Source organism: Coregonus lavaretus, assembly GCF_964263955.1.
Source record: "Coregonus lavaretus genome assembly, chromosome: 22".
In the NCBI taxonomy this organism is placed as follows: domain Eukaryota; kingdom Metazoa; phylum Chordata; class Actinopteri; order Salmoniformes; family Salmonidae; genus Coregonus; species Coregonus lavaretus.
Genome location: NC_140009.1, coordinates 29559088 through 29665863, shown reverse-complemented (window position 1 = coordinate 29665863; position 106776 = coordinate 29559088). Strand labels below are relative to the sequence as shown.

Below are 106776 nucleotides of genomic sequence, written 5' to 3'. Positions count from 1 at the left end.
TGCGGTGCAGGATATACAGTAGGCAGTAGGCAGAGATGGTGAAACAAGGATCTTTACTGGTGGTCCCGAAGCCAAAAATACAAAACAACGGACATATCACGATAAAAGAAAGGCGGAGCAAATAAGTCTCCAAAAACCGTCTGACAGCCAAAATACTAAATACTACCTAAGACTGAAACAAATAACGAAACAGGGAGAACACTTCTCAAGTACCTGTACATAGATCTCCGATCAGACACTGAGTAGTACTGCTGGACATAGGGAAACTAGCAGAGAAAACTGAGCAAGGGAACACAGGGACGTGAGGGCAAAAATACACAGGTGAACCGATAGACACAGGTGACACCAATAGGATGATGATTAGTCCCGACTGTGAGTGAGGAGGTGCCTAAGGTTATCGGAGGATGACACCTAGTGGGTCGCTCCGGAACTGCAACCCCCTCCTGTAACACATGCCGGCACCTACTTTACGGGTGGTAAACTATAGAAACAAATAACTATTGTAGGAAAGGGGGTAAAAAACGACATCATACAAAATATAAAAATAGACAAATACATTTTTTTTTTTATCTCACTCCCACTCCACAATTGCAGCATTTAACCTCTCCACTAGCATTGAATACTCTTCCCGTCTGCATACACTTGACACAGGACCAAATCTTTTGCATTGATGGCACTTAAGGGGTTTGTGCACGAAGGCTCTTACAGGGTATATCACATAGCCCAACTTGACATGAAAAGGGAGAGACCCTTCATCAAAGAACAACAGTATGGATTAAGTGAATTTCTTCACTCCATCTACGGGTCAGTCGACGTGCACCAACCACTCCACCTACATCCTCAGGTACTACACCTGCACGCACTTTATGCACTACCCCAGAGATGAAGATCCATACATTAAACATTCCACTAATATATCTTCTTGAGGCACAATGCACACCTCTTCTGCTCCTCGGACACACAAAAAACCTAAATAAGCCCACTTCTTGTGACTTCCATTGACGCCACTTCACCCAGCGCTTCCATGACATTTATTGACACTTCAAACGGATCTCCCAGGTTACATTGGTCCAAAACCCTCACTCCAACTAAAAATGAGTCTAGGGGTTTCCTAGTTTCCACCACAACTTTACTTCTCTTCTTTTTCGCCACTGTAAACCACTCCTTCTCACTCTCTGTGCTCTAATCTGCACCCGACTTGCCAGCAGTTTCAAACAAAACATCAGTTTCTGCCATCTTCCCACCGCCCGACTCCTTCCGGACCCTGGCCCAGGAATGATCAAGATTGTGTGTTATGTTCTAGAGCCAATGCTGCAGTGTCTTTCTTTCTTCAGCCAAGAGTCAAATTCATTTTACTGAGCGTTCTAAAACAGGTTATTGATAAGCATCCATCATGTCCCAAAGTTTTTTTGGTCTCTCAAATACAAGCGATATTTAGCTAACCATAGTGGAAGATCTTTGCTCTGGGCAAACATCCACATAGCAGGCCCAAACAGTGCCTCCTGTGGCCTAGAGATAAACTGTTAATACTGGGCTAAATGCAGGCCTATAATAAAAAAAACACAAGGATATTGTGACTTGCTACTGAAGCAGTATGATATTGTATGTAGTTATAGTATAATTGTAGTTTTCATTATGCTGGATGATTCAGATGAGTACTGCCGGGGCTTGTTGGGGGAGGGCAGGAGCCACACAGGTAGGCTAGCACAAGTAGATCAGGCCGCGGGAACGAGAGTAGCCTGAAAGCTAAAACTTTTAATAACTTGAATAAATAAAAGAATAGGTTAAATAATAACAACTTGTGCATAACCAAGCTATGTAACTAGGATTCTTTAAAAATGAATCTAGTAACAAACTTCAAATCAAGTCACAAACAGCGAACAAACAAACAGTTGTCTCTCTACTGGAAATCACGTCACTGATGTAAGTTCTACAGGTAGGGTTTCCCCTTCTGAATCAAAGTGTGGAAGTCTCCTTCCTCACTCCTCTCTAACATATAGGGTCAAAAATTACAAAAAGTCTCTTTACAATTCAGAATGTTGAATAAACGTAATTTGAATTTACTCTACCTCTTGCCCGCTCATTTCGTCATTATGTGGGTTGAAACATGAGACCAAATATCCACAGGAAAGTGTTTATTAACCCGACTTTCAGAGCGCTGGTCTGTATATGGTTCTGGGTCATTCCACCAGTTAGGTGTCTTTTGAGTAGTGCAACTTTAATATATTCTGTCATAAAGAGCACAGCTTCAACTTAATAAAAAACATGTTTTGGCATCTCAAGAGGTTAAATAAAAAAAGGAATATAGTAAGTGCCTATTAAGTGCCAAATAAAGTAACAGGATTGACCATAAGAGGGTTCAGTACTTCATCTTAAATCAGCCATAAATCCCCTTGTGACAGGGGGAATGGAAGCTTGTTGTGTGCAACAGGGAGGGGCAATTGCATGCAAGCTTCACAAAAAAATGAGATTGTTAAAACATTTCTAGCATGCCTTGGCCCTATCTATGGGTAACAGGGTTGACGTGTTATACTCGACCCACTCAGTTTTCCACCACAAAACACCAGAAAATGGCCAAAAAATACACTATGATTTGAAAATGTGATGTTAACAAAAAAAAGGGACTAGTTTCACCACATTAAAACAAGACTTCAGTTCACGTAAAAGGGTTGACCTTAAAATGAGGGCAGACATACAGTATGTGAATCATTAAATCACATGAAAGAAATAGTAATCTTCAGAAATGACTTTGTCAAAGCAAAAAAAAATAAAGAAATGTTGGCATTAAGTGGGTTCAAATCTTCCTAGAAGTCAAAGAGGATTCACTTTAGCAAGTCTTTATTCATATAAAAAATCTAATTTATTGAATTTTTCATGTGGTCTATATTAAAGATGCACTATCCTCTGTAGCTCAGCTGGTAGAGCACGGCGCTTGTAACGCTAAAGTAGTGGGTTCGATCCCCGGGACCACCCATACACACACAAAAAAATGTATGCACGCATGACTGTAAGTCGCTTTGGATAAAAGCGTCTGCTAAATGGCATATTATTATTATGCAGAAATCATTCTGCCATTTCCTGGTTGCTAAAATTCTAATAGCCTGCCTAATTTCTGTTTATGTGACAAAACAAGCAAGTATAGTGTAAGAAATCATTGCACCATCTAAACCGCCGTAAAATATATTTTCCATAATCAAAAATATTGTTTTCAGCTGTTTGAAGCTGGTTTACAAAACCAAAAGTAAAAGAAGCAAAAACGAAACCTAAGAACAGGAAGCATAGAAATAGCACACATAGAACAGATCTACCACTTCTTAGACTTGCTTTCAATGAGAATGACAGATCTAAAACACACATTTCTATGTGAATTTGGTTTGGTCACCCAAACAGTTACATGATGCAGCTTTAAAGAGCACTTCATTTAATATAACAGGCTTTTAAAATTAAATACTTGTTATATCAGGGGCGGCAGGTAGCTTAGTGGTTAAGAGCGTTGTGCCAGTAACCAAAAGGCCGCTGGTTCTAATCCCCGAGCCGACTAGGTGAAAAATCTGTCGATGTGCCCTTGAGCAAGGCACTTAACCCTAATTGCTCCTGTAAGTCGCTCTGGATAAGTGTCTGCTAAATGACTAAAATGTAAATATCAAAGGGACGCAAAAGGCTCTCATTTCCTGGAATAACCCTTCTGTCTTTGTATTTTCAATCTAGTGATGCAGGTGACATAAACACTTGCACAATATGCAGTGGCGGCTGGTGAAAAATATTCTCGGTGGGGCTGTGCCATACTTTTTTTTTCCTGTAACCATCGCGATATATTTTAACACAAACTGCAGGAAAGCAGTGCTCAGTGAAACATTCAGTAATTATTTAATGCCAATATTAAAAAGTTGAGGCATTCTTACACAAAAACATATTACACAAACCCAAGCCTTTCATTTGCATTTAAAGTGAACTTTACACCATTGGTAGTAAACAGGCAACGCAACAGGCATGCTGTCAGAACAGAGTGGAAAGTGGACAATAACATGAAATTATTATAAAGTTTATAGGAAATCTTACACTGTATAAAAGGATGTATAATATAGAAATGGATATCAAGTGGTTGAACTCAAACCTTTGACTGGAAGAATAGCATACAGTATTTTATGATCATACTAAATGTGACTAATTGTTAATGTGCTCCAGAACTGCAACAATTAATTGATACAAAACAACATATATACAGTAATATTAGCAAAGACACTATTAAGACTTTCTAGAGTACCATATATAACTGGATTTTTTATGCTAAGGTCAACTATATACAAAGAAACATGCGGCCAGAGCTGCTCTGTGTGTGTGTGTCTGTCATCTTATTTGTACAGGAATTTTATATATATATATATAGACAGACAGACAGACAGACAGACAGACAGACAGACAGACAGACAGACAGACAGATAGTGTGTATATACACACAAACTATGTCTAGTAACTGCTTTTAACCTGTGATGTACATAATTAACTGATGTTATTACGTTTTAATGCAACATAATTTTGGTCTGCTGTGTACTTAAAAATAATGTTAATCTTCAATAACAACTAGGCCTCTTCTAGAAATTGACCTGGTGGACACCTGAATAATTATTACAAACTGTGTAGTACTTTCCTGCATTATTATCAACGTCTGATTGTGTCTTCTCTTTCCTTTTAAAATACTAAAACAAATATAATTGTGACGGCTCTATGATAATCACTCACTTTGATGACCAGACACATTTAGGCTTTTAAACTGTTGTAAGTGAACTATTCATCTTTCTAACAACATCTTTATCAGCCAATAGTAAATATAGTTATTTACCTGATTGTTAGCATGCTGTCTGTGAACCTCTGGACAAGTGCTTTAATGAAGACAGGGTCGATGTTCCTCTTCTGCAGCTGGCTGAAAAGCATGTCCACATTTGGCATGATCTTGTGGAACAGTGCCAGGAAAAAACAGAAAGCCTCGTCTTCGAGCATCCTCACAAAGCCCCCCGCCTCTCTGACAGTCGGGGCATCAAAGTTCCCAGAGTCTCTGATGGTCTGGAAACACGTTAGTGGGTGGAAACGTCAGTCATCTCGTCAGCTTGAATGGCGATAAAATCAGCACTCTTTACTTCCTCCAGGATGTAATCCTTAAGCACTGACAGCATACATTCCAACAGCTCGTTCTGTATCGTCTTTGACGTGCCCTTAAAAACGGTAGCTGTCTTCAGGTGCTCCTCCAGCACACTGTCGAGGGAGGCAACAAAATCCACTAAGCCCCGGAAAATGCCGGGGTTGTCCGAGGAGTCAGTCTCCTCGTGCCCACGCAAGGCCAACTCAAAAGCCCCACAGAACTTCACACAATCGATAATTTTTGATAGAATGTGCCTGTTTTTATCCACCTCCTCATTGTGTTTCCTCACCGCAATCCTGTGGCCGTCATCCAGCTGCGTAGCAATGTTCACCCTTCCTAATACAGCTAGCTTTACAGAGTTGTCCATGTGTGCCCTGGTGTTCTCATGTTTCTTTACCTTCTCTGACAGGTGCTTCATATCCCTCACTCCGGTACCTGTCCATGCTGAATCTGACCCCGTCCGGCCCGTCGTTTTAAAAAGCAAGCACGGAAAGCAAAATAAAGCATTAGCATCAGTGCACCCAGCTAGCCAAGCCTTCCTGGTGTACCAGCTACGGGAGAAGCCGCGCATATACTGCTTCCCTTTCTCGCTAGCCTGCTGTCTGATTGAGAGGTCAGGTTGATCTGGGCCCAGCTCTTTCACCCAAACTTTCTCTGACAAAGTTCTCCTCTCAAACGGATCTTGGAGGAGAGATTTCACCGAGTTAGGGTTGGGTCTTGGAGGAGTAACGTTTGCGCTCACCATTGTCGTCTAGTAAAAATGGCGCCACTGGAGCCCGGTCCTTATTTTATCAGGGGCGAGCTTGGGGCGATAAAATAATCGCCCTCCTTGGATTCGAATTAAAATCGCTGATTAGCTACATTTTATGTCATACATTCATATCTTAAATTAGCAATTGGCTTAACTGCTACGTAGACCCGCCTCCTCGGGGCACTTTCTGTATCGCCCAGAGCTGACGAGGCGTTTGACAGGCAGAGGAAAGGTTGCGAATATGATTTTCTATCATATCTTACACATATTACTGTGTGCATTCCATATTTCAAACACACAAATATTGACATACTGATGTTTTTATTATTATTATTATTATTTTTATTTATTTTTTATTTTATTTTTTTAAATAATTTTATTTAAGGGGGCGGCGCCCTAGCGCCCTCTATCGGCCAGCCGCCACTGACAATATGTAAACAATAGCTGAGCATAACTAAACCACAGATGAGCTATTATACTGTATAAGCGATCACACCTCACAGAACAGATTATGTGCAGTAAGACTCAAGCACTTCTAGCTATTGTTTACATAGTGTGCATCACGTGCGAATGCATTATGAGATTTAAAATACAAGCCGACAGAACCATATACCTACCCGCGCTCTAGAAAGTCGGGTAAATAATACTTTCCTCTGGATATTTTTTCTGAAAGTTCGACCCACGTAAGGACCAACCGCACAGACAACCGGTAGAGTAAGTTCAAATATAATTGCATTCAACATTTTGGCTTGAGAGGAAACTTTACAACTTTTTGCAGTGCATCATGTCAGACTGTGTAACCAATAGTTGGTATCACAGTCTGATCTATTAGGTAGGGTAGCAGGTAGGGTAGCAGCAGGTGGATCAGCACGGGAACGAGTGTAGAGCACCTCTAAGCTAAAACAAACAACAACAAAAAAACATATATGTTAAAATAATAAAAACTAGCGCGTAACTGGCTTATAACTAGGATTATATAGCTGAGGGAGTAAAATCATCTTTAAAATCCTCATCTTAAAAATCCAAGTCGCAAACAAAAAGTCGTCTCTCGACCAGAAATCACGTTATACGTCATTGAATTCGAAATTGTTCCTGGCTAAATGAGAGACGATTAATGTATCTTAATTCTACAGCATTCACAGCAAATGATGTGGTTTTATTAGCTTACTATTACAAGTAGGATCGAGACAGACATAGTTTATCTTTCTGGTGTGGTTATCATAGTGTGCACTCAACAGTCTTTCACAGAGGTTAACCACATCCTTGCTTTGCTTTAGCAATGACAGTTAGAATGCTGTAGATGTGTAACATATTTTGGCTGCATTTATCCATAGAGTCCACAGAGACACTGATTCATAGATGTTTCTTGCCCCCACTTCCCTCCGTCGCTCATCATTATGGCCTCCATTCCAATGCATCATGTCCAGGTTAGTACTATTGTAGTAAATTTTTTATATAATAATAATAATGTTGTCACATACACCGGATAGGTGCAGTGAATCAAATAAAATGTTATTGGCCACATGCGCCGAATACAACAGGTGCAGACATTACAGTGAAATGCTTACTTACAGCCCTTAACCAACAGTGCATTTATTTTTTAATAAAATAAGTAAAATAAAACAACACCAAAAAAGTGTTGAGAAAAAAATTATATACAGGGGGGTACCGGTGCAGAGTCAATGTGCGGGGGAAGCGGCTAGTCAAGGTAATTAAGGTAATATGTACATGTGGGTAGAGTTAAAGTGACTATGCATAAATAAACAGTAGCAGCAAAGTAAAAAAGGGGGACAGTGCAAATTGTCCGGGTAGCCATGATTAGCTGTTCAGAAGTCTTATGGCTTGGGGGTAGAAGCTGTTGAGAAGTCTTTTGGACCTAGACTTGGCACTCCGGGAACTTGAAGCTCTCAACCTGTTCCACTACAGCCCCGTCGATGAGAATGGGGGCGTGCTCAGTCCTCTTTTTTTTCCTGTAGTCCACAATCATCTCCTTTGTTTTGATCACGTTGAGGGAGAGTTGTTATCCTGGCACCACATGGTCAGGTCTCTGACCTCCTCCCTATAGGCTGTCTCATCGTTGTTGGTGATCAGGCCTACCACTGTTGTGTCGTCAGCAAACTTAATGATGGTGTTGGAGTCGTGCCTGGCCATGCAGTCATGGGTGAAAAGGGAGTACAGGAGGGGACTGAGCACGCACCCCTGAGGGGCCCCCGTGTTGAGGATCAGTGTGGCAGATGTGTTGTTACCTACCCTTACCACCTGGGGGCGGCCCGTCAGGACGTCCAGGATCCAGTTGCAGAGGGAGGTGTTTAGTCCCAGGATCCTTAGCTTAGTGATGAGCTTTGAGGGCACTATTTTATTTTGTATTTTATTTATATATATATATATATTTTAGTCATTTAGCAGATGCTCTTATCCAGAGCGACTTACAGGAGCAATTAGGGTTAAGTGCCTTGCTCAAGGGCACATCGACAGATTTTTCACCTAGTCGGCTCGGGGATTAGAACCAGCGACCTTTCGGTTACTGGCACTATGCTCTTAACCACTAAGCTACCTGCCGCCCTACACTATGGTGTTGAATGCTGAGCTGTAGTCAATGAATAGCATTCTCACGTAGGTGTTCCTCTTGTCCAGGTGGGAAAGGGCAGTGTTGAGTGCAATAGAGATTGCATCATCTGTGGATCTGTTGGGGCGGTATGCAAATTGGAGTGGGTCTAGGGTTTCTGGGATAATGGTGTTGATGTGAGCCACGACCAGCCTTTCAAAGCACTTCATGGCTACAGATGTCAGTGCTACTTGTCCTTGGGCACGGGGACTATGGTGGTCTGCTTGAAACATGTTGGTATTACAGACTCAGTCAGGGACATGTTGAAAATGTCAGTGAAGACACTTGCCAGTTGGTCAGCACATGCTCGGAGTACACATCATGGTAATCCGTCTAGCCCTGCGGCCTTGTGAATGTTGACCTGCATAAAAGTCTTACTCACATTGGCTACGGAGAGCGTGATCACATAGTCATCTGGAACAGCTGGTGCTCTCATGCATGCTTCAGTGTTGCTTGCCTCGAAGCGAGCATAGAAGTGGTTAAGCTCGTCTGGAAGTCTTGTGTCACTGAGCAGCTCGCGGCTGTGCTTCCCTTTGTAGTCTGTAATAGTTTTCAAGCCCTGCCACATTCGACGAGCGTCAGAGCCGGTGTAGTACGATTCAATCTTAGTCCTGTATTGACTCTTTGCCTGTTGGATGGTTCGTCGGAGGGCATAGCAGGATTTCTTATAAGTGTCCGGGTTAGAGTCCCGCTCCTTGAAAGCGGCAGCTCTACCCTTTAGCTCAGTGCGGATGTTGCCTGTAATCCATGGCTTCTGGTTGGGGTATGTGCGTACGGTCACTGTGGGGACGACATCATCGATGCACTTATTGATGGAGCCAGTGACTGATGTGGTGTACTCCTCAATGCTATCTGAAGAATCCCGGAACATGTTCCAGTCTGTGCTAGCAAAACAGTCCTGTAGCTTAGCATCTGCGTCATCTGACCACTTTTTTATTAACCGAGTCACTGGTGCTTCCTGCTTTAGTTTTTGCTTATAAGCAGGAATCAGGAGGATAGAGTTATGGTCAGATTTGCCAAATGGAGGGCGAGGGAGAGCTTTGTATGCGTCTCTGTGTGTGGAGTAAAGGTGGTCTATTGTTTTTTTTCCTCTGGTTGCACATTTAACATGCTGGTAGAAATTAGGTAGAACGGATTTAAGTTTCCCTGCATTAAAGTCCCCGTCCACTAGGAGCGCTGCCTCTGGATGAGCGTTTTCCTGTTCACTTATGGCCTTATACAGCTCATTCAGTGCAATCTTAATGCCAGCATTGGTTTGTGGTGGTAAATAGACAGCTATGAAAAATATAGATGAAAACTCTCTTGGTAAATAGTGTGTCTGTGTGTCAGCTTCCTGTTGCTGTCTGATTGGATATGACTAGTGATATGAAATGTGTAGTAGCTTACTTTGGTGGTGTAGCAGAGTAGGGGGCCATTTTAGGACATCTGCCACAGTGTCTACCTCCCCCTCTACCCGCCACTATGTTGACACCCCAAGCCCCTAGAGCACACTAGTCATATCCAATCAGACAGCCATAGGAAGCTGACACACAGACACACATAGACACACACACACACACAAAGCTCACAAACCCAAACTGTGATGTATCATCAGTTGTCATATCAAAAGGACAGGAGAGGAGAGTGAAAGAGAAAGACAGCTTTGGGCTCTCAGAACAGAACGCGGAGGCTGAAACATGGCAGAGGAGGTATCAGGTAAAAATATTTTTTTTGTTATCGCCTGTTATCGCACATGTATAGACACTGTATGTTAAATGTACAGAAATATAATTGATGAGCTTTGGGAAAAATAAGTAGTAACTTGTACTCATTGTGGTAATAATTGGGGGTAAGTTAGTTTGGTACTTTTTTGAGGGGGGCACAATACACTCAAAATACACTTAAGGATGAATTTGATATTGATGTACATTTATGTGATACAAACCAATATTAAGATTATCAGGAGCAGATTGCCCCATATCCCCAAGAGTTGCTACTCAGACACAGGTCTTTCTAATGTTATCAGTCTTTTTGAATGTGAAGGTGGACAACAGCAATAAGCATTTCAGTGAGGTATAACAAGAGACCCAAAAGAAAGAGAGACAGAGGGATACCCATAAAAAAGGTAGTTATTAAACATTATAAACTGGGTGGTTCAAGCCCTAATTGCTGATTGGCTGACAGCCGTGGTATATCAGACCGTATACCAGGGGTATGACAAAACATTTATTTTTACTGCTCTAATTACGTTGGTAATCCGTTTATAATAGCAATAAGGCACCTTGGGGGGTTGTGATATATGGCCAATATACCATGGCTAAAGGCTGTTCTTAGGCACGACACATATACCACACCCCCTTGGGCCTTATTGCTTGATTATAAACCGGGTAGTTTGGGTCCTGCATGCTGATTGGCTGAAACAGCATTTCAGTCGTGTGTATACCAGACAATATACCACGGCTATGTCGCAAAAGTACTTTACTGTTCTATTTATGTTGGTAACTAGTTTATAATAGCAATAAGACACCTCTGGGTTTGTGGTATATGGCCATACCTTGGCTAAAGGCTGTATGCAGGTACTCCGCTTAGGCTTATTGCTTAATTATAGTCCTCTCTCACATTAAATCTGTTTGTAGCACCTTACTTATCACTATCTACTTGTCTGTCATCATGAGCAGTCCTCCCTTCCTCTATGAGCATAGGGTCAGGTGAATAAATACTCTGCCATCCTCTCCCTACTTGCTAACTGGCCAAGGGAGACAATAGGAAGGAAAAGGTGAGAGGAAGGGTGGGTGGGAAAAGATAAATAAGCTTAAAACAGCAATACAATAGTGCACACTAAGTATGTACTGAAGGTACATGTTTCAAGGAAAAGGGAGAAATCCCATGGTATAAACGTCTGGTGTTTTGCTCCCATGAGGTGCTTTTCCTCATCAGTACTATACGTTTGTGTTTGTGCGTGTGAGAGTGTGTGTGTGTGTGTGTGTGTGTGTGTGTGTGTGTGTGTGTGTGTGTGTGTGTGTGTGTGCGCGTGTGAGTGTGCATGCACATCTTAGAGACCGTTGTAACACTGAGGCACAACAAAGGTAGCTGGCTAAGAGCACATTCCAAATGGGCGTAGATGCAGGAAATTCCACTCCCTTTCCCAGAGGAACTGCACACACACACACACACACACACACACACACACACACACACACACACACACACACACACACTTATCAAACAGATGAGCTGATGACAAACTTGTTGTGGGGAAAGAACACCAGACCATGGGATGGGACTACTCTTTCTTTGTTTATTCAATCTGTAAATCAATGGTGATTTACAGTTTAGATACACAAGCAATGTACAGTATTCCTAAATTGCTAGAGACAAATTAACCTGTAATAAATGTGCAAATGGAATAACAAATGAGCAAATAATTTGTCTCCCCTCAAATATTTGTATATCTTTTTTAATCACTCACTATAAATCCACAGGTAGATATAATTTGAGAACGGTGACTCGGACTGTAGTGTGAGGGTGTATTCGCTAGGTGGCAGCATTCAATTCCCAAAATGCAAGAAAGGCCAAATGAGGCAGGGGACATTTTGACAACATCAAGGCAGTGCTTGATGACACTTGCTGATTACTGTTTGGCCATCCCTTAGGTCCTATACTATACTAGGCCCAGCTGGTCCTGAGCTCAATGTTTACTGGCTTTTGTTTCAATATCTTGCCTTAGCCTGATAAAGCAATCATGTGGTTAAATAATGAATTATCGTTATGCCCTCAGTCCTAACAAGTTTATGGTTTGAGATCAGTTGTGGGTCATTAAATAGGCCTGATCTAGTTTTTCCATGACAACCGTGTATCAATACAAGCCTTGTAAGTAGGCCTAAGACTAAACCAGTCAACCAAACCGTTGAATTACTGAGTTGAAATAAAGCATAACAAACATTTGCAGCCCACATGATATTGGACTGTGCACAGTAAGACAATGGCAGTCGCTCTGTGAGATAATATCTGATGGAGTCTAGCAGCTAGCTACAGCATGTGTTATTCCTTATCGAACAAACTGACGTGTTGACATTCCCTGAGGAGGTCATAAGAATGAAAACTGGATTCCTTCTTCACTGTGAGCATTCTTAAACTGGCATCTTGGTGTCCCTGGAAGACAAACACTAGAGCCTCACTCAGCCTTCCTTAGCTTGTTGTGTGTATGTCTCTGCTGGAGACTGTACTTTTAGTTTATTAGTTTATTTTAGTTTGGGAATTTTTGGTCTTCTCTAAGCAGGATCGCAGATAGACAAAACATTCTTCGCAGTCCTCAGAAGACATATTTGGTAAGAAATTGTTGTTGCCTGCTTTTCAGGTGGATTGTTTTCGTCAGAAGTACAGGGAGAGGTTTCTTGTCCCGCTTTGAAGGAATGAGACATTTCACGTACACTGCTGGTCTTTAATGGGTGCTATTTTGGGGTCAGATGTTTGTTGTACTAGGCAGCACACTGTGTTTTGTGAACACCCTTAACTCTCTCACCTAGAGTCTAGTGAGAGGATGATGAGGAGAGGTGATATCCAAAACTGAAAAATACTTTGACGAAAAACAACAGGTGTCTGGGTCGAGATAAAGAAACAGAGACACCCTGAGATATTTAGCCATTCAGATAAACTCTATCTCTTTTCAAGGTCCAGGGTATATCTCCTCAGTGGTTATGTAGAGTGACACAAGGCAGAGTAGTAACTGAGGCAACTTAGTAACTAGAAAGAGGGGGCTGTGACACCATCAGTGGGGTCAGCCCAGGAAGGGCAGCTCTCTGCTGGAACAATGGATGGGATCTAAACAAGGCTTATTATGAAACCAGGTCACAGATGAGAATCATGATGACCAAGTGTGCGTCTGAAATGGCACCCTATTTCCTACATAGTGCACTACTTTTGACCAGAGCCCTATGCCGGCCCTGGTCAAAAGTAGTGCACTATATAGGGAATAGGGTGCCATTTAGGACGGAGACCAAGTCAAAGGTCTGTCCAGCCTGACATTCTACTGATTTACATCTCCTAAATCTGCCCTCCAGCTAAACTCTGAAGGATCCAAGTTAGGCTGCCCCCCAGGCCAGGGCATGACAGAAAAACAGAACCAAACATAATGTGTTTCCACAGAACATTACTAGAGGAAACTATAGAGGAAAATACATTAAATTGTCTTTCCTCTCTCTTCTCTTTTACCTAGCAACAGCTTCAGCTATGTTCTCCATGGATACCTTCTTCAAATCTATCCCGTTGCCGTACAGACGGATAACACCAGAGGAGGGGGAAGTAAGTTATCTGTTTATACATCAGGTCACCAAGACAACCAATAGTTTTCCTTCTTCATAACACAAACATGAACATCTTTAAAAGCAGGATAGAGTGTTATCTGAATTATGAGGAAAGAGTTGGAGTGTTGAATTAACTATAGCATAATTTGACACTTACAATTAAACGTTTGTTTTTGTTTAAATCAAGCATTATATGTCCACAAAGAGACATGACTTGGATACACTGTAATGTTTTACAGACACTGTATGATGGAATGCATATTTGAATACCATTACGCACTTAATAAGTTGGCTACAGGTAATTGCGGTTCTACGGGTTGTGCTCTGGGTTTCAAGAAAGGTCTGTGACACCCACATGACGTAATGACATCAGACTTTGAAATAGTTCATAAGACTTCATAGCAGAGTTGTTCTATGTAGGATGTATAAGGGGAGAAAATGAGAATCACTCTTGCTGTCCGTCCTTTAACTATCTCATGCCTCCCCTGTTGTTTTTGTCTGTCCCTGGCCTGAGGCAGTTTATCTGTCTGTGTCCATGTGTCTGTAGGCTACTGCATGGTTAGACAGACAGCTGTGGTCACTCTGATAAGTGTCCACACACCACAATCCTACACACAAACGCAGGCAGACAGGCACGCATACATACAGACACGCAGACACACACACACACACACACACACACACAGAAAGGGGGAGAGAGGGGGGGTTGGAGAGAGATAGAGAGAGAGAGAGAGAGAGAGAGAGAGAGAGAGAGAGAGAGAGAGAGAGAGAGAGAGAGAGAGAGAGAGAGAGACTTTGCCAGAGCAAATTTGCCCATGTCAAAAATAACCCATAAATCAGTAGGAAACTACCTCTATACACACACAAAAATTAGGCTTCCTCAAGGGTTCTTTGGGAAGGGCGATGGATACTGACCCAAATAACCCTTTGAGCCCTTCAAAGGTTAGTTGCAGTTCAAAAAATGGTTATTTCCTCTTTTAGCGATAATTCAAATGTATGGGCGGCGGGTCATTCAAATATTTTGGGACGTGGTTTTCTCACAGCTGTTTTTGTGCAACTGTGAGTGTGTCATTCCAGTTTATCTAATATTTTGTGTTATGCTATTAGATGTTATATATAACTATGGTCAGTGAAGGTGTCTTCTGAGAACAGTTGATTAAGTCAGTAGTTCTCAATTCTCTCCTCAGGAGTCCCCAGACGTTCCAGAGCTAGCACACCTGATTCAACTTCTTAATAAAAACAATAATAACACCTATGGAATTTTAACAATTTAATATGGCTATTAAACCAGAATAATAAACACTGTATGGTTCTAAAAAATAACCTTTGTAGAACCATTCATTTGTTTTCTATATAATTTCAACAGTAAAACACTGTAGAATGCACTGTAAAATACCGTAAATGTCTTTTAAATAATTAATTATGGTGCATTGTGGGAAAATGTTGTGGGTGGGTTTTTCTAGTGCCAAAAACCTTTTCAACACTAGTGGGTACCTGGTATTGTTGTTTCTGACTCATTGACATATTTTGAGTTGTGTCTTGTAAGAGCATATATTTGTTGCACCCATTAGTGAGAATGCTGTACGAATTTAACTGATATGTGGTAGTGGCTCCCCAACAATTAAATGTATATAGGGGACAGATCAGAGTGATAGAAAGTCTCAAACCTTTGTTGAGTGGCTAGCCATGTCCTTTTGATCTGTTTTGCCCTGTAGTCACTGTCAGTTTAGAAGCCTTTGTTAAGGCCTAAATTGCAAGTGATATAAAACACCAAATAGCAGTTGGTATGCTGTAATATAGAATTACATATTCACTATTAGCAACTGCGTAATAGTTTTTCAATACAATTCATCAATAAAGTGCTGTTTTGCTGTATATTTAATACATACTGTAAATTATGGTGCATTGTGGAAAAATATTCTGGGAGGGGAAGAATCTCTGTCTCATTAACATATTTTAAGTGGCTATATTTGTTGCACCTGTTAGTGTGAGTCCTGTACCAATTTAAGTGATATGTGGTAGTAGTTCCCTAACAATTAAATGTCTATAGGGGACAGATCAGAGTGAAAGAGGGTCTTGCCTCCAGTAGTTGATCTAGAAGTGTTGGAGAGACTACAGAAAGATAGGGAGAGTGTTGATCCATCTGATTTGTTTAAGAGATGTCTGCATACTGTGTAAGGACAGGACGTACTGGGTCAGCATTTGCAGTGCAGGAATGTGGAGTGTCAGGAAACGTATTACAGATAATCTGGCTGTATATACGGCGGAGCTGATGGCCATACTGTTGGCCTTGCAGTGGGTGGAGGAAGTTAAGCCAGACAGAGTAGTTATTTGCTCTGATTCATGTGCAGTGTTAATGAGTCTCCAGTCCTTTAGCTCACGTAGCAGACAAGACCTGCTTTATGAGGTACTACAAACCCATGGCAGGATTAGACAGATGGGTATACAGATAAGATTTACTTGGGTCCCAGCCCATGTGGGGGTGGAGGGGAACGAGGCAATAGATGTACTGACTAAACAAGCACTTAGTAGTGGGGATGTTGATGTTGTAGTTTCAATGAGCAAGGCAGAGGGAAAAAGCCTGATATATACAGTGATGGTGCAGAGATGGCAGGAGCAGTGGAATAGAGATACTAAGGGCATGCATTTATTTCAAGTACAGAGGAAAGTCAGGGAGGGGAGGACGGCAGGAAGGGACAGAAGAGAGGAGGCTATTTTTACAAGATTAAGGGTGGGACACAGCCAGTTGAATAAGACCTTAAATGTGATAGGAAAGCATCCAACAGGAAAGTGTGATTATTGCCAGGAAACAGAGACAGTGGAGCATGTATTGCTACAATGTGGGCAATATCAGAGGGAAAGAGAGAGGATGAGATCTAGTATGAGGGAGAAGGGGATACAGGAAATTAGTTTAAAGAGTATATTGAGTAGAACGTCATTAGATATAGTCTCAAATATTTTGTTATCTTTTTTAAGAGCAATGGGGCTGGCAGGTAGGATTTAGTTTCTCCCTGTCTCTGGCCCATACTCCAGTACAGTAGGTGGCGGTAATGCACCATAACGTTGGATGCCAACCGCCGATAAACCCCACTGAAGAAGAAGAAAGAAGAAAGAGGGTCTTAAACCATTAATGGTTGACTATTTAACCATGTCCATTTGATCTGTTTTGCCCTGCAATCATGACCAGTTTTTAAGCCTTTAGAAGGGAAAGTGATATAAAACACCTAGTATTTATTAATATTCTGTAATATACAGATGCCTAGCAGCCAACCTGCATGCTCCAATCCCTTGTAATTACAGTAAAATACTGTAAATTACTTTCTTACAGTTTATTAGTCATTGCTTTGACATTATAGTAATTTAGAGGAAGCTGGTATCAAGGTACAGTGAATATCTCAGTAAGGTATTGGCACTATCAGAGCTAGTCAGAGCTACAGTGGGGGGAAAAAGTATTTAGTCAGCCACCAATTGTGCAAGTTAAAAAGATGAGAGAGGCCTGTAATTTTCATCATAGGTACACATCAACTATGACAAACAAATTGAGAAAAAAAATCCAGAAAATCACATTGTAGGATTTTTAATGAATTTATTTGCAAATTATGGTGGAAAATAAGTATTTGGTCACCTACAAACAAGCAAGATTTCTGGCTCTCACAGACCTGTAACTTCTTCTTTAAGAGGCTCCTTTGTCCTCCACTCGTTACCTGTATTAATGGCACCTGTTTGAACTTGTTATCAGTATAAAAGACACCTGTCCACAACCTCAAACAGTCACACTCCAAACTCCACTATGGCCAAGACCAAAGAGCTGTTAAAGGACACCAGAAACAAAATTGTAGACCTGCACCAGGCTGGGAAGACTGAATCTGCAATAGGTAAGCAGCTTGGTTTGAAGAAATCAACTGTGGGAGCAATTATTAGGAAATGGAAGACATACAAGACCACTGATAATCTCCCTCGATCTGGGGTTCCACGCAAGATCTCACCCCGTGGGGTCAAAATGATCACAAGAACGGTGAGCAAAAATCCCAGAACCACACGGGGGGACCTAGTGAATGACCTGCAGAGAGCTGGGACCAAAGTAACAAAGCCTACCATCAGTAACACACTACGCCGCCAGGGACTCAAATCCTGCAGTGCCAGACGTGTCCCCCTGCTTAAGCCAGTACATGTCCAGGCCCGTCTGAAGTTTGCTAGAGTGCATTTGGATGATCCAGAAGAGGATTGGGAGAATGTCATATGGTCAGATGAAACCAAAATATAACTTTTTGGTAAAAACTCAACTCGTCGTGTTTGGAGGACAAAGAATGCTGAGTTGCATCCAAAGAACACCATTCCTACTGTGAAACATGGGGGTGGAAACATCATGCTTTGGGGCTGTTTTTCTGCAAAGGGACCAGGACGACTGATCCGTGTAAAGGAAAGAATGAATGGGGCCATGTATCGTGAGATTTTGAGTGAAAACCTCCTTCCATCAGCAAGGGCATTGAAGATGAAACGTGGCTGGGTCTTTCAGCATGACAATGATCCCAAACACACCGCCCGGGCAACGAAGGAGTGGCTTCGTAAGAAGCATTTCAAGGTCCTGGAGTGGCCTAGCCAGTCTCCAGATCTCAACCCCATAGAAAATATTTGGAGGGAGTTGAAAGTCCGTGTTGCCCAGCAACAGCCCCAAAACATCACTGCTCTAGAGGAGATCTGCATGGAGGAATGGGCCAAAATACCAGCAACAGTGTGTGAAAACCTTGTGAAGACTTACAGAAAACGTTTGACCTGTGTCATTGCCAACAAAGGGTATATAACAAAGTATTGAGAAACTTTTGTCATTGACCAAATACTTATTTTCCACCATAATTTGCAAATAAATTGGCCATAGTGGAGTTTGGAGTGTGACTGTTTGAGGTTGTGGACAGGTGTCTTTTATACTGATAACAAGTTCAAACAGGTGCCATTAATACAGGTAACGAGTGGAGGACAAAGGAGCCTCTTAAAGAAGAAGTTACAGGTCTGTGAGAGCCAGAAATCTTGCTTGTTTGTAGGTGACCAAATACTTATTTTCCACCATAATTTGCAAATAAATTCATTAAAAATCCTACAATGTGATTTTCTGGAGAAAAAAAATCTCATTTTGTCTGTCATAGTTGACGTGTACCTATGATGAAAATTACAGGCCTCTCACATCTTTTTAAGCGGGAGAACTTGCACAATTGGTGGCTGACTAAATACTTTTTTTCCCCACTGTATATCATAAGATACCTTGTTGTAATTACAATTATTTTGAAGACCAATATCCTTAACTACAACAACATTTTCAGTAACGGTTACATAAACGTTTTACTTGCTACGACTGTAATATGTGTTTTATTTATCAACCGTGGTTGAATGCACCGACTGTAAGTTGCTAAGGACAAAAGCACCCGCTAAATGACCAAATGTAAAGGTAAATGTGAAAATGAAAACTTGCAAAGAGCATTGGGTAATATGTCACTGGGTAATTACAGTAATATGCTGTAATTGTAATTGGTACTATAAATTAGATTACAGTAACTGACTTGGTACTGTAAATTAAATTTCAGTAACATTTGTGGTACCGTAAAATGGATTACAGTAGCTGTACTGTAAATTAAATTACAGTAATTTACTGGCCAATTACTGCCAGTAAGTTACTGTACATTTTACAGGACATGTTTTAGTGTTGTAACCATAGCGGAACCCTTTTTTACACTACATAGAACCTTTTTTTATGATTCTTTATAGAACCTTAGGAAATTGTTATTTTTAGCACCATAGAGGTTCCATTTAGAACCTTATGAGCATGATTCTTTATAGAACCTTTAAAAAAGGTTCCACATAGCACCAAAGAGGGTTCCGCTATGGTTACAAGCCAAATAACCCTTATTTGGAGCTATACAGAACCATTTGTTTTTAGTGTGTACCTCTAACTCTGATCAAAGTGTTTTTGCACCTGTAACTCCTGATGTACAGGTGCTGCTATCTGGACAGGGTCGTATTGTAGCCTGCCCACAGTACTGGCCTGGAACATTATGACCACTTCTATTTGATATACTTATCGTTGACTTAATCTCATCTATCAAACTCAGGTGAAACACAGAGTGCTGGAGCTGCTGGAGCTCCGACTCAACATATTGTGGTGTGTTTTGGAATCAGATAGGACTGCCCTACAAAATGTTAGAAAAATAAATATATTTGTGACACATCCAACTGGGCACAGACGTCAGTTCATCATCTAGTTCTGATTTACATTTGGTTAAGTTGTCAACTAACGTGAATTCAATGTGAAATCAACCCAACATTTCATTCTGTAATTGGATTTAGGTGAAAAATTGGGTGAAAAAAAGACGAAATTCCGTTTAAGTTGATGATTTTTTGCAAATCCAATCAGTTTACGACGTTAATTTAACGTCATCACATTGCATTTTTTTGGTTGAAATGACGTGGAAACAAACAGCGTTGATTCAACTGTATAGTTTTTGCCGGGTGGGATAGGCCTACAGAAGTAGGCTATACAAAAAGTTTAGAACAGCCATGGGAATGACTCCCAAAAGTCTAATCGCAACTGAATGTTGGGAACAACAACAAAAAAAGGCAATTTGTTGCAGTGAATAGAGAATCAGATCCTTCTGAAGAGGCCGCCGATTTTAATGTCTCGGAAATCACTTGACAAGCAGCGGGGACTCATTTGAGAGCAAGTGCGCTCACGCAAAGCGACAATCATGCGCCTGTGCTGAGATAGAGCTGAGGCTGATTGAAAGTGGGTTGGAGTCTCCGCAGAGCAGAGGCAGCAGCCAGCAACGTCGTGCGAGGCAGAGACAGCTGGGTTGAGTTTTGATGTAGGCACGGTAGCCTAACAGTCAGGTTGGATACAAATAATATAGACTTGTGGCTTTGGTGACACAAGAGTAACATGTGGCGATTCAACTGGTCATGCAATGTCCACTGTTGGTATGCTATGTTGTTGTAATGTGAGTCCGGTCTTTGTAACGGGTGGACAGACATGCTTGGTGCCCCGGTCTTCGACATGCGTTATTACCTCAGATCCACTTACGGTGAAAGTTGTTCTGTTTGACTTGAAAAAATATGCATCTGTTCCGGAGTTACAATTATCGAATTTTCCCGGATCATTATTCTGTGGAAACATCGACCATTCGAGGCATCAGTTGGGTATGTTATTATTCTTGCCTAGAATAGCATACCTACAGTTAATAGCTAATAGTATACTAATATTGTAATAATGATAATCATCATCACTAGGCTACTTATCATCTTCATTATCTGCAACATCATGTCTTTGCCTTGTGCTTATTGTTTAGCTTTGAGATGGTCTGATGATGTTGATGATGATGATGATGATGATGATGATAGCGAGTGCTCATGGGTCCTAATATAATTCTTCATAAAAACAACTTTTTATTTTTTCAGAAAGTAAAGTGTGACTATGACTGAAAATATGCTCCAAATATTCCCACCCATGGCAGTTTGATACATTGTTTTCCCAGCAAAAAAGGCCTTCAATAAATGATATAGCCTGTCATGTGGACATGTTTTGAGGTAGTAATGCAGCTCCACAGTACTTGATGAAAATAAGGTGGTGGGAGGTAGAACAATCTCTACAGAAAGTCTGACTGTAGCTGTACACATGTCACAGTCATGCTCTGTCTTTTTACCTTTCGAACACACTGTACACTTCACTGATCAGTTACTATAAACACTACAAGAGGGGGGAAGAGGGGGTCACACTTGAAAACACTGCAACACTTCAGCATAAGAGCTTATGTCATTGTATGTGATTGTGCTACTGTATTAGTGTCTGTGTGGTGAGATGTGTGGGTGGTGTGCACTGCAGAGGTGTAGTATGAATTGGGCTGTGGAGTCAGACACTGTGTTGGTGGAAGAAGTAGTGGGGGGAGAAGGCTCACCACATCCACTGTGACACAGTCTGTATGTGTCCCCAAAACAAAAGCAGCTTCTTGCGTTGCATGTGAGCATGGGGAGAATGCTTAGACTGAGTCGAGGAATACTCTATTGTCTTGAGCATGGGTGCTGGGTAGAGGAGAGGAAGGTAGCAGAGACCCAGCCAAAGTGTTTTTTTTTATTACTTGTGTTATTTATAGTGCATTGTTTATTGTTCACCTCGATCTCCCCATTCAGTTTACAGGGTAGACGATAATGTCTATTTTCCCCCAGCCACAGGAAGATTCAGAATAGTGCTCCTCAAGAAAGATCTAAATTTGGCTTTGACTTTGTTATTGAATAGATCAGGATTATACAAATCTAGAGTTATTAATCGAAATACTTTGTGGTTAGCTGAATCTGTGACGACCTGACTCTAAAAAGGCATAGGTCTTGTATATGATCAATAACAACTTAGCAAGCAAAGGTGCCGTCTGTCAGTAGACAGTCCATTAAAAAAAGTATGTCAATGGAAATATTACTTACTACCCTGATCTTGTGTTCACAAGTATAATAATAATAATAATAATATGCCATTTAGCAGACGCTTTTATCCAAAGCGACTTACAGTCGTGCGTGCATACATTTTTGTGTATGGGTGGTCCCGGGGATCGAACCCACTACCTTGGCATTGCAAGCGCCGTGCTCTACCAGCTGAGCTACAGAGGACCAGTATCAACTGGATTGGCTGTATGAGCGATAAAATAATCCAAATAACTAAAAAATAAAGATGGTTTAGTAAAGTTTCTAAATATCAGTATGTAAAGTGAGTTTGTATATTTGTTTATGTGTATGTTGTTTGTCCTCAAGTAGCCTATAGTTGATGGCACCTTAATTGGGGAGAACGGGCTCGTGGTAATGGCAGGAGCGGAATTAGTGGAATGGTATCAAATAAATCAAACATGGTTTCCACGTGTTTGATGCCATTCCATTTGCTCTGTTCCGGCCATTATTATGAGCCGTTGTGACACTCTGGCTCTAGGACTTGTTTATGTGAGCCAGGGTGTATCTCATTTGGTGGTGTTGGGGATGGGTGAGTTTCATTTTGTTTGTATGTAGTGGTGATTGGTTAATGACTCCCAATCGGAGGTAACGAGTGTCAGCTGTCGGCTCGTTATCTCTGATTGGGAGCCATATATATTCTGTGTGTTTTCTCCTTTGTTTTGTGGGTTATTGTTTCTTTGTTGCTGTTAGTCGTATTTCAGTATAGAACTTCATGTATCGTATTTTGTTGTTTTTCGTGGTTGCTTTATTTAAATAAAGTCATCATGTTCACTCCACGCGCTGCGTATTGGTCCGCTCCTTCAGACGATCGTGACAGAATAACCCACCCTCAAAGGACCAAGCGGCGTGTCAAGCGGCAACAGTATCCACCTGTCAAGGATTCATGGACATGGGAGGAGATATTGGATGGAAAGGGTCCTTGGGCACAACCGGGAGAATATCGCCTCCCTCGTGAAGAGCTGGAGGCAGCCAAAGCTGAGAGGAGGTGGTACGAGGAGGCAGCGCGAAGGTGAGGCTGGAAGCCCGTGGAAGAGAGGCAACCCCAAGAAATTTTTTGGGGGGGGCACATGGCTTGGGCAGCTGGGCAGCAGGAGGCTGCCACAGGGAGAAAAGGAGAGAAGGCTAACGGAGTACGGGAGCCATTGGCGAGTGGAAGGAGGGAAGTTGTTGTGGCACGGCATGAGAGACTGAAGTGTGTTACCAGTCCGGTCCGGCCCGTTCCTGATCCGCAGTTAAGGCCATTGGTGTGTGTTCCCGGTATGGACCGGCCTGTTCCTACTCCACGCACCAGGTCCACGATGTGCGTCGCCAGCCGGCCAGAGTCTGCCGTCTGCCCTAGGGCGTCTGAACTGCCCGTCTGCCAAGCGCTGCATAAGCCGCCCGTCTGTACTGAGCCTGCAAAGCCGTCCGTCTGCCATGAGCCTTCAGAGCCGTCCGCCAGATCGGAGCCGCTAGAGCCTTCCGCCAGACAGAATCATACACCTGCTATGGAATCAGCAGGAGCCGACGCAGCCCATACTAGACTGGAAGCTCAGGTTCGGGACCAGAAAGAGCAGCTCCTGCAGATGGGAGCCGCCCTGCTGGAGGTGATGACTGCAATCCGAGGCTGGGGTCCGCCTCCACCGCCAGCCTCCCAGCCAGCACCATCAGCCAGCCATGAGCAGCCAGATCTGTCAACCAGCCATGAGCAGCCAGATCCGTCAGCCAGCCATGAGCAGCCAGATCCGTCAGCCAGCCATGAGCAGCCAGACCCGTCAGCCAGCCATGAGCAGCCAGATCCGTCAGCCAGCCATGAGCAGCCAGATCCGTCAGCCAGCCATGAGCAGCCAGATCCGTCAGCCAGCCATGGGCAGCCAGATCCGTCAGCCAGCCATGAGCAGCCAGATCCGTCAGCCAGCCATGAGCAGCCAGATCCGTCAGCCAGCCATGAGCAGCCAGACCCGTCAGCCAGCCATGAGCAGCCAGACCCGTCAGCCAGCCATGAGCAGCCAGACCCGTCAGCCAGCCATGAGCAGCCAGATCCGTCAGCCAGCCATGAGCAGCCAGATCCGTCAGCCAGCCATGAGCAGCCAGATCCGTCAGCCAGCCATGAGCAGCCAGATCCGTCAGCCAGCCATGAGCAGCCAGATCCGTCAGCCAGCCATGAGCAGCCAGATCCGTCAGCCAGCCATGAGCAGCCAGATCCGTCAGCCAGCCATGAGCAGCCAGATCCGTCAGCCAGCCATGAGCAGCCAGACCCGTCAGCCAGCCATGAGCAGCCAGACCCGTCAGCCAGCCATGAGCAGCCAGATCCGTCAGCCAGCCATGAGCAGCCAGACCCGTCAGCCAGCCATGGGCAGCCAGATCCGTCAGCCAGCCATGAGCAGCCAGATCCGTCAGCCAGCCATGAGCAGCCAGATCCGTCAGCCAGCCATGAGCAGCCAGATCCGTCAGCCAGCCATGAGCAGCCAGATCCGTCAGCCAGCCATGAGCAGCCAGATCCGTCAGCCAGCCATGAGCAGCCAGATCCGTCAGCCAGCCATGAGCAGCCAGATCCGTCAGCCAGCCATGAGCAGCCAGATCCGTCCAGCCAGGATCCGCCAGAGCCGTCTAGCCGGGATCCGCCAGAGCCGTCCAGCCGGGATCCGCCAGAGCCGTCCAGCCGGGATCCGACAGAGCCGTCCCGCCGGGATCCGCCAGAGCCGTCCCGCCGGGATCCGCCAGAGCCGTCCAGCCTGGATCCGCCAGAGCCGTCCCGCCAGGATCCGCCAGAGCCGTCCAGCCAGGATCCGCCAGAGCCGTCCAGCCTGGATCCGCCAGAGCCGTCCCGCCGGGATCTGCCAGAGCCGTCCCGCCGGGATCCGCCAGAGCCGTCCAGCCTGGATCCGCCAGAGCCGTCCCGCCAGGATCCGCCAGAGCCGTCCAGCCTGGATCCGACAGAGCCGTCCCGCCGGGATCCGCCAGAGCCGTCCCGCCGGGATCCGCCAGAGCCGTCCAGCCTGGATCCGCCAGAGCCGTCCCGCCAGGATCCGCCAGAGCCGTCCCGCCAGGATCCGCGAGAGCCAGCCAGCCAGGATCCGCCATCTAGTCAGGTGCGGTCCCTTAGCCCGGTGCTGCCCCTTAGTCCGGTGCTGCCCCTTAGCCCGGTGCGGCCCCTTAGTCCGGTGCTGCCCCTTGTCCCGGTGCTGCCCCTTGTCCCGGTGCTGCCCCTTATCCCGGTGCTGCCCCTTAGGCCGATGCTGCCCCTTAGTCCGGTGTTGCCCCTTAGTCCAGGTGGGGTTAGTTGGAGGGTGGTCATTGGGAGGAGGCTACCGAAGCAGGTTGTGACTGTGGTGGGGTGGGGATCACGACCGGGGCCAGAGCCGCCACCATGGACAGACGCCCACCCAGACCCTCCCCTAGTCCTGATGTTGGTGCGCCCGGAGTTCGCACCTTTAGGGGGGGGTACTGTGACACTCTGGCTCTAGGACTTGTTTATGTGAGCCAGGGTGTATCTCATTTGGTGGTGTTGGGGATGGGTGAGTTTCATTTTGTTTGTATGTAGTGGTGATTGGTTAATGACTCCCAATCGGAGGTAACGAGTGTCAGCTGTCGGCTCGTTATCTCTGATTGGGAGCCATATATATTCTGTGTGTTTTCTCCTTTGTTTTGTGGGTTATTGTTTCTTTGTTGCTGTTAGTCGTATTTCAGTATAGAACTTCATGTATCGTATTTTGTTGTTTTTCGTGGTTGCTTTATTTAAATAAAGTCATCATGTTCACTCCACGCGCTGCGTATTGGTCCGCTCCTTCAGACGATCGTGACAGCCGTTCTCCCCTCAGCAGCCTCCTGTGGTAAATACACTTATTACATTGATAATACAGTAAGACACGGAAATATAAAATAATAGGCTTAGAATGGAGATTGAGTTCAGTTGGCCTTATTAGAACCATAGTACAATGCTCCATGCCTTAGATGATCAGGCAAACATCATTATTCCTAAAGCATCTGCGGCTTCACATCATCCTTGTGTCTGTTTGATGATGTTTCTGGAATGCAGAGGCGGCATGCAACAACATTAGACCCAATTAAACTGGCTTCACACTGGGCGCCAGCTAACTCTAGTTAATTAAGACAAACATGACATGTGTGGTCAGATACCACCACTAGTAGCAATGCAGACAGAGTCATTTTTCTATAATTAATAGATACTAATAAGTTCTGTACCCCAGTGTACCTGCTTATTGCAATGCATACCAGTGCTGGGGTGGTGGTGACTCCTGGAGATAAACAGGACAAAATGCCTCAGATTCATAGAGGTCCTCATAATGAGAGGTACGTAGCAAGAAGGGCACTTCTTGACTAGAGGGACAGGACATGGCATCTGGTATTTTCCACTGCATGCCCCATACTGCTGCCAGCCCTTCAACTTTGTTTCCTTGAGTTGTTTTCTAAGATGCAAGGGCTTCTCCAAGGAAAATAAACAAAGTCACTATAGCCTACAGGTATGTCTGTGTGATGCTACATCAGCCAAGGTTTTGCTGCTCTGAGCATGGCAGAGAGAGAGCATGAGCGACAAAACATATAAGAGAGACTTAAGTCTATTTTATAGAGTTGGCTAACAGCTGAAAAGGGCAATATGCAGTCCCTTGGTTGGGATCATGTGACAGTGTTGGCAGTAGGACAGACCAGCACAGTTTACTCTGTCAACAGAAAGGAAGGGTGGAGAGGTCTCCACGCTAGGAGCCATTGTACACCTGAACTAAGAGAAGAAACACAATCTAGTACAATAATAAGAAAAGGGGATAGAAGACGAATACTTCATTCTTTTCTTGACTGCAAATGGAGCTGAGGGAAAAATGATCTGTTCAAACATTTTTCTTCTAGCTGCATTTGATACCCAAGGGCATCAATAACGCTCCCACACAAGGAGAGAAGAGATGACAATATCTTCGTCACTTTCCATATTTCTATTTCTCAGCAATTGAGCTGGCGATCCCACACCGCGACCCAGTGAAAACGTGGGGCCTGTAGCTTATATAATCTATTTTCTTCTGAGTGGCCCTCAAGGCAAGGCACTAAGCACTCACCAGTTAACAAGACCTGGAAAGATACAGGAGAGAATGGCCTGAAACAAAGCCCTTGTAAATGACTGTGTACTCCTCTGACACCTCAGCCAGCAGAGTCCATCCATGTCATGCAACTTAACAGCTGGCTTGGGAACACAAGGCTGTCAGTGAATCATAAAATAAGAGTTATAAAACAACAAAAGAGGAAGTAGGAATTAGGCTACAGGATAGTGTTGATGAGTTGAGAGGAGGGTTTGCCCATATATCATCTGGTTTAGGACATATATTGCCTTAACCAGTAGACATATAGAAAAACCTAACTGAAAACAAACTGAACACAATAGTATGTATCTCATTAGACATTAGAATATTTCAGATTCAATCTATCTTTCTGGTCCCACCCAATGGTTTCTGAGAACAACCAGTTTAGCCAGTTCTGTTGGAATGCCTATGAGAGGGAGCCATAATATATAATAGGCTTTTTTATTCAGCAATGCATTGATATTATAGGCCTTCTGAACTGGATGTGAACCTCTATGATGGAATAGTGAAATTATGTAATAGTAGATGATGTTTATTTCTCTCCCGCTTTCCCATAGACCCCACTGCCAGAGGCCATTGACACACAGGACATCATTAAGCAGGTACGTAGTATGCCAGTCAGGGACAGTGCCACACACACACCAGGGTTGGGCTCAGTTTGAATTACATTTTTATATTATATTATTTTAGTTTACTTTGTGAATTGACTGACTTCAATTCTAATTGAGCCCAACCCTGACACACACAAACACACAGTACAGTAGTACTTCACATCCCTACAGCTAGTCTTAGACCTTAATCAATCTGCTCTGGCTTCTGATTAATCTTCTGATGAATCACAATCTTTATGTTGGCCATTTTGACCTCACCCTCAAATCATCTGTTACACCATAGAAACACCACTTCAGCATAGTAGAAATGGTGAATGGAAGTTCAAGTAAGTAAATATAGTACTCTTGAAGCTATACGTACTTAGGGTTAAACATTTGTCGTTATTCATTTATGTAATATTACATCATATAACGCCCCACAGTGTGCCATGTGAAATTCTAAGACTCCCAAGACCTTCAACATACAGTTTGCCTCAATATGATGATCCAATGTATGAGCATAATGACATTCTACAACGATTTTAGTCATCTCAGTTAAATGTCAACCACAACCTGTTGACATCGGACATGGCCTTCAGGCTGTATTTCCAGCTAACTGTTTTTCCTTGGCACTTTTAGGCACTGCGCCAGCCTTTGTTGTTGCAGCGTTGGCATCCTCTGTAACTGCTGAGCCTGTTCTTTTTGGGTTCCTAATAACCTCCATCACTGCTTGAGCAGTGGAGTCTTTAAAAACACATTCCAATCCAGGCGAGCACAGCAGTCACAAGGAGTCTAAAGGACACTCCAAGATCCACAGCTAGCTAACTGCCCCCCCCCCCCCCCCCCCTCTTTCCGGCCCCCACTACCCCCCTGCCTGACCAGATCAGACCCAACCCTCTCACTCCTTTATCTAACTGCTCCTTCAACAGCCCCCTCACAGGAGAAAATAGCCTGATAACGGAGTTGAAATGGAAAGACAGACCCATTCCTGACTGGCATTATTTTGCCCAATATACATACACACAGTCAGGCAGACACACACACACACTCGCACGCGCACACACAGACACACACACACACAGCCAGTCTTGCTTTGATGCATCCAGAATCTCCAGGAATAAAAACTGTGGAACAGTGTTGTCTTCTGCTGCAGGAACAATGAAAACACAGTAGAAGATCAATGCCAGTAACTAGGCCTATACAACATTAAAGTTGAGTTCAGGTCTATGTTTTGTTCTGCACTTAACATGTAGGGAGTATCTTTAATAAATATCCAGTCAGCCTTGGAATGTTCCTAACTTCCCAAGGGCTTTACTGTGTGAGTGCTGTGTGTATTTAGGAAAGGGGAGAGAGGATGCAGGCCTTGTAGCTAATGGGAGAACAGTAGCGAGGCTACAGGGAGGTTGGCTTTGTTAGTTCCAGGCTTGTTCTTCGTAACATCATGGCGGTGATGGTGCTTTGTTTGGTTGCTAGTTGTTGTTCTTATGGTGCTTTGTTTGGTTGCTAGTTGTTGTTCTTGTTTTTTATGTGTTTAGAGCACGTGTCAAACTCAAGGCCTGCGAGCCGATTCAATCTGGCCCAAGGGTGGTTTGAGTTTTTTTTTTAAATAATGTTTTTTTAGTTTGACATTTTTTGGAAGCGGGGGGAAACAATCTTAATTGACATTGAAATGACTAAAACCAAATAGAAACTGTAAAAATTATAATTGACCTAATTTTATAGTCTCTTCACTCTGTCCAGCTTGCTAACAGTCATCCAAACTAAAGCTAGAGAGTCAGGGAGCATCGAAAATGTCAAAATCGATGGCTAGAGGACTATTTATTTTCAAATGTTGATGGCGAGGAAATATACAGTGCGTAAAGTATTCAGACCCCTTGACTTTTTCCACATTTTGTTATGTTATAGCCTTATTCTAAAATTGATTACATTATTTTTCCCCCCCATCTATCTACACACAATACCCCATAATGTTAAAGCAAAAACAGGTTTTTAGAAATGTTTGCAAATGTATTTACATAAGTATTCAGACCCTTTGCTATGAAACTCTAAATTGAGCTCCGGTGCATCCTGTTTCCATTGATCATCCTTGAGATGTTTCTACAACTTGATTGGATTCCACCTGTGGTAAATCAATTGATTGGACATGATTTGGAAAGGGACACACCTGTCGATATAAGGTCCCACAGTTGACAGTGCATGTCAGAGCAAAAACCAAGCCATGAGGTCGAAGGAATTGTCCGTAGAGCTCCGAGACAGGATTGTGTCGAGGCACAGATTTGGGGAAGGGTACTTAAACATTTCTGCAGCATTGAAGGTCCCCAAGAACACAGTGGCCTCCATCATTCTTAAATGGAAGAAGTTATGAACCACCAAGACTCTTCCTATAGCTGGCCGCCAGACCAAACTGAGCAATCGGGGGAGAAGGTCCTTGGTCAGGGAGGTGACCATAAACCCGATGGTTACTCTGACAGAACTCTAGAGTTCCTCTGTGGAGATGGGAGAACCTTCCAGAATGACAACCATCTCTGCAGCACTCTACCAATCAGGCCTTTATGGTAGAGTGGCCAGATGGAAGCCACTCCTCAGTAAAAGGTACATGACAGCCCGCTTGGAGTTTGCCAAAAGGCACCTAAAGGACTCTCAGACCATGAGAAACAAGATTATCCAAGATTGAACTCTTTGGCCTGAATGCCAAGCATCACGTCTGGAGGAAACCTGGCACCATCCCTATCGTGATGCATGGTGGTGGCAGCATCATGCTGTGGGGATGTTTTTCAGCGGCAGGGACTGGGAGACTAGTCAGGATCGAGGGAAAGATGAATGGCGCAAAGTACAAAGAGATCCTTGATGAAACCTGCTCCAGAGTGCTCAGGACCTCAGACTGGAGCGAAGGTTCCCCTTCCAACAGGACAACGACCCTAAGCACATAGCCAAGACAACGTAGGAGTGGCTTCGGGACAAGTCTCTGAATGTCCTTGAGTGGCCCAGCCAGAGCCTGGACTTGAACCCGATCGAACATCTCTGGAGAGACCTGAAAATAGCTGTGCAGCAACGCTCCCCATCCAACCTGACCGAGCTTGAGAGGATCTGCAAAGAAGAATGGGAGAAACTCCCCAAATACAGGTGTGCCAAGCTTGTAGCATCATACCCAAGAAGACTTGAAGCTGTAATCATTGCCAAAGGTACTTCAACAAAGTACTGACTAAAGGGTCTGAATACTTACGTAAATGTGATATATATATATATATATTTTTTTTTTTACATTTGCAAAAGATTCTAAAAACCTTTTTTGGCTTTGTCATTATGGGGTATTGTGTGTAGATTGATGAGGAGAAATAACAATTTAATCCATTTTTGAAAAAGGCTGTTTGGGGTTTGGTGCTAGGTATATTCACACAGTTAAGATAAACTTCTCGTCAATGCCGTCAGGTCTTTTTACCTAAATTGGCACTTCGTGTTTTGAATAAAGAAAAAAATTATCCAGTGCTGTAACTTGCTATTTCTGAAGTGGGGGAGGAAGTCTACTTGTTGGAAACAATAACCCCTTAGAAAGTCTGACGTTGTCTTGTCTGTATAGAGAGTTGGATGTGAGATGCAGTTCATACAGCTCCTCTGTGTGTTGCTCCATCCCTCACTCCAGGTACAGTCATGTTCCAGAGAGAACAGAAGAGGAGAGAACAAAGCCCACCAAGGTCACAGCACAGAGGGAGACTGTAGACTCGCCCACAGAGGAAACTTTCAAAACTAGTGGAAACTTTACACTATTTAACACAGACACAAGTATAGTAAACCCACACATCACACTCAGTGATTGAAACAGTTACTCTCACTGAGCCAGAGAATGAAGGTAATGAAGTGACTTTATTCAAGTGTAGTTATAAAATGAAATAAAGTCTGTGAGGAAAGGCCATAACCACAGACCACATTAGTTATTGTCAGAGACAAACCAACCCACCCACAAATATACAAACCATTTTAACAGGCCCATATGTTCCTTTTGTGATACTACACCATTCAAACACAGACATAACATTCAAAGGCAGACTTTGACTTGGTCGCCATAAGAAAGTGTGTCAATAATGTTTATCTAAAGTACATAGTCAACCTGTTCCGGACCTGAAACGTCAGAGAGAGCAGTGTGAGAAAGAGAGGGCACTTCTACAGGACATACAGTATGTCATTCACCAGCACTGGCACACTTGAGGGAAAACTGTTTACTCTGTAACCTGATGCATGCATTTGGAAAAATCAGGGAGCTCCTTCTGCCTATACTAACACATTGAGTATAGTCCATAGTGATAGAGGTAGACATGTATAGGGGACTAGGCATCAGGATATATGATAAACAATGTATTTATCTGAGTGGCACTGGTGTGCCCAAGTCAAAATTCCATGTGCATTTCACAGGTCCTGTTTATAAGTGTGTTCCAAAAAATAATCAAGATTAGGGAAAGTTTTTGCCACGGCACACCCGTTGAAAACCACTGCCCTAGATGACATGTTTAGATGACAGTACCAGTTAAAAGTTTGGACACACCTACTCATTCAAGGGTTTTTCTTTATTTTTACTATTCTCTACATTGTAGAATAATAGTGAAGACATCAAAACTATGAAATAACACATATGGAATGATGTAGTAACCCAAAAAGTGTTAAACAAATCAAAATATATTATATATTTGAGATTCTTAAAAGTAGCCACCCTTTGCCTTGATGACAGCTTTGCACACTCTTGGCATTCCCTCAACCAGCGTCATGAGGTAGTCATCTGGAATGCATTTTAATAACAGGTGTGCCTTGTTAAAAGTTCATTTGTGGAATTTCTTTCCTTCTTAATGCGTTTGAGCCAATCAGTTGTGACAAGGTAGGGGTGGTATACAGAAGATAGCCCTATTTGGTAAAAGACCAAGTACATATTATGGCAAGAACAGCTCAAATAAGCAAAGGGGAATGACAGTTCATCATTACTTTAAGACAAGTACGGGGGACCAGTACGAAAAAAGTATGAAAATGTAAGAGCTCACTACTGTAAGTCGCTCTGGATAAGAGCGTCTGCTAAATGACAAAAATGTCAAAAATGTAAGAAGGTCAGTCAATCAGGAAAATGTCAATAACTTTTAAAGTTTCTTCAAGTGCGGTCGCAAAAACCATCAAGCGCTATGATGAAACTGTCTCTCATGAGGACTGCCACAGGAAATGAAGACCCAGAGTTACCTCTGCTGCAGAGGATATGTTCATTAGAGTTACCAGCCTCAGAAATTGCAGCCCAAATAAATACTTCACAGAGTTCAAGTAACAGACACATCTCAACATCAACTGTTCAGAGGAGACTGTGTGAATCAGGCCTTCATGGTCGAATTGCTGCAAAGAAACCACTACTAAAGGACACCAATAAGAAGAAGAGACTTGCTTGGGCCAAGAAATATGAGCAAAGGACATTAGGCCGCTGGAAATGTGTCCTTTGGTCTGATGAGTCCAAATTTGAAATTTCTGGTTCCAGCTGCTGTGTCTTTGTGAGATGCAGAGTAGGTGAATGGATGATCTCCGCATGTGTGGTTCCCACCGTGAAGCATGGAGGAGGAGGTGTGATGGTGTGGGGGTGCTTTGCTGGTGATACTGTCTGTGATTTATTTAGAATTCAAGGCACACTTAACCAGCATGGCTACCACAGCATTCTGTAGTGATACGCCATCCCATCTGGTTTGCGCTTAGTGGGACTATCATTTGTTTTTCAACAGGACAATGACCCAAAACACACCCCGAGTCTGTGTAAGGGCTATTTGACCAAGAAGGAGAGTGATGGAGTGCTGCATCAGATGACCTGGCCTCCACAATCACCCGACCACAACCCAATTGAGTTGGTTTGGGATGAGTTGGACCGCAGAGTGAAGGAAAAGCAGCCAACATGTGCTCAGCATATGTGGGAACTCCTTCAAGACAGTTGGAAAAGCATTCCAGGTGAAGCTGGTTGAGAGAATGCCAAGAGTGTGCAAAGCTGTCATCAAGACAAAGGATGGCTACATCGAAGAATCTCAAATATAAAATATATTTTGATTTGTTTAACACTTCTTTGGTTACTACATGATTTCATATGTGTTATTTCATAGTTTTGATGTCTTCACTATTATTCTACAATGTAGAAAATAGTAAAAATAAAGAAAAACCCTTGAATGATTAGGTGTGTCCAAACTTTTGACTGGTACTGTACATGTTCTCAATGGGCAGACACAAGGAAGGCAGTGATAGTGTATGTCAAGTTGTTCATCACAGAGTTCACAGAGTTTTAGAGTTTTTGGTCTTACAGTATATACAGAACCGAACAGATTGATGATGAGTGATTATGTCCTGTGTGTTTAGCTACTTGCTGACAATGATCAAGTTTAGTAGGTGGCATGCTGTACCCAGGATGTACTGTATGAAACATTCTGTTTTGGTCTGTTGTTTTAAGAAAATGTGTTTAAGATAGCAAACTGAACACAGTCACAGTAGAAATGCCAGCCTGGCTGCAATGATGATGGGGGATTTATGCATTTGGAGATTATTATCACAGTGTCAGAGGTCAGATATGACCAGGCTGAGAACATGGTGATAGCTAGTGGTCCCACGGGAACAGTCAGGGCACATGGGAATAGTGGTGACCTCCAGCCAGTACAGCCAGTCTGCGGTCCCCTGGGACCAGTCTGCAGTCCACTCTCCACAGCAGATGCCAGTGGAGAGGATGAAAGGTTCAGAATGATGCATACCGTCTGTAGACACTAGGTCTGGGAGCAGAACCGCCTGTGGGAAAACAGGTGGATGAAGGGGGAGAGATGGTGGGTTTGGGGGACCCCTCAGTTAACTTCTCACACAGCAGGTGTGTCTCTGTGAACTTTAAACTAGCATGCAGGTTTCCCCGTTGCTTTGTACATGGTTCTGAAAAATGTATGAGAACCCCAGGTTCTGTCAGGTTGTGTTGTCTTCGCAGAGGCCGGAGTCGGCAGATCAGTCACGGGTCAGGAGCCAATAATTTCATCTGAGTGGCTTGGAGCCAGAGCCATTGGCCAGGGCAGGCTAGGGGCCGGGTTTGGGGACAGGAGAGAGAGGGGAGAGGGCCTCACAGGCAGCCCCATCCACCACAACACCAGCCAGAGCAGGCTAAGGGCTGAGGCCTGGCTAGGGGCCAGGCTTTTGGGAGAGGAGGGGAGGGGAGGAAAGCACTGTCCACCACAACACCAAGCCAAGTGGAGACAAAAGCTAAAGGAAATGGTCTTTGTTAAATTCCATCTGAATCTCAAGACCACTACCTTGGACAAACAGCACCCTAAAGGAAGCCCAATAACAAACAAGCAACTGTGTGAGTCCCTCGTGGAATCACAAGACTAGGAGCAAGAAACTATTGAGTGGAAGGGAGTAAAAACTAAAAAGGCATTCTAGTTCATTAACAAATCCAGTAAATATTGATATGTAGTAGTTTGTAATATTGGTTTTGTCACGGAGGTTGCGTATAAACAGGAGATGGTAGGAAATAGGCTGCATAGCAACAGACCCAATGTGTTGTGAGTTACATAAGCTTTGGTCTGCATCAGTGGTTGATGCAGTTTTTACACTCTAGTTTTTTTTTCATATTCTGTTTGGGTGGTAGAGCATGGCAGAGAGGAGCGAGATAGGAGGGGGGAAGGAATGGAAAAAATGAGGTGTATTAGAAATGATACTACTGGGAGAAGCTGAGAGGAGGCAAAGTGTAGCCAAGTGACATCCACTCACTCTCTGATGAGGAGACAGTTATGTGTGTGGTGTGGGAGAGTTTAGCAGTGCAGTAACTCTCTCTATAACACGTTCTCACCAGCTTTCCTCCCACACACACAATTAGGGACTCTTGCCCCTGCAAAGCAAAACACTCCACTCACACAAATGACGTATGTGACATCACACATGGTTTTTGTAATGCTTCTCACAGAATATTATGTTTTCTGCCGCTGCCACTTGCTTTTCACTTTTCATTCTAGCTCCTGCCTGCATGCTAAGTCTACACAGTGGGTCACTGTTGTCACTGTGTCTATTGATAAACAAGAACTTCTGTGTGAAATTTCACATTTCGCTTTATTTATATGATCTCCTGTCTTTATCACATCATGAAAATTACGCAGAAGTAAAGGCATGTTGGTTGTGTGCATATGATAGGCAGAGAAAGTGGTCCATTGTCCAATTATCTTTTGATTTGTACATATCCTACATTTGACTGTATCAAGTATTTGATAAGCTTTCTCTTTCTCTCTCTCTCGCTCTCTCTCTCTCTCACCCCTTGTAGTTTCTGTCGGATCGTATTCTGAAGGCAGCCAGGGTGGTGTATAGTGTCTTGATAGAGCGTAACCCTGGCCTGATCAGAGACAGAAAGCATCACCTGAAGACCTTCAGGTATGGAGCCTTGCTCCTGTCAATGATTGCAAATACTACTATTACTTTGAGCGTTTGTCTTTCTGAAATTAAAATACTAGATCGTTTCCTTGTAGAAATCTAACTCTCTCGCTTACAGACAATGTTGTTCGGGGAAAGAGCTTGTTGATTGGCTGATGAAGCTAAACGAATGCTTCCAATCAAGGAGCCAGGCAGTTGGCATGTGGCAAGTCCTGGTGGATGAAGGAATCATTGTTCATGGTAAGAGACTTTAATCAGAGTGAATGTATTATCATCATGTATTATCAAATATGATACTTTTTCAAGAATCAACCACTCCCTGCTGTGAGTGTAACCAAACTCAATGTTTCCTATCATCACAATGTAGTGAAGCAGGAGTTAAACTTCCATGACAAAGACACACAATTTTACCGCTTCCTGGATTCAGAGTTTGGACTGAACAACATGACCAATGAGAAGAAAGCACTGAATCACACAGCCAATGAGAAACTCTCACTGAACCACACAACTAATGAAAAGGACCAATTAGACGATGAGCTGCAGGAGGGTTTGTCGTTATTACTGCAGATTGGTCCAGATGCTCTTTTGACCATGATTTTACGTAAATGGTGAGTTCCATTTTATTATACTGTGTGTTTGTATCAAGTTTGTTTTACTCTTCAAGTCAAAGGGAAATTTCCATCCTCAGATGGACAAAACACTTTTATTGTATTCTATCTGCTCTCCTCTCCTATCGTATCATATAGCATCCTATTCTAGTCATAACCTGGGACTGTATTGTGACCTCTCTGCAGCCCCAGCCAGCGTAGTGCTGAGGACCTGGAGGTGATATATGAGGAGCTGCTTCATGTCAAGGCTGCTGCTCACCTCTCCTCCACAGTGAGTTACAGCTTCCTATACTGTCCCTGTCTTTGGTTGCGTCCCAAATGGAACCCTATTCCCTATGTATTGCACTACTTTTGACCAGGGCCCATAGGGCTCTGTCCAAAAGTAGTGAACTCTACAGGGAATATGGTGCTATTTAGGATGCATACAGCCTGAGTCTAATCAGAAGATTTTCAGGATGTTCTGTAGAAATGTAAAACCGTGCTACACCAGTCCATGGCCCATATTTACAGTCTCAGAGAAGGAGTACTAATAAAGCATCAGTTTTGCCTAGATCAGTGGTCTTCAACCTTTTCTTGCCCAGGGACCCCCTCCCAGGCAAACCGGCAATCCAGGGACCCCCATCATATGTTAGCTAAAACATTCAGGTGAATGATAATGGCAAGGATATACAGTCAAATACTCCAGTGAGTGTAATTGACTCCAATTAGTGTAATTTGCTCAATATTAGAATTTTTTGTTCACGTAATTTGAAATAAGATATTCTACTCTTTTCTACTGTAGGTATGTAAATCAAAATGTGTTTATTATGTTGTTGCTAGCAATATTCATAATAATCTTATTTTTTAATCACTTTTATGTATATATATATATATACAGTTGAAGTCGGAAGTTTACATACACTTAGGATGGAGTCATTAAAACTAATTTTTTCAACCACTCCACACATTTCTTGTTAACAAACTATAGTTTTGGCAAGTCAGTTAGGACATCTACTTTGTGCATGACACAAGTAATTTTTCCAACAATTGTTTACAGACAGATTATTTCACTTATATAATTCACTGTATCACAATTCCAGTGGGTCAGAAGTTTACATACGCTAAAATTCCAGAAAATGATGTCATTGCTTTATGAGCTTCTGATAGGCTAATTGACATCATTTGATTCAATTGGAGGTGTACCTGTGGATGTATTTCAAGGCCTACCTTCAAACTCAGTGCCTCTTTGCTTGACATCATGGGAAAATCAAAAGAAATCAGCCAAGAAAAATTGTAGACCTCCACAAGTCTGGTTCATCCTTGGGAGCAATTTCCAAACGCCTGAAGGTACCAGGTTCATCTGTAAAAACAATAGTACGCAAGTATAAACACCATGGGAGCACGCAGCCATCATACCGCTCAGGAATGAGACGCATTCTGTCTCCTAGAGATGAACGTACTTTGGTGCGAAAAGTGCAAATCAATCCTAGAACAGCAGCAAAGGACCTTGTGAAGATGCTGGAGGAAACAGGTACAAAAGTATCTATAGCCACAGTAAAAATGAGTCCTATATCGACATAACCTGAAAGGCCGCTCAGCAAGGAAGAAGCCACTGCTCCAAAACCACCATAAAAAAGACAGATTACGGTTTGCAACTGCACATGGGGACAAAGATCGTACTTTTTGGAGAAATATCCTCTTGTCTGAATGAAACAAAAATAGAACTGTTCGGCCATAATGATCATCATTATGTTTGGAGGAAAAAGGGGGGACTTGCAAGCCGAAGAACACCATCCCAACCGTGAAGCACGGGGTGGCAGCATCATGCTGTGGGGGTGCTTTGCTGCAGGAGGGACAGGTGCACTTCACAAAATAGATGGCATCATGAGGAAGGAAAATTATGTGGATATATTGAAGCAACATCTCAAGACATCAGTCAGGAAGTTAAAGCTTGGTCGCAAATGGGTCTTCCAAATGGACAATGACCCCAAGCATACATCCAAAGTTGTGGCAAAATGGCTTAAGGACAACAAAGTCAAGGTATTAGAGTGGCCATCACAAAGCCCTGACCTCAATCCTATAGAACATTTGTGGGCAGAATTGAAAAGGCGTGTGAGAGCAAGGAGGCCTACAAACCTGACTCAGTTACACAAGCTCTGTCAGGAGGAATGGGCCAAAATTCACCCAATTTATTGTGGGAAGCTTGTGGAAGGCTACCCGAAACGTTTGACCCAAGTTAAACAATTGAAAGGCAATGCTACCAAACACTAATTGAGTGTATGTAAACTTCTGACCCACTGGGAATGTGATGAAAGAAATAAAAGCTGAAATAAATCATTCTCTCTACTATTATTCTGACATTTCACATTCTTAAAATAAAGTGGTGATCCTAACTGACCTAAGACAGGGAATTTCTACTGGGATTAAATGTCAGGAATTGTGAAAAACTGAGTTTAAATGTATTTGGCTAAGGTGTATGTAAACTTCCAACTTCAACTGTATATATATACAGTACCAGTCAAAGGCTTGGACACACCTACTCATTCAAGGGTTTTTCTTTATTTTTACTATTTTCTACATTGTAGAATAATAGTGAAGACATCAGAACTAATAAATAACACATATGGAATCATGTAGTAACCCAAAAAGTGTTAAACAAATCAAAATATATTTTATATTTGAGATTCTTCAAAGGAGACAGCCTTTGCCTTGATGACAGCTATGCACACTCTTGGCATTCTCTCAACCAGCTTCATGAGGTAGTCACCTGGAATGCATTTCAATTAACAGGTGTGCCTTGTTAAAAGTGAATTTGTGGAATTTATTTCCTTCTTAATGCGTTTGAACCAATCAAATCAAATCAAATTGTATTTGACACATGCTCCGAATACAACAGGTGTAGACCTGACAGTGAAATGCTTACTTACAAGCCCTTAACCAACAATGCAGTTTAAAAAATAAAAAATAAAAAACAGGTTAAGTAAAAAACTAAATAATAAAAAAATTAAAGAGCAGCAGTAAAATAAAATAACAGTAGGGAGGCTATATACAGGGGGTACCGGTACAGAGTCAATGTGCGGGGACACCGATTAGTAGAGGTAATTGAGGTAACATGTACATGGGTAGAGTTAAAGTGACTATGCATAGAGTAGCAGCAGCGTAAAAGAGGGGTTGGGGTGGGGTGGGGTGGGGTGGAGAGTGCAAATAGTCTGGGTAGCCATGATTAGCTGTTCAGGAGTCTTATGGTTTGGGGGTAGAAGCTGTTTAGAAGCCTTTTGGACCTAGACTTGGCGCTCCGGTACCGCTTGCCGTGCGGTAGCAGAGAGAACAGTCTATGACTAGGGTGGCTGGAGTCTTTGACAATTTTTAGGGCCTTCCTCTGACACCGCCTGGTATAGAGGTCCTGGATGGCAGGAAGCTTGGCCCCAGTGATGTACTGGGCCGTACGCACTACCCTCTGTAGTGCCTTGCGGTCAGAGGCCAAGCAGTTGCCATACCAGGCGGTGATGCAACCAGTCAGGATCTCTCGATGGTGCAGCAGTAGATCTTTTTGAGGATCTGAGGACCCATGCCAAATCATTTCAGTCTCCTGAGGGGGAATAGGCTTTGTCGTGCCCTCTTCACGACTGTCTTGGTGTGTTTGGACCATGATAGTTTGTTGGTGATGTGGACACCAAGGAACTTGAAGCTCTCAACCTGTTCCACTACAGCCCCGTCAATGAGAATGGGGGCGTGCTCAGTCCTCTTTTTTTCCTGTAGTCCACAATCATCTTTTTGTCTTGATCACATTGACAGAGAGGTTGTTATCCTGGCACCACACGGCCAGGTCTCTGACCTCCTCCCTATAGGCTGTCTCATCGTTGTCGGTGATCAGGCCTACCACTGCTGTGTCGTCTGCAAACGTAATGATGGTGTTGGAGTCGTGCCTGGCCTGGCCATGCAGTCATGGGTGAACAGGGAGTACAGGAGGGGACTGAGCACGCACCCCTGAGGGGCCCCTGTGTTGAGGATCAGCGTGGCAGATGTGTTGTTACCTACCCTTACCACCTGGGGGCGGCCCGTCAGGAAGTCCAGGATCCAGTTGCAGAGGGAGGTGTTTAGTCCCAGGGTCCTTAGATTAGTTATGAGCTTTTAGGGCACTATGGCGTTGAACGCTGAGCTGTAGTCAATGAATAGCATTCTCATGTAGGTGTTCCTCTTGTCCAAGTGGGAAAGGGCAGTGTGGAGTGCAATAGAGATTGCATCATCTGTGGATCTGTTGGGGCGGTATGCAAATTGGAGTGGGTCTAGGGTTTCTTGGATAATGGTGTTGATGTGAGCCATGACCAGCCTTTCAAAGCACTTCATGGCTACAGACGTGAGTGCTACGGGTTGGTAGTCATTTAGGCAGGTTTTCTTAGTGTTCTTGGGCGCAGGGACTATGGTGGTCTGCTTGAAACATGTTTGGTTGTGTTGTGACAAGGTAGGGGTGGTATACAGAAGATAGCCCTATTTGGTAAAAGACCAAGTCCATATTATGGCAAGAACAGCTCAAATAAGCAAAGAGAAACGGCAGTCCATCATTACTTTAAGACATGAAGGTCAGTCAATCCGGAAAATTTAAAGAACTTTGAAACTTTCTTCAAGTGCAGTTGCAAAAACCATCAAGCGCTATGATGAAACTGGCTCTCATGAGGACCGCCACAGGAAAGGAAGACCCAGAGTTACCTCTGCTGCAGACGATAAGTTATTTTGCCTTAACTGCACCTCAGATTGCAGCCCAAATAAATGCTTCACAGAGTTCAAGTAACATACACATCTCAACATCAACTGTTCAGGGGAGACTGCATGAATCAGGCCTTCATGGTCGAATTGCTGCAAAGAAACCACTACTAAAGGACACCAATAAGAAGAAGAGACTTGCTTGAGCAATGGACATTAGACCTGTGTAAATCTGTCATTTGGTCTGATGAGTCCAAATTCAAAATTTCTGGTTCCAACCGCTGTTTCTTTGTGAGACGCAGAGTAGGTGAACGGATTATCTCTGCATGTGTGGTTCCCACCGTGAATCATGGAGGAGGAGGTGTGATGGTGTGGGGGTGCTTTGCTGTTGACACTGTCTGTGATTTATTTAGAATTCAAGGCACACTTAACCAGCATGGCTACCATAGCATACTGCAGCGAAACGCCATCCAATCTGGTTTGCACTTAGTGGGTTCATTTGTTTTTCAATAGCACAATGACCCAAAACACACCTCCAGGCTGTGTAAGGGCTATTTGACCAAGGATAGTGATGGAATGCTGCATCAGATGACCTGGCCTCCACAATCACCCGACCTCAACCCAATTGAGATGGTTTGGGATGAGTTGGACCGCAGAGTTAAGGAAAAGCAGCCAACAAGTGCTCAGCATATGTGGGAACTCCTTCAAGACTGTTGGAAAAGCATTCCTCATGAAGCTGGTTGAGAGAATGCCAAGAGTTTGCAAAGCTGTCATCAAGGCAAAGGGTGGCTACTTTGAAGAATCTCAAATATAAAATATATTTTGATTTGTTTAACACTTTTTGGGTTACTACATGATTCCATATGTGTTATTTCATAGTTTTGATGTCTTCACTATTATTCTACAATGTAGAAAATAGGAAAAAATAAAGAAAAACCCTTGAATGAGTAGGTGTGTCCAAACTTTTGACTGCAAAAGCAATGCTCAATGGAGTATCGAAAGTGATTGAAGTGATCTTTAGTCCAGGAATAAGTTTCATCTGGGTCCGAGAGCAGGAAGCAGCCCTACTGTATGTCCTGTAGCGCTAAGGCTTTACACTGCCCCTCCCTCTCACCTCTCCCTGTTTAATCCTGTCTCATTTCCTTTCCTTCTTCCTCCTGTAGGTCCGTAAGGAGTTGGCAGCAGTGCTGATGTTTGAGTCCCATGCCAAGGCAGGCACAGTCTGTGAGTGTCATAGTGTTTCATAGTCCTCTGTGATGTTTGTTTGAACTGTGGTGGGCGAGAGAGAGAAAGAGAGCCTCACCGGGCCCACATCACCACCACAGTGTTACAGACGCTCTGTCTCTGTTACCATCCTCCCCCTCACTGCAGTATACAACAAACCTGTCCATCAGGCAGAACAAATTATTTCTGCCACTGATGTAAAACCTACTGAAACCTTTATCTTGGACAATCAGTCCATTAGATTGTCAGAGAAATCTGTCTGTCCGCAGAGCTCACTGAAACACTGAAACGTCAACTGAAAATGCCATGTGCACCTTTGTGAACATTGGGGAAAAAATACAGATCACCAGCATTTTGCCTCCCAGCCTTTCATTTTGATTGGACTTAGTGTCCTTTGGGACAGCATTACCTGTGAAGCACCGTGCCTACATCCTTGTCTGGTAGAGAGCTGACTGACTGTTGAGACTGATGTGAATCCTGATTCTCTGTGTGTCTTTGTGTTTCTCAGTGTTCAGTCAGGGAGACAAAGGCACTTCATGGTACATCATCTGGAAGGGCTCTGTCAATGTCATCACACATGGAAAGGTAAGGCCATTACCCCAGTTATCTTAATTGTGTACAATTCTTTAGTATACACACTATAGATTAATATTTGGATATAGAGAATTTGAACTGTATTCACACTGTACTTACAGTTAATCAAATAAAATGTTGTTGGTCACATGCACCGAATACAACAGGTGTAGACTTTACAGTGAAATGCTTACTTACGAGCCCATTCCCAACAGTGCAGAGTTAAAAAGTAAGACAAAAAATGTCTAAATAAAAAAGGAAATAGTAACACAATAAAAACAGCGAGGCTGTATACAAGGAGTACCAGTACTGAGTCAATGTGCAGTAGTACGAGGTAGTTCAGGTAATACAGTATGTACATGTGGGTAGGGGTAGAAGTGACTAGGCAATCAGGATATATAATAAACAGAGTACCAGCAGCGTATTTCAAGTGTCAAAGTGTGTCTATGTGTGGGTAGAGTCTAGTGCGTGTGTGTTGGAGTGTCAGTGTAGTATGTGTGAGTGTGTGGGTAGAGTCTAGTGCGTGTGTGTTGGAGTGTCAGTGTAGTATGTGTGAGTGTGTGGGTAGAGTCTAGTGAGTGTGCATAGAGCCAGTGCAAGGAAGGCAGTGTAAAACAATTAAGATAAATAAATAAATAATAAAGGGAGTCAATGTAAATAGTCTGGGTGGCCATTTGATTAACTGTTCAGCAGTCTTATGGCTTGGGGGTAGAAGCTGTTAAGGTGCCTTTTGGTCGCACTTACATAGTTATACTTTGTGTGTGTGTGTGTGTGTGTGTGTGTGTCTGTGTGTGTGTGTGATGCAGGGTCTGGTGACAACGCTACATGAGGGAGAGGACTTTGGGCAGCTGGCCCTAGTGAACGATGCTCCCAGAGCAGCCACCATAATCCTGAGAGAGGACAACTGCCACTTCCTACGAGTCGACAAACAGGACTTCATACGCATCCTCAAGGTAAGTTTGGTCACAGACTGAAGTTGTGTACGTATCGTATACATACTGATGTGTGTGTACTGCATGTAAAGTAGATACACATCCTCTTTGATCACAACCTGCTTTTGTGTACAGTACATACTCTATTCAAATCAGTAGCGGTGCGTGGGTAAAATCACTGGGGAAGCCAAGCCAAGCCAGTAAAAAAGACATATTAAAACCTATGTTGTGATATTTGCGTTGTTTGCTCTATAACCCATTTGTTCATACACCACCATGATATACAGTAAGGCTGTGACAACAAAAAGACAACAGTCACACAGTGGCGGAATAAATTAAACTATACATACGTTTGTTTCATCACAAAACCGGAGAGCAACATCTGTCCGGTGAAGTCGACAAAGCAAATATTGCATGTAACAAATTCAACTTAAACATTTAAACATCATCAAATCAACAAGGCTATATACAGTATGCTTAATTTAATACACTGAAAACAAACTTAAAGATACCAAAAACTATTTAGTTCAATCAATGTTGCTAAATATCATGTGGCTGTCCATGGTACTGATTTCTCTGTGTGTGTGTGTGTGTGTGTGTGTGTGTGTGTGTGTGTGTGTGTGTGTGTGTGTGTGTGTGTGTGTGTGTGTGTGTGTGTGTGTGTGTGTGTGTGTGTGTGTGTGTGTGTGTGTGTGTGCTTGCTTGCGCGCAAGTAAAAAAAAATAATTACTCACCCTATTTGTAGACTAGTATGCCATCCTCCTCTCTTTCATGTTGGAAAAACCATCTAAAGCTTTGTCATACAGTACGCTTTTAGCTTTTGTTTTCATGGCTACCTAGCTAAAATGCTTGCTAGCCTAACTTCCTTGCATGGGAAACAATGAACCAGCTAAGTTAGCTAGCTAGTTAATGTGAGCCTACTAGGCTACATATAGGCTACATATTGAACTTCAATCATCTCAGGCCAGTGGTACAATATATGAATTTATGGTTAGATCAGAATCGCCATCATAATCATTGGCCTGTACAGAGAATTAAGACAAAACGACAAATCCAAATCCCCATCTCCATCCATGTCTTAGGAAAGGGCCGATTTAGCAAGCTAGGTACTGCAGGATATCAACACAAGCAGACCAGAAACAGACACGTTTTCTGACATTTATGAGATTTTGCTTAGAATGTGATTTGATTGGTGTGAAGCCAAATCCAAACTGGCCTCCCTTGGGGGCGTTTTGCTGCACAAGGACAACGCACAGTTGAGCTCAGCTCAACGCTGATTGGCTCATTCCTTTATTCTTTTTTTTCTTTATTTTTTATCAAGAGATTCCAAATGCTTGCTGGCGTCAATCAATCAAATGCTACGGCGGCAACGTGTCATACTCTTTTTGTCCAGACAGCATCAGATACATGGGCTACACACACACAGACAGAGGGGCACTGTTTCCCTCGCTCGGATGAGATTCAGCCACTTGCGAATTGACGGGAAATTATGAAAACACAGAGAGACGAAAGATAAATTATTTTATAAATTATTATTTTTTATTGGTCAAATATTTGGGGAAGGCTGGCTTCCCTTGGCATCCATGAATACATGCCACTGATTCAAATATGCCTATTGCATTTCCTTAAAGGTCTACGTATCCACGTGTACAGTGTGTACTGTATGTAAAGTGTCTATACGACTGTGTGTTTACATTGTGTTTCAGGATGTGGAAGCTAACACCATGCGTCTGGAGGAACATGGCAAAGCTGTGTTGGTGCTGGAGAAGGCTGAGTCAACCAATCATGGAGGGGCAGGAAACAGCAGCAAGTAAGACACACCCACCTTTCATAGAATATACTGTATATCAACAATCAGTCAAACAAGCACTTATACATTAATCAAGACCTAAATAAACACACTCCTCTAAGGCATTTTTAGACCAATGTCATGTAAACAAACATTTTTGCTATAGAATATTACATGTGCAAGAAACAAGCACTGTTTTAGTTAACAGTGTTGTTAATTGTGGCAGTTATCTGCCTGCCTATTGTTGATTCAACACAGAAATAGACCTCAACCCTGTTCAGTTGAATGGACTGCGCTTTGTTATCTCACTTCAAGTGTTTTAGCAAATGTTGAGTTTAATTAATGTGATGCTCAATGGCTGCCTCTTTATACTGTTAACCAATGTGTCCACCTGGTACTCTTTCCACACTACACACATACCTACACTCTCTCCCTCTCCCACTGATCCTCTTCCCCTCTCCTTCTCCCTCCCCCTCCCCTCTGCCTCTCCCCTCCCCCTCTCCCTCTGTTACTTTCCCCTCTCCTTCTCCCTCCCCCTCCCCTCTCCCTCTGCCTCCCCCCTCTCCCACTCCCTCTCCTACACGCTCAGGTATACAGTGATGTCTGGAACGCCAGAGAAGATCCTAGAACACCTGCTTGAGACAGTGAAGCTGGATACTAATGGCAATGATGCTATAGGTAGGAAACCTGTATGGCTTGCCTTGGATGGGTCCAAACGTCTCTCTACTATAGTGGCTGGACCCCTCTATGTCGCTGGACCACTGACATTCTCTCACTGTTTTAAATTCAAAGAACAGGAGTTCCTCTTTTAAAACACACTATACTGTACCAGGATGACCAAACAGTAGCTTCACCTCTGAATCCTCAGCCAAACTTTAAAGATAGTTTCTGGTTTCATGGGAACTGTTTGTTTTGGTCATTCACATGAAACAGCCAACAAAGACAGAAAAGAACAGGCAGAATCAGGCCTGGCACATTCCTGGCTATTTATTTTATGTCAGCTCGCTAAAAACCATCAGATGACTCATTGCGGTGGTGTTTTTCAGGGAGGAAGCGGATGGGACACAAAGTGGAGGGACACAGAGTGCCATTAGTCCTCGTTAGTGAGTTATGTGTTGTTCTGTCTGTGCCCACAGATCCCTGTGTGAGTGACTTCCTGCTAACCCACAGGGTCTTCATGCCCTCCAGCCAGCTTTGCCCGGCCCTGCAACACCAATATCCTTTAGATGATTATGATGATGGTGATGATGATGGTGGTGGTGGTGGTGGTGGTTGTGTGATGTCATAAGTTGTTGTGTCTAATTCTATTTGCTTACATTTTGTCTCTAAGAGGATCACATACCCAACATTTGTGGGAGTATTTTGAATCTGTCTACCAGAAAACAAATTAAACGTTTAAATGTTATTAAATTAAACGAATTAACATAATTCAACCAAAGCATCCAGCTCCTCAAGCTGAAGAGACAGACTAGTGTCTCTTCAGTCGACAACAGCTCAGACAGTGGTCTAATCTAGAATAGCTGTGTTAAGCTGTTGTTCAGATGGGTTGGTTCTCTTCCTTATCCATGAGTGCACCTACCATGCCGACCCTTCTGAGGGCTCAGATCTGGAGAAGGCAGCCTATGCCCTCAACACCAAGCAGAAGATAGTGAAGCTGATTTGCCAGTGGGTGGCGCTGTTCGGCCAGCTGCTCAAAGATGACCCCATCGCTGTAGACTTCCTGGCGGTGAGTGAGGGCCGGGGGGTAGTGGGATTCTCTATAACCAAACACATATTCATAGATTATATATGTAGTATAGATTTATTGATGATCTATAGAGTATAACAAATAGCAGAGCCTTATATCAATGTTATCCAAATATATATTTTATACAGTAAATTGTGCAGTATATTGTATTGAATGATGGCCTGTGTGTTGTTTATGTGTGTTGTGACCATAAAAATACTATATACATTCAGTGTTTATACATAGTGTTTCTATGCATGACAGAGGCTGGGGGAGGAGGTAGCAGGTGACTCCCGTCTGTCCGGTATGCTGAGGGAGCAGCTCAGAGACAGGAGGAGAACCAGAGTGTGAGTAGGAACACATTACCCAGGGTGCATCTGAAATGCACGACTTTTGGGCCCATAGGGTGAATAATGGTGGTCAAAGTTCAATATAGTATGGGATGGATGTAAGCCTTGTGATCACAGGAATGTGAAACAATAGCAAAAGTCAGGTGCTTTCCTTTACAGTCATATTGATGACATTATGCAGTATCGTAACCAAGCCAATAAGAGTATTTATGGAATCTGGACTTGAGATTTGAATTAGGTTACTATCATTTTTGTATTTTTCAATATCTTTCCAGGCTTGAGAATGAACACGGGTCACTGACAAGGGTAAGTTGAACCACATTACAGGCTCATAAAGGTCATTCTTGCACACACAAATACATCTGCATCTCTGTTTATTACCACATTAAAGGCTCTCTTTACTTAGACAGATTGGGAGATAGCAGAAGAAACAATACAACTCCAACCTTTATAACACAGCATGTTAGTCTTCAGAGCTGCTGGAGCTAAAAGATAAAACATTAAAATAATTTTAAAAACATAGAGAAATTAAAAGTCACACTTGTGGCTGACTTACTCTGTCTATTGTTTGTTTCCATTAGCTTAACCATCAGTTTGACTGGTTCTCCAGTTGTGAGGAGCAAGTGGGGAAGTGTCTGCCAATCAGATCACAGGACAAAGGTCAGTGAGACTACCATGAAACTTGAAGGATCAGATTATATTATGTCAACCATAGCATGATAATAACTATGTCATGAATAGCATGGTAATGACTATGCTTTTCTATAATGACACAAAATATACAATTGGCCTTTTATTTCTTTACTGTTTATTAACTATTGGTTAACCATTGGCAGCCCACTGTAACCATGAAATGCACTTACAGATTGATCAATGTTAATGGTTGTTGCTATACTTTGTTTTAAAGGTCCAATGCAGCCGGTTTTTTTTATCTCAATATCAAATAATTTCTGTGTAAAAATTAAGTACCTTACTGTGATTGTTTAAAATTATTAAAAATGTCAAAAATAGCTTCTTAACAAAGAACAATTTCTTAAGCAAGAATTTTCCTAGGACTGTCTGGGAGTGGGGAGGGGAAAAGTGAAAACTAACTGTTATTGGCAGAGAGCTTTGGAGCTCTCTTTCTTATTAGTCTATTAACAAATTTACCACCTGGTGATGTCACCAGGCAGGCCAAAACTCCATCCCACCGAAACAGGCTGACATTTCAGGTGGTCTTTTCAAATAGCTCTTACACTAAAAGGGCATTATCATTATTTTCACAATTTCACAGTATTATTCCAACCTCATAATGTGGAAATATATATAAAACACAGGACAATCAAATTTTTGACTGCACTGGGCCTTTAATGCTTAACTTCCTTTCCCATGTCTCTGTGTTTTCTCTCCTAGTATTGTGTGAGATCTTCCGGCCAGACCATACGTCAATCACTCTGATGCTGCCGGTGAACACCTCTGTTCAGGAAATGATGTCATCGCTGGTAAACCCAGGAGGAGACCACGTCCTGGTCAAAATGAACTCCATGGGAGGTGCGTGGCTATTTTTTATTTTTCCATTTCACCTGGAAGCAATATGAAGCCCTTTTCTAAGATACAGCTGTACAGGATATTCATTATTTCCCTTTCAGTTGACACACTTGGTACAATACTCCCTCCTTCAGGCAAGAGCAGTTATATTCATAACTTTACGATTTTGTATATGTGCATGTTAATGTCTTGTAACATGTAAATTGAGATTATGGTAAGTTTTATTGGGTGAGTGTGTAGCTCTCAGTGAGTGTTGATGTTAAGTTGGGATGTGTGTCTCTGAGGTAATTTGTATTTGCTGTATCATAGACAGGACTCAGCTGAAGCTGGATACCACATCAGTCTACACCTCCCTGGGGCTGAATGAGAAACTCTTCCTCTGCACTGCCAGCCAGGTGGAACAACTTGTGAGTCCTAACCTCCTCTCATCACCTACAATCTATACCTACTCCTATACCTACTCTATAGTCTCTCATGGCTGCTGAGATGAACATATATAACTTATATATAACTGAAGAACTACACTGCATGGTGAATCAAACAAAAACATCCCCAGACAGTCATCATAGCATACCGTTTATAGATATTTGTGTGATGTCATGGCATTATTTATGGTGGTTGTTCTCTGGCACTTTACAGACGCCCCTGAAGGAGCAGCAGGGTCCTGATCAAAGCACCATTGACACTTTGGAGCAGATGTGTTCCAAGGACATCGCCAGCCAGCTCACCAACTACGACTGGGAACTGTTTACCGCCATGCACGAGGTAAGGAAGGAAGCGAGGTGAGCCCATGCCAGAGCTGTGCCAATATTGTGGAGTGGAAGTTATGGATTTGGGACCAGCAGCATAAGAGTTAAAAGTGGAGAAACTGTGGTCTATGCTTGCAATGGGCGCTTGTGTGGAATCATTTGCTACCCAGCTTTAAATACTGAGTATCACCAGTATGCCCCATTTCCCTGAATAAGGGGCTTAGTTAGTGAGAATGAGGTAGAAACGTTTGAAAATGTATGCAATCACTACTACTGTAAGTCGCTCTGGATAAGAGCATCTGCTAAATGACTCAAATGTAAATGTCAATTAGGGGTATGACATCTATCTCACATGTGGGTATGCACTGTGGTAGGTAGCTGGTTTTACAAGGCCTGGTGACTCAGATGTGAGCTGTCTCAGTCTGTCTCAGAACAATAATAGCCCTGTTTAAATTCTAACATCTGTGGTAGGTAGCTGGTTTTACAAGGCCTGGTGACTCAGATGTGAGCTGTCTCAGTCTGTCTCAGAACAACAATAGCCCTGTTTAAACTCTAACATGCGTCCTTCGTCCTGATCTTGTCTTGATCTTGTCCTATTACACTTGTAAGATCTGATCAAAATCAGTTAACAAAATGTATTTGAATCGTCTACACCTGTCTGAAAAAGTGGGCACAATCAGAATGTGAACTTTTTCCGAACACAGGGCACATGTTAGCACCAGGTATAAACAGGGCTAAAGGATTCGCTGTCTGTCACTCAGGCATGTGTCTGAGTCATCCTCTCTCTGGTAACTGTTACTGCAGCATCATATCAGTCATCAGGTCATCTCTTCACCTGACACACTACTTCCTGTATTGGCCACGTGTTCATCTGACATACACACCTCTTTTTATGTAACGTTTATTTAACCAGGTTGTCCCACTGAGGTCAAAATACCTCTTTGACAAGGAAAACAAGTTCAAGTCAAGTTCAAATGTTATGCCAAATTGTAGGTTTAGTCCATTGGATGGTTGCTTGATATATTTGGGTACATACAAATACTTTGGATCTGTGTTTAGTGTGCTACAGTGCATATGGATGGTAAATTAATGTGTTTCTCCCACCAGGTGGAACTAGTCTACTATATATTTGGGCGACATAAATTCCCGGGCGCCACCACAGCTAACCTGGAGCGTTTTGTGCATCGCTTCAACGAGGTGCAGTACTGGGTGGTGACGGAGGTGTGTCTATGTGCTGACCTGGTGAAGAGAGCCATGCTGCTGAAGAAGTTCATCAAGATGGCCGCAATGTGAGTCTCACTTAAATTAAGACACAGTTTACCTTGTATCGTGCAGATGAATGACTATGTTATCTTAGGGGTAAATATCCCTATGGAGCAGTATACTATATTGGTGATTTTGTTCAATAACACACTATATACAAAAAATATTGAACATACCAGCAGAAATCATGTTTTCATATCCAGTTAAAATATTGGTAATGTCTGTAGACACTGATGCTCTAAGAACCATTTAGGTAATGTATATGTTTAGTTGAGTTACTGGCTGTGTTTCCTGTTTCAGGTTGAAGGAGCAGAAGAACCTCAACTCATTCTTTGCTGTGATGTTTGGTCTAAGCAACAGTGCTGTACAGAGACTTTACAAGACCTGGGAGGTGAGGCCTGCTGGGGACAATGACCTACATTTTCATGATCGCTTATAATAACAATTTATTTTATTTATAACATATGTGAAATGGATATCAGAGGAGTAACAGTAACAGTTGTTGTTGTTGTTGCTGTTGAAAGAGAGTGCCGAGTAAGACGAAAAGGGTCTATTGTGCCTACGAGAGGTTAATGGTGAGTGAGTTCATGTGTGCACACTTACAAGCTTTATAACAAAGTGTTCTATTAAATGTCATAGATAACAACAGGTGACATCACAGCCCACTTGTCAATCCCTTCCCCTCATTTTCATTATGTGTATGAATCATGTTTTCCTCCCATTGTAATATGTGCATTTTTTGGCCTATATTTCCTTTATAACTAGAGCTAATGGAGAAGTGTGTGTATTTCTGTTAATGTGTCAGGATCCGTCACGTAACCACAGAGCCTACAGACTGGCTGTGGCAAAGCTCAGTCCTCCCTACATCCCCTTCATGCCCCTGCTACTCAAAGGTAATAATGCTTTGTTAGAAACCTCTTGTGAGAGATGTAAATAATAATAATAATATGCCATTTAGCAGGCGCTTTTATCCAAAGCGACTTACAGTCATGCGTGCATACATTTTTTTGTGTACGGGGATCGAACCCACTACCTTGGCGTTACAAGCGCCGTGCTCTACCAGCTGAGCTACAGAGGAACACCTGCTGTAACATTCAATACCTGAGTAAAGTCTATATGACCCTATACTGAACCAGTATGTTGTTCTGTTTGCCAACTGTTTCTCTAGACATGACATTCATCCATGAGGGAAACAAGAACTACACGGACAAACTGGTCAATTTTGAGAAAATGGTGAGTTGTCTAGCCTAAATATCAAATTCTTACCTAAGTTATGTCTTCTCTTTTTGTCTGTAAACTATTGGCTTAATAAGCCACCTTTTCTTTTCACCGTTTCAGCGCATGATTGCCAAGACAGTGAAGATAGTTCGAGGGTGCAGAAGCACACCTTACGGTAAGACAACAAAAGAAAAATGTTGTAGAAAATAATGGAATAAGGACAATGTTGGGACATGGTGTTCACTTTCTATGGTTCTTTGTCCTGCAGTGCCTTCCTCACCTCAGAAGGGACTCGCAGACAGAATGTTTCTGGAGGCGCCTTCCATTCGGGTGTCCACATGTAAGCTATGCCACAAGCTATGCCTCATCTACAAAATAAGTCAATGCTTAACTCATTTTCCACTCAGAGCTTCAAATGAGATTAAGTAAATGTAGCTCTTCTGTGTTGTGTTAAAAAACAATCTCCCTCCTTGTCTCTTGTCCAGATTCCGAGCAGTCCCTCCCTCTCCGGAATCCTAGCAACATCCGCCACTATGTTCAGAACTTTGAAGTGATCGACAACCAGCGCAAACTGACACAACTGTCCAGGGGACTGGAGCGCTGAGAGTTGAACCAGACCAGTGTATAAGGACTATCTCTGTGTATAAAGACTGTCCATAACACAGCCTGTGAATCAGAGGTTGGCACGGGAATACACACACCTCCACGGTCATACTAATCCACATGCAAGCTCTTCTATAGACTCGTGTACATGTCTGGTGTCAAGAATGGAGGACTGTGGATGTTTCTGGGCTGTTCAGTATAACACAGAGAACATTCAAGAGAAGCAGCTGTTGGGACTGCTAATCAACAGGACTAGGACCTGAAGAGGGATCCGACTGGCAGTATCTAGTGACCCCTAGTGCCTTACCAGAGACGTTGCTGGTCCTGTGACTGCTGTTACTGATAGGAGTGTGCTGTGATGCAACACTACACTCCGGAGGAAGAAGTGCAGACATTTGGCATTAGCTGTTATTTATACGATCATATGTATAGCAGACTATTTGTATGATAATCTTATGGTTTTACAAGTGAGTGCCATAGACGGGTTGGTTGTTTAGCAATAAAACCGCCGTGTGCACAACTATGGGGCAAAAGAGACAGGGTAGGCTTAGATTGTTGATAACATGTAAACTATATTTAGTCTCCAATGTTTATTGAAAAGAAGTACATTTGCACAATGAGCACTTGTCTCTCAAATAGATCGTTACAGTTGTTGGTTAGCTAGCTAGCGAATTTTTGCCATATTAGCATAGATGTGACATCAGTCAAAACACCTCAAAACAAGACATGGTATCAAGAACAAGATAAAACTAGTTGAAACATGGCAGCTTCTTGTCATTGTTGCTAGCTATCTGGCCATCCAGAATCACAACACACAGACTTCTGCCCCATTGACGCGTGCATCGTTTTCATGACGTTGTTAGCGAATGCCTTGATCACACTGATAGTGTTTCGCGCAAAATAGTACGCAGCATCATCTGGATGTGTGCAACAAACATTCATCTTCTGCTACCATTTTTGTCAAGTTGTGTACACATACAGTTTGACACATGCGTTCGATAAATCCAACGTATGCACCACACAGAACGCACTGCAACTGCCTCTGCTACGCAATGCTGCAAAGCAAACGCAGCGTTCCATTTGAAATGAATGTACTTCTGGTGTACCAAAAGGCAATAACTCTGTTGGTGTGATCGAGGCGTAACCAGTCTACATAAGCACATACAGTAGAGTAGATCTATGCTATAGCATGTAGTTATGGTGTGTTTGTTTTGACCTTTTTCCACTTTGTAATACAACTTTCATGTACAATAAATAGTTTAGCAATCAGTTATGTTGCCAGAACACATAGACAAATTTGTAAAACATTTCATACCATGTAAGTTTATTTTTTCTAAATAAATTATTTTCAGAATGATGTGTATTCAATCAAAGCATGAAGTAGGGGTTTGTAAAAATTGAATTTTTTATTGGAAATGCAAACCATAAAACAAATGATCAATGATCACCCCCCTCCCCAATATGAGGAGAGTAAAATTCACAACAAGCTATTTATTTTTTTTGGATCAAAAAACATTCTCCTTGTCAGAAATATATTTACAACTTTGGTAAAAAGGAGAACAAATATTAAATGGGGCCTAGAAGACATTTAGAAAAACAAGGATAAACCCAGTGTAGTTTCTTGCTGTAACCACAGAGGATTATGTTTAAAACATCCTCAACATATAAATAATACTAGGTTGAAATTGTCAGTCTGGACACCACTATCATACAAATACTGTTCAAAACAATATTATATGTGTAAAGGGAATCCACTGAGTAGCATTAGCAGTCTTTGCACCATGAGTCTTGATAAAGCTCTCATGAAAAGCCTAATCGTAGAATAATCCACCAATATCACCCAGGGGGCGTAACAGATAAGAACAGATGTGTAACCCCATGGTTGGCTGATACAATTGAACTGCACATACATTATCACACAAGAAGCATAGGCCAACTCGAGTTCAACTCAGAGGTTTGATGGAGGTCGTTTTTTTACTAAATATTGATACTAAATATTGGCTAGTTATAGCAGTGGGGCAAAACGTAAGTTGTCAAAACGTGCAGTGGAAAAACCTAGAGAAAAAAAAAATCGGACCATACCCCTTCCGACCACAGTAGTCTGTGTATGGTTGAGATCTCACACTCATCACTAGATGTTCAATACAACGGGTTTAACGCAACACCTCTGGAACAAAATGAAAGAAAATAACAAAACTGCAAAAACTAAAACCGATATTAAAACCAGAGTAAATAATATTGCACGTACAAACAAGTTTATTTTTGTTCCCAATGCCCAGTTGCTATTCCTTTACAAGAGGCACAAACTGATTTTACAGTACTGACATGTATGTACATGCATTTGCATTGTAGTCTCTCTATTGCATTAAATGAATAGCTACTCTGATCCTAGCTGTCCTAAACAGCAGTCTCAACCCATCCTGAGCACAAGTTGTAGTGATGCGATGATCAGCATTACTGCTGGACAAGTCTACCCTTCTCTAGTGATGCAAGGGAGGAAGGAGTGGACTTAGCAATGGGAAAGATCTCTCTGATTCACACGAAAAAACATACACAGACAGGAAAATGCACACAATGTCATATGCAGTCCAGCACACACACACACACACACACACACACACCTCTCTCAGGCACAGACTATTGACATAAAAACATGACAAATAAATGAACCCCACATATTCAGTCCCTGGGTGAAGCTGCACCATTGTGTTGGGAGTGCATCTGGTTCTCATAGTCAATTCTCTTTATCCATAACGGCATCAAATATATATATATTTTTTACCAAAGCGAAGATGCTCGTAGCACACTGTAAGATCAAGGTCAAATGTGTAGGGACTGGACATTTGGCCGTTTCCCTGACACTCACATGGAATGAGCCCTGACCTGCTAGCAACCCACTCAGAATGTACTGCAACTTCCCTGATCTCTGTCAGCAACATATGATAGGTATATATTGACTTTCAAGACATCATTACACACCAAGGCTGTGGATATACCTGGATGGCCTTTGCTTCAACCCAATTTCCATACTGCCTCCTGCAGCACAAGCAAAGTCTGGACAACCTTGCTTACAAGTCACCAGCCAGAGTTCTGGCAAAGCACCACACTGTTTCAAGCTCTTAGTGAGATCTATCTCACAGGCCCATGGTGGTGGATCCAGTCAAGTCCCAGACGACTTTGAAACAATGCTTTCATTTGTTACAACAAACATGGATCAACACAACGTGATCAATAAGAGTTCATGTCAAACTCAAAGGAAGATCAGTCAGTCAGTGTCCTATCTGTTTTTGGCATCTTGTTAGTCATCAGTAGATTTTCTTTGAGTGCAAAACAACTGGACGAAGTACTGCATGTCCACCACTCAGAAGGGGGCAGAAGCCATGTAGATAGAACAGAGGAGCCTATCTATACCTGACAAACATTACTGGAGCACTTGGGCTGCACTTACATGAACTTACATCTTACGTAAAACAAAAGATGAGACCGTAAAAAATCTTTGGTAGAGATTTTGATAGGTAAAAAGTCAAAGTGTAGAGAGTTTGGCGACATGAGACAGACACAATCATCTGTCTGTGGGTAGAAGCCCTGATCATGCAGTCTCCAGGTCTTTGGTGAGGAAAGTATCAGCTGTGATTCCTTAATGCTACAAAAAGGAAGGGAGAGGCATTCACTCCCCTCAACACCACAAGAAAGATGTGGCCATCCCCTGTTTGCAGCACTGAGCACACAGTTTTTTAGCACCAAAATGAAGGCAGTTAAAAATACTTAAACATTATTATCTTTCACAAGGATCCAAGTAAGAAAAAGCTATTTTAAAAGATGTGGAGGGAGAAACCAAGCGTCTTCCTCAATCCTGGGCTTATCAACGGCTTCCATAGGCGGCTCCCATTCTCTTCCTTCTGTAGTCACTAGTCTTGGACTTCAACTCAAATAGGATCATTAAGTCTAAGGCCAGTTCAGCTTGGTGATCGACCCCAAACCGACAAACAAAACAACACATATTAAATTAAAACATTCATTTGGTTTGGAGTTCTTAGGGTTTTCTTCCTCTAGTGCAGTACAGTGGAGTTCCAGTGGTCTTTTCTCCTCCTCTTCCTAACTCTTCAACTGCAGTCTGATCCTCTCTGGACTTTAAATGAACCATGTTTCTCTGTTGCAATCATGTGGGTATGTAGGTTTCTTTGGTTCTTCGACAACAAAATAGTTTGTTTTCATCCTTCTGTGGTGTTTAGGCCTCAGACACAGCATGGGGCTTGAGTTGGGCCTTCTCCATAGCCGTGCCGTAGGGTAGCGACCTCTTGAAGAAGCCAAGCTGGGAGGGAGAATGAAAACGACAGACAAAGTTAGAACTGAATATAATATAATATTTATAACATCTCAAATGTTCATATGTCAATGAGGTTCTAGTCTCTCCAGCCAAACGTACATGTAGGCCTGAGCTACAAGCCTGAGCTAAGAGCTAGACAGAGTTTGGCCTGAGACTAATAAGTCTAAGTTCTAAAGGCAAATATGTGAAGTTCGTAAGAGATGGGAACCGCCCACTCTGCCAGACGTTAACATCAGCACCATCTTGACCACTCACTTTGTACAAGACGTAAATCAGCAGTGCCAGCAGCAGAAGTCCAGCTAGTATGGCCAAAATGATGATCCACAAGGGCACAGAGTATTGACTGTCCGGCTTGTTCCACACTACCGGGGTCACCACCTGAGGAGGGGGCAGAAAAATTAGTAATGACCACCACTTATAATATAATAGTGATTTCAGGAATCTTGCATTTTCCCAACAGCGGAGTGATGAAAAAACTTTGGCATACTGTATGGTAATGCATGACTAACAATACAGTAACAAATAGAGTGGTTTGGTAACATGGGTGCATTGCACATAGACCTACCTTTTTAGATCCACTTGGTACCTCCTTGGGTAAGATGGCATAGGGCATCTTGACCACACTGAATCTTGCCAGGCATTCGAGCACATACCCTTTGTATGCCCTCTGAGGATGGAAGCAAAACAACAGGAACTGGATCAGATTGGAAATTCAAAGTGATTCTGCAAATAATTTGTGTAGGAGTACTGGGAAAACGCAGCTTGTATATGCATAAGCAAGGCTAGGGTGTGGACTGGTAATGGATGCAATTTGTGTCCAGTAGGTGGCGATAATGTGCTACAGAGAGATGCAACTCTATTATCAGACCGGTTGTCTCTCTCAAAAAAAAAACTCTGACATTCCAATCCTATGAGAAACCGCGACTACCAGCTAATGAATTTTCAATGCACTCACACATAAGCCTTGCATGTAAGGTCTCTCACAACTGCTTCTGTAGACAGATACCGTCCAGCTCTAACTAAAACACTATTGACCAATACACACACAGGACTATTGAAATTAGATTATACACCCTGTTAGCTACCGCTTTCTCTTCATTTGGGCCAAATATTTGAGACAGTGCACACTGGCAGAGTTTAGCTCTGACCTAGCATTAATACTGACATCTAGTCAACACAATCACATGTGTGAGTCTGACTGGTCATTAATCTTTTACAGTCTCGAATTTGAGGTTTTGACTGTTGATTTTTTTCTTTGTAGATGCTTAAAGGAATCGTTCCACTTATACTCAGCCAAACCTTGACATGAGAAAATACACAGACGACACTGTGAACGGAGACAGTCCGTCTCATGCAATCAGTGCCATTGTCATCTGGTAGAAACATGCATCTACAGTGAGGGAAAAAAGTATTTGATCCCCTGCTGATTTTGTACGTTTGCCCACTGACAAAGAAATTATCAGTCTATCATTTTAATGGTAGGTTTATTTGAACAGTGAGAGACAGAATAACAACGAAAAAATCCAGAAAAACGCATGTCAAAAATGTTATAAATTGATTTGCATTTTAATGAGGGAAATAAGTATTTGACCTCCTCTCAATCAGAAAGATTTCTAGCTCCCAGGTGTCTTTTATACAGGTAACGAGCTGAGATTAGGAGCACACTCTTAAAGGGAGTGCTCCTAATCTCAGCTTGTTACCTGTATAAAAGACACCTGTCCACAGAAGCAATCAATCAATCAGATTCCAAACTCTCCACCATGGCCAAGACCAAAGAGCTCTCCAAGGGTGTCAGGGACAAGATTGTAGACCTACACAAGGCTGGAATGGGGTACAAGACCATCGCCAAGCAGCTTGGTGAGAAGGTGACAACAGTTGGTGCGATTATTCGCAAATGGAAGAAACACAAAAGAACTGTCAATCTCCCTCGGCCTATGGCTCCATGCAAGATCTCACCTCGTGGAGTTGCAATGATCATGAGAACGGTGAGGAATCGGCCCAGAACTACACGGTAGGATCTTGTCAATGATCTCAAGGCAGCTGGGACCATAGTCACCAAGAAAACAATTGGTAACACACTACGCCGTGAAGGACTGAAATCCTGCAGCGCCCGCAAGGTCCCCATGCTCAAGAAAGCACGTATACAGGGCTGTCTGAAGTTTGCCAATGAACATCTGAATGATTCAGAGGAGAACTGGGTGAAAGTGTTGTGGTCAGGTGAGACCAAAATCGAGCTCTTTGGCATCAACTCAACTCGCCGTGTTTGGAGGAGGAGGAATGCTGCCTATGACCCCAAGAACCATCCCCACCGTCAAACATGGAGGTGGAAACATTATGCTTTGGGGGTGTTTTTCTGCTAAGGGGACAGGACAACTTCACCGCATCAAAGGGACGATGGACGGGGTCATGTACCATCAAATCTTGGGTGATAACCTCCTTCCCTCAGCCAGGGCATTGAAAATGGGTCGTGGATGGGTATTCCAGCATGACAATGACCCAAAACACACGGCCAAGGCAACAAAGGAGTGGCTCAAGAAGAAGCACATTAAGGTCCTGGAGTGGCCTAGTCAGTCTCCAGACCTTAATCCCATAGAAAATCTGTGGAGGGAGCTGAAGGTTCGAGTTGCCAAACGTCAGCCTCGAAACCTTAATGACTTGGAGAAGATCTGCAAAGAGGAGTGGGACTAAATCCCTCCTGAGATGTGTGCAAACCTGGTGGCCAACTACAAGATACGTCTGACCTCTGTGATTGCCAACAAGGGTTTTGCCACCAAGTACTAAGTAATGTTTTGCAGAGGGGTCAAATACTTATTTCCCTCATTAAAATGCAAATCAATTTATAACATTTTTGACATGCGCTTTTCTGGATTTTTTTGTTGTTATTCTGTCTCTCACTGTTCAAATAAACCTACCATTAAAATTATAGACTGATCATTTCTTTGTCAGTGGGCAAACGAACAAAATCAGCAGGGGATCAAATACTTTTTTCCCCTCACTGTACATGTCTAGTGAGTTTGAGAGAAGGCCAATAGTTCTGGCAGTTGGTTTTATCTCTGCATCTGAACATGACCAAGATCCAGTTTTCGATCGCCATATTAAAAGGTATGTGGTGGAGCAATTGTATGCAGAGTGGTTGGTTTCATCTCCAGTCCATACAGTACGTACCTCAATGAAGGTCTCAGCCCAGATGCGTGAGCGCACTTTGAGGATGGCGCTGGTCCCCTTCTCCAGAAGACCAACATCACACTGCAGCGTCCAGCATTCTACATTAGAGCAGGACTAGAGGGAGGGAGGGAGGGAGGGAGGGGAGGGAGAGAGAGAGAGAGAGAGGGGGAGAAGGAGGGAGGAATAGAGGGAGGGAGGAAGAGAGAGAGGGAGGAAGAGAGAGAGGGAGGAAGAAGGAGAGAGGAAGGGAGAGAGTGTTAATGCTTAACAAATTACATAAAATATGCCATAATTTGAGATATGCCATGCTAAAATTAGGAAGGAAAACCAAACAGCTACAAAACAAACTCGATTTGACATTCTGTCAGGCTTAATTTAACAGTAGTTACTGTAAGTGCATGAATTAAAAACTGTTGTGAAGGTCAGTAGACAGGGAGGAGGTGGATAGGAAGAGCAGTAAGGGCAATGTTAACTCTGCAGGCCAAACAAATAGAACAAAGACCTCAATGTTAACTCTGCAGGCCAAATTAATAGAACAAAGAGCTCAATGTTATGATCCCGATCCAGGGCTGCTTCCAATTAGAGAGATTGAGTGAATGTCATGAGACTGTAAAAATGCAGCATGCAGTCGACACTACATTATTGCCCACCACTGAAACCAGCTCACTGTTAGAATACACAATCTTAATTAAATCCTCATAATGGTAGCCGGGCGCTTTGGGTTGTAAACCTCCGCAAACTGATTTTTAGTGCTGGCGTGTTAGATGGACCACCTCGGACTGGCCGGTTTTGGTGGGCTTCCTGCGGGAGCTAATTAGTTTGCCTATTAAGTCAAGAGCCAAGGAGGCCAAACGAACGCAGGAGGAGAGGGTGTAGTAAACAACCCAGTACCTACCCTGCTGCCTGTAACCTCCCAGGGCCTTACAGTTAGACAGGCTTAATAACGGCATTACAGTTAAAGACAGACTGAGACAGAGACAGACAGGGAATATCTGTTTAATTCCTCCTCCTGTCCTGGACCTCCCCGATGGCCCAGGATACTGAGGCCTAGTCCCACAAGTCAGACAATTGTTTCCTAAACTTGATTAAAATTGGAACTGGAGGCTAACTGAGGCTGGTGGAGGCTAAGGGATTCTGGTGGGCCTGGGGAAATGGTCCATATGGATATGGTAGAGTCCCCCATATCCTCCCTAGTGGGGCGGCCGAGGTCAGGGGCAGGAGCTGGGGGCTGGGAGGGAAGCTGCTGTTCCCACAATGAGTAGAACAGCAGTGACTGGCTATATAATAGAGCTGCCGTGTGTGTGTTGAAGTGTACAATGGCAGCTACCGTGTTACATGAATGTAAACAATAATTTGATCTCAATTTTTCTAGATTGTTCTAATAGCCATTTAGAGCCCAAGCTCAGATGACAGTACTACTTCATTTACAGGTTTTCTAGGCCAGCCATAGAGAGGGGTCTCCCTCATTTACCAGACCCCTACTACAACCAGATTAAATCAAGGGCCTATACAACTGCATTATACACAGCTCTAACCACTAACACACTTTCTCTTCAAATACATTTTTAATAGAGACGTCTGTCCTTCTCAGCATAAAAACTAAAGTGCTAAGAGTGAAACAAAGAATGGAGGCCTTTATAGAAATGTGTCATCGGGCAGGCTTGATAAACGAGGGGCGGTTAAGAGCAACAGGCGGGGGACAAAGATCTCTTTCACCACTCCGGGTAGTGACAGACCAAGGAGAGGAAGAACAGAGGGAGAGCTACCTGGTCCTGGTTGGATCAATAGAGACAGTGTGAGCCAGGGGCACTCACACTAACAACACTACGGAGTGGAAAATTAGAGGGCGGTCTGTGAACTAACCAGCGCATCATGCCCCTGGTCCCACAGATCCCCCTATTCACATGTCCCTACTGCCCCAGCTCCGCCCCCCCCGCCGTCTCCCTGCAGCCCTTTAATATTAATCAATCACCACAGCGGGACCACCAATACCCCACGCCCTCTGACCCCTCCCTCTCAATTACATTATAACCTCATTAGTCAATCCCAGGAGGCTTTCCAAGGGCAGGGCCAGAGCCACTGTCTCAGATCAATACATGCCATGGCTTCAGGCAACTCAGAGGAGTAGAGAGGCAGAGGTTCAACCCTCCATCTCATCTATATTCCAAAGGAAAGTCCCTAGTCTCTTCCATCCACTTGTCCTGTTTATTTTAACTATTTGACAACATGAAATAGCCTGCCAGAAATACCACCAGAGGCTACAACAAGCTCTACTCATCACTCAAAACGCCAGTTGCATTAGGGTGATCAGACTAATAGTATACTGTTACAATAACTCTCTCCCTCTCTCCATCTGTCCTTGCTAAGGGCCTCACCAGGTTAGTGTGCTCAGCCAGCTGGTCTCTGTGGACTTCTCTCCTCTCGATGTGGTGATCCTGGCTGGGCACAAGTAGGGGAGGCTGCTCTGTGGACGACTGCTGGAGCTAAGGAGACAGAGGGAAAGAACACACACCACCCATTAGGTCAATACATTACAGACAGAGACCTCACCCATGAGAGAAGAGGACACCACCCTCTGTCAATATAGGGAGTGACGTTATCCTCATCATTAACCTAGTGAATATGAGGTCTCATTCACATGGTTTCCCATAGAAACACACTGTAGTTCGCAAGGAAAACCACTTCGGGCTCATCTCAGCATCTGGCCAGTTAGAAGTTCTAAACACAAACATGTGACTACCCAAGAGTCATCTGTTCCCATGAAAAACTGAGGCTTAAACCCATCAGAAGGGGACCTAATGTTAGAAGTTGAGTGAGTGTATTGGTACAGAAGAGGTTCATCAAGCTGTGCTGAGCTGAGGGAAGTGCAGAAAGATCAAAGTGATAGTGGGGCTGGTGTCCTGGGTGGGGCTGGTTAGGGCTGGCTGAGCTGGGAGGGTGGAGGTGGGTGTAGAGACTGTTAATCACACACTGAATTAGAACCTGTGGGACATATTCACAGTGCCCGTCTCTCTGAAGTGTTCTAGCCTCACACAGATGTCTGTGAGCCTCATGTGACCCTGAGAAGGGAGGGGGAGGGTTGGTTGGTGTGTGTGTGTAAATGAGTTCAAGACTTGCTATACCCTTACAAAAGTGTAAACAAACTTTTAACATTAACATTAAAATAACTCTCCCTGTCATACATCCAAAGACATTCCAGTAATTGATTGCTCACCTTGAGCTGCAGGTAGTTGATGGAGTGGTTGGTGGTGCAGTTGAGGGGCCCCTCAGTAGAGATCTCCAGGGGGTAGAGGAGACCCTGTCCCTGAACACTGAGAGGACAGCTGAGCTGAAGCACTGTGTGGCTAATACCACTGGGGCCTTTGTTCACCAGCTGACAAAGGGGAGAGAACGAGGAGAAAGGGAGAGAGAGACGGAAGGAAAGACGGAAAAAGAGAGGAATTAGTTAAAATAATTTTACAAGCATATAAACCCCCCAGCTAGTCTCTGCTAAAAATTAACCCGTTCTGGTTGACCCAGACTTCCAGGAAATGGCATGTTGGTGTGATGTCATCTAAACTTGAGCACTGTTTTTCTTTCTGCTATGTGAAAGGTGGTCCGGTGTTATGTCTGTCACGGGAGACTAGGTTGTCCTTACAAATTGAGTTAGACCTGTAATGATGTAAAGCTCAGAACAAACCCCTGTGCTTCTTGGAATGTGTCTTTTCTCTTTCTTCTTTGACCAGGAAGTAGTCTGGCCTGGTCTGCTTCTACACAAAGGTTAGTGTCTGGGAAGTACTGTCTGCTGCTACAGACCTGCTTAAGGCCAGAGTCTGCTGTATAGAACCCTCTGCCATTCTACATCCTGATGAGTCTGTCCAACCAGCTAGCAGCTAGCCCCCTGGAGGGCCTCTGGCTCTGGCTGCTTACATTGAAAAAAGGGAATGTCCACTCACGGTTTTGCTGCATTCCCCTTTATCTATGCATTGAATGTTCCAGTGGATCTTCCTAACCTAACCCTAATCTCAACCCTCTGTCTCCTTACCTCATAGACGTGTTGGACTGCAGGCCCGATGTCCTGCTCCACCTGGGGGCTCTTGGACACCTTCCAGTTGGGGGAAGGGAAGAAGACCTTGTCTGGCCGGGAGACTCTTCAAAAGAGAGGGAAAAGAAAGCGTGAGACTGTGTGGGGAAAAAGAGTTCCAAAAGGTTTTTGCTCTGGTGGGGGGAAATCTAACAGAGATTCCTCTGGACTCACCCCTGTAAAATAACATCGGCCTGGACAACCACCTCCAACTTGTAGGGAGCCACCTCGCTGTGGGAATTATTCTCATTTTTACTGTGGAGAGAAACCGAGAGAGGAAGAGAGGGTGATGAATTAGAGAAAACACACAAAAACACGCCTCTGCAACTATATGGTGATATAGGAGTACTGTGGTATTTGTGATGGTCTATATCCTACAAGTTTAGCCTTCAATTATTTTGTCAATGACACATAACACATGTCCAGTTATAGTCCCAGTTTAAACATATGCCTAGAGAGGTGATGTAACCGAGTCATACCTGCGGATCTGCAGTTCAAACTGAACCGTCTTGCGTGTGTCCTTCAGTCGTGGCACAGTGAAGCGCAGGCCTGCCCACAGCTGCAGATGAGGAGAAGCAATGTGGTCAGGGACAAGGGGTTGATGCCAACATGATGTGAGGCAAGAGAGTTACAAATGGCTAAGGGTGATGATGCAACCAACATATCTAAAGCTAACCTTGTAAGGGCACCAGGAAACCTGTGCCCTATTTCAATACTTTTTTAACACATACAGTACAGAGACAGTGAGTAGACTCTCTGTTATACAATAATTACAGCATACCAGGGGACCAGAGTCCCCACCAGGCTAACAATCCTCTCCTCTCTTTCTCTCTCCTCCCAACTGTTCTGTTGTCTTCAGGGGTCAATCAGTCAATCAGTCTATACTCCCTGTCTGTCTGTCTGCCTGGCACATACACAGCTGTAATATACCTGGGCCTGCATGTCCAGACATTCTGGGAGTTCCTGCTTACAGTATTCTGTTCTGCTGCCCTTTACTTCAATTGGAATTTCATGCCCCTTTTATTTCCCATCCAAACCGCACCCACGTACCACACAGTAATTGCAATCAGGAAGCCAGCGAGTTCAGAGCTTTTACTGTTTAACTGTGTAGTGTGAATCGGACTGCAAATGTTCACTGTAAAAACAAATTTAAAATACTGCTCATAAACATTCTGGTTTCTCCCTGGCTCAATGAATATATTCATCCATAATGCCTGTCTGTATCTATGCCATTATGAATTATAACTAATGCACTGCAGAGACAAACTAGGCAAAGTACAGTATCATCAGTGCATTGAGTACTACAATGGCAGGATCTATACTATATATTTGTTGCATACTAAAATTGAACAACTTTAGTTTACACTTTGAATACAACCATTCTATCAGAAAAACCTTCTTAAGCTCTCCACCAACGTCCACTTTACAGTCCTTCCTCTGCAGTCAGACACATTAGCCCAGGAACAGCAGGCCATTAGGAGGAAACCTCTGCTCAGAGCAGAGACGTAAACCAGCTTCTTGCTACCCGGACAGGAACTTCCTCTCTGAACACTGCTGTGACATGAAAAGAGAGTCTTTCCTGTCCAGTTCAGTTCTCTACCACTCAACCCCTGGACAGCACACAATCCCTTCCTTCACACACTAGGAAAACATTGATTTTGTGCTAGCTCCAATGACTTTTCTACCACTAGACAGATCTCAGAAGACTAGACTAGCTATTCCACCAGCCATCAACACTCATCATAACCAATGAAGAGTATTGCTTACGAGTAGAGCCATGACCATGTGAACTAACCAGGAAAAACTGCTCACCCCATTTATAACCAATGCTCGTCAGAAAGGTTTTGAGTAGGACCAGGCCAGAAGTTTATTTTTAGGTCCATGTGACCTCATTCTCATTCTGATGAAGACCAAGATGGCCAAAACAAACATCAATGATTTTTCAAGATTTGTCAAGAGCCAGAGCTGCTCCTGTTTTCCACCCATGTGACCTAACCAGGAAATACTCCTGGCCCTACTCATGACCAATCCTCTTCAAAAGGACAAGCAGAACAACAATCCTTGACTTACGCTGGTGCCAGACTTCATCGGGTTGCCCAGGTCACAGCTGAGGTAGCGGGTCTGGTTCTCTGTCTCGTAGCTACAGGTCAGCTGGGTCAGGCTCTGGGAGAGAGAGAAGAGAGAGGGAGGGGAGAGTGAGAGACCAAGAGAGACCGAGAGCGAGGAGAGAACAGAGTGCTGGTTTAGAACCATATACATTCATATGTGTTTATCATTGGTTAGAACACAACAAAGAAGAATCATAGATACAGATCTACTCCTGTGTATACTCAAACACCAAGAACAAACATTTGGTTCCATTTGGAGTTTTCGTAACTTCCATAACAGTCCTGTTCCTTATAGATCTATCATCACAAGTCTTATGAGCCAATAGACTGGGACCCTTACATTACTCCACATCTAATAGTAATGTTGGGTTCAGGTGAATGTTTAGTAGTTCCTCTCACCTCGTTATTGCGGGCTATACCGCTGTAGTCCGCTTCAGGAGGCAGCACCACGTACAGCTCAGCCTCGTAGGCCCCTCCTTCACCCTCGTTCCGAGCGTTGAAAGTCAAGGTCAGTGAGTTGTCGTCACCTAGGTACGCTTCCTTCCGGTCCCTGAGGGCCCAACAAAACCAGAAATGGATTACTAATCAGGTCAGAGGTCAGGTCAAGAGGTGTCGGGTCTCCGAGGGTAAATAAGCACTGGAAGAGGTGGGAGAGGGTGCCCTTATACAAGAGAAAACTGTGAAGGTTTTGTGCACAGTGCATTAATAGCAATGTCTGGCCACTAACATACTTGCATGTTCTGTTGCTATAGCCTGATATTTCTGTTCTTTTTCTCCCTGTTCATGCTTTGTGCTCTACACATCAGGCCGATTTAGAGCCGGGAGTCGAAACGGGACACAGCCCAAAACACATCACTTAGATTCATCTCAGGAAACTCCCTCTCCCCTTCCCCTGCATCCCCCTCACACACACAACTTTTCCAATGTAGCAACAAAGTCATACATGCGATAGAGCACAGAATAGGACTGTAAAACACCTCCCCCTTCCACTCTTTCCCTCCCTTCATCTCTCCTTAAATTTCTTCCTCCAATTCTCTCGCTCGCTCACTGAACACAATGAAAGAGGAATTCCATATGAGGGCCACACAGATGCTTCTAATTAGAGCTGAAATAAAACCAGGCAGAGAGAGAAAGCAACATGGACCATATTTCAAACACTGATCTTCTGCTGGCCAGCCAACCAGCCAACCAGCCAGCCAGCCAGCCAGCCAGCCTAGTCAGACTCCAACAGCCATCACACTCTTTAAAGAAAACAAAGGGCTACATTGGAAGAACCCACGAAAACCTAAAACCTCTCCTAAGGGGCATTGGTGGAACAGGTTGTGTGCCTTGGCAGGATAACAGTAGAAATATAAAACAAAGGAATGAAGGATATTTTGATGGATACAATGCTGGGAATTCCATAATTGACCCCTTGCCCCAAGCTACTATTATACAAAGCATTTAAATTAATGCAGCACTATCATCTGACTGCCAGACAGCCAGAGGCAAGTAGTTCATGCATTATGATTTTTCTTCAACTGAAATCCCTTATTTAAACTTTAGTCTGGCTTGAATGTACGTACAGACAAATAAACAGAAAAACAATATTGTTGTATACACAGAGTGTAAAACACCTTCCTAATATTAAGTTGATACACACAGGAAACTGTTGAGCGTGAAAACCCAGCAGCGTACCATACCCCGTTCAAAGGCACTTCAATATTTTGTCTTGCTCATTCACCCTCTGAATGGCACACACAAACAATCCATGTCTCAGTTGTCTCAAGGCTTAAAAATGCTTCTTTAACCTGTCTCCTCCCCTTCATCTACACTGATTGAAGTGACATCAATAAGGGATCATAGCTTTCACCTGGATTCACCTGGTCAGTCTATGTCATGGAAAGAGCAGGTGTTCATAATGTTTTGTACACTCATTGTATGTGATAGAAGACTTTTACAATAGAGAAATGGAATTAGCGCACAACAAATATAAAAATGAGAGGGCAGAAAGAGAGCGAGATGAAGGGGCATGTTATTTTGGAGAGAAATGCCCATAGATTTCTCAAAATCAAAGTGTGGCGATGCTCTGAATACTACTTGAACAGAAGCTGATGGAGGGAGGTTAGAACTGGTTGGCACACACACAACTCCCTCTCCATACGTTCCAAACAAATCCCTTTCATCTCTCGTGTCTCTTTCCCCCAGCTGCCTGACAGCCAATCATTGCACCTAGGCCAGGGACCAGCGCTTCTTCCTGTTTCCAAAGCAGAGTAGTAACCTCGGCTGGTGGAGCATTGTGGGTCTATTAACAGACAGGTCTGCTCTGCTAGCTAAACTAAACAAACAGGTGGAGCACGACACAGCTTTATTTATCCATCAGATCAGAACAACAAGGCCAACTCATCTGCATAGTGGGGTGAAAAGTTCAATCGTTCATCATACATAGTAGCTATATTCTCCTGATCGAGTGGCTTTCATGAGCTTTAGGACTAACTCACCCGTGCACCGCCAGCTTTAAGTCAGGAACACAGATGTTGTCTTCTCCACAGTCCAGCAGAATCTGGGCCTAGAACAGGAGAGGACAAGAGGAACAAGTTAAAGAGTGACAGAACTTATACAGGATTCACAGTTCCCATTAAAATGAGGCCTACACTTCTTTCAACTAGACTTAACATTCAGAATTAGACACTTTGATTTGGTGGTAAACACACAATAGAGTAACTGTAACGAGACGGGACATGTCGTGCAGACCATAATGACTAATACATTCCAGTCCAACCCCCAACCACCCACCGTCCCCTGAGTAAAGTGTCATCACTACAGACCAGACACCTGTAATAATAACCCTGTTAATGCTGTTACCTTCTGGGGGAGGTTGGTGAATATGACTGTGTGATGACACAAACAACCCTAATTCAGCCCCAAGTCTGACTTCACTTCCTTTCAGAGTGAAATGGGTCGATAAGAAGGCAGGGGAAGGCAGGAGAAGCCGTCTGACTGTGTGTATGACGACAAAACCACCTCCATCATAGAATGTCTGACTTCCCTTCAGAGAGGGGATGGGTGGCTCAGGAGGCAGGAGCAGCTCCACTCACAGCCCAGAGACAGGTGGAAAAGAAGGAGAAGTGATACGCCTGGAGGGCCTCTCTGGGGAGATCAGCAGCTCTCTGTCCACAAATCCACCAGCGCTGCACACTGACGTCCACATCACAGTGCTCTGCAGCAGACCACACTCTAGCCACACGCGACGCCACCCAGCGCTCCACATTTAGGATATACATGAACCAGAAGGGGGGGGGGGGGGGCGGGGGGTAATCTAGAGGGCTAGAGGCTATGGTGGAAATACTAGAAAGACATGAACTAAGCAGGAAAGGGTGACCAATAACCACTGAACGTGTTTGTGTAGCGGGGAAAAGTCCAGGCTTGATGTAGGTAATAGTTTCCCCGTGTGATTCCATCACAGTGTGATGATCATGATGATTTAGATGACAACAAAGATAATAAATAGAAGTAGATTAGAAAGAGAGCGCAGCGCAGTGCCTCCCCTGTCATTACACAGCCAGGCTTTCTAATTTAAGGACACCAGGGTAACCATAGTAACCACCAGCTCACTCTGCCCCTTCAGTGTGTGCTGCCTGGCACATATACAGACTCAATCAATCAGGGTAAAAGCTATTTAGGTTCCTATCCTGGCTGCCGTTAAACAACAACTGGCAAAGGGAAGCCAGATGAACAGCGTGTAGTCAGTGTATTGAGGGTACCATGTGCAGTATACAGTTTCACTCAATAACTGTGTCAAAAATATACCTGATGAATATCAGCGAAAATCGTACAGCAGGTATGGCAGAGGCAAGGACCATGAGTCTGCAACATCAGAAAATAAATCACGTGTGTGTGGAATGTATCAGGCATTCACTCTTGGGAGCTTCCATCTTTACTCTCAGAGTGGATCCATTATTATTATTATTATGTTCCCATTGCTCGGGCTTCACGGAAACATGCGGAGCACATTATAGAGAAAGGATGAAACTACGCAGAGAGGCATCGGTGAGCTCTCACTCAGCAACCAGAGGGTGTGAGAACTGGGGTGAGACAGCATGTACATGTAACTGCCAAAATAAAGGAAACACTTCAGTAAATGAGGGATACAAAGTATATTGAAAGCAGGTTGGTGTTTCCTTTATTTTGGCAGTTACCTGTATGTAGCCTATGCTTCAACAGCCAGCCCAGTACAAACGAGGAGGAATCCATAATAAGGTATCATGTATCTGATTAAATCCAGGCTGTAGTGAGTAGTCACCAGTCTACTCAGCTACATGCTGTTACATTCACACTGGGTATCAATGATTAATCAAATGTGTTCTCTGAAGTTCAGTTTCAGTACTACAACATAGCTTTATCCGGGTTCAGTATTTAGCACTTGGTTGTAGTGATGAAACCTCAGCAGCTTTGATACGACAAGGGAACACCAATGACAGGGTTCAGTACTGCCCTGCTCCAAGAGAGAAGGGGGGGGGGGAAACTGCAACCTCGGCCAGGGCCTTTCCCAAAACACTCTAATCCAATCCAGTGGTTATTGCTGAGCTCACATAGGGTGCAGCACAAAACAGCTGAAGGCAGGCAGCCCACACGTTGAGTCCTGCTCACGTCTCTCTCTCCCTGCCAGGATAAAACTGGCAAAATACAGACAAATCTACACCAGATGGCACATGGCCTGTGTGCTGCGAGCAAAGTGCCCCAGCGGCCCCACCCAGAAATATCCATTAACCCTGTGTGTCGGGGTCTTACTGTGCACCCCTCGGTCGGAACACGACTCCTATGAACCGTTACACAGCCCAGCCAGGCTGAAAGCAGCTATTCCTGGAGGGGCAGTCAAACGCTTTCCAACACTATCTCCACTGTACCATACACACACGCCTCACATTTCTCTTGTTGAAAACTGCTTTCCAGACCCTCTGGACCCCTTCCCAGCAGAGCGGTTTGGAAATCAAAAAGGAGAGCAGCCTGAGTCTCTCTGAGGGGGTGTGGGGAAGAGAAGGAAGGGGAGGTGGAGGTCTGGTAAAGGCGAAAACATTACCATCAGCTCTGAGTGAGTGAATGGATTTCCAGCCATGTCTTTCACTACGTCTTGTTCATTAAAACGTGTGCAGTGCTCCACCTCAGTAGATATACGGGGCCTGTTAACATTGAGTCGCCCTCCAGAGTTAGGAGTGCAGTGCTGGGGGGGCCAGAGTCAGACAGAGGGTGGGTGTATTGAAGTACCTTCTGCTCGATGAGCTCGGTGGACTGGTAGTTGAGGATGGGTCTGAGGCCGTGGGAGTCGAACGCTGCCTGAGGATCCAGACTGAAGTTGAGGGAGATGTAGATGGAGGAGAGCTTATCTCTAAACTCCTTATCATCCTGGAGTCAGATAGACAGACAGGGTTCATTAGAAAGAAAGAAAGAAAGAAAGAAAGAAAGAAAGAAAGAAAGAAAGAAAGAAAGAAAGAAAGAAAGAAAGAAAGAAAGAAAGAAAGAAAGAAAGAAAGAAAGAAAGAAAGAAAGAAAGAAAGAAAGAAAGAAAGAAAGAAAGAAAGAAAGAAAGAAAGAAAGAAAGAAAGAAAGAAAGAAAGAAAGAAAGAAAGAAAGAAAGAAAGAAAGAAAGAAAGAAAGAAAGAAAGAAAGAAAGAAAGAAAGAAAGAAAGAAAGAAAGAAAGAAAGAAAGAAAGAAGTACATCTGAGACTTACCCTTAGATAGATCTTGGTGTCGTGACACACACGCTCTCCGTTCTGTACCCTCACACTCCTCGTGAGCACTGTCTGCTGGGAATCTAGAAACAGAGCCCTCTTCACCCCTCCCTTCTGCTTGTGTTTCAGACGGTCTAACTGCACCTCTACCTGGAAGTCTGTAACACACACACACACACACACGCACACGCACCAAGGAACACACACACACACACACACAGGACAGAACACACAACCATGAATGTGCCATTGTTTTACACACCATCAATCAGACACTTGCATACTCTTTTTCTTCTTCTGTCATTTAGCAGACGCTCTTATCCAGAGCGACTTACAGGAGCAATTAGGGTTAAGTGCCTTGCTCAAGGGCACATCGACAGATTTTTCACCTAGTCGGCTCGGGGATTAGAACCAGCGACCTTTCGGTTACTGGCACAACGCTCTTAACCACTAAGCTCTCAAGCAAATAGAGAATCCAGACTATGTAGTTAGTTTACCACATGGCATACATAGCAGAGTAACCATATGCATAGAGGGGTAATTAGTGGAATAATTGCTGAGGTTGCGTAAGAGGGGCCTAGTGCTTTGATTGGAACTCATTAAAAGTGGATCAGAGAAGATATGTTGACTCTGGAACACTGACACTGCTCTTAATCTATGTCACAACCCAATACAGAGCAACGACAAAGTCATTCAACATACATGCAATAATATAAATTGATATTCGTGTACAAATGAGTGTTTGAAATATGGTATTGTATGTAATCTGGAGCAGATGTGGACAGTTGGCTCACCAAGGTTGTCTGGGAGGTACTTCCCATTGGCAGAGAGGCAGAAACTCAGGTTGACACTGTTTAGAACAGAGGAGAGACATAACAGAGACATGATGATGAGGGAAGCATATGCATTCATGGCACAAAGTCCCACACACAGACATCCCACTCATTCACTCTCTTCACATCCACTAACTCTTCAGTTTTCTTACATTACAAAAAAGCAGCAGAATGGGTATCACTGTATAATATGGAGCAATGGGTAATGTTGGGAAAGGCATCTGCCTGCTATAGCCAGATAATAGCATGGTGTGTCCCCCAAGCCCCATCCCCAGAGTTTAAGAGGATGAAATTGAGCGTCATCTCATGTAGCCCACCAGGCAGGACAGACAGTCAGTGTCTGTGTCTTTACGGGCCAGGGGCTCTCGCTCTCTCCCATGACATGAGCTACAGCAACCCAAACCCCAAATCCCAAGCCCTATGACCAAACTCACACTGACTGGAAAGAAAGAGGGAGGGAGCGAGGGAAAGGGATCAAGGGAACAAGAGAAAAAGAGGGCGCGAAACCGACAGTGTAGACAGAACAAAGGAAGGAAAACATTTAAAGGAGAATGAAAGAGACAGACAGAGGGTGTCTATATCTAGGAGAAATCACTATATTGGGATCCTGTGTCGCTAGTTTTTTTTGTGTTTGAGTGTGTGCATGCGCACGAGTCTCCACATCCTGATGTTTCCCAGCTGTGTTCCACCACCAAACAATATCTCATTCAAAAGCCACTGCCAAACCTCCTGACCCCTCCCTCCCCTCCTTCCCTCCACCCCCACCTACATCCCTCCCCATCACCAGGCAACGCAGCGTAATCAAGACGTGTATACAACAGTTTCCTTTATGGATCTGGGGACTGGGGGGGCAGCAGACACACGAGCACAGTGTCAAGCATGTTGAGCAGCACAGCCAGAGATCAGAGCAGCCCCTGTTCTGTTCTGTTTCCTCTCCCATTGGATGGGGAATACCATGTAGCACATTCTAATGGAAGGGGGAAATGGCTGACATCCACAATGCTCTTATTCAGCATTTTATTTGACTTTCTCCTTTCGAAGAAACATAATCTGTTATGAGGTTGCTGTGATAACAGGTCACCACCACCAGATAAGACTGTCTGTCTCCCAAATAAATAGTCCTCAATGGGTCTTCCTGTCTAAGTACAACTGAGTGCCAGTGTTGAGGATCTCCTTCTTGTTGGTGTTGTGCCAAGTGTAAAACAAGCAGCAGTTAGACAACACGTTCAGCAAATTATGTCTGGGCCCTTATTCATAAAGAGTTTCAGGGTATGAGTGCTGATCTAGGATCAGTTTTGCGATTTAGATCATAATGAATAAGCGACAGCACATGGAAAGGGGGGACCTGATCCTAGATCAGCACTCCTGCACTGAGAAGCTTTACATACAAGCCCAGAATAAAGGCCCAGACTAGACAAGTACTCAACAAGAGACAGGTCTGATGCAGAACTTACCAGGAGACAGGTATGAATCAGTACTTACCAGGAGACAGGTATGGTGGTGTTGCCGTTGTTCACTGAACAAATCTTCTCCTCAGGGTTGATCATGGTAGGGTAGACAGTCAGGGAGGCACTGGTGTTGACGATGGGCCGGGATCTGTGGTACAATAGATGGGAACAGAACCCAGGTTAACAAATGATATTAGACATCACTCAATAGATTGACAGATATAGGAGGTTATGAGTGAGTATTACCTGTACAGGACTGCCTTGTCAACTCCAAAAGCACCAACAATAAGATCTGTCAAGAAAATACATTTCATCAAGTTCATGGACTACAAGTAAACAACAAGTATAAAGTTGATAATATGCAAACTCAGTAGCATGAGAGGTCTTCAAAACATACTAGTCTTGTCACTCACCTGGGTAACCATTCATGTCCAGGTCTTTAGCCCCTCGGAGGGCAAATCCAAAGCTGGCGGGCACAGTGCCTGAAGCCCATTGGCCAGCTATGACCTGAGAGGGCGTGTCCCTGAGCCCACCAGCAAATCCGTTGTAGATGAGAACCAATCCCTGCTGGTCGTCTCCACCAAATGGACAGCTGATGGCCACGTCTACCAATCAGAGAAGAGAGCAGGAGAAGACCGTGAGATCACGCAGAACTTTACAGACTACTAGGACTTTGAATGAAAAGCATGTGACCAACAAAACTACATGTAGTAGACTCTCAAAACCAAGATTGTGACACACGAAAAAAATGCTTGTTAAACATCCTTTTCTTCTCCCCCTTAAACTCCCATTACTACCACCCCTCCATCTCTCACCATTGTATCCGTCCTGGTTGAGATCTCCCAGAGGGGCGATGGTGCTACCAAACCTCCCGAACACCTGGGTTCCGGTCAGGTTGAGGGTTGGCTCCAGATCCAAGGGTCCACGCTGCAGATAGACGTACATACGGCCCACCTCCTCCAGGCGACTGTCTGACCCCCGGGTCATATACATGGGCGCTCCCACCAACAGGTCAGCCATGCTGAGGGGAGGAGGGAGGAACACACATGGTTACAGACATATATAGCGTACAGACTAGGGTGGCAAAATTCTGTAAACATTCACGAAATCCAGGTTGGAAAAACTGGGAAATGTATGAGTTTCCAGAATTGTGCAACCCTAGTAGCCTTTCTGACACAGACGACTGGAGTTTCCCATAAAATGTGTCATTGGTCAAATCCAATCCAATCTCAACCACCACCAAGCTCATTAAAAAAGGGTGAGAACTTATGGTGTGAATGTTGTGTGAGAACTGACTCCTACTCACCCTTCATTATTGATTTTTAAAAATCCCATAACATTACTGGACAAATCCAATTTTGCCACCACCCAACTCATGGGTGAGAATATATGGTGAGAATGTCTCGTTAGAATGTCCTGTTAGACTGCACTGTTAGACTGTATGTTTAGACTGTACTGTTAGACTGTATTTACCCGTCGTTATTGATGTCGGCTGTGGCCACAGCATACCCAAAATAGGAGCCCATCTGAGAAAACAGAGTACATCATGTTACAACTCTAGAACATCACTATGAATCTGGGTTCAAAAAGGCTCAAAATAGAAAAGCTGCTTTTAAGCAAAGGGACTTCTAAATAACAGTGAATCTACTTCAATTAAGAGAGATCCAGTAGAAGAGACTACTAAGAGAGAAGAAATGGTCAATGAAAAGTGATGGTTCTTGCTTGGTCTAACTTGAAGCTGTTAGTCTTATTTGTCATGTCTGTATAACACATTTTCATCTGAAGTAACAAAGACACAGAAACAGCTTAATTCCCAGACTCCCAGGGTTAGAAAATACACTCTTATGATTTTATTTATTCAGCTGAACCAATCAGCACCATTAAAAAAGGGGCTCACGCTATTTCCATTCCATTCGCAGGAAGAATCATGCTTCTCATTTGGGGAAAATTGCTTCTGCAATTTTACTTCAATAATGATGTTTTACAGCAAACCACAGAGGGCTTGAAACCCAGTTAACAGAAACTTGTAAAGGAAATGATTATACTTATATCATCAGTGTTCCAGTACACACAGTCTCAACAGATTAAGAGTTGCCACGAGAAACAGCTAGTTATGGAACCACAGAGTCGTGTGAAAAAACACACCTGAGTTAAAACCAATGGGTTATGTGTGCGTGTTATAACCCTAATGAGCTAGAGCTGGGAGGTTTGAATGCTCACCTGTTCACCAGTGTAGTTGAGCATGGACTTCAGATCAGTGCCATTTAAAATATACACCTGCAGAGCGCAGACACACACACACAGAGAGAGAACATATGGTCAAAATCCCTGAGGTCCAACATACCGTTTGTATAGAGTAGGCCTGTGTTATTGTATTCATCACTTCTACTTTCACTAAACACAGCTATGGCTACTTTCATTCTCTCATGCTCTATTTCTCCCCCAAGCCTATAGTCCTCCCTTTCTCCTCTCAAAATGAGAGTGGTGATGAGGTTCTTACCAAACCGTACAGCATGACTCCTTTTGGGACCCCAGCCACAAAATCTGAGAGGTGCACAGACAGGGGGAAAACAGAAAAAGGGAAGATTAAGGAAGGGTAATATCACAAAGTTCACAGCTGTCTGGAACTCCTGAGAATGACTGAGATTGCAGTCTTTCCAGCATAGGAGCGGGACAGAATCTTATAGTAAACATTCTATATCTTTAATGGTGCTCTGTTGTGCAGGCCTGTGAAGGTCTGTGGTACAGATCTCTTACCTTCCACCTCATCTCCACTGAATTCCCCAACCGCAACAGAGTAACCTGCAAGACCACAAGAGAGAGCAGACATTAGTCATATGATATCAAGCATTCAGAACCCATAGACTTCCATTTCTCTTGAAGAGTAATCTATGGGTTAAGGCATGTACTTTGATAAAAGGTGGATAGATGCAGCATGTGTGGAAAGTAAAGGGAGTGGTTGAATTACGAGAGGAAACGTCTTACCGCGGTAGCTGTCGTCATATTCGAGCTGAGCCTGTTTGGTCTGGATCTGTCCCTCTACAGACTGCATGAAGTACCCTGGGTAGTAAGCCTTGATGATCTCCTCTTTGGCTGCTGAGATCACCTGACCTGAGGAGACACAGGAAGCAGGGAGTGAATGGAAAGATCCTCTCAGGTTTCACACAAATAACTTCAGAATACTACAACTTGTTGTCTCAAGGGGTTGTTGAGGTGTGTACCTTGCCAGAAGAAGCTGCCTGGTCCTCCAAGCACCACTTTCCCATCCTGAGAGAAAGACAGAATGAGATCATGTGTTTCTAGTCCATAGTAGTTGATAAAGCTCTTGTACTGAACTGAGAGGAAGTGTTCAGGAGTCTTACCTTGGTGAAATCAGCACTGAATCCCCCCTGACAATAGCCCTGACCCCCCTCGTTAATGAATTCTGAAATAAACAGAGGTAGAGGTTCATAAATCAGTCATTTTTCGGATTTGAAAAAGCAACTTGAAAGATCCATAAATTCGGCCTTATAATTTAACCAATACTTTATAATGTAGACAATTTTGAAATATTTTGGAACCTGTGGAGTCCAATGACTCAGCTGGGCATTCTGAACAGAACCGAGCCAGCCAGCCATTACCACAGCAGTAGGGATAGACTAGTCAATATGGGGCTAACATGATGGATTGCATCTAAGGGGGGTAAATTATTTCTCTACAGCTAGTGTGTGATGTCTCTGGAAGTGGTTACTCAGTATTGTTACTTGAGACTATAAACATCCCGTCTGTTGTGGCCCTCGGGCACTCCACTTAACCCCTGTCTAATAGCCTGCTGTGTGGACAGCTGCCGTGTCAGAGGTAGGCCACAGGAGTCACCTGTAGTGTGGGGTGGTGGGGTAGTTGGTTGGCAGAGAGAAGAGCATTAGAAAGATTGATGATGATATAGAAGGAATACCGAAGTTATTTATGGAGTGGTGTTGTTAACTGGGAGCGCTAAGGGAAGGCGGGTGGTGAGTGGGATGTTCTTTTGAGCTTATGTTGTGTTGTCTTTATAGGAAATGTCCAAAAATGTATCACACAACAAAAAAGGATTACCTGTGCGACAGGGAGCATATTCCACAAACTTGGTGAAGTTCTTGACAGAGAGGTAGCAGGTTCCTGTGGTATCTGACTGGGGCGTGTCTTGTTTGGTTCTCCAGGAGTACAGAGGGGCACAGGCCTATAGGAGGGGGGAACATAGAGGCGGGAGGTTTATTTCAGTTACAGCAACACCCTGTTGAACTCGATGGAGACCCAGAGAGAGGTCAATGTTACATCTGGAGCAAAGTAACCATGTAACCAAATCCAGGTTATGTCCCACACAATCAGCAAAAAAAATACTTCAGGCGTCTCAACTTTGAAGTCACAGGAGCACAAAACACTTCTCCTCAGAGAGAGACTGGAGGTGAAAATTGGAACAGTCACAACAAACCGATAGACAAAGACCTTTAAGACAAACTTTGAACAATGAACATATACAACCCCTTGACATGAAAGCCAGTCATCATAACAGTTGAGGGACTCTGAGTTGTAGAGACCAAAGTTGAAAGTAAACTGACTTTCTCCACCCCCGTCTTCGAGTCAGTGTGGGTCATCTTACCAGAATGGTGTCGCCGTGGGAACGGACGGTGGCGCCGAACCACTGGTGGGACTTGACTTCAGCCTGGTAGACTGTGGTGTTGAGAGTGACTGTGCGGTCCCCTGGGAGGAACAGAAAACGACAAGACAGAGTGAATGAGTGACGACTGAAAAAAGCCCCTAATGAATCACTGTAGTTCTTCTCCTGGAGGCTCCAGACAACGTCATCCAAACATCTGGTCATTTGGCACTACAGAACTTACATACTGCATCATTAAACACACACTAAGTTTCTCATGAAGAACATTCTAGAGACGAACATAGAGAAAAACTTAGAAGGTATTTGGTATTCAATGTTCAGGGGCTGTATGTATCTAGGATCTAGAGGAAAACTTTTATGCTCACCAGAGCCTTATTCAGCAATATAGCACTTGTTCCTCACTGTTCAAATGTCAACTCGTGACAGTTCTCTGGCCATCCCTGGGTGACCTCACTGACCCTGGCTCTGTTTGGCCACCTGGCCTGTAACCCAGAGCTTTACCAAATGGCAAACTTATTCCTATATAGTGCACTACTTTTGACCAGAGTAGTGCACTATGTAGGGACTAAGGTGTCGTTTAGGACACAGTCTCTCTGACAGGACAGGAGCAGGTGACAAGACAGATGGCCTGTGGAATCAGGTTCAAACAGCATGTTTTATTGGCAAGACTGATGCAACATCTGTGTTGCTATGGTGAGAAACAAAATCCAAACACAAATTGGTTTATACAGTTCACATACCGTGAAACATCCTGTAACAAGTGTTCTAAACACTTGAAATTCAGACAACAAGATGTATCCAGCGGAACTTGTCCCAAACAAACGTTATTTTGATTCTGAACCACTAAACCCAGCAACCACACCCCAGCCCACTTCTCTTTTCCCATCACTATTCTCTACAGCTAAACCATAAGCATGTTGCTTATCCATCTGTCAGGGAAGGGGGCCTTGTGGTGAGAGCCAGAGATTGTGACCTGTGGATTTGAGGAAAGCAGACTGTACGTCAGCCTCCACCCTGGCCCTAGCCCCAGCCAGCTCTGAGATCTCTGGATCTGGGTGAGGGCCTGCTCTGCTCTGTGTCTTGGTGGAAAGACAGAAAAAGGGGGGACTGTGTCCAAGGAAAACAAACGCTTTGGCTTTGTTTCCTCCTAGCAACCTCAGTCATCCCTGCTCAGGCACACTCTCCTCTTTCTCTAATAGTCTCTTGCGCTCCTGTCTACTCTCTCCCTCGATTTCGCTTTCTTTCTCAGTCTCCCTCTTTCTCGCTCCCTCCCTCCTCTCTTTATCCCTCTCTCAGGGCATTTGGTCTCCCCCTGCCCGGTAGGAAAGCAGTGGGGATTAACGCTTTAATAACATCACAGTATATTTACCGTATCACCAGGCTTTCTCTCCAGCATTACTCATGGGCACACAGCACCCCTGTTCCCTACCGTGATACATGTGTGCCACTCCTTCATGTGTGGAAAGACACACTTTAGCGATACAACAAATAACATGCCTAACACAAATATCTTTATCTGCACTGCAATAATCTGCACTACACACGTCACAGTCCCTCTCCCTAAAGCATACTTTCCTTCTATTTTCATAACTCAGGGGCCTCTGTTTTGATAGAGTGAGGGGGGTGACACTGAGGAGACATGCAAGCCAAACAGGCATATGTGTTTGGGACACACTACCCCAGCAACCATGAGTATCAGCAGGGAAAGACATATTTTATTCACATTTCAGAACAATATAGTAGTCAAACTCTTCTTAAGCACCTGGTCCTGGTAAAACAGAAAATAATATTCAACATGACATCCCTACAGTTATGTAAGTGACATAATCGCTACGTTCAAAGTACAAGACTGTCAGTCATAACTCCATTCAAAGGCAAAAATGGACTTTGGGGTGTTCTCTAACTTTACTTCTCACTGAGTGGCTGTGCTGTGAGATCAGAGTATGTAACTGCTCTTATTGTCCATGTCAGAGATGCTACATTGGCATTCATACAGTGTGACAGATGGAGAGATGAAAAGATCAGTTGGTTAAGAGGCTATGCGTGACTGCAGGCAGGACAAGTCAGCCGGAGTCATGCAAAAATGCCCAAAGCCAAACATGGGTTTGATACAAACAAGTGATAGAGAAAAATCCAGCAGACGCATGTCGCAATAACATGTCATGTAATGTCCTTTCAGTGAACTTGGGTAGACTTCGGTAGGAGTGCTGCTGTGACTAGTGCCTCTCTAACCCTCTCTCTCCTGGGACAGGACAGCAGAGGGGTGGGTGGGGTCTCTAGAGGGGTAGGATGGGGTGGGGTGAGGTCTGGAGTGTGTCCACAGACACTCCCCCCTTTGAACTGTGCGAGAGGAGACCCATTAGAGGAGTTTAGAGCCTGTATCCTGGGTTAGAGTGCAGGGTGGATGGGGGTCAAAGAAAAATGGCAAAATTCACTCATCACTCCCTGGGGGAGTTACTGGCCGGAGAGAAGGGGGAAGAGGGTCAGATTGAGAGATGGAGAGACAGGGCTCTGGTTTCCTCCCTCTTTCTCTCTCTCAGATCCTTGGGCAGTTTTTCCTTATCTTAGTGGAAGGGGAAGTAGAGAGGGAGGCGAGGGGTGGAGGAGGCTCTCCCATGACCACTTTGACCCAATTAGGAGGCTCTAATTAAGTGGGCCTGTGGCATCGGTCAGGCTCAAGGAAGACCTCACCCACACTTAGGGAAGGCCCTGAATAATGTCACACAAACAGACACACCTCTCCAAAAAAGGGTCAATACTAATATATTAGCAGTATAATATCTCCCACAGTCAGCTGAGCTCTAGCCATGTCATAAGCAAATAAAAGAAAACATATTTCCTGTGTCATACAGACAGAGGTGCTATGTTCTTGTATGCTGGCCAAGATGGCTGAATTGGCTCTTCCACACAAATCAAAAGTGTGCCTTCAAAGCCCATTAAGTAAAATGAAGGACTCATTGTCTAAAACCCCAAGGGACTATCCTTCACCCCAATGCCCTGCTGCTTGCCTGCCTGCTGCACATTACATCACTGTGACACTCATGGCCCTCAGCCAGCATCCAAGGATGTGCAACACATTTTCTAATCTGTTGCTAGAAAAAAGGGAAGGAAAACACCAGAAGAAAGAGGCGACCTGCAGTTGGATTCCTTGAAATCGGCTGTTAAACAGGGCTTGTGAAAGCAGAAATCTGCTCCAGTGGAATATTTCTCCCCTAATGTGCCTTATAGCCAGTAAATCAGTCCTGGCTCTCAGCACTCTTCTCTTTGATTTCCCAGGAAACAAGCCAACAGTCCCCCGGTGCACTGACTGGGGAGCGCACACACAAACAAACACACACACACACACACACCACTATCCATGCGTAACACATGCAATAGGACAGTGGTGTGTGTGTACGCGTGCGTATCAGAGGAAGAGAGAGGAAGATCTAATACACAGCAGATTGTTCTCTCCGATAACTCTTTCCTCATTCCTCTAAAGGCGAATGGCTCCTTCAGCTGTCCAGTCACTGGAACACTGCTCCACTTCTCTGAATAGCTCATGATCATTGACCCATAAACCAGGAACTCTTACTGTAGTTCTACCTTTTACATTCAGGTTCAAATTAAGCTCGTTGGCAATATCCGCTAGACCAAATACACTGAGTGTACAAAATAGACTGACCAGGTGATCCCTTATTGATGTCACTTGTTAAATCCACTTCAAATCAGTGTAGATGAAGGGGAGGAGACAGGTTAAAGAAGGATTTTTAAGCCTTGAGACAATTGATAAATGGATTGTGCATGTGTGCCATTCAGAGGGTGAATGGGCAAGATAAAATATTTAAGTGCCTTTGAACGGGGTATGGTAGGAGGAGGTGCCAGGTGTATCGGTTTGAGGGCAAAAGGGGGGGGGGGGGTTGCAACTCAATATTAGAAAGGTGTTCCTAATGTTTTGTATACTCAGTGTATATAATTGTATATAGTGACATTTCTTTTGTTTCAACTGTTTATTTGCCGTTTATTTCCCTATAGCACCTGGGGTTGGGACAGAACAACACATATTGTATCTAGCCTAAAGGGAAGATACCCTTGTCTAAAACACTCCCATTATTATTTTTGTCTCAAAAAGAAAGACACTAATGACATGCTCAAACGGATCATCTAGTTTCCAGGAACCAACGTGTCAAACAAAGGAGTATCAGTGGAGTAGAACAGTGACAGATGATCACCTGCCGGCCACAATAGCATGGTGGACATGGACCAGTGGCTTTAAGAAGAGCTTCGAGCGGGAACTCAGCTTGACCAGCTTAACAGTGTGTAACCGTCCTCTAAAATCTCCAGTTCTCAAGAGTCTCAAGCTCTTGAGTCACCAGTCAGGACTACATAAGGAGATACGTGGCATGTGTTACAGGAAGCAAGGAAGAGAGGGACTGAAGGACAGCTGTCATTATACTATGGGATCATCAAATCTGCTGAAACACCATATCTTCACACATCATGCACATTTGTGATTAAGTAAATCCATAATCTTAAAATCAAGTTCAAATCAAGTTCAGACAGTGAGGAGGTATGACCAGGACCTAAAGTAGTGAAGTCACACTGATCGTAGTCTGCCAATGACCGGGTTTACCTTGATTGTCAAACTCAATGTTGTGGCACTCTGATTGGCCCAGACTCCATGGGCAGTAGAACACAGACCCGCCCTCTGTGACGTTGAGCTGGCTGGTATTGGCCTTGGGAGCACCGATCACAACACTGACACTGTTAGGAGAGAGAAGAAACATGCTGTCATTCAAATGTCATTATGTCACCTCTACCTGACCTGCTACCTCCCTCAGCAACATAACAGTTGAGGCATTGCAACCTAGATCAGCTGAATTGGTTTGCTAATGCTATATGTAGTCTTTTTTGTCATTGTAGTTAGTTAAGATCTGCTCTTGGTCTGGTATCAATTTAAAAATGCCTTCCACAACTCCCATTCAGCAGTTTTAGCATGATGCAGAGCCAGTACACACGTTTTACTGCTCACAAAGCTATACCCCTACTTCCAAAACATTTTAACAGGTTCCACTTCAGTACTGTTACATTACATTGTAACCATGTGTAATTGTTGTTGTAACATGTGCGCATGTGACATTCTCTACATCACGCACACACACACACACTACACACAAAATGGAGAGATCCCCGTGGGGCAAATTGGATGTGAAAACAAGAAAGCAAACAGCCTAAGTGGAGTCACACTGTTGTTTCCACAGCTGTATGGCCCTGTTCCTGTAGACAGACATCTAGCTAACCCATCTAACCCTGCAGTAAGCTAAACGCAAAGCCAGGACTGAGAGAGACATCTAGCTAACCCTGCAGTAAGCTAAACGTAAAGCCAGGACTGGGACAGACATCTAGCTAAGCCATCCAACTCTGCAGTAAGCTAAACGCAAAGCCAGGACTGGGACAGACATCTAGCTGCTGTAACCCTGTGGTAAACGTAAAAAGCCAGTACTGGGAACCGTTTCACCAGATCTATCAGCAACATGGTCAGTGCTATCCGAGATCCTAGGAACGTCACTACCCTAAACCCTACCCCTTACCTAACCCTAACCATTTTAAAATGTCAACTTCAAATGGGGGGTATGGACGTCCCAAGGAATCCCGGATAGTACGAACCCCAGCAACACGTGGTCTTACAGGTGAGTCTGAGGACCAGCCAACCAGGCTAAAGATCACAAGGACAGAATATTCAATGACGGAGAAACAAAGACAGCCAGGGAATGAGAACTTTGAGACGAACCACTGAACCAGGACTAAGAGCCATGGCTAAACTGACAATGACATTTTTTCCAGTAGACAGTCTGGCTGAACCAGAACAGTGTAGCCATTACCTCATTGCAGCTCCAATTATCCTATCATCATCACTGGCATGGTGCTGGACAGTGAAGTGGGCAGAAGACAGAGGGAAGAGAAGAGGGCAATGAGTGGAGTAGAGCCTGAGGGGTCTTCCTAAAACACAGGAAGAGCACACCCTTTCCTGCTCCAGGTCAGTCACTCAATGATGTGTGGTAGTTTACATTACCGCTATGTTTAGCACGTTCCCTCAGGGGACAACTACTCAGCAGAGTCCAGACAGAGTCCAGAGGAGCCACCCTGGACTCTGAAACCAGCTTTAATCAAACATCTTTGGTCATCCTTGCCACAGTGTCATCTTAGTTAGGATTTAGACATTGGCCATGACTTTAATATTTTCTGCATAGAATCAAGGTTTGTAGGAGACTACACTGGGAGCCTGGAAGAGGAGTTGGTGTCAGCTAATCCTTATGGTGTTGAAAACATACTGAGGCCAAACACAGAGCAAGGTCATAAATCTGAGGATATGGATTTAATGTCACACCCATAACCAGTGGTGGTCTGACTGGTCGCATTATCTCAAAAGAGATACAGAGCAAACCAACCCAAGCCAAAACGAAGGGCAGAAAACCCTTGGTTTGTTTTGGAAGAGGGAAATGAAAACATGGCCGCCTGGCTCAGGGAGAGAGAGTATACCGGTTTTCCGGACGTGTGTGTGTGTGTGTACTGAGGAGGGAAGCTCCCTGAAGAGCAGCTAACAGTGCTCTGGCTGTAGAATAATGTAAATCCCAGAGAACCTTCACCGTCATGGATTGATTCCCCTCTTCACATTTATAGACACAAAGAGAATTTTGGCAAAAATGTGTTCACATGAACTCCTTAGCATATTCTTTGGTTCATAATTTGTTAATGAATAGACCACAATGCTGTGGGGATCTGATTTAGCCATTCATATCTCAGTGCTTATTATGACAGAAAGAGATGACTCAGACGCAAACATTCAGATCCACAGAGAAAAAAGTAAACTTTCCCTTTCTTCAACTCCTAGAGAGATAAACAAACACGTTTTGGCTGGACTTTTGAGTAAGACACATTCAACCAATGTAATTCAATATTGTATAATTTGAAGATGTAGAAATTAGCATGAGTAGTCAAGTATTTGTTTTTGTTTTTACAAATCCTTGTCCAGTGTAAATTCAAACAAAGACAGTAAGCGAAAAAACCCAAGCCAAAGAAAGTAGGCTTACTACATCTATTGAGAATCTGATCTGAATACAGGCCAACAGTATTCAGTGAAGGCATAATTTCAAAGGGAACAAACTCAGGAAACAACAAAACGAGAGGAAAAAGCTTTCATCAGCAAACTGGAAACAGGGGTGTGTTTATTTTTTTGTAGTCATTTAGCAGACACTATTTTCCAGAGCGACTTACAGTTAGTGAGTGCATACATTTTTCATACTGGCCCCCCGTGGGAATCGAACCCACAACCCTGGCGTTATAAGCGCCATGCTCTACCAACTGAGCTACCTCACCACCCACTCACACCTTGATAGTGATCTGAAAGTATTGTAAATAAGGAACAATTAGAATTTAATGGGCCTTTATCTGGCAGGGGATCAGTCTAGCAAGCATTAGCATTTTCATAAAGGCCTAAGTGTAGATGGCTGATTGCTGGATTTAGAAACGGCTTTATGTCTATATGGAGGGAGGAGACCGTCTGGCCCTCTGAGAATTAAGATAGAGCAGAGGGGAGGTGTAGGGGAAAGGGAAGGGGGAGTCATTTCAGATGCTTCATTACACCAGGCACTTTCAAATCTTATTATTTATTTGGTACTTTTTACCCTATTTTTCTCCCCTATTTCGTGGTATCCAATTGGTAGTGACAGTCTTGTCCCATCGCTGCAACTCCCGTACGGACGTGGTAAGCGAAGGTCGAGAGCCATGCGTCCTCCGAAACTCGACCCCGCAAAGCCGCACTGCTTCTTGACACACTGCTCGCTTAACCCGGAAGCCAGCCGCACCAATGTGTTGGTGGAAACACCGTACAGCTGGCGACCGATCTCAGCGTGCATGCGCCCGGCCCGCCACAAGGACTTGCTAGAGAGCGATGGGACAAGGACATCCCGGCCGGCCAAACCCTCCACTAACCCGGACGACGCTGGGCCAATTGTGCGCCGCCTCATGGGTCTCCCGGTCGCGACACAGCCCGGGATCAAACCCGGGTCTGTAGTGACGCCTCTAGCACTTTAGACCGCTGCGCCACTCGGGAGGCCCGGCACTTTCAAATCTACAGAGAATGTCATTGACTGATTTAGGAACTCAGGGGGACGTCATTATGATATCTACATCAGAATTTGAATGAGTGATCTCAGAGATTCAGAAAAGAAGTGGGAGCCCCACATTATATGTAAAGGGTAATAGGCCTAGCAGGGGCAGATTGGCCATCTGGCAAATGCCAGATGGGCTGGTCGAAATTGACACAATAATTTTTTTTTTTTTATATACAATGAAAACAATGAAAATAGGTGACATGGCCGGCGGCCCATGGGCCTGTTAAGATTATAAGATTTTGGCCAAATGTTTCTGTTATACTAATCTAGAATGAGCCTTTGGGCTGATCATTGGGCAACGTCCAGCCCCCCTACCAAGATGGGCCAACCCTGTTTTCTGATAGGCTGAGCTGAGGTTACGCAAACTTACATTCAAAGTGAAACGCGGCATCAGTAAAGAGACCTGCTTTGACTGTCATCAGTTAGACAGCCAAGATCATGGATTGTAAAAAACGGAAAGGGTGCCTATAAATGTAGGAAGAGCACATTCTACATTATCACCTCACTCAAAATGTCCTATTTATTGGGCGGCTAAAACCATGATTTGGTCAAACATTATCCTCACGATTCCTGTCATTTCTATTTCTCAACAGCAACTATTTTACAAACAAGATATAGAAATGTGCACCGGCCATTGCTAGGGCATAGACCTATAGGCCTCCTGGGTCATAGCCTACAACTGCAAAAAAGAATTGGGGACATTATATTTACTGTTGGATGAATACATGTCTAGCAGTGGGTATTATATTTAGAGTAAGCAATCTAGTTCATGTGTTTTGAGTTTCCACTTCCTCAGGTGTTGAACCCCAAATTAATTAGCCTATGATATTAGTTAGTGCACATAAATGTCAGTAATTCATTTCAATTGAAATAAGTCTGGAAATCCTGGAGTCCTATTTTGACAGTAAAACATAGAAACTATGGTCTAATTGTCAACCCAGAATTCATGACAATCACTGGATTAGGTTGATCAAAATAGCTTGAATCATGCATTCCTGCATGGATGTGTTAGATGAAACAACTTATTTATTGAATACCTCAGTAGTCTATGTATTATACTTTTTAATAAAGCACTATGAATGACTTTATAAGATGATTACTCATGATTTGGGTCCTGGTGCCACCAACTGTAAAAGTCAGTGACATCACTGACACCAGGGGGAAATGTTAGTCTGGAGCCCTGTAATAATAATTAACACTTAGGGTAGGTGTTGCAGGGGAACACATATGACAGGCAATCATTTGCAATATAACCTGTCGTTAGCTTGGCTTTTATAACGTATATGGCTTAAGCAGACAGGCAGATGGAGAACAAGAAGAAGCAGAGTGACAGCAGAGACGATGCTGAGACCGACAGACAGCACAGCAGGGAGGCAAACAAAATGGCTAAAGCAGAGGCACAGTTATAGTGATGAGTTGCATCTCCAGTGGTGTTTTTGCATATTGTATTTATGAAGGGTGTGTAGGGTCAGGGTGTGTGCGTGGGGACGGGATGTTCAGCAGCCTGATGGTATGGGGATAGAAGCTTTTGGCGATTCTTCCAGTTTTTGCCATGATGCTCCTGTACTGCCCGCGTCTTAGTCATGGAAGCGGGGAGAACAGGCCATGGCTTGGGTGGCTGGGGTCCCTGATGATCTTTTTGGCCTATCCTGGAGGACAGTCAGTGTGCACTCAATGGTGCATTTGGCTGAGTGTACCACCCTCTGTAGCGCCTTGCGGCCCACGGCGGTGGAGTTGCCGTACCAGGCTGTGATTCAGCCCGACAGTATGCTCTCAATGGTGATCCTGTAGAACACTGTGAGGGCCCTCGGGGACAGGCCACATTTCTTCAACATCCTGAGGTTGAAGAGTCGCTGGGTGACATCCCCAGTGCTATAGAAACATGCTGGTAGAGGTTTGGTATAGGGTCAGACAGAGCATCTCAGCCAAGCCAAGAAACCCACAGTATAGCACTGGTGCTATCATAGAAAGGGTACTTTTCATTGACAAAATTTTGAAATATTGTCAGGAAAAAATATATACTTTTTTGGCATCATGTTTCCATGTCGCAATAAAAAAAAAACTACAGCATAGACAACGGTTTAATAAGGAGACCTTGAGCAATCTACTGCTGGGAATATTGTTAGGACTGAGCGTGGGTGGAAGGAAAACAAAACATTCGTGGCTTCTCTGCATCTCCCAAAGCGAGACCCACCTACCCAATCAGCAGCACACAAACGACCCCAACCTACCCCAGTCTGATGGTTTCAGCATTAAATTAATTGATTTAGGCTGCTAGTGTTGAGGCCATAAACAGACTGAGGGTTGTCTCATTTGAGGCTTCTGCAATCAGCAGAAATGTTAAACAATATATAAGCCAGGCAATAATTCCGCTGGTTGCAGCCACTATTTATACAGGGTTGACAAATTAAGGGGCAATATATAAATGGTGGAAACTGCTGATCTACCACTGATCTTCCCAGGCTTAACCCAATGGAGTTTCTGATGAGGTTAGAGAGAGGCAGTCAGAAGCCACATTCCTCTTTCACCCCCTTGCCACCAAAACACAGCTTTTTACCCATTCCACAGTTAATGGTCTTCCTCCCAGCTGCAAAGCTTATGTCACTTGAACACTATTATAATTGCTTTAAGCCAGCCGGGAAAAAACACATTCACATTTTGTTGGCATCCCAGCGGCGGGCCGGGCGGCTGCAGTCACCATCTGCAGTCGTTAACCCTGCATGTAATGGGAATGGTATGGCACAGACAGATGCCCAGGGGACTGGTAGGCCTACATAGGATGTAAAGACTGGAAAAAGGGCGGGAGGACTGGAGCCTTTAAATGAAGAAGGCAGGATTCCCCTGGAATACAGTCAAGAAAACTGCCAACAGCAGAGTTGCACTGTTGAGGCAATAAGGTTAAATAACATGATAGCTACATAGTTAAAAAGTAGTAACGAGTTGCTAATTAGCTAAAATTATCACGCAATGTTAGGGTTGCTAGACTTTCGCGTTATATGTCAACACATCCTCCCTCCTCCTGTGGTGCAGAGGGCCTCAACCAACCCACTATTATAGATTCTTGTGAAATAGACACAGAATACTTATTGGAAGTTTGTCATAGTAACTGCACATAAAAAAGTTGTGTCCAGTACATGATTTTGTATACAGTCCATTTCAATCACAGATAAAGACAGTTGGATACTTAAAAGAATAGTTTACCCAAATTACAAAATGACATATTGGTTTCCTTAACCTGTATGCAGTCTATGGACAAGGTATGACAGCAATACATGCTTTGGTATAGTTTCCCTGGCACTGTTAGCATGGGATACAAAACCAGTGCCAGGGAAACTAAACCAAAGCATGTAACACAAACAGTTACAAATAATAAGTAGAGCAGCCTTCAAACCTCAGCTTTGGATGGGACTACCTGTACAAAATCACAAACAACATGCAGTCACTCAACTAACTCTTCACAGAGTTTACACTTCTAAATAATCTCCTCACAAGAAGGGGAAACCGAATTAGCTCAAGTATAGTGACTCAAACTGAACCTGTGGAGCTCTTGACCTCCCTCACTCCCTCTCCCCAGCAGCAGATATTGAGATCTGGCCTGTGCCCAAACACAACGAGTAAACCGTTACAGCAGCAACGGTTTCCCTCTTGCGCTTCGAAGAACAGACGCCGCACAGCCTCGGTGGTCTGACGCAAATACACTTAAGACAATGCATTACTGTACAAGAGGAGGTTCTTCAGTCAGCAACGGCCACAAACTGTCAATATGGGACCGTCACAAGAACACCAAATATGACATCGTTACATTATCACTAGACCGAATAACTGGATAAATGTATGACTCAGCATGTCACTGTGGAGGGGAATACCAGTTGAATGTTCTGTACTGTAATGTAACAACTTATTTTGGACCATGTAGAGCCATGACACACAGCCTTCAGTCAGACACACAACTTTCGGTTCGGTCCAAGCCAAGGCCAGACCAGGAAACGGACTGTCTCCCAACTGCTATCCTGTCTGGTCATCCATTCAGTTCTACACATGAGCGCTAGCACACACGCACACGCTCAGTACTGCTGTCCAGGACCTTCTTACTCCTCTAGGCCAGACACAGAGGGAGATGATGAGTGTAGCAGTGTCTGATGGGTTGGCTAGTGCTGAAAGAAAGAACACTGTACAGAACACTCACTCATAGACTGCATCCCAAATGGCACCAATATAGCCATACAGTCAGCTGTTACAGTAGGAACCAAATTACTGTAAATGAGGTAGGAAGCTGCTCTGAAAATTATTATTTTGAGGGGTATGGAAGAGTTCCAATCTCATTAGGGTTTCCTTTCTAACAATTTAGTATGGAAAATGTATGCACTCACTAATTGTAAGTCGCTCTGGATAAGAGCGTCTGCTAAATGACTAAAATGTCAATTGGATCACTAACAATTTACTCAAAATTTCCAAAATCAAACCGCCCAGCAACCTGGTTAAAACCTTGTTTGTCTCACACTCCTATCTTGAGTACTGTACTTCAACAGCAGCAGTTACAACAAAACTACCCGCCCAGCAATGTTGATCTGATAAACTTTCCCCCCTCTCCAGAACCGGATCTTAATGTCACTGCAAAAACATTTCCTCCCAAAGGACATTAGTTCAGTACAGTACAGCAGGAGACCTGCAAATCAACAGCATATTCCAATTCAGTGTTTAATAGTCACATGTACAGGGTTGTAGGTGTGATTGCAGGATACAGTGAAAATCTTAGGCTTCGAGCTCCAACATGCAGGACTAAGTGAAATAAAATAATGAAAATGATAATAAAAACAATAGAAATACAAATAGCACTATATAAACACATCATAACAACTGTAGCAGTGATGAATAAATACATATCCATTGGGGTAGAGGTAGAGTAAAGACTGTTTAGGGGGTGGGGGGGATGACCATAGGGGGAGCAGCATGACCATTGAGGGGGTGTGGGGACCAAATTAAATAAGGGGGGGGGGGGGGGTAAGGTAAGGTAAGTGACCATTGAGGGTGGGGAATGTCCATAGGGGGAGTAGCAGGGGGCCAGGGTGGAGTAGGTCGCTGACTAGTGGTGGCTATTCAGCAGCCTGATGTCCCAGGTGCAGAGAGCTAACTACACTACACTGCTGTTTAGTATTAGTGACAGGGAGAAAGCAGCACTGGTGAATACATTTTACATTTATATTTTGGTAATTTAGCAGGCGATCTTATCCAGAGCAACATACAGTCAGTGCATTCTGCCAGTTCCCTGTACTCTAACATACAGTAACACTTATTTATGAAATATGGGTGGATTTTCCCATTCATCTTCATGTATTCCATGGCTCTGATATAGAGTAGTTAATAATGAACAGGCATTCAGATACCCTCAGTTCCATTGTAAAACAAATAAATCTGTGGTTTGGATTACTTTAGACTTGATTTGTGATTATGGGCTCAATGTTAATAATCTCAATGAATCTTCCTCGTATTATGTAGGTGTTCCATACTAGTGTGGATGTTAGAGACATAGCTCTTTCTAAGCACTGTGGCTCATTCAGCAAAACCACCAGGCATGTCATTTTACTGCAACAAGGGTTTCACAAGTGGCAAGTTGGTCATTTAAAACACCCTAAACATGGAGCTGAGGTTAGAGAGACTATATATTTTCCTGATGCCAAATTGCAACCCACCCCACCCCTAAAAAAAATGCCCAAACCCCAATTCGCACATCCCCACAGACATAATGTGGGATGTTTTAACTACAGGCCGTTCACACCTCTCCACAGTGACCACCAAGGGGGATCCAGTCCTTTACACCTCTAAAGGGAAAGACAGTGGGGCTGACGGAAGGCGAGTCACACAGTCATCCCTCTGATCCCCTCTCATTCACTCCCATTCACCACAGCTGTCTGGACACAAATTGTCTCTGTTGTCTCCCAAGTACCCCCTTGTGCAAACAATGACCGCGAGAGAAGCAGAGTTGTGGTCAATTCCATTTCGCACACACACACACACTCTACAAACACACATTGTCTTATTTTAGTATTGTAAATGTTATATTATAAAGTTGTAATAATGTATTGTATGATGTATTGTTTTATTTATGATGTAGACTGTTGTGATGTAATTGTTTTATTCCTGTGTGGACCCCAGGAAGAGTAACGGGGATCCTAATAAATACTAAAATTGTAATTGAAGATTTGAATCTGAACTGGAATGAGGGCAATAACTATTTTGATTCCAATGTTTGGTCTGGCTAGGTCCATTTCCCCAAAAGGAGAGTGCCATTACAAGTCTGTACAATGAATGGAGTCCCTTTTGACCCCAATAGGACAAAAGAAACCAGGACTGCTGGGGTGTTTCAGGGCCGCGGTCACCAGGCTAAGCATGTCCCATTAACCTTTAAAACAACATACTGGGGCAGCAGGTAGCCTTGAGGTTAGAGCGTTGGGCCAGTAACCAAAAGGTTGCTGGTTTGAATACCAGAGCCAAGCAGGTGAAAAAATATAATTGGTCACTGTGCCCTTGAGCAAGGCAGTTAACCCCTAATTGCTCCGGGGGCGCTGTACAATGGCGACCCTGGCTGTGACCTCGATACCTGGGGGAGTTGGGATATGCAAAAATACACATTTCCATTACACACTTGTGTGCAACAGGACAAATATAAGCACCCCCCCAAATTATTATTATTCAGAGTGACCAGACCAAACTCACAGGCCTGAAGCGAGAACAGAGAACGACTCAAATAGGCCTTTTAAAAAGTGAATAAATAAATAAAGAACATGGGAGTCACATGGAAAGTTTCTCAGATGGAAAACAGCAAACCTTCACACAAAGAGCCCCATTGTCCAACACAGAGGGCCATGAAAAGCAGCTAATCGCAGAGAACCTGAGCGAAGAATACCGTTGCAACCCAAATACACAGGCCCAATTTAAACAACGTCCACCTCTCACACAAACTATGATTTATAAACAGAATCTCACAAATGAAAAGAACAGCAACAATGAAAACAATACCAGAAATCCGCTTGATCATATGGTGAGGGAGACAGTGTAGACACAGAAAATATTGATGTTTTAGTTGCTAACACAGCCCCTGGTCCAGTAGCAATGTTGGTTTAGCAGAACGTTTTTAAGAGGGCAAACTCCAGGAAAGTGACCAACATGAACACGATGACCTGACCTCAATCTGGGTATGTCACGGTTTAACCATCCATTATCTAATGGAGAACACCACCAAGCCCATCTCAAACACATGGCAGGGATGGGGAACAGTATCATCATCATCATCATCAGAGGGATCCATGACCAAACACCTCCTTATGACTCTCTTCCATGTAATCTGTACATAACTACACCAGAGCTACAAGACAGACAGAGACAGACGTCATTCAGGTCAGCCCACAACATTTGTGATTCACAGAGTATTTATTTGGATCACCATTAGCTTTTTGCAGAAGCAGCAGCTACTCTTCCTAGGGTTCATATTATCTCACTTCATCCAAGTTAAAATTGTCTCTTGATATATCGTCTATTCCCGACAGACAGGACTACCTGCTGTTATTGGGACAGGAACATGGAAACATCTTTGATAAATATATGGTCCAGAAGCAGACATTGATCAGTCCAGACAGAGACACTCCCGGACAGCCAGGCCTGTCATCTATAGTCTGACCTCTGACCTATGACCTCAGCCATGTTAACAGTCCACCCCCTGAATCCCTGTCTGGCTCCAGAGACAGGGAAGGAGGAATGTGCTTCTGCTGCTGCTGGATGGATGGAGAGGTATTAAGCAGTTTCCTTCTCAGCACGGTGGATCTGGCCCAGTGCTGTGGCGTCGCTGAGATTCATAGAGCCACGTCAGGTTGAGGAGAATACCTGTCCTTACAAGGCCCCACACTGTGCTGCTATCTCTCTCTGTAGACTCTACATACAGGGGACCATAAATAATGTCTCGCCAGTGTCTAACTGACAAGGGCCCTCACACACAGTTCATGAACCCTATTCTCAGGCGGTCTACCACGGTGGTCTCAGTGCAGGGCTAGTGTCCTCTCCGTCCACTAGCTTACTTAATTCTATTAGACCAGGCCAGGGGCCATGACAGGAATCAGACACACATACACTCATGGAGCCATGCTATCAGTGGCAGAGAAAGTCTGTCTGTGTGTAGTAGGGTGAGAGTGAGAGAGATGAATGTGTGAGAACGTTCTGTCTCGTCCTTTCTCACTTTTGTGTGTCTCTGTAGGCCTATGCTGCTGTTGAGGCTCCTAAATAAAAAAGAGAGAGAGACGAGAGAGAAAGTGTGTGAGAGACAGAGCGAGCGAAGAGAGAGAAAATAGTCTTCAAACAGCTGGCCATGAGAAGAGTCTTTGGCATGTGCTTTATGTTTCCAGAGTAGAGTTTATCCTACAGGTACAGGTCAAAGAGGTGCTGTGTGTACATCTTGCATCAGGCACAGAGAACATCCTCCCCCATCCCGGACAGAGACTGACCTCACCCATGGATTCCAGCTACTCCCCTACTAGCCACAACGTGGGCGATAGTCTGATAACTGATAACACGTCCAGAGAAGACAACGAGTGATAACTGGAAACTTCTGTTTCTGTTTCCTGCTGGGTTATGTTATTGACGTGTGAAATGTGGAAAAAATGAAATGATTTAGTCCAAGATAGATTTTTGAGACCAGGTTTAAACTTTGCTCTCATCCTGTGTCTGGTTTGGCAAGCATCTGATAAGTAGCATTAGTGAGAGTACAAGAGAGTGGGTAGATACATGCAAAATGTAGTATCCCCCTCATGCACACGTTCTTTCCTAACCCATTGTCTCAGCTCTCCTCCCCCTAGCCATGACGTCTCTGCTGTTAAAAGTTCAGATGAAGTCATCGACCAGAGAGATGACTGGTGCTCTAGCTGCTGCTGTGACTTCATACATGATACGGACGGGGGCCAAGGCAGACGGGGGGAGGGTTAAATTAAAGGCCCTGCAGAATGACATCAGACCAGAGGAAGGGGGCAAGGGGGAGGTAGAGGGGCTTTAATACATTCTGACTCAGTCTGCCAGCCTCACGTCCTAAATCATACAGTGTTCCTAGACCTAGAGCCCCTGCCTGCTAGAAAAATATAGACCAATGGCAGCAGCCCCTTAAAGGAGTGAGTGAGGAGGAAAATCCCACCCTGTCAGTGTCTGAACTGTAGTCGAAGGAACTAGTGAAGTGGGGAGGAGAAACTGGACCCACTGGCGGCCCACTCGGCACAAAGCCCCTCTCCTAAACCCCTGGCTGGCTGGCGAGACAGTAAAAAAACACAGCCAGCCAGGATGTCTGATTGCGTCTGGCCCCAGCGTCCCGGCTAGCTGCTAGCTTCACTTTGGTTAATGATTATTATAATTACAGGGCAGACAGCTAGGTCCAGGCTGAGTCGCTGACACTACATACTGAGGAGTGGTGGTCGAGGTCGACTCAGTCACAGCAATCTTATTCTGACACACATAGCCCCAGGATGGCAGCGACACAGCTGTGCATCTGCTAGCATGCCATTTATTTCACTCATGCTGCATTCCTACTGCTGTAAGAGCTGTTGTTGCCATGGTTATTGATACAAGGGCCAGATGTTGTCATTTGCTGGATATGTCATTGTGGCCGTCCGGGCGCCTTCCATCATCAACTATGTCTGTCTTCAGACTATCTATCAGTCCATTTACCTGACCACATATTGGCTGTGCTGCTCCAGTAGTCTGTTCACCCTGTAATAAGTCTGGACTAAGCTCTAAGCCCTTCTTAATGAGTGATCTCAGCAGCAATATAGACGGGACTGATGTGATGGAGCCACTGCATGCCAGGACACTGAGATAATAGTCACAGCATGTTTGTGACACAGACACAGAGGTCACATTCCCATAATGCCAAGCGGCATCACAGTAAATTGCACAGGAGCATTTCAGAGTAAGACCAATAATTCTGGTCTGGAAGAAGAGGTGGATGGTGATCACATCAAAATAACAGAGTTGGGGTAAAGCTGCTTCTAATAGGCTCTCTATTCGACATTTAGAACCAATGAGAGATTAGAGGTCAGAAAGAAATCCAATTTCAGGACAATGAGATTACAGTTTAAAGACTATTATATGAAAAGGTTTTCCCAAATATGGCACAAATGTAATCTTTATTGAGTTTAATCTAAGCTTGATGTTCACTTTTGATCCTATATGTTTATATTCTATAGCATTCTAACAGAGTGCCCATAACATTATCACAGATTACTAATGTTACCTAAATTATAGAGACCGCATTCCAACTGAAGGCTTCAGGCTCTCAGGTCTTGGCTAACACACATTTTTTAGGTGTAATTTGCTTACATAAGGCAAATAAACTATAATTGTTTGATCCTTAAGATTCTGAATGCAAGTGTAAATTAGATTATAAAGAGAAAAGTGGAAGAAAATCAGCCTGTTAAACCCAAATTGTTCAGTTTTACCTTAGACAAAACACACACACAGGCTACCTCACAAATGGTTTAAATGGGCTGACACATGTAAGTCCATGCAACAGAGTGTTCTTGATATCTAAAATGCTGAGATAAACAAAAATGGAAGATGCCCCGGCAGTGTTCTATTAAAACTGATGCCTGTGCAAGCTGAAGTCTTAATGAGGTATGATAACAAGTGTAACTACATCTTAGCAATTGGTTGTTTTGAGGCGACTTAGTTGCAATTAGAGCTGTAGTTTACTAGCACTGACATAAAGGAAATAATATGTGGCCAACACACTAATGAATAAAACACTTTTTCTAATAGGAAAAATTGTGCTTTATATAGAGGCACTGGTCATTCCCAATTCTAACATAGGGTGGTCACTGGTCAAGTCATTAGATAAGGATAACCCTTTTTCAGTGCGCGTGAATAAAAGGATGGATTTCTAACCAAAACCAAAGAGAACATCTAATTCCATGTGCAATTATCAGATATATTAATTGATTTATGAAATGTAGGCTATTGTAAAAGGTTTAGTTGATAGGCTATTTGCGGGAACACGAGAATAAACCCCCTAAACTCCTTGGCTCATATTTGCCACTTGGAGCCTATTATGAAATTGACCAACAACTGCCTAATTTGTCCCACCATGTTTGCAGTAACTTGCAAAATGACTTTAAAGAAATTAAATAAAAACGTACCTTGAAGTATTGGCCAAGTAAAATTCCACGGAATATCCGAAGTAGCTCCCATTAGGTCCGCTGTAGACAGTGGGGTTTTTCACGTCCAAGTTGAATGCAGCACACAACTGTAGGATAATTATCAGACAAACCCCAACGCAGAAGAATGGGTAGTTCACTTTTCCCGGCCTCTTCGAACGATATCTTTTGGAATCCATTCTATTTCTAAATGAATCCACTAAAATGTGTTTTGTTTTAATCAACACCTGAGTTGCTCTAATGTTTTCAGATCCGTAGAGCTTGTGGAGTGGTTGTTCTACCTATTTATCTAAACCGCATGCCTTGAAACTAAAACTCGCTGTGTATCTCCTAAATGCTCAGTCAGCTTCTTCCTTCGGTGTCCTCACCGCTCGCTCTCCCTCAGTACGCTCGACTCAGCTCCTAATTGAGGGAATATTGAAAGGAGGGAGTTCCTCGACTCGTGACAAACTTTAGGAGAGGTGGAGCTCTTGATTCACAAAAAGACAGACAGAAGAGAAAACTGTAGTGTATAGCTTCAGTGGGCTACACTCAGAACTGATTCATCTGCATGATACAGCATCCTAGAAGTGTCTGGAGAAATTTTCCCGACCTGGGTATTCTGATTGTTTTATTCTCACCCTGGCGCGCTCCCAACATTTGCATGCAGTCGTTCAGAATAAGGGGCTTAGTCTGATAAAGACATAGTTACCTGCATGTGTAACCTAAACCTTTTCTACCTCGGTCATACTGAGAAACAGAGAGAGAGAGCGAGAGAGGTCGATGATAACCAGATATATTATTAACTGTCTGAACAATGGACACAGAGTAACATCAAAGGTCTTCATCGTCCAATATTATCTTATATCTCTCTGGACTGACCTATTCCTGATAGGCCTTGGAATTAAGGGACAATAGTGTTTATTTACCAAGACCCTTTTCTTGAGGTACAAAGGCATTTTATGATTATTTGTGGCAGCTAGGAATGCAGATTGTTTACATTATTTAAAAAATGACCATACAGATCAAGATTATAGAGAAAGCTGTGATTCTAGGCCCTGGTGATTATAATAACCAACTCCATATATCAGCCTCTTTTAACATGAGTGGTATCACAAAGTCTGGGCTGCATATGTTTTCTATTAGTTTAATTGTGTTATATGATCTGAATCAGGTAGATGATGCATTCTGTCCATCTTACACAGCATAAGGTTCTCTCCCAGGGTGTGGGAACTATGGTAAGATTTCTTATTTCTGAGTCACACCAGAGGAGACCCACACTGTTGGAAAGTGGTTAGCTACAAGTCAGAAGCAGCCACCTCACTGAAATTAGACATTTAATAAAGCCCCTCGCCTGGCTGGAATTAGTGACTGTTGGTTTAGCTGATTCACCCAGCTAAATAGGATTGGGACTGAGGGGTCACATTTAGCTGGGTGGCACTAAGTACTAAGGACTGTCTGCTCAAGTATCACTCATATTTAGAACTACACAACCAGAAGAAATGGTTTTAATACTCTTTAGAACCAAAATGGGTTCAATGGGTGGCTTCATATGACTCTCAAGCTATAGCTATAGAACCACAAAGCACCCTTATTTTAAGCAGTATAGTATAGTCCAGTTGTATAGGGGGTCCAGTCGTTGAGCTGTTGGGAAAAATGTGGATAGTCTGCGGGGCGATTCACAGCTGTTGGGGGCTACGTGCCGGTTCACAGCGCTAATCCTGGAGCTAGTGCTCCCATTCCCTCTCTCACTCCCTTTTTAGATCCACATGATGAGCTTGCAGATGGATGAAAGTGAAACCCTCTGTGTATGACAAGGGTTTACTGTTCCAAACAGATTATATCACTGTCCAAAGATTACTGTTTCTGATTCCAAGATTCTATTGTTTTTAATGGCACAGTGATTTGCCAGTGATTTGCCATAGGTCCTTACACTTATGAACACCCCCTCCCGATACTCATTGGCTTTATATCGGTTAATTCTGAGAGACGAGAGAGGTAAAGGAATACTTTATGTATAGATAAAAGAGCTGTGGTCTCCTAGTCAGTTATTATCATGGCTGATCATTCCACCAAGCTATCTGTTACCTATTATCTCCTGACCTGCGAGGGACAAGAATGTACCCTCAAACAAGCTGAGGTGTTTGACATGGATTTCAAAAACCTGTCCAGTAACACTTAAAGCTGTGTAGTAACACTCTAATTACTGTACATAGTAACAACGTTGTATTAACATGTTGGAATACAGTGACTGTACCTTATTCCACATGTGTAATAACAAAAACAGTTAAACCCCATTACCATAAATGCACAGCAAGTGCTATGTAGGCCTAATTACTGTAGTAATTACAGTGTTACTGCACAGGTATAAGTGCAACTTAAGGACATTTTGCAGTTCTGCTTAGAACTTGATTTCAGTACAGTTATTCTTATCTTACAGAATAAATGTAATACTTCGTAAGCTCTCAGAACAGGAAGGGAATCCAACGTTGGTACTATACAGCTAATATGAAGCTAAAACAACAGGAACATATTAGGTAATGCAGTTGGATTTAGGTCAAGGTTGCTTCCCAAGAGTGCTGCCATTTCATCCAGAAAGTAATGTTCAATATGCTAGGAACAGGCCAACAGAGAACAGGAAAGAGAGGATTGAAAATGCTTAACACTTGATCTATACTCTGACTGAGCGAGTCAGCCTATCCACATGGAACTGAAAACACCCTGTTCTGTTCTTTCCAATAACGTCTTGAGATCACACAACTGAACAGTGTTTTGTTTACCATATTTTTCTCCATTTATTTGCTTGAAATGCCCTCTCACCAGAGAGTTCTCACAAAAAGGAGGGTGGATATCCCCATGCCTCCGCTGTGACGTCCCCACCGGGTTGTCAAGGCAACACATTAGAAGCACAACAAAACACTTATAGTACATCATTACAGCACTCCAAACAGCTGGGCCACTCTTATAAATATAGATCACACACACACACACACACACTCTCTCTCTCTCTCTCTCTCTCTCTCTCTCTCTCTCTCTCTCTCTCTCTCTCTCTCTCTCTCTCTCTCTCTCTCTCTCTCTCTCTCTCTCTCTCTCTCTCTCTTTCTCTCTCTCTCCCTCTCCCTCTCCCTCTCAGGCAACTGGACATGTGTCTTCCCGTACAGTGGGGTAAAGTATTAACTGGCAACACCACAAGTCCAGTCAACATTTTGATCCTGACACAAAACAAATGTGGTCCTCTGTAGCTCAGCTGGTAGAGCACGGTGCTTGTAACGCCAAGGTAGTGGGTTCGATCCCCGGGACCACCCATACACAAAAATGTATGCGCGCACGACTGTAAGTCGCTTTGGATAAAAGTGTCTGCTAAATGGCATATTATTATATTATATTATAAATGTCTAAGGTTGAACCCTGCTCTGCCTTACAACTGCCTCTGAACCGGTATCGTGGTTCATTTTGACTGATACACTGACTGTTACACTGAAGTCCTGTTACATTTGCTATGCAGCACAATGGAATGGGCCAGAGAGCAAAAAAAGCTTAGTACTGTGAATTATTTGGTCTCCAAATATCAGTTGATCTTCAACTCTCATGTATTTCATACTAAGAATAATACAGACCAAGACCAAGACCTGTATTAACTCTCAGTTTTCCCCCAAAGCTAGAAAATTCACACATTCAGAGATTAATGCTGATGCAGCAACTAATGGCAAGTGCATCTGACATTCAAACCCCACTATTCACTGAGCCCCTGCCCAGCACCCCTCCCTCCCTACCCTCATTTCTCTTTGCAAGACAAACAGTCGTCTGACAGATACGGACACAGTGGGGGTTGGGTTGGAGTGCCACTCCAATGGCTGTTATAAGGCAACCCCGTCCCTTCTTGAACTGGACTGACCACCTGCTCTGATTCTCCGCACCTTAGCACACAGGCACACACCCACACAAAGATACATACATCCACACACATATACACACACACACACACACACACAAACATACATTAATTCATGCCACACACACATTACAACTGCTGCTACCAGACTCTTATTATGATTTCTAAATACTGCACAATTTAAACACTTGCCCCCCAATCCCCCAATCCCCCCTTCCCCAAAACACGTGTAAATATTGTACTATAAATTGTGCCTTCCTGTATTATACTTATGCTAAAATGTTTATTCTATTCTACTGAGCCATTTACTTTATGTTCGTATTCTTATCTTTTATTTTTCTTATGTTGTTGCATTGTCGAGAAGGAACCTGCAAGTAGCATTTCGTTGGATGGTGTATATCATGTATTTGGTATTTTATTAGGATCCCCATTAGCTGTTGCGAAAGCAGTGGCTACTCTTTCTGGAGTCCACACAAAACATGACACATTACATAATACAGAGCATTAATAGACAAGAACAGCTCAAGTACAGAACTACATCAATTTAAAACGTCACACATAGCCTATATATCAATGCATACACACAAAATATGTAGGTCAAATAGGGGAGAGGCGTTGTGCGGTTGTCACGATCGTTATTAGAGGCAGACCAAGGCGCATCGTGATATGCGTACATCTTTTAATGAGTACTTTATACCAACAACAAAACAACCAAAACGATACGTGAAGTCTAAAGGTTCACCAACACAAACCTATACAGAACAAGATCCCACAAATAACTCTGCCAAACAGGCTGCCTAAGTATGGTTCCCAATCAGAGACAACGAGAATCAGCTGCCTCTGATTGGGAACCACCCTGGCCAACATAGATCCACACGATCTAGAACATAAACCTAGAAAACTAAACATAGAAACTAACACCCTGGCTCAACATTAAAGAGTCCCCAGAGCCAGGGCGTGACAGCGGTGAGGTGTTGCTTTATCTGTTTTTTTTAAACCAGGTTTGCTATTCATTTGAGCAATCTGAGATGGAAGGGAGTTCCATGCAATAATGGCTCTATATAATACTGTACGCTTTCTTGAATTTATTCTGGATTTGGGGACTGTGAAAAGACCCCTGGTGGCATGTCTGGTGGGGTAAGTGTGTGTCAGTGCTGTGTGTAAGTTGACTGTGCAAACTATTTTGAATTTTTAACACAATGTTTCGTATAAAAACAAGAAGTGATGCATTCAGTCTCTCCTTTACTTTTAGCCAAGAGAGACTGGCATGGATAGTATTGATATTAGCACTCTGATTACAGTGAAGAACAAGACGTGCCACTCTGTTCTGGGCCAGCTGCAGTTTTTCTAGGTCCTTCTTTGCAGCACCTGACCATATGACTGAGCAATAATCAAGATAAGAGAAAACTACAGCCTGCAGGACTTGCTTTGTGGAGTGTGGTGTCAAAAGGGTGTATCCTGTACGTACGACTAATAAAACTTGAAACATTTAAGTCCTAATGCAAGCATCACTTTACCGCACAACAACAGACAGCAAACAAGGGTCACAACAGGTTACATGGGATGTGCACACACATAAGTATAGTCAATTTAAGCAACAGCAGGAGTTGTAACTTGTTTGTTCCTTTGCTTGTTGGCAAAGCTCTTTATTTGACATCTTGTTTTGTGATTTGTTTAAATAAGGATAAAAGCTGTGTCTAAAGGAAATTGGTGGCAATAATGACAGGTTATTATTCGGTTATTATAAAGGCTTGGTTTGCAAATGGAAAAGAGAGATCGCACGTAGCAACTTGTGAGCTAGACAGGGGTACTACTGTAGTCTCCAAATCCCAAAGGACTGGCCTTAATCTAAACCTTAAGCCTTAAACCTGTTTCAAAATACCTTTAATACACACACAGCTCAGCCCTTCCTCTGTATTCCCTCCTTACCTCCTCTACCTCATCTACTGTAGTGATGCACATCTAACAGGCAGGAAATTCCTCCAATGTGAAGGCCTGCCTGCACTTCCCGTTTCGACTTCGTTCACACACACACGCACGCACGCACGCACGCACGCACGCACACACACACACACACACACACACACACACACACACACACACACACACACACACACACACACACTTGAATTCCTCCTCTCTTTCTTTTCAACCTTTCCATTTACAGGAGAGGAAGGGTGGGGAGGTGTTGCTGATAACTCCAGGACAGTCTTACATTGTCAAATTCAAGGGGTGGTAGGTAGCCTCGATCTTAGAGCGTTGGGCCAGTAAGTGAAAGGTCGCTGGTTCGAGCTGACAAGGTGAAAAATCGCAGGACGTTGGTGACCGCTAATTGTGACCCCAGGGGGAGTTGGGATATGCAAGAAACACCTTTCCATTACACACTTGTACAAGTGTGTAACAGGACAAATATAAGCACCTGACAGATTTGTCATGAAGGAGTGGGACTTGGCTGTTCAGACAGGGTTGTTGTAAATTATTGTCTGTCGTTGTACACGCTGACTCCTGGAAACGTTAGCCAGACTGAATCATAGTATTGTTTTAGACAAGAAATAATCTGGGTAGTTCTTGTTGCAAAACAGTTATGGTCATCCTCATTGCCCCTCACCTTCCTTTTCCTCTAAAACTCCCATAGGTCCTGAATCTTTTTTCATTTTACCTTCTTCTCCAAGTGTGGTTTTTACTGTGGGCCCATGCCAACTGAGCAATGTGTGTGGTGGGGAAAGACGATCCAAAAGTGTCCACGCATTGTCTGCTTACCTAGTTTAAACAGCAACAAAATGTCTGAAAATGGGTAATACCAAGAGTGTGCAAAGCTGTCGTCAAGGCAAAGGGTGGCTACATGATTCCATATGTGTTATTTCATAGTTTTGATGTCTTCACTATTATTCTACAATGTAAAGAATAGCAAAAATAAACAAAAACCCTTGAATGAGTAGGTGTTCTAAAACTTTTGACTGGTAGTGTAAGTTTTTCCAACAACAGGTTATGGTCAATAATATCAAAGGCTGCACTGAAATCTAACAGTACAGCTCCCACAATCTTCAATTTCTTTCAACCAATCATCAGTAATTTGTGTCAGTGCAGTACATGTTGAGTGCCCTTCTCTATAAGCATGCTGAAAGTCTGTTGTTAACTTGTTTAAAGAGAAATAGCATTGTATTTGGTCAAACACAATTCTTTCCAACAGTTTGCTAAGAGCTGGCAGCAAGCTTATAGGTCTGCTGTTAGAACCAGTAAAGGCCGCTTTACCACTCTTGGGTAGCGGAATTACTTTGGCTTCCCTCCAGGCCTGAGGACAAATACTTTCCTCTAGGCTCAGATTAAAGATATGACCGATAGGAGTGGCTACAGAGTCAGCTACCATCCTCAGTAGTAGTTGTCAATGCCAGGAGGTTTGTCATTACTGATTGTTAACAATAATTTTCCATCTTTCTAACTTTACAAAATTCCAATTTGCAATGCTTTTCTTGAATTATTTGGTTTTTTATGCATGAATACGATGGCTCACTGTTCGTTGTTGGCATTTCCTGCCTAAGTTTGCCCACTTTGCCAATTAAGTAATCATTAAAATAATTGGCAACATCAAATGGTTTTGTGATGATTCGAGTTGAATTTGGCTTTCTGCCCATAATCATTAAAAGTTTTTTTCCATCATTCTTTATATCATTGATCTTGGATTCATAATACAGTTTCTTCTTTTTTTTTTTTAGCTTAGTCACTTAATTTCTAAAT

General features: G+C 43.6%; 2 protein-coding genes across 2 annotated transcripts; one reads left to right on the top strand and one right to left on the bottom strand.

The window, feature by feature from the left end:
• Nucleotides 1–10169: 10169 nt before the first annotated feature.
• LOC311149338 (rap guanine nucleotide exchange factor 3-like) lies at nucleotides 10170–53618 on the top strand (the record flags this gene model as incomplete). Its single annotated transcript, XM_084186494.1, has 28 exons — nucleotides 10170–10188; nucleotides 13688–13773; nucleotides 27877–27921; nucleotides 36197–36303; nucleotides 36422–36543; nucleotides 36671–36911; nucleotides 37098–37182; nucleotides 42755–42815; nucleotides 43324–43400; nucleotides 44195–44341; nucleotides 46027–46130; nucleotides 46699–46787; nucleotides 47246–47368; nucleotides 47714–47835; nucleotides 48100–48182; nucleotides 48461–48491; nucleotides 48767–48845; nucleotides 49578–49715; nucleotides 50022–50119; nucleotides 50352–50477; nucleotides 51569–51750; nucleotides 52025–52115; nucleotides 52249–52299; nucleotides 52530–52617; nucleotides 52893–52957; nucleotides 53063–53117; nucleotides 53211–53282; nucleotides 53428–53618. 28 exons carry the CDS (start codon nucleotides 10170–10172, stop codon nucleotides 53544–53546), a joined length of 2706 nt encoding a protein of 901 aa, XP_084042620.1. The 3' UTR covers nucleotides 53547–53618.
• A 4144-nt stretch (nucleotides 53619–57762) lies between these two features.
• On the bottom strand, nucleotides 57763–99524 carry LOC311149337 (integrin alpha-5-like). Its single transcript, XM_084186493.1, has 30 exons — nucleotides 99153–99524; nucleotides 84447–84577; nucleotides 79817–79917; nucleotides 79273–79396; nucleotides 78561–78622; nucleotides 78420–78465; nucleotides 78184–78309; nucleotides 77956–78000; nucleotides 77699–77742; nucleotides 77419–77475; nucleotides 76672–76724; nucleotides 76014–76219; nucleotides 75612–75803; nucleotides 75445–75490; nucleotides 75233–75346; nucleotides 73712–73767; nucleotides 72918–73075; nucleotides 72453–72590; nucleotides 69689–69756; nucleotides 67608–67758; nucleotides 67171–67263; nucleotides 65580–65659; nucleotides 65275–65355; nucleotides 65062–65167; nucleotides 64252–64410; nucleotides 63413–63520; nucleotides 61038–61151; nucleotides 58438–58539; nucleotides 58128–58250; nucleotides 57763–57857 (listed from the first exon to the last, which is right to left on the bottom strand). Exons 1-30 carry the CDS (start codon nucleotides 99347–99349, stop codon nucleotides 57774–57776), a joined length of 3165 nt encoding a protein of 1054 aa, XP_084042619.1. The 5' UTR covers nucleotides 99350–99524; the 3' UTR covers nucleotides 57763–57773.
• Between the last annotated feature and the right edge of the window lie 7252 nt (nucleotides 99525–106776).

Excerpts from the sequence above, each read along its gene's own strand:
- LOC311149337 (XM_084186493.1), bottom strand. The coding sequence starts at position 99,349 with ATGGATTCCAAAAGATATCGTTCGAAGAGGCCGGGAAAAGTGAACTAC. Across the intron at positions 75,804-76,013 it reads CAACCAGGACGGATACAATG|ACGTGGCCATCAGCTGTCCA; the intron begins GTGAGAGATGGA and ends TCTGATTGGTAG. Across the intron at positions 57,858-58,127 it reads TGATTTACGTCTTGTACAAA|CTTGGCTTCTTCAAGAGGTC; the intron begins GTGAGTGGTCAA and ends TCTCCCTCCCAG.